This window comes from Oryza glaberrima, chromosome 6 (genome assembly GCF_000147395.1).
Source record: "Oryza glaberrima chromosome 6, OglaRS2, whole genome shotgun sequence".
NCBI lineage: Eukaryota > Viridiplantae > Streptophyta > Magnoliopsida > Poales > Poaceae > Oryza > Oryza glaberrima.
This window is the reverse complement of record NC_068331.1, coordinates 22,419,800-22,551,247: the sequence shown is the minus strand read 5'-3', so window position 1 is coordinate 22,551,247 and position 131,448 is coordinate 22,419,800. Positions and strand designations below refer to the sequence as shown.

General features: G+C 42.7%; 11 protein-coding genes across 16 annotated transcripts; 2 read left to right on the top strand and 9 right to left on the bottom strand.

Annotated features, from left to right (window-relative positions):
* Positions 1-708: 708 nt before the first annotated feature.
* LOC127777212 (3-ketoacyl-CoA synthase 11-like) lies at positions 709-2,970 on the bottom strand. Of its 3 annotated transcripts, none has more exons than XM_052303768.1 (2): positions 2,794-2,970; positions 709-2,570 (listed from the first exon to the last, which is right to left on the bottom strand). In XM_052303768.1, exon 2 carries the CDS (start codon positions 2,562-2,564, stop codon positions 1,005-1,007), a length of 1,560 nt encoding a protein of 519 aa, XP_052159728.1. In that variant the 5' UTR covers positions 2,565-2,570; positions 2,794-2,970; the 3' UTR covers positions 709-1,004. The 3 variants fall into 3 exon arrangements, with proteins under 3 accessions (XP_052159728.1, XP_052159726.1, XP_052159727.1); XM_052303766.1 differs by having other exon boundaries at positions 2,798-2,970; XM_052303767.1 differs by having other exon boundaries at positions 709-2,566; positions 2,798-2,970.
* Positions 2,971-19,641: 16,671 nt separating this feature from the next.
* LOC127776608 (uncharacterized) lies at positions 19,642-23,054 on the bottom strand. Of its 2 annotated transcripts, XR_008018193.1 has the most exons (9): positions 22,592-23,052; positions 22,352-22,489; positions 21,488-21,556; positions 21,339-21,410; positions 21,007-21,089; positions 20,796-20,927; positions 20,445-20,655; positions 20,056-20,176; positions 19,642-19,829 (listed from the first exon to the last, which is right to left on the bottom strand). XR_008018193.1 is itself a non-coding variant. In XM_052303071.1 (8 exons), the coding sequence occupies exons 1-8, from the start codon at positions 22,985-22,987 to the stop codon at positions 20,132-20,134; spliced, it is 1,146 nt and encodes a 381-aa protein (XP_052159031.1). In that variant the 5' UTR covers positions 22,988-23,054; the 3' UTR covers positions 20,051-20,131. The 2 variants fall into 2 exon arrangements, 1 of the variants encoding a protein (XP_052159031.1); XM_052303071.1 differs by lacking the exon at positions 19,642-19,829 and having other exon boundaries at positions 20,051-20,176; positions 22,592-23,054.
* Positions 23,055-23,222: 168 nt separating this feature from the next.
* Positions 23,223-26,250, bottom strand: LOC127776607 (protein FAR1-RELATED SEQUENCE 5-like). Its single transcript, XM_052303070.1, has 2 exons — positions 26,083-26,250; positions 23,223-25,980 (listed from the first exon to the last, which is right to left on the bottom strand). The coding sequence occupies exon 2, from the start codon at positions 25,825-25,827 to the stop codon at positions 23,818-23,820; it is 2,010 nt and encodes a 669-aa protein (XP_052159030.1). The 5' UTR covers positions 25,828-25,980; positions 26,083-26,250; the 3' UTR covers positions 23,223-23,817.
* A 3,558-nt stretch (positions 26,251-29,808) lies between these two features.
* Positions 29,809-32,770, bottom strand: LOC127777653 (uncharacterized). Its single transcript, XM_052304263.1, has 4 exons — positions 32,537-32,770; positions 32,130-32,446; positions 30,617-30,827; positions 29,809-30,535 (listed from the first exon to the last, which is right to left on the bottom strand). The coding sequence occupies exons 1-4, from the start codon at positions 32,768-32,770 to the stop codon at positions 30,002-30,004; spliced, it is 1,296 nt and encodes a 431-aa protein (XP_052160223.1). The 3' UTR covers positions 29,809-30,001.
* A 110-nt stretch (positions 32,771-32,880) lies between these two features.
* LOC127777652 (pentatricopeptide repeat-containing protein At1g31430-like) lies at positions 32,881-35,189 on the top strand. Its single transcript, XM_052304262.1, has one exon. The coding sequence runs from the start codon at positions 32,881-32,883 to the stop codon at positions 34,471-34,473; it is 1,593 nt and encodes a 530-aa protein (XP_052160222.1). The 3' UTR covers positions 34,474-35,189.
* A 153-nt stretch (positions 35,190-35,342) lies between these two features.
* LOC127777651 (protein argonaute PNH1) lies at positions 35,343-48,634 on the bottom strand. Of its 2 annotated transcripts, none has more exons than XM_052304260.1 (23): positions 48,432-48,634; positions 41,271-41,790; positions 40,957-41,168; positions 40,725-40,871; positions 40,506-40,639; positions 40,302-40,411; positions 40,036-40,142; positions 39,670-39,808; positions 39,453-39,569; positions 39,011-39,118; positions 38,857-38,928; positions 38,624-38,746; positions 38,359-38,518; positions 38,148-38,269; positions 37,892-38,029; positions 37,669-37,811; positions 37,486-37,548; positions 37,223-37,286; positions 37,009-37,144; positions 36,656-36,729; positions 35,994-36,088; positions 35,870-35,901; positions 35,343-35,748 (listed from the first exon to the last, which is right to left on the bottom strand). In XM_052304260.1, exons 2-23 carry the CDS (start codon positions 41,736-41,738, stop codon positions 35,576-35,578), a joined length of 2,937 nt encoding a protein of 978 aa, XP_052160220.1. In that variant the 5' UTR covers positions 41,739-41,790; positions 48,432-48,634; the 3' UTR covers positions 35,343-35,575. The 2 variants fall into 2 exon arrangements, with proteins under 2 accessions (XP_052160220.1, XP_052160221.1); XM_052304261.1 differs by lacking the exon at positions 48,432-48,634 and adding an exon at positions 41,888-42,543.
* A 15,580-nt stretch (positions 48,635-64,214) lies between these two features.
* LOC127777112 (probable protein phosphatase 2C 57) lies at positions 64,215-68,905 on the bottom strand. 2 transcript variants are annotated; one of them, XM_052303624.1, is made up of 4 exons: positions 68,599-68,905; positions 66,109-66,318; positions 65,725-65,936; positions 64,215-65,146 (listed from the first exon to the last, which is right to left on the bottom strand). In XM_052303624.1, the coding sequence occupies exons 1-4, from the start codon at positions 68,710-68,712 to the stop codon at positions 64,579-64,581; spliced, it is 1,104 nt and encodes a 367-aa protein (XP_052159584.1). In that variant the 5' UTR covers positions 68,713-68,905; the 3' UTR covers positions 64,215-64,578. The 2 variants fall into 2 exon arrangements, with proteins under 2 accessions (XP_052159584.1, XP_052159585.1); XM_052303625.1 differs by having other exon boundaries at positions 67,277-68,903.
* Positions 68,906-70,868: 1,963 nt separating this feature from the next.
* On the bottom strand, positions 70,869-72,459 carry LOC127775751 (auxin-responsive protein IAA23). The gene is made up of 4 exons (XM_052302041.1): positions 72,167-72,459; positions 71,761-72,081; positions 71,610-71,671; positions 70,869-71,491 (listed from the first exon to the last, which is right to left on the bottom strand). Exons 1-4 carry the CDS (start codon positions 72,340-72,342, stop codon positions 71,469-71,471), a joined length of 582 nt encoding a protein of 193 aa, XP_052158001.1. The 5' UTR covers positions 72,343-72,459; the 3' UTR covers positions 70,869-71,468.
* Positions 72,460-92,706: 20,247 nt separating this feature from the next.
* Positions 92,707-97,212, bottom strand: LOC127777753 (palmitoyl-acyl carrier protein thioesterase, chloroplastic-like). The gene is made up of 7 exons (XM_052304373.1): positions 97,050-97,212; positions 95,872-96,449; positions 95,658-95,791; positions 95,050-95,163; positions 94,669-94,852; positions 94,501-94,569; positions 92,707-93,445 (listed from the first exon to the last, which is right to left on the bottom strand). The coding sequence occupies exons 2-7, from the start codon at positions 96,382-96,384 to the stop codon at positions 93,188-93,190; spliced, it is 1,272 nt and encodes a 423-aa protein (XP_052160333.1). The 5' UTR covers positions 96,385-96,449; positions 97,050-97,212; the 3' UTR covers positions 92,707-93,187.
* A 15,563-nt stretch (positions 97,213-112,775) lies between these two features.
* Positions 112,776-119,439, top strand: LOC127776797 (uncharacterized). Its single transcript, XM_052303344.1, has 5 exons — positions 112,776-112,971; positions 113,083-115,136; positions 115,309-115,429; positions 117,941-118,000; positions 118,103-119,439. The coding sequence occupies exons 2-5, from the start codon at positions 113,116-113,118 to the stop codon at positions 119,129-119,131; spliced, it is 3,231 nt and encodes a 1,076-aa protein (XP_052159304.1). The 5' UTR covers positions 112,776-112,971; positions 113,083-113,115; the 3' UTR covers positions 119,132-119,439.
* A 2,315-nt stretch (positions 119,440-121,754) lies between these two features.
* LOC127775568 (acyl transferase 7-like) lies at positions 121,755-123,522 on the bottom strand. The gene is made up of 2 exons (XM_052301828.1): positions 122,944-123,522; positions 121,755-122,834 (listed from the first exon to the last, which is right to left on the bottom strand). Exons 1-2 carry the CDS (start codon positions 123,409-123,411, stop codon positions 121,992-121,994), a joined length of 1,311 nt encoding a protein of 436 aa, XP_052157788.1. The 5' UTR covers positions 123,412-123,522; the 3' UTR covers positions 121,755-121,991.
* Positions 123,523-131,448: the final 7,926 nt, after the last annotated feature.

The window sequence follows — 131,448 nt, the reverse complement described above, 5'->3', positions numbered from 1 at the left end:
ACCGATTTCTGAGGATAAATCTGAATAATTATCCCTTGAAGTTTATTCCTTTTAGGACGGAGAACGTAGTAGTTTGGCAATTACAGCCAAGCAGATGTCCTCCTGCAGCTACAGAAGGCAGCAGCAGCCAGCCACCCAGCCCAGATGCATTGTGCTGACCGCTCCAGCACACACTTGCATTGGCAGCCTGGCTATATAATTAGATACATATGTGAATTTGGTGTATTTTCACTGTAGATGAGCATGCACATGTCATGGCATTTGGTGTTTCTGAATGATGCAGTAAACCAGATAGTAACATCCAACTATTTCAGTATTCTTGAAACATCCCACAAGTGCCATGGCATGCCACCATTCAATATCCTTGACACAAGACTACAAGTACTACTACTCCTACATAGCAGTAATGGACAGCTTGCATATTAACTACAAGCTTAAATGCAGATTTTGACATTCATTTCTCCATGGCCTTGATCATTCTGGCAGCAAGTCCAGATCTATAGAGAGGATGTTGAATGTTTGCTTGCACAACCACGCATTCAGACATATGGCGACATCGCATTCAGTGGCACACGAACTCGGACGAACAACCCAAGCAAACCCAACAGAAGAATAAGACAACACTATCATGTTAAACCAATCAATTTAATGAGATAAATTTAATGAGAATGTGACAGTGCTACAAGGGCAATCACAATCAGGCAACGATGAATAAACGTCACATGAAGACTCCAATTGTTTTCTCCAATCTGAATAAATACAGCATTATCAGACAGCCCTAAGTGAAGAAAACACACCCTTTTTCTACCTAATTGAATCAGCTACAGTTTTCTTTTTAAAGTTCCCCTCACAGATGCTACAACTGAAAACCAAAGAACTCTTGAACAATTGCAAATGGATTTAGAACCCTGAAGATGAACTTCCTGCCCTACCAATGCCAATGCACAATGCCACTCAACCCACCATACTTTTTACTACTCTTGAGACAAACAAGGCATTTCATGTCATGCATTTCCAACCTTTGATATCTTTGGAACTTCAACCGGGAAGTTGTCAATCTCATCCATCCAGGGGTTCTTCTCCTTCGCTGGATTCACTGTTCGCAGCGCCTTCCAGACTGCGCTGTTGCACTTGAAACCAGATCCAAATGCAATCTGCCAGATCCTGTCCCGCTTCCTGATCCTCCCCTTCGCCTCGGTGTACGCCAGCTCATACCAGAGTGAGCTGCTCGATGTGTTGCCAAACCGGTACAGTGTCATCCTAGATGGCTCCATGTGCCAGTCAGTCAACTCCAAGTTCTTCTCCAGCTCATCCAGCACGGCACGGCCACCGGCATGGATGCAAAAATGCTCAAATGCCAGCTTGAAATCGGGAATGTATGGCTTGATCTTCATCTTGAGGACCTTCTTGGCAACCAATGTGGCCATGAAGAGCAGCTGCTCCGACAACGGGAGCACGAGCGGCCCGAGGGTGGTGATGTTCGTCTTCAGCGCGTCTCCGGCCACCGCCATCAGGTCCTTGGAGAGCGACACGCCGATCTTGCCGATCTCGTCTTCCTCCTGGGTGACACAGCCAAAGCACTTGTCGTTGGCGCCCTTGTGCGTGCGCACGGTGTGCACAAGCTCATACTTGGACCTCCGGCGGTCGGACCGCCTGTTCGACAGCAGGATAGCGGCGCCGCCCATCCGGAACAGGCAATTCGACACGAGCATCGACCGGTTGTTGCCAAAGTACCAATTGAGCGTGATGTTCTCCATGCTGACCACCAGCGCGTACGAGTTTGGGTGCACCTGCAGCAAGTCCTTGGCGAGATCGACGGACAGCAAGCCGGCACTGCACCCCATCCCGCCGAGGTTGTAGCTGATGACATTCCCCCTCAGCTTGTAGTGGTTCACAACCATGGCGGACAGCGACGGCGTCGGGTTGAACAAGCTGCAATTGACGACAACCACACCAATGTCCTTGGGCTTCACACCCGTCTTCTCAAGAAGCTGGTCAATGGCGCCGAACATGACGGTGCGGGCCTCCTTGCGGGCCTCGTCCATGCACGGGTTGGGCGGGACGCGCAGCACGGCGGGAGGGAGGTAGGTGTCCTCGCCGAGGCCGGAGCGCTCGAGGATCTTGCGCTGGAAGTCGAGGTTGGCGTCGGTGAAGGAGCCGGTGAGGCTGGAGCAGCGCATGAAGGTCTCGCGGGTGCACTTGCGCTGGGGGTCGGGCTTGTAGCAGGCGAAGTCGAGGAGGTAGACGGGGCGGGGGCGGGTGAGGAAGTAGAGGGTGGAGAGGAAGACGAGGAGGGTGGAGCAGGCGACGACGGAGAGGAGGTTGAAGCGGAGCTGCTCCCACAGGTCGGCGATGTCGCCCGGGGACACGGTGGAGAGCTGCACGGCCACCAGCGCCATCAGCGGCGACAGCAGCAGGTACATGCCGTGGGAGATGAGGTAGTGGTACCCCAGCTTCACGTACTTGAGCCTCACCGACTGCTGGAAGTCCGGCAGCCGACGCCGCTGCTGCTGCTCCGCCGCCGCCGCGCCGCCATTGGGCGCCGCCGCCGCCGAGGTCTCCATCTCTGGCTGATGCAAAAAACAAGAAACAAGAGGTTTAAAAAAGATCGCAGATTTGCGCCGCGAGAAGCGAAATGGCGAGATCTCCGAGGGTCTAGGAATTGAGATGAGATGCGAAATCGCGAAAAGAAACCAGATTTGCGAATCGAAGAGAAGGTCCAGGCGGCCGCAATGCGGGGGCGGAGAAAAGGGGGGGGGGGGGGGATTTTTTTGAGGCAAAGCGAGTACATACATACCGAGGCGGGCTTGGAGGAGGGAAAGAAGGGATCTTTCTCCGGTCGGATGCGGCGGCGAGAGGAGAGGAAGACGACTACTGCCTTGATTCTCTCTCTCTCTCTCTTCCTCCGCTTGAATACGGCGGCGAGCACCACGGGGAGGGACGCCGCCTTTTAATAAGCGGAGGAAGAGAGGGAAAAGGTGGAAACTACTGGAAGAGGGGGAGAAAATTCGCCCTAAATCCTTGTGCTATTTTGCAGTTTCAACCTCCCAAGTGTTTGCATTTTGTTTTTTTTTTTGATTTGGATGAGTAAATCTCACCCCTCAATTCCTCTCATGCTTGCGTTCTCAACTTCCAGTTATCTTATGTTTTATAGCAAGGTATTTAGTGTAAACCATATATATCTAGTGAAAACTTAAAAACTACCGTTGGATTTAGAAATGGACACATAAGATTTGTCCATGTCACCGAGAGTAAAAAATTTACTCATGGTTGAATCTGGGAGTAAAATTTTACTTTGAGTGCAGTGGATAAATCTGAAGCGTTTATTTTTAGATCTAATGTTAGTTTACAAGTTTTCATTATATATGTGATTTGCACTATATGTTTTTTCATCTTTATGGACAAGTAAATCTCACCTTCTATTCCTCTGCTATTTACAACTCCGACTTCCAATTGTGTTTGTGTTTCATGGATGAGTAAATCTCACCCTCAATTTCTCTTATATTTGGAGTTTCAACTTCCAGCTGTTTGCATTTTGTGGATGGGTAAATTTCACCTTCTTTGATATAGCATGTAGCAAATACGTTTATATGGTTATATGGATTTGGCAAACAATTGATAACTGGTATAAACGGTTTTATATTATATTAGAATATATTGTTTCCTTTTTGTTTGTGGACTGCATAACATCTCTTCAGTCTTGTAACAAGCAAAATCATTTGGACCATCTAATTATGGCTTTTGGTAGTGTAGTTTTGATTTGTTTGTCTCACCTCTTAGTTTGCATGGAAAACTTCATGTTGCAAAAGGAACCAAAAACAGAAACAAACACATAAAAAAACTCATTTTATGTACTACCACTAATAAAAATTTTGAGTGGTGGTGTATACCATAAATAAGATTTGGACGTAGAGGGGATAAGATTAACACGTTACAAATAGTTTGAAAATTATATTTTCTCCGTTTTAAAATATAAATATTATAGGTCCATAGTACACTGTGGAAACACATCACCTAGTTGAGGTATAACTTCGAATTCCAAAAGCAAAACGAGTATCCTAATTGCAAAACAAGCAAACAACACAAACAACTATCCCTTTCTATGTGTGTAATTTTGTATAAACACAAGGACCCAATGCCTGTACATGTACGTGTAATTTTCTGCAAGCGCCAGGACACACGGGTAAAACAACACACGTTTTCGGCTATTTTGTGCACCGGAAATCCAGTGCCGGTCTGCCAGATCGACGGCCACTATCTCGTTGGGATCCAAATGGACGGCTGGGATCAACTTGTATCAGCGGCGATGGTCACCCACTATTTTTTTTTCGGCTCGCATGTGGGGCCCACATGGGCTGGCAACGCTACATTGCTGAATATGGGGCCAAAGGTGGGGCCCGTTGTTGTCCTGAAAGGCTGGAAGTGAATAATAATAGTTTTTTTATATGTGGAAACCTTTTCCTTTTAAGCTGAAAATAATTTTGCAAGGAGTACTTTTCTCAAGCCCTTTTCAAGGTTTACAAATTTTGACCGGAATTGAACCATATGTCCATACTGTTGGTCTGATCTTTTGACTGAGGATGGGTAAATGCAAATATATACCACTGGACAAATTTTGTGTTTGGAGATAGAAAAATTTGGCTTGTGTTGTTTTTTTACTATCTTCACATAATAATTTTTTTTCATATCAAAATATAGTCATCCGTAGTAAAGCACGCACACCTATGAGCTACCAAGGCCGAGCAGATAAGTTATGAGGTTGCATTCTCTTGAGGTGTTGGGATGAACTATTTCTTTGATTTTAATGGGCACACTTCCTAAGCTGTTAAACTATACTTTTCTAAAAAAAATTAGCTGCCATACAAAAACAATGTTTTTATTAAAACATCCATAGAGAAAGTTTTTTAAAATAATCAAATCAAGTTCATAATTCATATTTAATTAATCATGCACAAATTGTCTGTTGTGTTTTTCATCCTAGATTAATAGGTCAACCCTCCCCAAAAAACCGAAACCAGGCTTAAGGCTAATCAGCTTAGCAATTTATCTACTTTCCTCTTTTTAGTGTGTTTCAAGAAGTTTTCTTAAAAATCAACAAAATCTATTTTTCAAGTTTGTAATAGCTAATACTCAATTACTCATGTGCAATACTTGTCTTGTTATGTGTGCAAGAAAAAGCTCAAATCAATTCCTCTAATTAACTTGAACGCAGCTGGGGGTGGATCCAACGTGGATGTTGGATCCCCTTAGACAGGAGAGAGAAGAGTAAAGTGCAGGAGGAGAAAAATGAAGATGAGTCCCCTAATAGATTATCCTATATCCACTCCTAAATGCAGCCTTAAGTCTATCCTAAATTTAAATAGGAAGCTTCGATCAATGGCTACATTACAGCATGAAAACTACAATGAAAAAAGATTCCAGAGTTCATAATACAAGAGTGCAACTTACTTAGTTGTACCCATGAAGAAATGCACCATCACATATAACTTGGTAGCGTCAAGATGATCTAGCTAGCATTGGGTCAAGTCAAAAATTTGTCGACACCCCGATCAGCAATCTACATACCGTGGTCTATTTGCTAACCTGCAGAGATGAGATCCACTTGGTTGACAGCGATGTGTTTTGCGTTAGGTGAGCCGGTGAGCCATATAATTTTCGCCGTCAAACAAACTCGTACATTTTCGCCGGTCAGCCATAAGAAAATCAAGGACAAAAATAGACGACCAGCCATGGATCATCGAGATATTGCAAGTGCACGGAAGCTCTCGAAACCGGCACAAGTTGCCAACGCGTACGTTGTACGGCGTACGCTTATTTGGCTTTCGCGTAGACGAAATGAAAAAAAATTAACGTGCATGCACGGCACATGACAACGCGATCGAGCAGCTATCGCGTTATTATCTCTTTATCGATGAAGCCGTCGATAGCAAGGGAAAATATATCGTGGAAACTATATATATAGCGAAAAACTGAAAACTACCGTTCGATTGAAAAATAAACGTCTGAGATTCGATAATGTTATAACGAGTAAAAATTTTACTTACAAATTTACTCATGATGAGTAAAAGTTTTACTCATGGTAAATTTTTTACTCATAAAGATGTAAATGAATCTCAGACGTCTATTTTTTTTATTCAATACTAAATTTCGGGTTTCTGCTATATATATGTGGCTGCTTGTATATTTTCCCTCGATAGCATGTACTAGGACTTCGACTAGCTCAATGGCTGTAGCTAGTGGTTTGTTTAGAGGGTAAATTGGAACCATGTCATTATAATTTTATAAAGTTTGAGATATGCCATCGGTATCTCAATGACATGTAGGACCCACATGAGTCAATGTCATGTGGGTCAGGATGGCATATCTCAAATTTTACAAAATTATAATGGCATGGTTCCAATTTTTCCTTGTTTAGAACAGTAGCCAGTGGTTGTGGTTGGGCCGGGTTTGTGAGAGATCGAGAGAGAGCTAGCTATACTTTGAGAGAAGATAAATTAGGCAAGCACGTATGTGCGGGAATGCTCGTCCCCGGGCAACCGGCGCGGGGGGAGCCGGATCGGGCGCTCCCCCCGCGCGCCCCTCCCCCACGTGGGCCCACCCACTTCTTCCTCCCTTTTTCCAAAAAAGATGTTTCACCTAGTGTATTTACAATGTTTCACTATTTATAAATCTAATGTTGCAGTGAACGAAATATTCCATTGTAACTAAAAACCCACATATTTTGGAAACCCCCTATTAAGGGAATTTGATTTATTTTTTGTTCCACCGAAAAATGTTTCACCTAGTGTAGTCACAATGTTTCACTATGTATAGATCTAATGTTGCAGTGAACTGAAACATTCTTTCGCTATTTGCTGAAACATTGTTTTTATATAAGGTGAAACAACACCCGATTTAAATGAGTGAAATATTTTCGATCTACTTAGTGAGACAATTCTGATATATCTGGTGAAACATCGTGCAACATTTTAAAAAAATTCAATAATAAGCTAATTTTTTTTTCGTCGGAATATATCCATGTGTGGTCTTGTTTTGAAGATTTAATTGCAACGAATTTAATAGTGCAATCGGATCATGATTTGGATAAGTAATTTAAGAGAAAAATCGGTTCAAAGTAGTTTTGCACGTAGATCGGGCGCTGACGTCAGCGCCCGATTTCCCAGCCCGCCCGATCCGTAGGCGCTCCCACTTATGTGTAAGAATATACTCTCTCCATCTCATAAAAACCAATTTAGTACCGGATGTCCAAATTTATGGTACTACAATGTGATACATCTGGTATTAGGTTGGTTTTTTAGGACGGAGGGAGTAGTATCATTCTATTCTTGCCATGGTTTACTCGGTGTATTACAAAAATTTCAGATAAAAAAATTGTGAGGCCGGATGATCATCATTGACTAGCTGCATGAAAACAATATAATGATATAAAGTTGATGTAATTTGTCTTGTCAATCGATCGTATTATATACTCCCTCCATACTCATAAAAGAAGTCGTTTAGGACAATGTTTAAATCAAATCTTGGGAATATAAATCATAAATAACTCTCAAGTTGTTGAGTTTGAAAATGTAAAAATTATATGAATAGATTTGTCTTGAAAAATACTTTCATAAATATATATATATATATATATATATATATATATATATATATATATATATATATATATATACACACACACACACATGTATACACACACACATATATATATATATATATATATATATATATATATATATATATATATATATATATCACTTTTTAATAAATATTTTTATGGAAATAAGAAGTTAAAGTTGTGTTTTGTAGACTGTGTCGCTGTCCAAAACGACTTCCTTTACGAGTACGGAAGGAGTACGTGCTTGTTCGGAGTGGTTTGGTATGAAGATAAAACTTACCCTACTCAAATGTTAGGATTTTAATTATAAACAGTAATTCTAATAATTTTTAGTTTGCTACCAATACCGCATATACCATATATATATATATATATATATATATATATATATATATATATATATATATATATATATATATATATATATATATATATATATATATATATGCTGATAAGATATTGGTATCACTCTTTTCAAAAAGATATTGGTATCAGAAAGAACTTGCCTATGATTTGAAGTTGCTAAATTTTTTGGCATCGGGGCAAGCTAAACTAGCCCTTCATATCATATCATGTATTTACGTACTGTACTAGAACTATAATTAGTGAGTTCTGTTGGAAAGCATGTATTTTATAGGATTTTCGCACAAATTAGTTCCATTCTCGCGAAATTCCTTTTCAAAAATCCTCCAATTAATCAAAATAAGACCATAGACTATATAAGAAAAATGTTGAAGTGGTTTGAAAATGTGCATATGTATATCACTTCAACTTTTTTCTTGAGGATTAGCTGAATCTACAAGCTGTCCTAATTAAGGACCATTAGGACAACGACACTACACATTTATACCCTCTTGGGACAGGGAGTTTAAGGCTGGTCTTCCCTAACTAAGATACATGGGGTACCCCGTTATTGGCCTCCCCCTAGCCTAGCTATCAGGTTCGCTTGAATGCAACGAACATCCATGAAGTTGACGCTTACGCTACATGCCTAGTACTATAATGATGTATGTACCATACAACCTTCTAGCTAGAAGTTACACTACCTGATACTAAGAACTAATTAGCGTTAGGACCATTAGATAATTAATGATTAGTATGAAGTATGTACTACCTCGCATAGGCGGATCTAGCACTACTGGAAAAACCATCTTTGGTCAGTCGACCAAATTCCACAATAGTCCCGGTTGTAATAAAAACCGGAACTAAAGAACATCTTTAGTCCCGGTTCAAAAGGTTAGAGCTACTTTTTGATTTTTAGTACCGGTTGGTAACACCAACCAGGAGTAAACATCGTTTTTAGTCCCGGTTCAAAAAACAGCAGGTGGTGTCAGACCCCTCATTTATCTTTAATCCGGTTGGTGTTACCAACCGGGACTAAAGATCTATTTTTAGTCCCGGTTGGTAAGACCAACCGGGATAAAAGAACGACATGCACGGAGAGGCATGGTGTCAGACCCCCTCCTTTATCTTTAGTCCCGGTTGGTGTCACCAACTGGGACTAAAGATAAATTTTTAGTCCCGGTTGGTGTTACCAACCGGAAAAAAAGATCGACAGGATCAATTAATAAGTTCCGACCTTTTATCTCCTCCTCTCCTCACTCAGATCCATCTCTTCCTCTTCCTTTTCCCATCTCTTCCTCTACCTCCTCTATTTCTGCCCCATCCCCTCCCCTCCCCTCCCCACTTCTCAGCCGGCGGCCGGACGGGAGGCACCTCCTCCTCCCATCTCTTCCTCTACCTCCTCTCCTCTGTATCCGCCCCATCCCCTTCCCTTCCCACCTTACTTCTCAGGCGGCGGCTTCCGGATGAGAGGCGCCCTCACGCGGCAGCCAGGCGGTGGCGGAGCCGGCCTCGCACACCAGTGGTAAGGCAGTGCGCGAGGCGCGCGGCGGGGCCGCGCACGGGGCGGCAGGCGCTGCCCGTGGCGAGCAGCGGCGGGCGGCACCGCGCCAGATCTCCTCTCCTTTTTTTTATAATTTGTGATTGAGAGATGTATAATTCCTTTTTTTTAAAATTGTGATTCATTGCATAGATCTGAGATGTATAATCGATCTGTGATGCATTTGATTTGTGTGTAATTTTTTTTAGATTTGTGATGTATTTGATTTGTGTGTAAGTAACTTAGGATTTGTATTTGTGATGTGAATGATTTGGGATGCTACTTTAATTTGGGGATTTGGGTATATGCATGACACTCGATTTGAGGATTTGGTGTTATATCTGGAATATACATCTTACTCGATTTGGGAGAAAATAAAAAAAATAGACCAACCGAGACTGCCCCTATCCTCTCTTTAGTCACCAACCGAGACTAAAGATTCATCTCTTGAGTCCCGATTGGTGTTACCAACCGGCACTAAAGATCAATCTTTACTTCCGGTTATTTCACCCGGGACTAAAGATAGCGATCTTTAGTCCTGGATTCGTAGTCCCGGTTGAAAAACCAAGACTAGAGGGGGTTATAAACCGGGAGTAAAGACGGATTCTCCACCAGTGTAGGGGCGGTCTCGGGACTTAAAAAAAATTCTAGCCTAATGCATATGTGTACATATATGAAAATAAACTTTTGAGAAAAAACCCTTATGAATATATTATGATACACATTTGATCAATTTATACATCTAACCTTGTTATGTTTAGGGTATTTTAAAAAAATATATAGGTTGGACTACCCATTTAAAAATTCTAAATACGCCACTGCCACCTCTCGTGAGAAAAATCCACATTAGAGATACTGGCACTAGTACTGTTCACTTTTCTCTCTCCAATGATCCATCAAGTACTCCTGCTTCCCTATCCAACTATCCAATATATATAAGCTGCATTTTGACTATAAGTATGCAAAAGCCTATTTTTTCTCTAAGTAACCTCCATTCCTGATTCCCCTCTCACATTGTCTCCCTCCCACCCAGCGAAAGGTTGAAAGCGGATCGTAAGCAAAAGGTCCATGGCAACGGTGTAACCTCTTTTATACAGATCGGGGTGCATCATGAGCTAACTATGAGTATGGGCAACGCCCACCCTACCGAGCACTGGTTTCTCTGACGATGATGCCTCAAGTACAAAGATGACAGTTGCTCAAGCTTAGCCCACCGACAATGATTTGAGCAATAATGACATCCTCATATGCACCATTAGTAGTGCGGAGATGTACAAGTGATGTTGCTCGGCGACATCTTCCTCAAGCGTTGGTTGCGTCCTTCTTTTCCTTTGAGGTGGTGGCTGATTTTATTTGGCAGCGATCAAGATTCAGAGAAATAGTTAGTGAGGAGTGAGGGGATTCCTAACTTTTGACTGCTAGTTTATTTTCTTGATTCTATAACTAAAGAATCTTAGAATCTGAGTGATGATATGGATTATTTAATAGAGCCAGATATTCTATAAGAAACTGCAGTTGCTATATAAGCTATTCCAAACAGAGTCTAAGTTCGGTCTATACCTCATCCCTTGAAGCAACATCATAGAGCTATGGATCGTGTGACAGTAGTCAAGCTAGTTAAAATTGAACTTAGTAGCCAAGCTAGTTAAAATTGAACTTAATTAAGACACATGCTCATCATATATCTTTGTGGTCAGACTAATTACCATTGCATCCACTCAACTAGCCTTTTGCTTGCCATCATAGTACCCTAGCTAGATCCAAGAGATAAAGATTTTTGCGGTACCAAATTTTATATTGATGTACATCGCTCTGATCTCAACTTTCAAATTAACCCTCCTATATATCGGTAAACTACTACAAATCTAGCCATCCATGCCCCCACATCTATAACGAGTCAAATATCCCCATCTCGAATGACTACATCTTTAACGGGTGATAAAGTGGCTATAGCATTCTGACACCACCCCTCGCAGAAGACCGTTACCACGCTGTGAGTTCTTCACTCGATCGACACATATAATGCATTATGACCAATGACATGGCATTTGATAGAGATGAGAGTTACGATCCATCATAAATAAATTGTTCTATTGCAGTAGTATCGGCAAAAACTGCTTATTTTTTTACACCCCTTAATCTTCAACAAAGGAGGAGGTTATATCCTTCCCAACTAACTGGGACGATCCTTGAATATTGTTGCAACATTCATGGCTTCTCTCTCGACTGGCCAACAGACGGTCAGGTCTACTACTTGCTGCACAATATTACAAGCTGCGTGTCGGTCTTGCCATGTACAGTAGCACAGTACAACAACAGTACAGTACCTTCTAGAGACTGGACTACTGCGACTACCTGATAGCATGCATGCATGTCATAAAATTAATCTCCATGATACGAACTTAATTAGCTCATCATGGAGCCTCAGTTCTTAGCTAGAGTGTGCATGCCGCCCGAACGCAGTACGTACGTCTGTGTAGCACATCACAATAATACATTAGTGACCTAGATAGGCTAGCTAGCAATGCAATGCTGGTATTGTCGTTGCAGCATCATATCATCTCCTAATTGAAGACGTACGTACGTACGGGATTGTGTTGGTTTCATTCGTCATCTGCTACCAGCTGCAGATTTCATCAAGACAATGCAGTTCAGAGAGATCACAGGGGCCAGTCAAGGCTTGGTAAGGCCACCACCAGGCTGGTCTAAGCTGAATGTTGATGGCTCCTTCAGTAATAGCAGCGGCCAAGCAGGCATAGGGATGATCCTCAGGAATTCAGAAGGATAATCCATATTTACAGCTCGTCAGGTTATAGCAAATTGTGTTGATGCGTTGGAATCGGAACTAATGGCCTGTAAAGCTGGACTGGCTTTGGCTTTACATTGGCCTATACTTCCAATCGTCCTTTAGTCTGACAGCATCCTGGCTGTATCCGTGATTAATGGAGAAACTGAGGACAAATCAAGGTTTGCTTACTTGATACGAGAGCTGCGTTTCGCTCCAGAGAGGAGAAAGGGAAGTTAAAATTCAGAAAGTGCATCGAGATCACAATAAAATTAGCCTTGAACTTGCAAATAGTGCTCGATTAGCAAATAGGTCAGATTTCTGGTTTGGCCATGAGAGCAACTGTTTCTCTGCACTTATTCTGGAGGAGTGTAATCACTCTCATATTGATTAATGAATTCCCTTTTCCCCGCCAAAAAAAAAAACGATCACAGCTCGATCTCCCTCCCTTCTCCGTCCAATGCTCCGTAATACTTCCTCTGTTTTAAAAGAAAAGTCTAATATTAAGAAATTCAGAATTGTATTTTTTTTTACAGAGGGAGTATATATGTTCCCACCTCTTATGATTTTACTATTTGAAATTATGTATCATGCTCTCATTACCGCGCTAATGCATGAGTGGTGCCGATCAGCTCCTCCGTTGACTGCACGTTTTGAACGAGACAACAGCTATATAAGGATTTTATTTGGAGGAGTTTCTGACAGTTGCAGTATTTTTTTAATCAAAAGTTCTTTAAAATAGTTAGTTTTTCGTTCAGATTTTAGGAAACTATAGTCATATAATTTAAAAATTAAACTTTAAATTACTTTCTCATTAGCTATTTCTTATAATATAAAACCAATAAATAAGCCTTAATTATATGTTGTCTAACTAGCGCCGCCAGCTGGACCACGGATGAATCATCATTCATCAGTGGACTGGACGATGGATGAGGCGGCATCCTATCGCCCACACATGTTTTCAATATGTTTGCCCCAAGAGAAGCTGCAACCCCAGCAAGGAATTGAATTGCGTCTTGATGCCGTGTTAATTAATTGTTAATGCAGATGGGGATGTGGCGTCGCCGCTGCTCCCTCCATTCCATAATTTTTGGGTGTTTTAAATAAAGTTAAAGTATTTTTTTATAACTTTAATTATTAATAATTTTAAAAATAATAAAAGTAAAGGCAATAGCACACATAGATATGTCTTAGAAAGTTTTATAATAAAAAAATATTTAATTATTATATATATTATAATAGAAAAACATAGTCAAACATAGATATATTCCAGAGACTATGTCATTGTGCAAAATATCAAAAATTATGAAATTGAATGAAGTATTTATTACTATCGTGTTCTATCATAAGTGCGTGAGAGATAGACTCAAAGAGACACGCATCCATCTGTATGCCATAAAGATGTTCGTATGCATGCAGCCACCGGTGTACAGGGTTACCTAATAAAAAAGAGGCTCACGAGGCGCTATCTTCGGTTTCTATGGAATGTTTCTATGGAAATCTATTAACTTATTAAAGGAATAGAAAAAAAAGCCTCCGCGTTCGCTCTCATAGTCTAGAAATTCTCACATTAATCGGAGAAAAAAATGAGTCCATATAGAAATACAATTTTAAGATAGCTGAAATTCAGAATTGAAAATAAGGAATATAGGAAGAGAAGACTAGAATCCATATCAATATACAATAGAACTAATGGAAATTTGGAATTAAAAAAATAATAAAATTAAAAGTATATGTTAGAGTCCATATAGAAATACAATTTAGAAATAAAGAAAATTCGAAATTAAAAAAAAGGAGTATTGAAAGAAGAATACAGAGTCCATATAGAAATACAATTTAAAAATAACTGAAATTCAGAATTATAAAAAAATAAATATTGAAAGATAAGTTTAGAGTCATATAGAAATACAATTTAGAAATAATAGAAATTAGGAATTACAATAAGGAATATTGGAAGAAGAGTACAGAGTCAATATAGGAATTTAGAAGTAATTAAAATTTGGAAAAAAATAATAAGTAGAGTTTAGAGAACATATTGAAATACCATTTACAAATAACTAAAATTAGAAATTTAAAAAGGAATATTGGAACAATAGTCTGTATAGGAATTCAATTTAGAAGTAATTGAAATTCCAAATTTAAATAACACTGAAAGATGAGTTTAGAGTCCATATATAAACACAATTAGAAATATGAAAATTCAAAATTAAAAAAATAAGTAACATTAGAAGAAGAGTTTAGAGTTCATATAAAATACAATTTATAAATAACAGAAATTTGGAATTGAAAAATAAGAAATATTGGTAAAGGAGTCTAGAGATCATATAGGAGTATAATTTAGAAATTTTGAATTTGAAATAAGAAATATAGGGATAAAATTTATAAATTATAGAAATTCATAATTAAAGAATAAAGAATGTTGGAAGAGAAGTCGAAAGTCCATATAGAAATGTAAATTAGAAATAACAAAAAATTGATATTAAAAATAATTAATAACTATCATGTATATACAACACAATATGAAGTTTGGTTAAGTTAGTGCAAAATTTAAATTATGTTGCTAATTTAAGATATTTTAATAATAAAATAAGAAAAAATATATGGTATTATATGAGAGAAAACATGAGGATGCTAGCCGTGCAATTTGCGTGGGCCACCATGCTAGTTGTTATTATACCAATAAAAACTGATGAAATCCAAATAGTTTAACATTCTTTTAACTTGATTGAATAGTTGAGCGGTTTGTGTTTTTTTACTTGGTCCGAAAAATCTGGTTTCCATCAGTTTTATAAACCCTACTGGCGTCAATCCCGGTATGCCGGTCAGGTTACACTTAACAGTAGTATTAGTAGTATTAGGCTGTATTTAGTTCGTGTGCTAAAATTTTTTTAAGTATACAGACACGTATTTAAAGTATTAAATGTAGACTAATAACAAAACAAATTACAGATTCCATTTGTAAACTGCGAGACGAATTTATTAAGCCTAATTAATCCGTCATTAGCAAATATTTACGGTAGCATCACATTGTCAAATCACGACGTAATTAGGCTCAAAAGATTTGTCTCGTGATTTATATTGAAACCGTGCAATTGGTTTTTTTTTGTCCATATTTAATGCTTTATGTATTTGTCCAAATATTTGATGTGATGAAAAAGTTAGAAGTGTGAATAAAAATTTTAAATCTAAACGCGGCCTTAGTATACTCCTGTCAGGCTGTCACTGCTTGCGTGTGTTTTGTTGCAGGCCGGATACGTCTTGCTACAGTGATACAGATGCAGGAGGCGGGCAGGCTTAATTCGTGCGTGTGGTGGTGCAGATATGTGTAGTAGGAGTATACCATAAAGTCATTCTTTATGATATGTGGAAAATAAGGTATGTGAAGCGTCGTTATTATTGGTCAGGTGTGTGTGTAGCAACAGTGTTTACAAGGTATGTACTGTTGGATGTGTGTTAGGTATGTTTGGAACAGTGTAGAGCATAAGTAATGTTGGTAATATGCCTAGCATGACAGAGGTAGGGAACATTTCCATCAATCTTATTGGAGGAAATTTCACAAGTTAAACCATAAACATAGTAGCCCCATCATTTTACTTATGCATATGCTTATCCGTATTGCTTATTCGGAAAAAAAAAGTAATTTGTGATGTTAAACTTTTATATGTAGGTCTATCACGATTCAAAGATAACCGCTATAAAATAAACCACGATAAAAAAATCCACAAAATTAACTTTAAATTAAGTTTTAAATTTAAATTTTGGCTTATAAGCATAAGCATTAGCAAAACGATGAGGCTATCCTAAATTATTGCACAAACTAGCAACCTAGCTATCATTTTGCTTATGCTTATGCTTATACTTATCAAACAACTTATTAGTAAAAGAAATTATCAGTAAATTTTTATATCCCGTAGTGGTTCTGTGACCGTCAATTGGATCTATTTCTTTCACACGGTCAACTGGCATTGGTTTAACTAACTGGCTGGCTGCTATTGATTGATATCAGAGCCCGAGCCTTTGCCCCTTTTTGCATGGTCTACCTCCTATCGGCTACGCCTAGCAGCACAATGCTTGTATTGCTCTCCCACAACCCCGTTTTCACGGTTTAGGCTGCTCCCATTTCGCTCGCCGCTACTACGGGCTCCCATACAATTCTTGCGAGAGCTGGAGAAGCGTCTACGGGTAAAGCACCGTATCCATATAACTGCCTGCCACCTACGCTCCTTTACAAGCGGCATTGCCCTTCTTCACACACGCGATATTGCTGGATCGGGCTTTCGCCCATTGTCCAAGATTCCCCACTGTTCTTAGCGATTCAAAAGCAAATGTTGTAAAACAAACTACAATAAATTCGCAAAATCAACTTAAAATTTAAGTTTTAAAATTCAAATTTTGACTTATAAGTACAAGCACAAGCAGAATGATAGAGCTCTAGGTATTTAAGATTTTATATTGAAAACCACCAATTCTCTGTTTAAATTATCACAAAACTATATGTTCAGGCTTTACCCTCGTTACCTGACAAGTAGGTCCTCATACAAAACTACGCACGCCAATTAACGGTGAATGTGATGGTGAACATAAAATCTGTAGTTTGTGATCGTTTGAGCACAAAATCTGTAGTTCTCCCAATAGAAACTCCTAAACATGTAGTTTTCTAATAATTTTGACAAAGTATTTGTAGTTTTGTAAATTTTAGATTTTTGTCTAGGAACTTTTTTGACTTTGAAAAGTTTAAAGAAACATTCCTTTTTTAGTTAGAGGGAGTACCTCTTGAGTTTTTTTTTTTTTTTTTTGCGTGTAATGGTTCTGCTGGTTGTGCATACATAACTTTTTCAAGTTGATGCAATTTGGAAGCACAGCTTGTTAGGTTGATTGTGAAATCTGAATATTGTTTTCGACCAGGTGACAAATGATCCTTCAATTTCCATACACTTTTTTACTTGGATCACAATATAATACTCCCTCTGTTTCAAAATATATGATGTCGTTGACTTTACACATAAAGTTTAACCATTCATCTTATTCAAAAAGTTTTATATTAATATCATTTATTTTGTTGTAGTTTGTTTTATCATCAAATAAAATATAATCTTAACTTATAATTTTATATATTTATACTAAATTTTTGAATAAGACAAAAGGTCAAACATTATGAAAAAAGTCAACGGCGTGATGCATTTTTAAAATTGATGTAGTACAAAACTCTCTTTTTATTCGGACTTCCATCTTACTACCAACTTCTTACTTATTGACTTTGTGGCCCTTAAAATTCAAAAGTATTATAGCAGATAAACCTTGCTTTGACACGAAAAGAGACACACCTATCAATTTTGTTTCATCCAAAATTGCAGTCACACAAAACAACCTTTTTCACATTTGCGAGATGAAGTACTGTACTTGTACTTGTATTGTCATAGACTCATAGTTATGACTGAAACAATCTTATCTATACCAATACGCGCCTAATCTTGTCAGATGGAACCATTGACTTATTAGCAAAAGAAATAATTCATACACGACCAAATTTATGCGATGACGAAAGCGAGCTGCAAAACTTTCATTGCGACGTTATGTTGCTAGCTTATTTTCAAAGTAGTGATCTCATGACGTGTGGTTATATTATTATGTGATGTTAACAAGCAAGCCATTGACACTGAACGACCAAGAACTATAAAAGAATCAGGTGATGATGAAGTCAGAGATTACCTTGTGGCTTCATATAGACCAAGTCAAATTTATCTGATCCTTAGATCACTCTGTCCTACTTAATTTGTGAAACAGAACGAATACATATCACTAGTGACCAAGCTACTTGACCCACTAATACAAAACAAGGTTTGTTTCATAAACAGGGAAGTTTGTCTATGAAGTATGAACTGGGCAGTGAAGCTTGGTACCCCTTCTGGTTTTAAAACCGACAGTGATTACGTTTCTTTACTTTAGTGACCTTGTCCTAAACTTTTGGTATTCCTTCGTAGTATCATATCCCATTGAAATTCCTTTTTGACAACTGAACCCTTTTGTGAAATATATGAAGTAGGTCGTGTTATTATGATATTTTATTATTTTTTACCTTTTCTAATTTATAATTTTAAAAACAAACTCTCCCTAAATTTATTTTTCCAAAATCTAAACCTTTTTGGCCACGCCAATCCACCTAGCGTGGCGAAATAACACTGCACGCCATCTGTAATGGGTGTGACAGCTTTGTTTTGCACGCCGCGCTAGTCTGACTGGTATGGTTACAAGTCTCAGATTTGGAAATAAGTTTTGGGATAGTTTATTTTTAAAGTTCTTAATTAAAAAGGTTCAAAAAAATCTGTTACTATCCACTACCTTATTTAATAATATTAATTTGAAATAGGGGTATTAAATTTCTAGATTTCTTAAACCCAGGTATATCCAATTATCCAGCTCTACCCACGTATTCTTACCCTTTGGTTTGCTAGAAAGTGCCAATTGCCAGATGTAAAGAAAATAAATCATGAATGAATGGTTCTAGAAAGATCGTTGGTTATATCACTCATTCAACCAACCATAAGTCCTATGCTATGCTGAGTTGCATGTGTGCAAGGACAGGCAAGGCAGCTGAACAAAGATACAGACCTAGTAGCAACCTTCAACATCTATTGCATCAATTGGGCACAGACTGGATATAGATGCACGAGTAGTGGGGATTGAATGGACCAACGAATATGATTGTTTTGAGATCAGACCATAATTAAGAGAGTGCTGAAAATTATTTGAACCAAGAGTTCGGTGATTAATCAGAGCTATTGGAATTGCATAGTATGTTCCAGATTTTGCAAATTTTAGCCAACACTTTCATAATGGTTTGATGTTATATGTATGTTGCAAAACTTGTATCAAAGGTAGTATCATTTATCACTAATCTTAGAACTTAGCATTAATCAGCAGACAAATGTTTAGATTTTGGTTGTCCTAGGTTAGGATAGTTGGCCAGAACATATAAGCGGATTCTCAGTATGCTGCAGTTCAAATCCAAGTATCAACAAAATTTTGGCCAAAATTATGAGTTTTTGGTTATTTAAGTCCATTTTACCCAACTCAACACTAACCCAAGTGGTCTGAAGTAACCGGTTGTTCCAACAAAGGGTGTCAAAGTTGTCCCCGCAAAAAAAAAGGGGGGGGGGGGGGGGGTGTCAAAGTTGGAGGCAATGCTTTAAGATGTGTTGTTTGGTCACTTGGTGTGACATGAAAGAATCCTAGTAAGGATCTTAACTGACGGATCTTCAAACCCTGGCCTATTCTGTATGTTCTTATCATCTTATGTTACTTGGAGATGTGGGGAAGAGGAAGAAAGACAGAAGAGACGTGTTACAGCCAGGCATGTCACTGGGAATGAGGGTGGCTAGGTGGGGGTTATTCCTTTTGTTCTAAACAGTTTCATTTTGTTCATTTCACTTTTGTTATACACAAACATTTTTCATATGGACTAGAATTACCATGTAATATAGTGACCTTTTCGGTATTTACATTCTCCTATCATTTCATCCATGCATCTTCCTAATTTTTTTCACCTGCATAATGCAAAAGCTAAGTGAGCATAATGCAAAAAATTAAAACATGGATGACAAAAGGCATGACGGATCTATGGGAATAACTAAGTTGCACGATACATTTAGATACATAAATTGTTTCTACATTTTTTTTACATGTAGAATACAAAGCTTTTTTAGAGGAAATAACATGCAGCTTTAAAATACTACCAAACCACGCAAAATGCTTTATGAACAATTACTTTACCTTGCTATGATGCTCCGAAAGCTCCAATGCTAAGTGTCTATATGTTGCAGAAATGTGTTGTAGACAGTGAAGACTACTACTCCAGCGTGAAGTCGTTTAACCATATCAGCACCTCATTCCTCTTTTGATAAGGAAGAACATAAGAGAGTTTCCGAATTAAAAAAGATAAGAATGAATGTAAAACTGAAAAAAAGGAACTGGAAATGTAAAACTGAAAAAAGAATGAACTGGAATTTTGGGAAAGGAAGCATGATGATAAAATATCAACTTTCCAACACTTAATCATAAAATAAACCTCATTAGTTAGTCTTAGGATCATTATAGTGAAGTACATCAAAAAAATCACATGTCAGCTTAAACAATAAGGGACAGCCCAAAAGGAAACATACCATTATAAAGCTCTGTGTTCTAGGATCATTGTAGCGTGCAAGCAAACAACCATGTTGAGGCTTCAACACATCTTTGAGTAATTGGGAGCGCAGCTCCTTTTCTTTCTGGATCACAATTTCCTCTTTTGGTCTCCCACTGAATTTTTTCACTGCAGCAATGCCACCTTCTACCTTTCGCAAGTTGACAGCTTCCGTGTTTGGAGCTGGTAAGCTGATTGAACAACATTACTACTATTAGTAATAGAAATAAATCCATAAGACTACTTTTAGTTTAATTTTGCACAGCTGTCCAAAATCAATGCTTTAAACCGCACTGTCAGTAACTGAAATCCTGCATTGCACAAGATAGACCTGTCCAAGTCTTTGTTCATCGGCAAAACTATCTGGATGGATACATCTGAGAGTTTGTCATCAGAAGCCTGAGTGAAGACAGGTGTAGTCATTGCAATCTTTTCTGAAGAAGCATTCTTGCCAAAAATATACCTACATTTACAAGCGCTTATAAGTAATCAGTACTAGGATTACAGGGTTAAATATCTACTGTAACAGAAAAATAACTCACCCAGTTACATTATTAAAACCTGATGATCCGGTTAGTTTATCTCCTTTTGCTTCAACTATTAAGAATGGTGGATAACTCCTAATCTGCAAAAAAGAATTTATGTTCATGATTTCATCTTAAACATTCTGCAGAGAAGTAACAGCTATAAATTAGATGTTCTGAGTTCTGACTACTATAGAGATCACATTAGCAAAGATTATACACTGGCAAAAATCAAGTAAAATAATTCGGATACTTATCAGTATGGTTAATTCATATGAAGCATGGATCATGAGAATATGGCAGTGCTGTTACTTCAGAACAGATATAAAATGAATTCCTAAAGTTAATACCTCATAGTTTGCCGTCCTTTTCAGGATAAGGTACTTTGGTGTTTCTATATCAGGGGTCTTGTAAATCCGTAGCTGTGCAGAATCAAAAGATCTAGCTCAAACATTTGTTTGACAAATTATAAGAAAAATGTAGAGTCATGACAAATTACCTGCTTGAAGACATCCCCCAGTCCTTCAAAAGAAAAATATTCATTATTCTGTATTGAGTCCCAAATATCCTGCACTTCAGCATATTGGGAAGTTATAATAATATTTAATGATTACTTGGGTAAACTTATTTAGTGTGTTGGAGTTCTCTGTATGTACAAAATCTCTCCAACACTCTGCTGGGAAGCATAGTATCCTTAATCTTCTATTTACAAAAATGCACACTAAACGGGGGGAAAAAAACAAATAAGTAAGAACCAGGAACTCTACGGCACATCACAGCAAGTGCAATTATTAAGAGTATTGTAAACTTTATCAAGTGTGGACTATGGAAGCTAAGTATTGTTTTGCCGGCCCATCAATAAATAGTCCCACAAGCTTCCTGAAAAGCTAAAATTTAGTATCAAATTGAATTAGGACTATGAAGCATTGCATTATAGGAGGAACTGTATCCGGTGGAGAATTGCAACAATAAAAAGTTATTTGACATAGCTAAACATAAGTATGCAACTAAAGCTTGTCTGAAAGCTTTGTCAGGAACTCCCTGATCTCATCTCTCGAAATCTTACTCCAGACTGACTGCTTACTAATGCTCTTGATAAAAGAAACCGTACTCTTTTAAGACTTTAACTTCTAAGCTGCATATGCTTAATATATATGCTTCATCTCAGAGGTCTCGAATGTCGCAAGCAGGAGACCTATGGTTCTAACATATAGTAGACTCTGTAACACGTGATCCATACATATGATTCAGGGGATTAAAATACCACTAATTCATTTCATGAACAATAAAAGAAAATCTTAATGTACATTAATTCGAAGAAACAAATGTTCCAAAAGCTGCAGTGTCAAGCAAGAATGCTAACCACGTGGCTACAGAACTTGAGATTCTGAGGGTTGACGCCCATGATCGAGAGGCCAGTGAAGACCAGCTCCGGCTTCCACGGCAGTAGAACGAACTTCATCACCATGGTCCACCTCGTGGTGATCTCGTACGGCCCTGTCTAAAAACCCCACCACCAATCCAGTCACGAGTTCTTCGCAAAATGCGCTGCAAATCTGTTACGATTGAAATTGGGAAATGCAGTGCGGGGTAGCAGCTCAACCTGCTCGACGTGGTGGAGGTAGAAGTCGGGGCGGAAGAGGAGCTTGAGGAGGCGGATGTTGAGGAGGTAGCCGTCGATGGTGTCGTGGCGGGTGATGGGGTCGCGGAAGCGGACGCGGTCGTCGTACGCCGAGCGGTCGACGCCGACGTCGTCGAACAGGTGGGGGAGGTCCTCCCGCAGGAACTCCGCCAGCCTCTCCGCCTCCGCCGCCGGCAGCCCGCCCTTCTCCTCCTCCGCCGCCGCGGGGGCTACCGCCTGTACCGCGAGGCGGGGCCTCCGCCCCCTGGAGGATAGGGAGTGCGCTGCGGCGGGTTTCCGCTGCCGGAGAGAGGCGGCGGCGGCCGGCGCCGGTGGTGGGAGGATGAGGAGGCGGGAGAGGAGGGATGTGGCCGCCATTGATGCCGTTTGTTCTCTCTCTCTCCCTTTCCTCCTGCGTCTCCTTTTTCCCGTTGGATTTTTGCGATTTTTTATTGGTTTTTGAATTTTCGTGAATTCTGCGCGCGTGTTAAAATTTGAGCCAGGAGATTTTCTTTTTGTCGTGTTTAAACATGATAGGGGCTTTGTAAATTTTGTTTTGTAGCCATAGAATCGGAAGGTAGCAGATACTACCAGAAAGCTTATTACGAACAAACAAGACGAAAGGTCTAATGTGTTGGTTTATGTCAAGATTTTGCATGAAGGAATTCATCCGATAGATCGTCTATTTGCCTAATTTCGAATTCTCATTAAAGAACGCAATAAACTTTGCATATTTAACAACAAAGGCTTACTCCAAATGGATCAATTTTCAAAATAAACAAGAAACGATGTCTGTAACTCTTTTTATGAAGAAAAAACCCTACAAGCATGGCGAGTCCAACATAACTTTTTGTGAGTTGTGATATCATGACATGAATAGCAGCAAGAGGAACACAGGCAAACGAGTCAACATTTACAGTCCTGACTCCCACAAGTCAGATTAGCATTCTACAGACAGACTAACAGCATACATCAGGATTAGATTTACAGTGGTTAAATATGTTAATTGGTCATTGTCAGTACAGGGTAGGCTTGCCCATGGTGGCACAGCAAAATTACATTTCATTTCCATCCTTTAATAAAAGATACCTGGAACAATCTCTCAAATGCTTTTACTCATGGTGGCACAGCAAAATTACGCCTCATTTCCATCCTTTAGTAAAAGATATCTGGAACAATCTCTCAAATGCTTCACAAGATAACCACTGCTATCTACTGTCAACCTGCTGCAGGTCATCGTCAGTCAGTTTTTCTCCAAGACACTTGATTTCCATGAAGGCTTTGCGGAGTATTTCCTTTGCAACTCTGAAGTTATCTGCTGATACAGCTCCCTTCTCTGCACATTTGATAGCATCATGAATGAGATCATTATACCTTGAAGTTGAAGAATCCATGTAGCAATTTCCATTCTCAAGATTATGCCCAATTAATTCTGGCCCAGTCTTTGCCCTCTTTGTCCATCGCTTCGCGATGCATGTCTCCGGAAGCACCATGATTCCAGCTAAGATGAAAACTCCAAGCACATGCCTGCACAATATTGCTGAGAAAGCGTACCTGCAGCAATCGCACCAAGCCTTCTTCTCGGCAACATTGTAGAAAACAGTGTGCCTTGTTGGAGGATCATCTCTGTCAACATAGTACTTGGAGTAAGGTCCATCCTGATGAACCTTAACAGCATAATGCTGCAATGCTTCAAACAACTCCGTTTGGAATATTTCAAACACGGCATTGGTGTAGATGCTCCTTGCTTGTTTTTCCAAGGCTATATTGGTTTTCAGGATCTGTTCCGGATGAGATGAACCAAGATCTTTCTGAGTTTCATGTACATACAAATTGTCTATGTGTTGGTCAAATTTAGTGGTAAATTCATCGAGAGGAACTCTTGTGCTGAAGTTATTCCTAAAAAACCTACCGATTGTTTCTCCTCTCTGGGTCAATGTCAATTCTGCAAAGAAGGAGCTTGTTGTCAGGTATGCAGGAACCCATCTGTGTCTTGCTTCAAATATTGATCGCAACCAACTGTTCTCCCTCAGGCCATATTTGTCAAGAATAGTACCCCAGAACATATCAAAAGCAACCTCAGTATAACACTCATTGATGCATCTTCTGAGCTCATCATGGAGATTGGGAAATCTCACGTAGTCGTCAGACAACTTCTTCTTGCATCTAGACAAAATTCGCCATCTACAAAGACGATGGAAACACTGAGGAAATACTTTTGCAACTGCTGATGCAATTGCTTTGCCTTCATCAGTTGTAAAGGAAAACGGCAACCGTCTACCCACTGCTGTCAGCCATGTCTCAAATAGCCAGGTATATGAAGATTCTGTCCTATCCAAAACAAGTGCACAACCAAAAGGAACAGTATCACCATGGTGATTCACACCCGTGAAAGCTGCAAAGGGTAACATATTCTCATTTTTACTATAAGTAGTGTCAAAATAAACAGCATCCCCAAAGTATGTGTATGACATTCTGGCTCTAGCATCAGCCCAAACTGCATTGCTAACACAGTTCTTACTGTCAACTTGTATGGAGTAGAAAAAACCAGAGTTCTCCGACTGCATTCTCTTCAAGTAGTTGAAAAGGCCTTGCGCATCTGTATCTCCAAACACATTCCGGCGCAGCTCCTGCAATTGATTATCATGCTCTGCGCACTTTCCAGAGAGGCGACGGAGCTGGACCTCCCGCACCCTGTCTGGGCTAAGAATCACATGAGTATGCTCCAGGACCAACTTTGTGATGACCCATTTTTCCGGACCCCTCCTCACCACTTCCATCATCGCTGGGCAGCCATCCCTTATCGAGAGCCGCTTCCTCTTTTTCTTGTCGCTAGGCTCGGCATCCTTCTTCTTGTGATGTCCCTCTTTCAGGCACACAAAACGCTTCATGATAAGTAGCTCAACACCCTTCCTCCGCTCGCTGCGCGACCGGGCGACGCGGATGCCGAACCCAAGGCGCAGCGCATACGCATTGTAGAATGCCCGTGCAGCTCCATCGGACTCAAACTCCATGCCTAGGCATGGGTCATCGTTTGTGCCCAACCCATCAGCAGCCATCAGCCGACCGTTGCCAACAGACGACGGACGGGGACGGATGCTACGCATCTCAGAAGGCATCAGACCTGTTCCTTGATCAGTATTGCTGGTGCCTGTATCATCCTCAACATCCATGTAACCTTCAACCAGCTCATCATCTTCACTTGATGTATACTCCATTGAAAAGCTCTACAAACTCAAATGAAAAGGAGAATTTCTCTTGCGACGAAGCAGGGGGCGGATCCAACTTGGGAACCCCCAAATTTTGGGGGAAACAAACAATAAACTGTTACTTGTATTAAGGTTAAGGCTCTGAAATAGCTTCTTCCAGATCTAGAAGAGAAGCTAGGGTTAACGAACGAACGTGAGCAAATTGCAGACAGAAATTGTCCCGGTGGGGTGGGAGAGAGAGAGATGAATCAGAAAGAGGCTCACCAGGACGACGCGAGCTCGGGGACGGCGGCCGAGCTGGTGGGCGACGCTAATGGAGACGGCGGCGGACGAGCTCGGGTACGGTGGTAGAGGTGGCGGCGGCGGCGGCGGTCGCGGACGAGCGTAAAACGGATGGGCAGACGGATGGATGGAGTGAAACGAAGGAATTCGCTCTCCCGATGGCAGGTTCCAAAGTTACACACGAATTGGATCATAGGGCCGCGAATTGAGTGGCATATACTGAAAATTGTCGATATTCCACGTATATCTCAATATTTTTAGGCTGTGTTTAGATCCATATGTAAAGTTTTGACGTATTACATCGGATATATGGACACAAATTTAAAGTATTAAACGCAGTCTAATAATAAAACAAATTATAGAATCCACCTGTAAACCGTGAGACGAATTTATTAAGCCTAATTAATCTGTCATTAGCAAATGTTTACTGTAGCACCACATTGTCAAATCATGACGCAATTAGGCTTAGAAGATTCGTCTCGTAATTTACATGCAATCTGTGTAATTAATTTTTTCTATATTTAATGTTCCATACATATGTCCAAACATTCGATATGATAGGGCGTAAAATTTTGCCAGGTATCTAAACAGAGCCTTACTATGCTATTTTTTATGATGACTGGTGGCCCACATATCAGAAAAACATTAACAAACTCAGTTAGAGATTGTGTCGACAACAAACTTCTCAGACCACCCGTGACCACTAACTACAGCTCCGCGCACCACCACCAGCGCTCTTTCTCCATGAACCACCAACGTTTCTCCTCTCCGCCTTTGCATGCGTAGCTGCACCCTATAGTTATAGCCATGTCTTTTCTCCTCCCCTATCGCCATGCACACTATTGTCATTGTCGTCGTTGAGGTTGGGATTGTTGGGCTTGCAAAGACTTAGGGAGGCATGAACCAACCTTACAAAAAAACGGAGATGCTAGATCTGGGTTGTTTATTGCTGGATCTAGTGATCACTAACTGTTAGAGGGAAAAAGAAAATGGAGGGAGAGAGAGAGTTAGTGTGCGGAGTAATTCCGTAATTCTTTCGTTGTTTTTTTTATTTTCTATATGTTTATGTTAATTTGGACTAATATTTTTCTCTCATAATTAAATAGATAATAAATCACTTTTCCATATTTCTCATATAAAATGTGAATAGTGCACTATATAATTCGAAAATTATATTATAAGTATATATAATTTAATGTGTAAGAAATGGACTTATAGTATAAGATTTAACCTTTTTCTAAACATGTCACACCATAGTAGATAGGTAGTTAAGGGAACAAATATAAAGAATCCATTATGTGTCACTGATTTTGTCCATGTTCTACAATATGTCACTGGGTTTGTCAAGTTCTAATATGTCATCACAATTTTCTTAACTTCTATAATATACCATCATTGTCTAGTTAGCCTCCGTTAGATTTTTATCATAATGACAGAAATACCCCTGAACGAAAACTTCCAAAATTTTGGTCAAAACTTCCAAATATCATATTGGAATTTTCGGCCAAATTTTGGAAATTTTCGTCCCAAAGATTTTTCGATCATTAGGGAAAAATTATACATAACTAACCTCAGGAAGCAAGCAGAGAAGTCCACATATCAACGCGTAGTAATCTAAACCCGCGGAGCCGAGGGAGGACTCTGCTGGCCGCCGCCGGATGGCGCAGACAGTTCAATCGGAGGCGGCGGAGCTCGGGACATAGCAGGGGGAGCTACGGCGAACAGCTGAACTCGCGGAGGTAGGGAAAAAGAGAACTAACGGACACGGCCGAGATGGAGGTGTGGAGCCTCACCGCAGGCGGCGCCGACGAGGGCAAGGAGGCAGAGGAAGCTGTGGAGGGGGAGAGGGGAGGTTTCGGCTAGGTCGATGGGACAAGAATTTGGGAATGTAGCCAGATAAGGAAGGGAAAGGGAGGAGAGATCCAACGGTTGCTGGAGTGCTATGTAAGTAGAGGCCCATGTAAGATCTGTAATGACAAAAGACCATGTAAGATCTAGTCGTGTAAGAGTTCTCGCCGTGCGTATTAACCAAGCCGTGTAATCGGAAATTGACTTTTCCAACTTTACGGTTGGGGGCTAGGATCAGTGCTTATTCAACCAAGGCAGGTCAAGGGTCCAAGAGCCTTATCCTCCGAGAACGATTCTCCGACGACAAGGCTGGGGCCTAGGGAGAGTGTATGACTCTACAAACTGACTGATCGGAGTCGATAAGAGAGAAGACACTCATATACAAAACACTGGTCTGTACATTCAATTCACTAGTATGTCATATTATAACATGTCACCCTTTGAACATTCGCTTGGGGGCTATTTCTATCTAATATTCTTTTCTGAGTATTGATTTCAGGAAAATTATATTCGACATTGACGAAGGCTCCATGTCTCTATGGTTCTACACCAAGATCGACTAAGGCGAGTACGACCAATGTTGACAAGGCTCTGTCACAGACTCTACGCCTTCTCGATCGCTCGAGAACGGTTCCTGGATCTCGACAAGGAATGCGGAATGAAGAAATGGTGTACCCGCCGAGATAAAATTTCTTGACTTTAATCCAAATTCTCGATTACAGCAAGACGGGAAACTTAGTCATACGCTCTGTACTTTCTCGGTCAACATCAAAGATTGACTTAGACAAACCCTTTCGGTGCCCACACGAGGCTGACAAAGGAAGTCTAACGTTATCTCTGAACTCACCGAAAACGTTCACATGAGCTCGATAATAGTTACTCCAAAGTCTGCGCGCGATTGAGAATATGAATTCGTTCATTTGCATTGAAGTCGGGGGCTACTGTCAAGGTTATGGATACCACATACCTAATAGTAGTTGACTAAATCTCAGCAGGACCCACCACATACCATGTCCTATACGGAAACAGCCTACGGATATAGGAGGGAGTTCCGGATAAGGAAAGACAACCAGAGTTCTATATGGAAACGACAAGGACTACTCGGATTGTATCCATATTGATTTCCCTAGTTCTACTTGGACAAGGGGACACCTATGGGTATAAATATAAGCCCTCTAGGAGGACAGGGGGACACACACCCACCATGAAGGATCAACACGATCAACACGATCGACCCCCACCATGAGACGATCAACACCCACCACGAGACAATCAACTCCCAACACAATTAACATAGAAGCCTACATACACCAAGACAAGCCGCCGGATATCGACATCAGAGATACACCTGGATCGACCCTATCCGGTACCTTCAGAGGCCGGCCGTAGGGATCTAGCACTGTCTCTGATTCCGTCGGGCGCGAGCTCGAGGAGGAAGGCTACCCTGTTGTCGACTACGAGTCAGACCTTCAGACCGCCATGTCGACAACAGTTAGATAGGCCACCCCACATATTGTACTGGTGTGATTATGGTGAATAAAAAGCAACATTGGCTCCGGCCAACAGGATATAGGGCTATTACCTGATAGCTCAGGGGCCCGAACCTGTATAAAAATCCTCATCTCCATATAGTGAAACATTGTGAGTGCCCTGTATAAAAATATGTGGGTGATTTGTTGCAAAAGAATATTTTAATATTAGATCTATATATAGTGAAACATTGTGAGTACACTGGGTGAAACATTTTCTTGAGACACGTGGTGGGGCCAGGGGAACGTGCGCATGGGGGGGGCGTCTGATCCTGCTCCACCTCCCGCCGGTCGCCCGGGCCTGAGCATTTTCGGAAATGAACGGTTCCTATGAGAAGAAAAATAAAATTAAATTAACGGTTTTTGGTGAAATTTACAACAAACTTCTTATTGAAAATAGTACAGATTTCATTTATTCCAAACAGGGCAGGAGCTAAAAATTTGAAATTTCGGTAAAGAAAACCTATGATAGAGATAGCCATTTCTTTCTTTATATAAAAATTCACAAAAATACATTTATTAGATCACTCAATGGTTGGCGCGCCACTGAAATACGGCATGCTGCTCTGCCGCAGCTGCGAAATCTCCTCCTCCGTCGCCGTCCTCGCGTCGAACCCCTCCCCGTCCCCGGCGCTGCCCATGCCCAGGCCCTGCTTGAGCCGTCCGAGCCTGCGCGCGTGCAGCACCTGCGCCGCCACGACCGGCCGCCGCGCTGCCTCGTACTCGGCCAGCGCCCGCCGCGGCGTCGACGTCGGCTCGGCGTTGCCATCGCCGCCCCACCTCGCGAGGCAGCAGCCGAGCACGCGGGCGTCGAGGATGGACATGTTGGTGCTCCTCAGCCCGTGCGGGGTGGTCGGGTGCGCCGCGTCGCCGACCAGCGCCACCCGCCCTCCCGCCCACGACAGCCCGGGCAGCGGCTCGGCGTCGTAGATCACGTTCACGAACGGCTCCGCCGTCTCGCCGATCAGCCGCGCCAGCTCGGGGCACCACACGCGCTCGGCTTCCTCCTTCATCTCGCTCACCGTGGCCTCGCTCACCTTCATCGTCACCGAGCTCCCCTGCAACACCAAACGGAACCAAATCACATCGGAAAAGGAGGGATAAACACACTGATTTATTTCTCATCGATTGACAATTACCATGAGCTCTGGTTCATCGCCATTGATGTACCAGAGCCAGTTGAGCCGGTTCTTGGGCAGCTCGTAGAGCACAGCGTGCGTCTTGTATGCCAGGTCGAAGTAGAGGCAGTTGCCGAGCTCTGGGTAGGCCCTCCGGATGTCGACCATGGTGGTGCACCCCTCCTTCCCGGTGAAATCGAAGACGCCACGCCATGCACAGTATCCAGAGTACCTACATTATTGAAAAATAATCACAAAATCGAAAACAATCTTAGCTAAGTTTGCCCATTTTGACATGATATTATATTGAAATACTGAAAAACTCAGCTAATATTTTCCTTTCATTAATGGAAGAAAAACACACGCACACACCATCACGACTCATGCACCACACTATCGTCCACGAATGCGCCCGAAAACACACGTTGAAAGAGATGAAAGGCAATCGTAAATCCTTAATATCACTAAGGCTGTTCCTTAGGATGAAAGAGAGAAGAAATCCCTCGTTACGTTTTCCGAACCACTAAATGATACGTTTTTTTAAAAAAGATAATTTAAAAAAGTTATTTTTTTAAAAAATATATTAACCTATTTTTTAAGTTTTAAAAAATTAATACTTAATTAATCATATGATAATGGCTCATCCCATTTTATATACTTTTTTAAAAAAATCTCTTTTCTCAAACACAGCCAAAATCTTAGGAATGGCATTATTACTCATAGGTTTGGGTATCCGTGGATAACTTTTTTTTTCTTTGCCTGTGGGCACGCCCGATCCGATACCCGCGAACTTAGTAGGCGCGCGCGGGTTTTGCCTGTGGGTAAACCATGCCCGACTTAAAAATTTTTTAGCCCATATATATTTTTCAGGCCTTAAATAGTTTTATCTCCTCACATGGCCAATATTGTCCATTTGACCCCTTTGTATGCAATATATATATTCACTAAATGAAACCCTAGCCTAGAAATCCCCAAATCACAAATCTTATACTCCTCACTGCTATCTCTCACTCCCTCAGTCTTCTACTCTTCTCCAGTGTCTACACTAGGCGGCGGCGGTGGTGCACGGGAAGGGAGCTTGGCCACATGACGTGGAGGTGCACGGGCGCAAGCGACGGCTGGCGGTGCGGTGATGGCTAGCGACGTGGCAGCACACGGGACTAGGAGGTGGCTGGCAACGCGACGACGCAGGCATGCAAGACCGTCCACTGGGAACCCATCGGGCATGCCGACATGGGGTTTTGTCCAATAGACTTTGCAGCATGAGTCGAGCGTGGGCACGTGGGTCTCAGGCCGGGCTTGGATTCACTCTGCTAAGTATGTTTTATATTTTTATATTCCCAATTAGAGTTGTAAAAAAATTATATGGCACGATAATTAGTAGTAGTACCCAGCTCGAGGAGGTGGAGAAGGTGCGAGTGTTATTCAAAATCGGAGGGAGCAGCTAAATTGAAAAAAAAAAATAAAAAACATGCGACTAAACAATAATACTACTACCAGTAAACAATTCAGTAGTCTAGAACCTCTGGCTGACCTCAGCTTGAGTTCGGGGAGGAATCGCCGGCGGATCGCCGACGTGCAGCCATCCGCCGCGACGAGCAAATCCCCGGCGACCTCCACCGTCTCCCCGGTGCGCAGCACGCGGGCCGTCACCACGACCCCGCCATCTCCGTCCCCTTCCGGCGCCATCTCGAACGACACGAACTGGTGGCCCCAGAGCACGGTCACGCCGGCCGGCAGCGCCTCGTGCAGCCGCCGGTGCAGGTCGCCCCAGTGCGCCGCCCTGAAGCCGAACCCCTCGTCCCTCGTCAGCGTCCTCCCCGCCTTCGTCTCGCCGTCCGTCGCCCTGTTCTGCGCGCGCGCCGCGCTCACGGGTGGGTCAAGGCAAGGGGAAGGGAGGAGGAGGAGGCCGGCGGATTTACAGGGGGGAGCTTAGCTTACCAGGTCGACGGCGAGCGGCAGCGTGGCGGCGTCGAGGCGCCCGGGGATCCAGCGGGCGAGCGTCTCCATGGACTGCGCGTCGAGCCCCAGCCCGGCGCCCGTGCCGCTCCCGGCCCCCGGCGCCGCCGCCTTCTCCACCACCACCGCCTCCCACCCCGCCTCCGCCACCGCGTGCGCGCATGCCAGCCCCGCCACGCTCCCTCCCACCACCACCGCCACTCGCTTCCCCACCATCTCACACCTACCCTTCTCTCCCGTGAGGCTGTGACTTTCCGCTCTCTATATAGGAAAAGATTCCCCCCCACGTCTTGGCCGCGTCGCGTCGCCGCCACCCACCCCGCGCGATGGCTATGGCGGCGGCGAGGAGGGGCCACGGGATGCCGCTCTGGGAGTGCAACGCGCTGATCAGGACGCTGGCGAGGCGGGGGAGCTTCGCGCGCGTCATGGCGGTGTACTACGACCTCCGCGCGCGGGGACTCGTGGCGGACAGCTTCACCTACCCGTTCGTGCTCAGGGCCGTCGGGGTCCTCAAGCTGTCGGTCGAGGGGCGCAAGGCGCACGCGGCCGCCGTCAAGACCGGGTTCCGGTGGGACGCCTACACCGGGAGCTCGCTGATGGAGATGTACACGATGCTGGGGCGCGTGGACATCGCGCGGAAGGTGTTCGACGAAATGCCGAGTAGGGCGCTGGTGCTGTGGAACATGATGGTCAGGTGCTACATCAGGTGCGGGTGGTACTCGGCGGCAGTTGCTTTGTCTGAACAGATGGAGAGAAGCGGTGTCACACCTGACAGGGTGACGTTGGTGACGGCGGTGACAGCGTGCTCTAGAGCGAGGGACCTGAGCTTGGGAAGGAGGATTCATGTGTACATGGATAACGTCTTCGGTTTCAATCTGCCAGTTGCAAATGCTCTGCTGGACATGTACACGAAGAATGATTGCTTGGAAGAGGCGGTGAAATTGTTCGAGCAAATGCCTGCGAGGAACATAATTTCCTGGACCATACTTGTGTCGGGATATGGCCTTGCTGGGCAGCTGGACAAGGCCAGAGTGCTCTTCAACCAGTGCAAAGAGAAGGATCTAATTCTGTGGACTGCAATGATCAATGCGTGTGTGCAACACGGATGCTTCGAGGAGGCGCTGACATTGTTCCGAGATATGCAGATGCAACGGGTTGAGCCAGACAGGTTCACTGTTGTCACTCTCCTGACATGCTGTGCCAATCTTGGCGCTCTTGATCAAGGTGAATGGATTCACCAGTATGCTGAACAAAGGAAAATGAAGATCGATGCAGTCCTAGGCACCGCATTGATTGACATGTATTCTAAATGTGGGCACATTGAGAAGTCTCTAGAGGTCTTCTGGCGAATGCAACGCAGAGATGCCACAGCTTGGACTGCCATCATCTGTGGGCTGGCCACAAATGGTCAGGCTGGTAGAGCTCTTGAACTGTTTCAAGATATGCAGAGAAGTAAAGTTAAGCCCGACGGTGTTACGTTTATTGGGGTGCTAAGTGCATGCTGCCATGGTGGCTTGGTTGATGAAGGCCGGAAGCAGTTCCATGCAATGAGGGAGGTTTATCAGATAGAACCAAGAGTTGAACACTATAGCTGCCTTGTGAACCTCCTAGGTCGTGCTGGTCTACTAGATGAAGCTGAGAGGTTGATCGGTGACGTTCCAATTAACAAGGATGCTATGCCACTGTTTGGTGCACTCCTCACTGCTTGCAAGGCTCATGGGAGTGTTGAGATGAGTGAACGGTTAACCAAACGAATCTGTGAGCAAGATTCCCAAATTACTGATGTGAATTTGCTCATGTCTAATGTATATGCAACAGCAAGTAGATGGGAGGATGTGATAAGGGTACGGGGCAAGATGGCACACCCTACTGTCAAGAAGACTGCAGGGTGTAGCTTGATTGAGGTGAAGGGGTACTGAGGAGTTGTTGAAGCATATAATGCTTGGACAAAGGAATTGTTGAAGCATCCATTAGTTTGACTGGACCAACAGAAGCATGATCAATCACTGGAAGCCGTTTCATTAGCAATTTTGAAGAACCTTGTCTGAACAGACATTCGAGTGATCAGGCTTGTACACTTTAGTTAATTTGAGGACTACTGAACTTCAGCTAGCTTGTTTCAGGCTTGTAGCAGAGCTGGATTTTTTTTACTCCTGCCAGGAAATGGAACACGGTTCTGCAGATGAAAAAACAAGGTTAGACACCAATGCCAGTAGTATTTTTTTTTTCTGTTGTTGCCTATGCCTATCAGTGCAGATGATTATATCTAATGTGCAACCTTAACTTCTTAACAATGGATGGACGAACATTATCATCGCAGCATGATTCTGTCATTTGTCAGCTTGTTAAAAATGCTATACTTGGATTTTCAGTTTGCTCATGTTGATGTATTCAGCATATCCACTCAAAACTCACTAACACATAAAACATCACTTTGAAGTGAATGCAATATTTATTTATGGAAGAAGGTTCATCTGCAAGTCACAGTAAAAATACAATGTGGCCCGGAATCTGAACTAACAATGATTTTAAGTCGGGTTCTGTGGACCTGCTTCAGGCCGTCTTAACTAGATTCGTATATTCAGCATTATATCCTTAGTTACTGTCCTTAATGGCAGCAACGAATGATGCTCATCCTGCAGGTTATTTTTATTTTTATTTTGAGAATTATTAGCCTATTCTCAGAAATTTTCGAATATGTTCTATAAGTGAAAATTGTTGGTGTTATCCTGATAATGGATTCGTGTATTGAGTCTCTTACCAGATCTTAACCATGAAGAGAAAATCATCCTAGAACTGGAAAAACAAGCACTGAGTGCACTTCCTTTTTTTCAGACTGATACAACAACTATTATACATGCGTTACTTAGTACTTTACAGAGTGGTCAAAAGAGGTCGCTCAGGATCCAAATGCTTGCTCTGCTCCCTTTCCTGAAGGAAGCTAATTCTAAATCCCTACCACTAAAATTCTACAATGTTAGGTACATCATATGTGAGTAGTTAAAGGTAGTCTCCCAGTCATCAACAGTAGAACATCACCCTCTTCACCTTCTCCTTCACCGCAGGCAATGGCTTCACCGAGGTTCCGTTCGTCCCAGTGGAGCTCTTCGACGTCGTCTGGTTCTCCGACATCTCTGGCTCCATGTAGAACCGCGCTCGAAACGCAGCCAGATGCGCATAGTATGCAGGTGGAACTGTTGGACCAGGAAAAAAGAAATGCAAGATTCACCTTCAGAATTCGTGTCCAACTAATAATAACACATGAATACAAAGAAAATGATGGAAAAATGTTCAGATCATTTCAGAAGAACGTACCAACAGAAACAGAGCGTGTGCACCGTGCATAACTGCATCAGCAAATGTACCAAGTCAGACAATTTCTATAGAGAGAAGCTCAGAGTGCAAAGGATAAACTTAACAAGATTCAGTAATGCCGTACGTGTAGCAAAGGTTGTTTGTCAATGTCTGCATTTCGTCTGCAGTGAAATTGTTCTCATCCCAAAGGACGTGGTAGTGAGCTGGCCTACTTGTTCCCTGGAAAACTCACACACATCAGTCATTTCAGTACATGGAGGACAAACTTGGGGAATTATATTCCAGCGCTACTACAGACAGAATATTTGCTGATCCAAGTACTATAATGTACAATCACATGATTAAAAATTTGACCATTGTATAGTAAGTTTGTTTGTTCTAGCATGTGCAGATATGCCCTTTGCTAGGTACTACAGTAACTAGCTACTGTGATACTACTACCTCCGTCTCAAAATGTAGCTATTTCTAGCACAGTACTTTGTCTCAAAATGAAGCTATTTTTCTACCTACCTTCTCCTCTCAACCAATCACAACCATTCTTTTTCACCTACTTTCTCTTTTCAACCAATCACACACCTTCTTCAATCATTCTCACCTACTTTCTTAATACCCGTACCAACCTAAAAAATGCTTACATTTTGGGCCGGAGGAAGTACTACACTGCTTGTGGTTGAAAAGACAATATGAAGTCTCCTCAAATACTTAATCACAGAAGACATGGGGACCAGAGTAACGACAAGTTCAGTATATGTCAGCCTTACAAAAGGACCACTACAATATTCTTACCTGAATTCCAGCATGGCTACAGAGGTAGAAATCAAACTCTGATGGGTGGCAGATCTTTGAATCAACAACAGTTCCTGTTTTTTAGCAAACACATGAGCAATTACAGAAATCAAGTGAATAACAGTAAATATAAAAGTTAGTTCACCCAAAGTGATACCTTAATAATCCAAGAAAAACAGTTGTGAATGTGATATCATGAATAGGAAAACAAGTATCGAATCACTGAAACAGTTCTACCAACAAACTGAGGGTTTTAGTTAAAGTAAAAAAAAATATTTTTGCAATATGTTGGTTGCATTATCATCTGCGGTAGATCCAATGAAATGCCTTAAGAGGTGATGAATAGTAATTACCAGGCAAAATGTTTCCACTTTTGTCCGTGCTACTTCTGTCTTTATGATTGTTTGCGAAGAGTCTTGTATGGTGACGCTTTTGGACAACCACGAATGTTACAGGAGGCTGATAATTTGGTTCTAGAGATGCACATGCCTAAAAGAAAACATTTCGTCAGGCAACCTAATAAAGTGGACAAAATATCTGAGTAAAGAAAATACAAATGCATCTAACCTTGCGGATAGCATCCAACTCATAGAGGAGAACTTGGTAGAATTGGCCTTCACTGACACCATCCCTAGAAGAGAAGCAGTACCGATACTATTAGCAGATATACAAATAGAAGCCTATAACAGCAACTTTCATACTTCAAATAGCGAACAAAAACACTAGGCTCAGTACTTGTTGAAGATACATAGGATTAAATTGATTCCACAAATATCTAACTACTGTACTCTACAAACGTTAGTTTATAAACAGTATTTGCAGTAGCATACCTGTAGAAAATTATTCTCAATGGCTTTTGCCCAGTGGCCTTCCTGAAGGATATTAAGAGCTCCCTACACAACAAGACCAGAACCAAAAATAAGTTAATCGGTAGGAGGTAACCCTAAACTATTTAATAGGAGGCTTCATCAATTAATTTTGGTTGGAAGAACAAATTGTTCCTCAAAAAAGACCTGATCATGCCTCCTGTTACGGTGCCTCTTTGAGGATCATGCCATGTCTTGTAAAGATCTTGAATGAGCTCTTGCCGATGAGCCTGAGCACACACCAATCCAGCATACTTTGTAACTTCTGGCCAGTCTTGAGATGCAACAACCTGCATGCAGCTTATTAGAGAAGGTAAGAGGTTGAAAAAAAAAATGATGGCCATGTAACCATAGAAATGCTCAGCCTTACAGCAGCAATGGATGGGCTAGAGTCCTCCCCGGTTTCAGGATGCGTGACATCTGCACCAAATATAATAGTTGGTATGTCACTGACCAAAGGAATCCTCCAACTTATTGCATCCAGCAGCACGGTGTTTCTTCCTCCCATCTGTATCACAACTCCGAAATGCAAGGCATTAGCAATGCTGCAAGTCTGCTTACTGCATTACACTACATTTGTGTAGACAAGCTAAGTATTAACTGCTTGGTTTATAAGTATTTGGTACCTTAACATTGATTTTAAGTGAGACATTTGCCAGGTACTGCTTGCTGATCTTGAAAACATGTTTGGTTAAGCAACATTGTGATATCAACCCCAAGTCAGTTTCACATATACGTTTTATATCACCTGCAAATATTAAGTTACATCCTAAGCATCTCACACAATATGAGGATTCCAAGGAAAAATTGCGATGCAATTACCAAACCGACACTCACCATATAAAGAACCATTGTTGTCAGGGAGGATGGCCAAAAGAAGCTCAAGCTCTTTTCCCTTGAGCTTGTTTAATGACATATTATACACATGCTTAAGTGCCTTCTCTACTTGATCTGGTCTAGCTGAGTATATTGGTATCACAGGCTCACTGTTGAATTCCTGCAAGAAGAGCAGAGATAAAACTGAAAAGATGCAGCCAACAAATAACATTATAAAAGCACCAATATTATGCAAAACCATTAGATGAAGTTAAGAGTTATATACCATGCCGGATATCTGACACATTTGTGCCAACTCCTGGCAGAATCCCCGAGCAGTAGTTTCTTGCACACTCCTTGAGAAATTTATACAAGCCCAATGATTCACCTTGCACCCATTTATCACTTTCTGCAAAAAAAAAAATGCTTAATTAGTGGAAAACTAGCAGGATCAGGCCATCATCATGATATATAAAAGGACGTCTGTTGTATACAGCTGCGGAAAACGGGGAATCTAACCTTGTTCACCATGTTCCACTGACCAACTTGTGGCAAGCACTCCTTTTCCTTCCCAGTATCATGATATTTCAGCTGAAAGCCACAAAATTTCATACCCAAATTATTAGCTGAGAGCAGTTAGCCAACTACTGAGATTAACAAAGGCAAATCATACCCAAGGTGCAGGAAGGACCCGAGCTTCAACTGAGGTTAGCTTCTCACTAATGTTGATTCCAAATTCTTTTGCATAAGGGTCTTGCTCATATCCATTTTGTTGAACTGTCTGGAAAGAAATTATTTTAGTCTTGAACCATTATAACAAGAGTGCTGATCAAGTGAAGAGAAACCCTAGTAGCACTTATTGGGTGGGTAGCTATTGAACATCAATTGCATGGAATGTTTGGACCACTTGGTAGTGGGTAATGAAAACAAAGACTTCAGCATAGAACAATTAACGTACATTAGCATGCGTATCTTCTAAATTCTAATGCACTGATTTGGTGTTTGGATTTATCATCCAATTTAGTAAGACAAAATACTTGAAACATTTACTCCTGACAAACATGTAATCCATATATTTCAAAATGTTATAATCCGATTAGGAGAAAAAACTAGACCTGTAGAATATCCATCTCCTGTTCTCTAGGCCTGCGGCAAGTAACCTTGAGTAATGATGTGATCTGCTTTTCATTCAACCTCTTTGTATATCTCTGACCCTCAACAATCTTACAGGCCTGGTAAGAAATATCTCAAAATGATGATGTCTTTTACCAAGGTTGAATGTTACATAATTGACCAGCTAATGAAATTTGTGACGATGAGATTAATACCAACCTCCATTGGTAGATAGTTTGCCTTCTTTTGGTTTCCCACCTGAAGGCAGGGAAGATGGGGATGCTGAATGGTGAAGCCATACATTTCCTTGAAATACTCTACGACAGATTTCATGTTCATTTGGTCATCGATTGGGAAACTGTTAAAACAAACAAAATCAGTTCCATAGCTTAACACAATGCCTAGTAGCTAACGTATATGAAATATGGATATTGATAGTTAATTTGGTCTATTTGGTCTGCCATACTCAGATTTAGAAGCAAGAGGGAGTGCTTAACATGCATGCTTCTACTTTCGTGAAAGTTCGGTACAAGACATTTGACAATTGAAAGTACATGACGAGAAATGAATTACACTATAACATACATCAGTTCATGAGTTGGTTGTGTTGTCAGCCCTGAAATGCGATACTTCCGCCTCACATTTCCCCGGTGAGTGACTTCAACTTTCACGCCCCGCAAGGCTTTCTTGATCTGCATGGAATTGGCGAATTCCACAGGTAAATCAGATAATCATGCAAAGCATCACAATTAAGCCATCTATCAGTTAACCAAAAGCATCCAAACAACACATCTTACATCCCACTACAGTAACAAGGCTAGACTATTCCTTCCCCGCAAGCATAAATTTACCTTGATTCTGTTTGCATCCGACAATGGCCTCGATATGACATCCTTCCCAAGTATTTGGGCCACGAATTCGATCACTGGTAGCGGCTCGATGAACGCGGTAGATGACATATCTGGCATCAACATCATCCACCATGTAAGCAGCAAGCACATGACAACCAGGAAAGATACATGCATGAGGGCACCAAATATTCGCGAGCATCTCACCAATGTTAAGCGACAACCCCATCTGAGTCGGCCGGATGCTCTGGTAGAACCCACACCATGACTGTAGGCCATCGCCGAGCCGCTGCGGCTTCCTTATGTCCGGCGAGTAGAACGACCGCCCTATCGAGACATACCTACCATTGGGGCCAATCAGCATTAGTTTTTTTCCTTTCTTTTCCCTTGCAAGAACACAAGACGACGAGCAATGCGTGTGCGTACCTGCGGTTGGCAAGCTCACGGAGCACGATGTCGAGCACCTGGAGAGCCTCCTGCGGCGCGTCGGCCTGGCGCCCGGCGATGAACTGCCGGAGGTGGTGGAGGTCGGCGCGCGCGGCGAACTTGATGGCCACCCTGTACTCCCTCTCCCTGCGCAGCCAGAGACGCGATGACGGTTAAGACATGGCCGGATAGAAGAATGAAGCGCCGGGCTGTGGGCAAATAATGCGCGCACCGTGGCGGGACGCCGGTGCCGTCGTCGTCGTCGGTAAGGCGGACGACGAACTCGCGCGCGTCGAACGGGAGCGTCCCGGCGGTGTAGAGGTTCTTGCGGCCGTCGTAGGCCGGGAGGCGACCTCCGAGATCGGAGTCGCGGTAGAGGCGGACCAGCTCCGACAGGATTGCCCGGTTCACGCTCCGGGAGCTCACCTCCGGCGTGATCTTCACCTGCAAAGTCCGCCGCCGCCGCGCCACGGAAACCAAGAAAACCGCTCTCACCTTTCTTCCATGCTCAAAGTACATATGGAGCAGAGAGAGAGAGAGACTTACGTCGTACTGGGTGAGATCCTTGTCGGGGAGCTCGGCGAGGAAGTGGTTCGCCTTCACGACGCACCGGGCGCCCACCGTCCCGAACCCCGGCCGCCGGCAGAACGACAGCCCCTTGCTCGCCACCGGCGGCCCAATGACGGCGCGCGCCGCGGGCGCCACCACCACGGCCGGCGCCGCCGCCAGCCCCGGCCCCGGCCCCGCACCCGCCCTGCCGCCGCGCCCGCGCCCGCCGCGCCGCCTCCCGCCACCGCCGCCGCACTTCTTCCCTCCCTCCGGCGGCGCGACCGCCGCCGCCGTCTCCGCCTTGGGCTGCGCCATGCTACTCTGCAACGGCTGCTTCCTCGCCGCCGGCCCACCACCACCACCACCATGCCCATGCCCATGCCCATGCCCATGCCCGCGCCCGCCGCCCGCCTTCCCAGCTGCCGGCTGGTGCCGGGGCGGCGCCATGTCCAGCACCTCGAGCATGTGCGCACCACCACTACCTCGCCGCCGACCTCGCCACCCGCTGGTCGAACACCTGCGCAACCGCGCCCTTATAATGTCACCACCGCGTGATCAAACACCAAACCAAACCAAGCCAAGAAAACGAGTGGTAGTAGTAACAAAAATCTTACAATTCTACCAAAATCTCTCCTCTTTTTTCTCTCGCATCCAACCAAGCCAAAGAATTAATGCGAGGCGGGACAGAAAGGCATTAGAACCCTTCGTCACTGATGCAACTACTGCAGCTGCTTTGACCCTGTTTGGTCCTAGTAGTAGTAGTGGCCGCCTCGCGCGGTAAATAAATAAATAGACCTCGCCTTGCCTGCCGGTGGTAAGATTGAACAGGGAAGAAGCAAAATATCCTCCGTTTTTTTTACCAAAGGTAGCAGGCGTCGTAGAAATGATTTCTTGTAGGTGGGGTGAGACGGTAGGTAAAACGTAGTGGCCCGTGGATTAATTGGGGCGCGAGAAACACGAGAGGGTAGTGGAGCTGAGGTTTCCAACGGATGGGGGTGGATTATCGAAGGGGATGGAAGGAAGGGAGAATGGATGGGGATTTTTATTGAGAAGTGTATCACATGTTCGTGTGGCTGGCCGCTAGTGCGTGGTGTTATGTTACCATGGGAGTACTAGTACTAGTAGTACTTGTAAATATCATTGAGAGGCAGATTGTGTGTATAATAATGGAACTTTTGACATTACAAAACTTTGTTCAATGCTGACAGGCACTTAAGTCTGATTCAACTGCGTATTGCTGGCATGACGGACATCCTACCAAGCGCTATTTTTGGAGGATTTTTATTTTTATTTTATTTTTGGTGTTGTGCAGGAACATGCATCCAAAGTGTGATCAAAGTTTAGTTTAAGCCTCATGCAGCATGGCCCAAGCACTAGAGAAATCGAAACGCAACATCCTTTGGCCTTGAACGCCACTACTCCCACTACAACCACTGCTACACCACCAGCGATGCAGCAAGAAATGTCCCAAAGCCGAGAGAACCTGCCCTTCCCTGCCCCTCGGTGCCCGTGCGGTACAACTTTGGAAGCGTGCGTGCCCCCGACAAGAAGGCGCTCCACCATTGCAGAATAGAAGAACACAACACACACACCCCCTCGTTCCCTCATGGCCCAAACCCATTTTTTACTCGTGCGCGCACGGGCAAAAGCAGCAGCAGCACCGATCTTAGTTTTAGGTAGGGGTGTAATGGGTCGGCCACGAATCCAAACGGGTTCGCAGCTTATATTAGCTTATAAGTAGGTTTTACGGGTTAGCGACTTACACCGGTTCTAGGCTACTAGCCGTCCACTACCAGTGCGTGCGTACAATACAAAACCTACCAAGAAAAAACGCCGCCAACCACGGCGCACGGCCCGATGGATGGATGGATGGGGTGGTGGGCGGTGCGTGGCGCTACTCGCGTGGCGTGGCGTCGAGGGACAAAGCGGAGCATTCGCGCAGCGCGGTCAGAGGCAACACGGCGCTTGGGGAGGGGAGGGGAGGGGAACAAGCAGAGCAAGCAGCAGCCGCTGCGCCCGCTGCTGCATGCGCCACCTGCCACACGCGGGCCACCCTTACGGCTACGGACGGGGGACCAACCATCCAACCCGATCAGCCCGTGCATGGCACCACCACCACGCGCACCCAACCCCGGGCCTCGTCTCGCCCTTCGCCGCGCGGCGCCGCGTTCTCCGTCGTCGCTGCATCGCAAGCCTGCAAAAAGTGCGAAGAAATACTCATACGTTTACGAGAGCATGTGGCGTTAATGCCGCTGCTGTGCCGCGTGCTGCGGTGCGGCACTGTGCGCGTGCTCGGGTTGTACGTACGCACACACAAGCTGTGACTGTGAGCCGCTGCTGCTGTTGTGCTGCGGCATGCGCCGGTGCAGGTCGCAGCTAGCGGCAGCAGGAGGCAGGGGAGTCGGGTCGGGGGGTCAGGCAGTGCTAACCCACTACCTGCCGGCTGCCACGGGCACGGCATTGGCAGGTCGGTCTAGGACTCCTCTTTTGCGTGCTCAAAAGGCGCCATCATCACACCACAACACGGCTGGGTCCCTCTCCCCCTCTCTTTTCTTCGGACGGATCAGATCGTCTCATCTGCCCTAAAGATTGACTGCTTGCAAGTAGTAATGGCAAACATGGCATTAGCTCATTGCACTTAGTACTCCAGTAAGTACACTACTGTTAGGGGGCTCGTACGGAATCGTCCCGGAAATTAGGTACAGTGCTCAGCGATTTGTTGATTTTTTTTTCTCCCCAGGTTGCTGAATTTCCGATTAGATGATGAAGACATCACCTGCAATCTCGCTGGCACGATACATGAGCATTGATGGATGACCACGACCGGCGTGAAAATGGATGGATCGATCCACCTCCGCCATGACGAGAGCGAGAGCTCACCGTAACAAATCGTGACTCCATACGCTGCTCCGTGGATTCAAGACGGCATTCACCACTCCCGTTCTCTCAACCATATCCCCGTCCCCATCTTCTACCTACGTACGCAGGTACCCTCGCTTTAGATCACACCCACAAATGGTTCTACGAACCAGACGTAAGAAATTTCTAGCGTACAGCACAATACGCTAAATGATCGTACTCCCTCGATATATAAATATAAGAGATTGTATTATTTTAATTTATTATAAACATAAGATATCTGTAATCCCAAGGCATAGTATTCTATTAGTTTATTTTACACTTATCGACTTTTGTATTGTTTATTTCTCCCCTACTACTTCTAGTTTATTGTCAAATATATTAAATAATACTCACTATGATTTATCGTTTTGCTACTTCCTTAATATTATAAAAGTATTTTAGAATCGTTTATAATTGTAAACGGAAATCTAGATATCATCACACGCTAGCTAGTAGTACTGTTTTTATAGTTTATTATTCTCTTCATCCACAAGAGTTAAATATATTTCACATTTGAGTTTTTCTCAAATAAGTTATTCATATTTGTAGTCTTTATGCATTCAAGACTTAAATGAGGAGACAAATTAAATATTTGATTAGAACCCAAGGAGGCATCTAAACACTCATTGGTTACATGCTTGTATTCACTCTATGATTTTGTAACATCCAAGATGATTTAAATTTTCCTTGGTCTTGGTGACAAAAATAATATGTGTAACTTTTATGGATGTAGGGAGTATATTTTTCTTTGTTTAATGAGCTAAGTTAGTACTCCCTCCGGATTGATAATACTTGTCGTTTTGGATAAGGACACGGTCTCAAAAAAAATAATTTTGACCATTATTTTTCATTATAATATGTATAAAAGTATTAACAAATATATGATCTTATTAAATTACTTTTTAAGACTAACCTATACATGTAATCATCATATTTGAAGGATAAATATTTTAAAAAGATTCATAATCAAAGATTCTAAAGTTTGACTTTACCCTTATCTAAAAGGGCAAGTATTATTAGCCTGAAGGGAGTAGCGTGTAAGCAACTTTAGTTAAAAATAAATATTTTTACTTTAAAAGTTTTTAAATATTAGATCAATGGAGACAATTTTGAACCGAGAGCCACCCAGTCTGCTCAACGAGTTTTTTCCTTCCCCCCACACAGTGCGTGTTTCCCCCCGTACGTACGCGCACCGTGTAGCTGGCCGGCTGGCTGACCGGCCGCCGCTGGCTGCAGCCGTTTTTTCTTTTATTTTGGGGGTCAGAAAAGCCGTGGCGCGCGGCAAAAGGCCAAGCCGGTGCGACGAGCTCGCGCATGATCGCATGCGAGCGCCGGCGTGGCGTGCGCGACGCGACGCGCGCGCGACGCAGGGACCACGGCCGCGTCGCGCCGAGACGTACGGCGAGCAACCGTAATCGAGTGGACTAGCGCGGCGTGCCATCGATGGCTCTCGTTGCCTGGTACACTAGTACTAGTACTCGTACGTACTCTCGCCTGATCGCAGGACGAAAAAAAAAGGGAAAAGGTGACACGAAAAAGATATTATTTGGGGCTAATTCGGGGGGGTCTTGGTTTGATGGCTGGCACTGGCAGAGGTTGCACTCGAAGGAGGAGTTGACCCCGGTGGGCTACTGGCCTACTACTGGGCTGTGTGTGGCCTTGTGGGTGGAGGAGATACGAGGCCATTATTGACGGCGCAGCCGAGCACGCGCGGCTGCTGCGACTGAGTGCAATCATGGCGGCGTTGAAGCTCGAAAGGACGTAACATGGGTACGTGACGCCGCTACCTGACCAGACAAGATTCGGTGCGAATCGCATCGCATGCACAAAGGCCACACACAAGATTAAAAAAAAAAACTCCTTCCCCTACTAATCTCAGTTTTCCTTTTTTTTTTTCTTCAGGGAGGTGAAAAATATAGTACATACGAGACAATCAAACACAACAGCCGTGTCACGTGTCGAACCGAACGCAAACACACACGGATATGATCCCCGTCGTCGCACGACTTTTAGCCGAAGTGGCAGCGAGGGACAGCGACGCGACGTGCAAACGGGTGCGTGTGTGCACCCAAAAAGACCAGAAAGACGTCGTCGTCGTCGTCCGGCGCTATCTATCGAGCACGGGAAAGGCAACCAAACAACTCGATCCCACGCCGAGGGCCCGACCCGACCGTTCTCGCGAGCATGCACGCATGCGCGCGCGTGCACGGTGGAATTGGTGGGCGTGGCTAGCTAGCTCGGCTGCCGGGCGCGCGCGACTGGTTGGTTGGTTTGGTCCCGCGCGAGAGCGGCGGATGGTCCAGCACGAGCACGCCCCGGTCTTTCTGCCCCTCTTTTTTTGGAGCAAAGGCGAGATTAGTCCTATTGTAACTTTTCTAGCATTTCACCACCGTTCTTAAACTATAAGACAGCTATAAATAAACCAGCTATAAACACAGTGAAAGAAGAGAGATAAGCAATGGGCTATAGCACGGATTTCAAGACACAATGTGCGTATAACAGGTAGAAATAGTGTATATTTATAGATAAATATTATATGAATTGACTATTAAATTAACCGTAAATGATGAAGTTCTATGCTACCGCTGGTGGTAGTCTTCCATCTACTATTATGATCTCTCGTCGTCGTCGTCGTCGTCACGGCGAACCCGACTCGCGTGACGCTGCAGGCGGATGATGGCACGATCGACGGACGGGAGACATGCAGGATGGCAGTGGTAGCCTGGCTGGAGTAGACCATAGTAGGATACTAGCTTGCTTTTACCCTCGTTGCTGGGGGAAAAGGGAAGAAATGCTCTGCTAAAGGGGGAGGAGGATGAGGGGCTTTTGGTGCTGCGGACCCATGATGCAACGACGGGGTTTTTTAACCGTTGGCTGATGCATGGATGGACAAAAGCAAAAAAATCAAAGAGAGGAGTTGCGTGCTTTTCTTTTTTCAGAATTCTCCTTTGTTCCCCTTTCTCATATATAGATGCTGTTGGAATCTTTCATAGTCTGTTAGTACCATTACCTACAAGTACGTTCATCTCCTAGTATTATCAATACAAAGTTACTCCTACTGGTAGTCTAGTACTACTCCAACAGCACAAAGTTTATAAAATAAAGATACAAAGGCCTTGTTTAGTCTAATTTTTTTTTCAAACTTTCAACTTTTTAACCACATCATATCGTTTTAATTTCAACCAAACTTCCAATTTTAACGTGCACTAAAGACACCCAAACATGCACAAGCTACTATCCACAAAATCATAAAGTACTGTACTCCTATACTAGTACTCGAAAATGCGCTGTCCAGGTAGCTATAGAAATCAGCCAGCCAAGATTCTGTAGTAGACATAAATTACTCGTTTTTTCCTCGGTGATGTTCCATGACAGGACAAGGAATGGTATGCTACTCCTACGCTGTGTGAGCAATGTTGTTCTTCGTCGTGGGTGACATGGAAAGGACCGAGGATCAGTTTTTAGGGCACCCTTTTGCGACGGCAAGAAGGCAAGTCGTCCGTCCGAGCTTGCAGGTCGAAAAGCTTGGAACACGACGAGGAGGAAACCAACAAGCGACGCAATCATGAGCTGTGCCTGCGTTTTAAGAAAACGCCTCGCTTGCATTTAATGCCTCGCCAGAGGCCTACTGCTACAGTTTGATAGCGTTGGATAGATAGAGAGAGAGAAAGAAGAGCAGGTTTGCTGCAGAGGAGGAGACGTGTTCGTACATGGCCGTGATGCGTGACTGGTATCTCGACAGTGCCAAAGAGAGAGAAAAGAGAGATGTGAAGCGTTTGGCTGCACGCCATGGCCACGCAGCTTTGGGGGCAAAAGAAAGCCGGCCTCGCTTGTGTCTCTCTCCTCAAAAGAGCAGCGAGCGAAAGAAGAGGAGAACGAGACCATATGCATATGCATCGGCGAGCATTTTGCAAAGGCAGCAAAATGCGCGGCGCATACGCCACGCAGCTCAATGTGCAGCGAGCAGCAGCAGCAGCAGCAGGCACAAGTACTGGTACGACACTACTACCATACTTCCATCTCCTCTCCAAGGTTCCATCCAACCAGAGGCTCACGAGAAGACGACGTGCTACGGCTACAGGATTAGCAGACGACAGACTTTCAGGCTTTGCATCTGGTCGTCTGAGCTGAATAAGCCCCAAATTATCACAAGCGACTTCGTCACAGGATCGGAAGAAGCCCAAGAAATTAATCATCACACCAGTAGAAGCTAAACACTGCAGCACATATCCATACTACAAGCTGCGAGAAGCGTACCTGACGAGTGTTGGTGAATGACGAGTGACGACGGTGACGGTGAGGCAAGCGACGAGGGCGTTGAGGGAAGCTAGTAGCCGTTGCTTGCTCTTTAGCTGAAGGAGCTAAGATTATTTGCAGATTTGCAGGCAACAACAAGCTCGATCCGACCCAAAGTGGTAGTAGCACTACTACTGATCGGTGTAAACTAGACACAAGTGAGTGAGTGTGAGCGAGTGAGCCTTATATAAAGCCGGGAAAAAGAAAAAGGCGAGACTAGCTAAAGCCTCTCGCTGCTGCTCCCCTCTTCCGTTCGCGCACGCACAGAGATACACGCATCGATAGCTAGTCTTTTCACGTACGCAGAGACCAGTACACCAACCCATCCTTTTTTTTTACCACCCACTTTTTTACGTACGTACGGGGTGCGTAGCTTTTACCGCGGCGTTCTTTGATGTATTTTTACGAGTGCGTCGCTCGGTGAAAACACGAGGGGAGCTGAGAGAGGACGGTGAAAACCGCGGCCGACGAGGAAGGATAATGATAAGCTAGGCGGCGTCGGCAAAAGGGCGCATGCAATTGCAAAGCGAAGCGGCGGCGGCGGCGCGGCCTGCGAAAGAGAGTGCGCGCAATTGCGCTGTGTCTTTTGCCTGGGCGAACACGCACACGCGGCGGTCGGCGCCGGGGCACGGTCACCGAGTCTCATCGTCTGGCTCGGTGCTTTTCTCCTTGCATTTGCTGTTGCAGTGCAGGAGTAGCTAGTAGGTGGGTTCGGGGAATTTGGGTCGAGAGAGCTACAGTTTCGTGTGGCTAAACTGGCTATGCATGCACGCCAGGGTGGCTACGATCAACTGTGGTGGTCGGGAGGACAAGGATATGTCAGGATCTGCCTCGCCAAGGATCGGTTTTTTCTCCTTGGTGGGATTAGGATCGTGTAATGTTTATATGTATGCATAGTATCTCGTCTCATCAGGTTCAACTTGTACAGGTCCGGTTCAGATCCTGTCTAAACCCCACCCAAAAAAAAAAAAAAAGGTTTGGAGAGAGACATCACTCCAAATATTTTTTTTAGAAGAACTTACGAGCGTGTTGGAAATTCAACATGGGATCTCAGAATTTAAACCACACACCACTTATAGAGTATAGAGTCCATATAGGAATTTAAAACTAACTAAAATTCGGAATAAAAAGGAGCCTCCACGTTCGCTCTCATGACTTAGAAATTCTCGTATTAATCGGAGAAAAAGAAAAAAAACAGAGTCCATATAAAATACAATTTAGAAATAGCTGAAATTCGGAATAAAAAAATAAGGAATATTAGAAGAGGAGACTAGAGTCCATATAGAAATACAATTAGGAAATAACTGAAATTCGCAATTTCAGTCAAAAAGAATTGAAATTCGGAATTAAAAAATAAGGGATATTAGAAGTAGAGTATAGAGTTCATATAGAAATACAATTAGGAAATAATAGAAATTCGGAATTAAAAATAAGGAATATTAGAAGTAGAGTATAGAGTCCATATAGAAATACAATTAAGAAAAAAAATAAAAATTCGAAATTAAAAAATAAGGAATATTAGAAGTAGAGTATAGAGTCCATATAGGAATTTAAAACTAACTGAAATTCAGAATAAACATAATAAAAATAAAAGTAGAGTTTAGAGTCCGTATAAAAATATAATTTACAAATAACTAAAATTCCAAATTAAGAAAAACATGGGAAGAAGAGTTTAAAGTCAATATAGAAATACAATTTAAAATTAACAGAAATTTGAAATTAAAAATTAAAGAATATTGAAAGATAAATTTATACAGAAATACAATTTAGAAATAGCTGAAATTCGGAATTAAAAAATAAGGAATATTAGAAGAGCATACTAGAGTTCATATAAAAATACAATTTAGAAATAGTTGAAATTCGGAATTAAAAAATAAGGAATATTAGAAGAGGAGACTAGAGTCCATATAGAAATACAATTAGGAAATAACTGAAATTCGGAATTAAAAATAAGGAGTATTAGAAGTAGAGTATAGAGTCCATATAGGAATTTAAAACTAACTAAAATTCGGAATAAACATAATAAAATTAAAAGTAGAGTTTAGAGTCCGTATAAAAATACAATTTATAAATAACTAAAATTCGAAATTAAGAAAAATAAATTCGAAATTAAGAAAAACATGGGAAGAAGAGTTTAAAGTTAATATAGAAATACAATTTAGAAGTAACTGAAATTTGAAATTAAAAATTAAAGAATATTGAAAGATGAGTTTATATAGAAATACAATTTAGAAATAGTTCAAATTCGAAATTAAAAAATAAGGAATATTAGAAGATGAGACTAGAGTTCATATAGAAATACAATTTAGAAATAGTTAAAATTCGGAATTAAAAAAATAAGAAATATTAGAAGAGGAGACTAGAGTCCATATAGAAATACAATTAGGAAATAACTGAAATTCGGAATTAAAAATAAGAAATTTTAGAAGTAGAGTATAGAGTCCATATAGAAATACAATTACGAAAAAAAAATCGGAATTAAAAATAAGGAATATTAGAAGTGGAGTATATAGTCCATATAGGAATTTAAAACTAACTAAAATTCGGAATAAACATAATAAAATGAAAAGTAGTGTTTAGAGTCCTTATAGAAATACAATTAAGAAAAAAATAGAAATTCAGAATTAAAAATAAGGAATATTAGAAGTAGAGTATAGAGTCCATATAAGAATTTAAAACTAACTAAAATTCGGAATAAACATAATAAAATGAAAAGTAGTGTTTAGAGTCCATATAAAAATATATTTTACAAATAACTAAAATTCGAAATTAAGAAAAACATGGGAAGAAGAGTTTAAAGCCAATATAGGAATACAGTTTAGAAGTAAGTGAAATTTGAAATTAAAAATTAAAGAATATTGAAAGATAAGTTTAGAGTCCACATGGAAATACAATTAGAAATAATAAACATTTAGAATTAAAAAAAAAGAAATATTAAAAGACGATTCTAAAGTCCATATAGGAATATATATAATTCACAAATAACTAAAATTTGATATTAAAAATAATTAATAACTAACATGTATATAAAATACAATATGAATATTACACACTAGTAGTTTCGTAAAGTTATTACAAAATTTAAAATTATGTTGTCATTGTAATATATTTTAATAATATAATGAGAAAACATATATGCTATTATATGAGAGAAAATATAATGATGCTAGCCGCGCAATCTGCGCGGGCCACCATACTAGTTATCATAATTGCATCGTCGCCGTTAGATCACAAAACTAACGGCCTCGTCGTTCTCTCCCTGCGATGAGGCAAAAAAAAAAAAGGAACCAAATAATTATGGGCAAAAAGTTTATATTTGTACTAGCAAAATGCCCGTGCTTCGCTACGGTGTAATAACACTAAAAATATTTGTTTTTAACCGAAGTTATTTTCACACTGCTTTGGTATTTTTGCTTGCTAGAAAAGTCTCAAATAGAAATTCTCATATTATGGAGTAAAATATAAAAAAAATAAGGAGAACTCATTGTAGACCAGGACTCTTTTCATTTTGTTTTTTTTAAAAAAAAAATCATGTTGTCCAATCGAATATCTGCATAAAACAAATCTTTTTGCAAAAAAAAAACCTACACTGGATAGATTAATCTGTCTATATAAATAATACGACTTAATATAAAGTATAAATTATAAAATAAATAATATTGGATGAGGAGTCTAGAATATTCTCCAAAAGAGCCTAGAGTGCATATAGGAATACAATTTAGAAAAATAATTAAAATTAAAAATAAAAATATTGAAAGAAGAGTTTAGAGTTCATATAGAAACTAATTAGAACAATAAAAAAATAGGAATATTGGAAGAAGAATAGAGTCCATATAGAATTAAAAATTAAAATTATTTAATTTTAGTCTAAATTTAAATTCTATATCATGACAAATAAATAATTACATTTTTAGTCGAAAAATAAATCCATATCATGAGAAAAATCTAGCCAATGTTCTAGTTTATTCAATTTAGTTGGAATTAAATTAATAAGCAGTCATAAATAATTAAAATGGTTCTATTTTTGAAAATAGAAAGATGCTTAAAATTACTGAGAAAAAAACATTGATTTTAATTGCGGCCCATTTGTAGGCCCAATAATGCGGAGGCCCAATAGTCCGGTGGCCTGATGCGCGAGAAGCCGGAGCCGTTCGATCGAATGGACGGTCTAGATTGATCACAACCAATATAAATATCTGCAGCAAAAACCCTAATCCTAAAATTCTTTTCCCCCCTTCCCGCCCCCGATCCTCTCTCTCTCGATCGATCGATCGAAAACCGACGGCGGTGGTGGTGACCTCCCCCACCGAGCAGCGGCGGTAGCGCCCTCCACCCCCTCCCCCCGAGTGGTTGCAGTGTGCCCTTCCCTCCTTCCTGCGAGCGGCGGCGACAGCGACAGCAGCTCCCTCCGCCCCATCTCACCTCCCTAGCCGGCGGCTGCTCCCTCCGCCCTGTCTCGCCTCCCTTCCGCGGTGGATACAGCGGCGATGGCGGAGAGTTGGCGGTGGCCGCAGGCGGATCCGAGGGTTGTGGCGGTGGGCTCCCTCCACTCCCTCTAGCCTTCCTCCCGCGGCAGATCCGCCGGCGGTGGCCACAGGCAGATCCACCTGCGGCGGCTCCTTCCGTCCCCTCTCGTCTTCCTCCCGCAGCAGATCCAGCGACGGTGGCGGCGTCCGCGGGCGGATAAGGAGCGGCGGCTCCCTCCGCCGCCTCTCTTCTCCCTCCGGCAGCGGTGGTGGCGTCGGCGGCTACCACTGATGGATCCGGTGGTGGTGGCGACGGCCGAGTGCGGCGGTGGCAACGGCCGAGTGCGGCGGTGGCAACGGTCGAGGGCCGCGGTGGCGATGGCCGAGGGTGGATCCGGCAGCAGGCAAGTGATGTTTTATGATGTATGTTGTTGTTCTTCTTTTTTTATGTATATTCTTGTGAAGTTTTGTGATGTATTTTGTGATTTTATGATGATTGTGGTTGATTTTTTGTGACAGAGTGGTTGAGTTTTGGTTGTGCCGATTTTAGAAAGTGTTTCCCTGTATCCAATTCTAAGAGCGATTGGGATTTGGGGGCTGCGAAGGCGCACCGCCGACGGACGAAGGCGCCTTCATCCGTCTTGTGACGAACGGAAAATTACGAATATTTTAATTAGTTAAGATTTCTAGCGATTTTAAAAGTAGATGCTAAAAACTTCGATAAAATAACTCGAAATTAACTGTCTAAATTTAATTTTTAAAATTTAAAATTTTGGCTATGAGTGATAAGCTAGAATGTAAACAATAAAAGGCTACTCCAACTCAATAGGAGAAGGATGTAGCTTTTAAGCTGATATACTCAACATCGATAAGTGGTAATATAAAAAAGACTCACATGCTTTTTTGTACATCTTCAGTGCCCCGAGCATCGTCTTTGACCTCTAGAGCGGGGGCGTAGGAAAAAAAAGAAGAGGGATGGAGATGGCGAGGTCTCATTGACGATGAGGATGACACCTGAACTCTAGAGGGATAGAGATGGTGAGATCTCACTCGATTAGATAGTTAGGGTTAGAGGCAGTGAGATGGAGTAGATTTACGGTGAGAGTAGCTTTAGAGGGATGATTGAAGTAGGAGAAAACCATGATGTCATCATCAAACCCGTAGGGACGAAGGAGGGGTGATGGATGGCGGATGTGGTGGGGAAAAACAAGAAACAAGCGGTTGATCAGGGATGACAACAGATATCCAGCAAAGCAAGTTGCCAAAGTTAGGGGAGGAGAGTTGGGCATAGGAATCTCGTCGGAGTTGGTGAAGAGGAGTGACTTCGATAACGATGAGGTGATCGCGTGGAGTCGAGATAAACGTCAGGCACAATTAAATAGGACAGAAGTAGAGTTAGGTGTGTCCATAAGACTGGGTTCTTTCCCCAATTTTCCTAACCCAACTCTTCCGTTTTCCACGCGCACGCTTTTCAAATTGCTAAACAGTATGTATTTTGCAAAAAAGTTCTATACGAAAGTTGTTTTAAAAAAATCATAATAATCCATTTTTTTAAAAAAGTTAATACTTAATTAATCATGCAATAATACGTGCTTCGTTTTGCGTGCCGGTGAGGAGGGGTTCCCAACCCCTCCTCCCGAACACACCATAAATCTTGATACTATCTACACTAGAGTAAAAAAAGTATTAAAAATATTAATATACAACTTGTAAATAGTTCATCCGACCCAAAATACAACAACTTTTGGAGTTTAAATTTCATTTGAAATATAGCAAACCTAGTACTTACAAAAAATGACTTTTACACACTAAGACTGTGTTTGTTCCAGCCGGTTCCCAACTCTCCCCTGCCGTTTTTCGTGCGCACGCTTTTCAAACTGCTAAACGGTATTTTTTTTTAAAAAAATATATACGAAAGTTGCTTTACAAAATTATATTAATTCTTTTTTAAAAAAAATTAGCTAATAGTTAATTAATCATGCGCTAATGGAGCGCTCCGTTTTCTGTACGCATTCATGCTGGGAAGTATAAAGAATGAACGCAACCTAAATTAACCATACTATCCCTACTACCCCTTGTATTTATTATAGCTTTAACTAGTCTAAACTTAAGCCTCACCTATTTTGAAAAGGCAACAAAGTTTTTTTATCCCTGTCTTTAATATTTAAGGTTACCGCTAGTTATATTTTACAATAGAGGAAGTAGCAAATAGCAAGACCCAAACTTGCATCGGATTACCAACGGCCGAAATGCGTGGTAACTCCAAAGTTTGCTCCACAGATCGATGCCGTACAAATTTTGCTCCAGAGGGTGTCACTGTCCCGTGGCCCCGACAAGCGTACGAGAAAGGGAGCCCATCTAGAGTTGAGAGCGTCGATGATGAGTTGACTGGGGTCTTTTGATGGTGGAATAATTTTCAGTTAGTGCGGAGTGATTCGGCCCACCAACGTCTGATCCCCTCCTCTACAATCTCTGTACCACCTGCATGCTGCTCACTCACTCACTTCACTCACCCATATGACCCATGCTTGTTTTATGCATGCAAAAAAAACTAGCCCCAGGCCCCCAACTGCTGAGTGAGCTGCATGCTCATCTACATGTAATTATGTAAAGTGGTAAAGGCGAAGCTAACCTAGTTTGTTCATGTCGTCCTCCATTTTGGAGCTTGCTCCCAGGAAGTTTGGTCCTAAATCAAATCAACACACGCAGCCAGCCTTGGGGTTGTGCAAAAACAAAAGGAAAAGAGCCAAAGCTTTTCTAGGTCGTCTAGGGGCCCGTTTAGTTCCCCAAATTTTTTTCCTAAAAACATCACATCGAATCTTTATACATATGCATGAAGCATTAAATATAGATAAAAAGAAAAACTAATTACACAGTTATGGGGGAAATCGCGAGACGAATCTTTTAAGCCTAATTAGTCCGTGATTAGCCATAAGTGCTACAGTAACCTACATGTGCTAATGACGGCTTAATTAGTCTCAAAAGATTCGTCTCGCGGTTTCCAGACGAGTTCTGAAATTAATTTTTTCATCCGTGTCCGAAAACCCCTTCCGACATCCAATTAAACGTTCGATGTGACACCAAAAAATTTCCCTTTTCGCCGACTAAACACACCCAGGCACTATACGGTGACTGTTCAGCGTTCAGTTCTCAGTCGTGACAGAACTTCAGAGAGATATGCTTTTCCTGTCATGTCTACGTGGATTCACTCTTTATCTCTTTCTCGTATGCATTTCAGTTGAACCTCTCATCGATCCTTCCAAAAATATTTCTGGGAGTGTTGTTCCCTATCTTTGAGCTAAAATATCTTTCTATTTCAGAGGCTGTTAGGTTTATTTAATTTTCAGAATTCGCCGTACTTTTTTCTTAATGTTTAGCGAGTTTGATCAAGTTAGATTTTTATTTGATTTGTTGTCATAATCATGAGAAGACTCTTGGGCTTTTTTTTGGAACTCAAGATTCTGAAGCACACAGAAACAAGGAAAACAAATACATGATTGAAATGCCATAACATTTTTTTTTTCTGTTTGCCTGATAGACGCACACGCAGACACACCACTATACACGTAGCGCTACACTCACACCCACGCAAATACACCACCTAACACAGTAACATATCCTATGCATACAAGTTTTCTGTGTACATGAACTAGCAAATGCCACAAAAAATTTTAGAAAAAATTGGACACATACTTCCAATAGTATTACACCTACATGTAAAATCTTATCTTCAAATTCATTACTATTTTATCCGTAAAAAAAGTCAAAAAATCAGACATATTTTTATCCTTAAAATTGTTAGATTTTCAATTTTTTTATGGCTAAAATATAATGGATTTGAATATGAGAATTTAGTAAATGTCCATTTTTTTAAAAAAAAAATTCGTGACATTTGCAGTTAGTATGCATGGAGTGTGCCTAGGATATTTTTCCACCAAACACATACCCTACGAGACAAAAGCCGGCGGCACATTCCTAATCTCACTAAAATATAATGAAAACTCACCTACATGCGTCTAATATTCGTGTACTGGTGCTTCCCCAAATGCCCTAATTAACATCTTAAATCCTATGGATTGAAAAAACATAGGAAACTGCAGGAATTGTTGTTTGGATAAAGCGCATAAAAAACATAGGAATTAGTATAGTTGTAGTTACACTGTAACTATACTATAGTATATTTGAAAGTTTTTTTTTCCCAGAAAACTTACGGCGAAATTCAATATACGTAGGTAGGTAACATGTGTATATACTCAAACTGGATATAATACTTCAGTCTTGACTTTCTTTTCCTCTAACAAATCCATTCCTCCTAGCCTCTTACGTCATACCACTTCTACCCCAATAGCCAATTACCTTAAATCTTTGAACTCTAACCCACCAAACACTAAAAATAGGATATTTGTAGTTGTTGAGTGTACACCCAACCTTAAAATCATTGTCCATAGCAATATTCATTGTGTTGTGTTGCCGGATTTGATCGCTTAACATGTTTAACACAAAATCGTGACATGCTTTTTACTCCCTCCGTTTCACAATATAAGTCATTCTAGTATTTCCCATATTCATATTGATGTTAATGAATCTAGACATATATATCTATCTGGATTCATTAACATCAATATGAATGTGGAAAATATTAAAATGACTTACATTGTGAAACAAAGGAAGTACAAACTTAGGAGACATGAAAAATTGCACATGTTAGGAAAGCACCATTTATATCACTAATGAAGAACTGATCCTTTATCACGGTACCCAAAACATAAATATCTCAGTTAAATTAAGAACCGGTACTAAAGATATTTTTAAGTACCAGTTCTAAAAGTCAAAGTCACAAAAACACCTTTAATTCCGGTTGGTATTACCAACCGGTACTAACAATATATCTTTAGTCCCCAGATTAATGCTGGAGGATCTTTGCTTCTGATTGGTAAAATCAACATGGACTAAAAATTTATTTTTAGTACCAGTTGGTAACACCAACCGGACTAAAGATACAAAAGATGTCTCCAGGGTTAGATAAAATAAAGTATTTCTATCCTAGTTAGATGTGTGGAGTTGGTGGAATGGTTATGTGCGTGAGAGCTGAGGTGAGATATTTTTAGATCGAATTTCACAACCCTCATTTTTTATTTCGTATGCATATTTAGTACCGGTTATTTCAATCGGTGCTAAAGATCAAAAATTTTAGTCTCGGTTACTTTATCTCCGGTTGCTAGAACCGGTAAAATGGGGTTACTAACCGGTACAAAAGCTCACTTCTCCTCTAGTGTAAGGTGATGAAGTGGTGGGCTCGTTAGGATTTTAAATTACGGTGTCCACTAATGTAGATGTGCTTTGCTTAAAAATTAATGAGTTTACATATTTGTTGTTGGACTCTATCTCTTCGAGCATGTGTTAAGGATGCATTCAGGTGTGTCATAAGATGTACGAGCATGTAATGATGTGTGTATATGTGCATAATCTTCCATGTAATAGAAAATTATACATATTGACAATTAATGACAATTATTTCATATGAGATGCCAGCTAAACAAATCCACCAAAATCGCACCGTTAGAGCAGGTACAATAGCAGACTATTAGCCAGCTATAAACATTTCTAAAAAGATAAAAGATGAGAGAGAAGAGCAGCGGGCTATAGATTTGTAGCCCGCTGCAGCACAGACTCCAAGACGCAACGTGTGTATGATAGGTGGGACCAGGTATTAATAGTACAGTAAATAACTATTGTATGAATTGGCTATTAAATTGGCTACAGATGATTTAGAATTAGTAGTTCGCTATACTATTAAACTTGCTCTTATGCAGATGAGTAGACCAAGCACTAGCTATAGTGTGCTATACAATACTCCACCAATGTCTGGGTAATCTGATTGATTATTGAAGCTCCTTAGATATGTAACCAAAAGCATTTGTCTCAAAAATCTTTTGATTCTTCGTCAGAACTAAAAACAAGTAATTTACTCACAAGAGCTCAAAACTTTCCATTGCATTCATGGAGATGACATGATGTCCTTTGCACGGCCAATCTGGCCCACCAGAAAGATCAAACCAAGCATGCAAATCATAGCAAAGCTTCAATGCCATGGCAGAGAGAATTTATGATTATTCTCCCATGATCCAAATCTTGCTCGTCCTCATCATTGCAATCAGAGGCTAAAGTACAGCAATTAGGTTGATGGTGTTATCATGGTAATTATTAAGGTTGCAGACCACCCAGATATAAGGAATCCATATCGTCATTTCCTAGGCTCAACCTACTACTAGTAGTACCAGAAAAATCGAAATGTGGGGCCGTATGTATATTCATGATGTTTGTATATGTATGGGTGAGTAGAGGACGGTATGATCATTGTTCACCTGCCAAAGTGCCGATACATTCGAGTATACGTACTACTACTGCTGTACTGCCGCTGTCGGCAAATGATCACTATACTACAATCCTGTCTTTCGGCAAATGATCTTATGGTAAATTGTTATTGCTGCATGTTATTAAGTAATGAAATTACATTTGCACGACTTATTATATGTTGATTCTCAGTTTCTCATGGTGGGTAAAAAAACTACTAGTTGATTTACCCGTGCGTTGCCACGAAATCTTAAAAAAAACAAACCTTTAGCATTTATTTCAAAGCCTAAAAATGTTTACTTATCTAGCCATTTTCGCCATCAATTTTTTGGATGCTTACTGAGTTAGCTAGAGCGAGAAAACTATAGGATGAAACACCAACAATACCAGCATTGTGGACCTACACGCCAATGAAAAGTGTGGTGGTGGCGTATTTGAAATAGCATAGATAGACCAAACAAATCTTCTAAAATAAGTATTTTCAAGCTCGACATTTTCAATGTACGTATCTCTACCTCACAATACCTTCCATGAACCCTTTTTTTAAAAAATTATGTATACAATATTTAAAGGTCTTCTCTGGAAACAATGAAATTTTAGGAGTTTCAAAGGATTGAAAACCTGTTGGAAAAATTACTATGAAGCCCTTTTAGGTTGTAGGGATATATTTCAAAAATTCATGTAGGATTTCTTTCTTTCCTCCGCTTTTTAGTATTTCAAACATACATTTGATAAAAGCTCGTGTTTTACATTTTCTTTGATAAGTCAAATACAACTTGTCTCTTTATCTCTCTTTTTTTATGTTCAAATGAAGTATTCCATTCAAAATTCTTGTGGCTGCCATTATTACGGCTCTATCCTTCTTATAAGACACTTGGCTAGATCCGTTGTGTTGTGTTCGTATGAAGTAATCAAACACCATCTTTACCAAATTCACGTGTTTCTCATATTCCATCATTTTTTCGTATCAAGAAGCCCTAAATCGATTTTTTTTTCCTACTCCACGTTGTTGTGAAATTGTGGATCAAACAGTCTCCCTACTGTATAGTTATTGATCTGTTAAGATATCAAATGATGCAATCAAAACTATGATATTTGTTTGTAGGAAAAAGTTCAAATATGTCCCTAAACTTTATATGGAAGTTCGTTTACTACCCTAAACTTACAAATAATACAATTTGAGCTCCAATAATAATCTACTACAACTCATATACTCAACACCAATTCTAACACATACCTGCATTATGATGCGTGCTAGCTAAGACCTCCATGTCCTCTAATCTCTTTCTCGATGTTTGAGGGTTGAGAAACATAAGATGTCCTGTTGATGATACCACTGTCACTCATATAATATGGTGTTAGCCATGGTACCCTATGGAGACATGGACGCATGGACCAAAGGAGGCCGGCCCTCCATTGAGGTCTCCTCCATCACCTTCACTGCTCTGAACTCTGAACAACGCGTCCCCCACAAAGCAGAATTGCTTTTGAGCTTTTGATCAAACTAGCTGCTACTAGACGCATGCATGGCCGCTTGCCACTCTTGCCTGATGGTTAAACCATGGAAAAGAAAGTATATATTGTTCTTTGTTTACATGCCTGTGACCTGAAAAACCTGATGTTTCCACTAAGGAAAGCGATGGCGCCATTGCTGCTGATTCTGATAAGATACTGCTCCAGCTCCAGGGCGCAATTGCAAAGCTCAGAAGTGCTCAACGAACTAGTAGCAGTACAACACCTATACACATATTTTACCAGCACTAGCTTATCTCTGAATTCTTGGCACTACTCCATCCGTTTCAATCTACTTATCGTTTTAGATTTATCTCGAGTCAAACATTTTTAACTTCGACCATTAATTTATAGAACTCATATAGTTTAACATCGTTAAGAAAACATTTCTCAGTGAATTATATATATATATATATAGAAATCAATATATAAAGTTATGAATGTTTAACATATGACAAAGCTAAAACGATAAGTAATTTGAAAGCGAGTAGTTTGCAACAGCGCATAGTTGGCGAAGATGATGTGGTGGTGTCTACGTGTAGCAGGCTAGCAGCCATCCGAGACTGCATCCAAGATGGGGCTTTTGCTAGCTGGGCCACCACCCCCACTATGGTCGACAATGGCGGGCACGGCAAGGTTGCCTGCCTGCCCAGGTCTAGTCCTTTTCGTCCTCCTGCGTCGACGTCGTTGCCGTCGACGAAACCATCAGAGTTAACTACAGTAACTACTACCTCTGCTGCCATTAGTTTACTGAAGTTGCAAATGCCTGCAGCTGAGCTACTGTGAAAAAAATTCAGACGATCGACAAACTAAGGCCCAGGATCTAATCATATCGCTGCTAGTAGTACCAGGCTGCTTCAGAGAGATAGACAGTGTGTGAATTGATTTAATTTGGTCCTTCGTGGAGTAGTAGAAGCAAGAATCCAATGGAGAGAGAAGGGATGGCTTTTGCTTGCAGGGATGCAGTTAACGGCCAGCGATGTGATGGCAATGGCTGATGGAGAAATTTCTTGGGCCGTGATGTGTGGTGTCATGCAGGGGAGTTGGCAGTTTTTAGTGGTGGAGATGGGTCCCTTGGAGTTGAGTGACTTGAGTCCCACATATGGTGCAACAAGGGAAAATGTCAATGCTTGGTGTTCACTCAAGAGCTTGTGGTGTGGCATCTAGCCATAGTGTAGATCAATGATTGAGAAGAGAGAAATATCAATTTCGCCGTTCAAAGTTTCGTGGTTAGTCCGTGAATATGCAAATCATATACACCCTCCATCCAAAAAAAGATAACTTCTAAGGATGAATCTGGACAAATGTTTGTCTAGGTTCATCCCCATAAGTTGATTTTTTATGGTACGGAGGGAAGGGAGTAGGTGGTAATGAGAGTTGTGCTTCTCACACGCCTTACTTTAAGGTTTAAACTTATATCTTTTTTAGAACGGGGAGCTTCCGGCAGGGTTTGCAATTTTGAAACAAAGGTTTTTGCCGGTGGGGGCTGAAAGAACCTAAATTTCAGAATTTTCGGTATTTTTGGTCGGTTCTTTTTAATTTTTTTTATGAATTTTGAATGACTTTGAATAAACTTTGACCAAATTCACAAAAAATTAGAAAAAAAGGAAATTTCAGGCACGATATGTGCTTGCCGGTGGGGAGCGAAATTATCAAAATTGCAAACACTTGGTTGCGGTTCTAACAGAATCAGATTGTTGTGTACAAAATTACTGTGTTTCAAACATAACCTCAGGTGAGAGGAGTGGGTGACGGTGGTAAAAGGCAAACTTGGGGTCATTTTGGTTTGTTGCCCTACCAAATAGTAGCATTTGATAGCTTGAATAGTAATCATGTACGTTTGAATTGGAGCCAAATCGTTGGCTATACCCAAGCTCAGTTTGGTAGCAATCCAACCTTCTTTTATACTCTAGTTAGATTTGGCATTTTTGGTAGCAATCTAAATCCAAACAAATTGAGAATTCTACCCTCCAACTAGGAGTAATTGATAGTGCCAAAATTTACATGGGTTTTTACACTACCAATGAATTGGTAGTGAATTGGTAGGTAGAGAACCAAACTAGCCCTTAGCATCTGAATATGGCTAATTTACTTAGATCTCAAAACACATTTTGAGGGTGCTTGATGTTCTTTAGGGAAGTCCTAAACAAGCTACATTTTTTTTTTTTTTGCGGGGAAACAAGCTACAAATCTAGATTAGTTACTAGCTAGAGCTACAGGACAAAGTGAAATGTCCCAACATGGAGCATAGATGTTGGAGTGTCAGAGCACCCAGTGACCCACACCAACACCATAATAAATCTCCAAAGGTAAAAAGAGAGAACAGATCATCCAACTGTAGCCGAAGTAGAGTGACCTAGGCCCTGAGTGACTGAGGCAGGGGCCCCGGCTGCCATTTGCAATGGGCCAGCATCGATCTCTTTGCGATTATGGGCCAGCAAAAGCTGCAAGTTCTCACGATAAAGCGAGGGAGTGGGTAGAGCCTGATTGATCCTACGATGCCAGTATGCCACTAATATTCAGAGAGAAGCAGGAAGCACAGATGATGTGGCGGTGCATAATTCTATCTATTAGAATATAAATTCTGATGTTCACGAAAATTATGTATGCACTAGCGTAGCGAGATCAGGATTTATCCTTTGTCCATAGTCTCTTTGAGCATGTTTTAGGAGTGTATTCATTTCATTTTAGCGTGACTAGTGATTTATCGCTATATATATATATATATATATATATATATATATATATATATATATATATATATATATATATATATATATATATATATATAGAGAGAGAGAGAGAGAGAGAGAGAGAGAGAGAGAGAGAGAGAGAGAGAGAGTAGGTGGATTCGTTTCAGCGAAGCTAGAGGGATTGATCACTGATCTCCGTATAGTTCAATAAAAAAAATCTGAATCGAAAAACAATCTTCAGAGAGCCATTCGCCGATCTGGATTTCCATCGCAGGACACATGAATGATTGATTGGTTGTTCTCCAGCTTTTCTTTTCTCCTACTACTCCAGTTTCAGAGGTAGTGATATCAGGATCAGATTGCTGATGGCTAGAGCGTTCATAATGGCGAGAGGCTTCATCATCCGACAACAGCTGCTGATGGGAGTAGTAGATGGATTCGCACGTCTTCGACATCACCTCCTCATCGTTGCTGGTCTCCGTCTTCAGATTCAGAAGCAGGGATGGCAGAGTGCACATGCAGAGCTTCAGCTTCTACTGCACCTGATGTCATGGGGAGAACATACTAAAAAACATGCTGTTGGAAACATCTGAGGTCACATTGACTGTAGTGTGGACTGTGGAGCTAGAGTTTCTTCTGGCACAGTCACTGTGTAACTGATCTTACCCAAGTGCAAGACTGACCATACAAGTTCAGAGCACCACACTGCAGACACTACAGAATCACTGTGCTCCAACCACAGTAAATAAACATGCCTTTGTTCCCATAGTATGTCAAAATTTGCAATACAGTCAATAGACATCATCACTCGCCATTTCAGATATCTTAGAAATGTTCCCTGATAATTCCAGACTCTTTAAGACAGCATATCCCTGAACCAATAAATACTTAAACTGCAGATAGAATTAGCCGCATAATACATTACAACACCAGAATCACTCAACAGCTGCTATCTCAGAGAATTTGTGAGATAGCTGGCATTAAGCCTTGGAATAGCCGCACTAAACCTAAAAATTCCATGCTAAGCAATGGAAGTACACTAGGGACAGTATGTCAGGCTTCTATCAAGGAAGAAGCCTCATGTCAATCAGCCAAGCTATCAAGAAAGCTTTGCAACTCCCTCAGGCCTTCTGCAGATATACTCCTCTGTACACGAGGCCTTGGAGTTGTTAGGACAGGAGGCGGCCGAGAGTTGAAGCAGATGACAACAACAGAAAGGTTGTCTCCGCTCTTCCTCTTGATGGCCTCATCAACAAGTTCTTTACAACAGGTAACAGGATCATTGTGCTCCTGGAGCTTTCGGCGTGCAAAGTCTACCGCATTTTGGCTGCGGAATACGTCCCAGATCCCATCACAACCGATGATGAGGAATTCATCCTCCTCAGTGAGATTCCTGATCATCACCTCAGGCTCAGCACTAAGAGGTCCAAGACCATCACATGCCTTCATTCCTTCCATGTGCCAGTCTCCTATTGCCCGCGCAACATTAAGCTGCCCATTCAGGTAGCCATCATAAACATAACCACCAGAGGCTTCAATGCGAACCTTCTCTCTGTTGCAAGAAGGCTTGTGATCCCTGGACATTTCAATGGCCTTTCCACGACAACAAAGTACTGCTCTACAATCACCAGCATTTGCTACCAGAAGTGACCTATGAAAAATGGCAAAACGGTTAAGACAAGAAAGTTGGTTATCCCAAGTGGAAGCATAATTCTCTCAGAGATCATAGTAAGACAAAGCAGAGACTGAAATAGACAGAAAGGAGAACTACATAATGGACTATAAAAGGGGGCACACAGTCCCATTTTTGGGTACCAAAATTTATACTATATAATTGCTTTCATGAAAGAGAATACTGTAGCATGCAATAGGCTAAAGCACGCTGATATTAACCGTGGCCGACAAGATAGTCAAAATAGAAAGGCTATAGATGCACTTCACACGATTGCAAAGAAACAAAGATCAAGAATCAATGCTGTCTATTCATGAGAGAAATAAGTTTTGAAGCCCCTGTCTGTTCATGCACAATTGAGTGCACTGAAGACTTATAATTTGCACAAGGCCACAGGCAACGAAACAGGAACTGCATGGCCATAACAGGGTGGGGGTGGGGAATGGCTCCTACCATTAATAAGTAATGACAATCATCAAATAGTAGTTAAACAGATATGCTGCCAGGAACTCAGTAGTCAGTACAACACTTTACAGTTTAAGAAGTTAGGCCAATACCTCCCAACCACAAGAGCAGCAAGAGCAGTTGTGCCAGAAGCAAGAGAGGAGTTCACAGAACAAGCATCTGCGAAAGCAGCATCAGTCTGTAAGAACGCTGAGGACAGAGCTTTCTCTATCTCCCTTGGAAAATCCTCATCCTCAACGATAAACCTTGCCAAATTGCTGCACACAAAGTCAGCAGCGTGCTTTCCACCATGCCCATCAAAAACCTAAGACATTAAAATCATATGAAGGGTATATATAAATAAAATGCCTGCCAGGGGCATGAAATTACTCATAAAGGAAAGTTGTTATTGTTAGTCTAGTCATGAAATGGCTAACATATATCGCATACATCAAGAAACAAGTCTGGGCCTTGAATACAGTAGAATAAAAGCATACCCCATAAAATGCGCTCGGACCATCTTCAAAACTTTCAACTCCAAACTCTTTCATGAGGTTATCAGAACAAATAAAGACATCCTCCATTGTGTGCCTTGACCCAATATCAGCCCAACCTCCAGACCTTACAACAGGCATATATGCATCAGCATCCATGTTTTCAAAAGTTTTCTCAGTTCCAGATTTTGTACTGTTTGCAGGACTCCTCACCTGCAAAACCAATGCCAAGCATGGCAAAAAAATAATTAACCATACTGCACAGAATCTATGTTGTATGCTCTTTCATTTTGAAGTTGCACTACCATGACCCAAAAAGGGTTTCCAGATTATCTCATACATATATTAACAATGTTGATCCAACAAAAGGCAAAAACAAAAATTGCACTGTCATATACTCCCTCTGTCCCAAATTGTAGAGCACTCTTATTTTTAGAAAAATCAAAGTCGGTAACTTTTGACTAATAATTACATTAACAATATCTACACCAAGTATTATGTATGTTATATCATTAGATTCATATTTTAAAACATTTTCATGTGATAATAATTTTATAGTTGTTGATGACATAATATGAAATAGATTAATGATCAAAGTATGTTATTAAAGATTGTGTAAAAAATATATCTATTATAATTTGGGACAGAGGGAATACATTCGGTTCTTCCGAAAGTGAATATCACTCATACTCACTGGCTGATCCATGGCCCAATGGCTGCCTAGGCTCGTCCGTGGATGCCCAATTAAAATGATTTAATTGCAAGGATTGAAGAGAAAATTTTTATAGCAAATACTAGCTATAGTTAAGTTTGCCCTACCACATGCCCAAAAGCGGTGCAATTAGTTGTAACTATGAAACAACTATTCTTGTCCCCTCCCATGTGAATTAAGTGTGACATTATAATGGTTCCCTCCTTGCTCAAATAATGTGATCTACTAGAAATTACCAAGCAACATGCAGTGTCAGACAAGTACATAACTACAAATGGACAGGCAAGTGCATATATTTTGTTATGGAAGCATACTATGTGTATCACCATATCTAGCTTCTATTGAAAAAACAATGTGCAGTGTAGATCTAAAGGATCCACTGTTTTAATCTAAACAATACCGGAAAGAATGACGAGATTGAAACCAAAATCAGCAAGGCAATGATATCAAGTCAATTACCACTTTTGCCAACCCCTTACTCCCTCCAGTATCAAAATAGTTGACGTTTTAGATCTTGAAGCAAAGTATCTTGGACCTGCTTGCTCCTGCATGCATGCATAAAAATCCAACGCATTGTTTCTAGCGTCGTGTATGTCATTAAACATCACACGCGGGCCGTTGTCTCATCTCCTAATTAATCGCTTGTTGGCTTCTTGGGCTGCTTGCTGGCGCCGTGCTCTCGGCGACCACTTGATCGTCGAGAGCGGGTGTGATGACAGTGATGATGTAGCAACCGTTGTGTGCTAAAGCAAGCGCGAGCGAGCCAAAAATTACCAAGATAATGCTATGATTTTTTTTTAAAAAAAAATAGCCTCAATAGAACTCGAACCCGGCATGCACAGACGCTAATGATAGGCCCAAACCACTTGGAACAGCACGAGTTTCTGATTTCTATTAGGACAAGACCGTATTTAATATGGGCAAAACAAGGATTAGGCACCCTAATAAATCACTCCTTGGTATGTGAGATTATGTCTAAAAGGTCAAGAATTTTGAAACTGGAAGGAGTACAGAATATCATTTAGAACAGCTTTGCTGTTTTTGACTGTGGACAACTTAAATGGGCAATTACTGTTGAGCAGAGACATCGAAGTACCTTTCAATTTATTTCTTTTCAATGATGTTATGGGTCCATGTAGTCAGGACAAGAGCAAAAAGTACCAAAAGAATTAAGACACTTTCATGACACATACAGAAAATTACCAGTCTGATCCCCTTTCCCCTCACTTTTACAGTGCCCTGAAAAATTGTTGCCTCAATTTTTCAAGGAAGAAATACCTAATGAGTTAGCAAAGTTAAAACATCAAATTCACCACCAAATTCTGCAAAAAAGAATACAGGCCGCCAAAATACACTGATAGTACAAAGCACTAACATAGTTTATGCAAAACATTCTAGGACACTCTGTGTACAGTTTGATAAAACCAACCATTTCATACAACCCAAGGCAATGTTTCCCAATACGCTGCTTCCACATAAACCGCACGGATCCAAACATCTCGCCCCAGGTTGGTGTACTACCCAAGTACAAGAAGGATGTACCGGCAATTTCAGAGCCCAAGATTCCTTCTCCTCTCTCCCCTCATCCCCGAATTAGACTCCATCGCCCATCACATCATGCCGACATTATCCCCAAATCCTCCACAGCCAAAAAATATATATATATACATCACACCTCGCCGCCTTCCCAGCGAAGAACAGAGCAAGCACCCAACCAAACCACACCAAAACCAAGTTTACAACGCCGAGAAAGAGCTAAGATTAGGGCGGGGGTTACTCACGAACGAGGCGTGCCGCGAGAGCCCCGGAAGCTTCCTCCCCGCCGCCCCCGGGATCGGCGGCCTCCCCCCGCCTCCGCCTCCGCCGCCGCCGCCGCCAAGCCTATGCTCTTCCATCGCCGCCGTCGCCGCAGTAGAGAGCCTCGGAATCAGCGGGATGACGACCTCGGATCGAGCGCGGGAGGAGGAGGGCTACTAGGGTTAGGGTTCCGATTTGGAGCTGCGTCGTCGCAGCGAACATACTGTGGAGTGTGAACAGTGCGCGTGGTGCGATAAGAGAGGAGAAGGGGAGGTGGCTGCGGAAAAAAAATAGAAAAAAAATAAAATAAAAAGGGGAGGTGAGGGGCATTTCTGTAAATTATTATGCGGTTTAGACTAATCGCGCTCTCTAATCTGGATTAGGATGTTGTGGTTAGTTTTTGTGGGCCGCGTGATCCGGTGTGCGGGTCTCACGCTGTTTTGCTGGGTCGGCGCAAAGCAGTGGACGGGCGGAGGACACGTGATGCGGGACACGTGTCAAGCTGTGAGTGCTGCGAGGGATCAGGGTGCACGTGATGGGAGTTCCGGTAGCACGTTCCGCTAAATCACAAATAGCACTGGTAAATTTTGGAAATCATCCTTAGTTTCATTTGAACTTATTGGGTTTACCAGGCCCGGTCATGTCAATTTAGTGGTCTATAGCAAATCTAGAAAAAAGTCCTTTAATACAACCATAATAATATAACGATATTTCTAATAAATATAATGCATAAAAATCATTCTTATCAAATGAGTTATATATCTTACCTTAAAATTTTCTTCTAACGTTTACTGATGCGAAGTCATATTCACGATGGCATCAATATCAATTTCATCTAATAATTTCTTCTAAATTAGATACCTCCCGGAACTAAACGGAGAGACTTGCAATCGGCTGCTGGCTGCCGCAAAGCACGACGTCGTCGACGCGTAGCCGCGCACAGATATCTCTGGCTCGCAGTCGTAGACGTAGCTACGCTGCGTAGGTTAGGTCGCACCATCGGAACAAGACAACGCGGCCGGAAGAGCGACGGAATAGGCGATGAGGCGAACAGCTATGAGTGATCACACGGAAGGAAGCCAAATCGACGGAATTTTTTTTCAGGAATGTGTGCCTCTTCCTCTCCTTAGGCTAGTGTGCTTCCTAATTTCTATGGTGGGCTATTATCTACAGCATATATGAGGTTGGGCCAGCTCGTTATAAACTTTGAGCTTGTCTCAGCAAAGCTCGCGATCTTTAGTTTGGGCTCGAGCTTGACTCGTTTGTGGCTCGAATCCATCTAGGACGAGCCAAGCTTCGAGGTTTTTTTTTTCTTTTAACACATCCACATCTCTGGGATGCACGCGTGCTGCATTATCTATCCAATTTCTCCAACTCAACTGACAGCAGATAACCCAAACAGTACGGGTTCTTGTACACTATCTACTATGGGCATACATACTTAGCGCATGTATCATCACCACAGGGGTCCTGCCGTCCAGGGCAATTTTACTTCCGCATATGATGCATCGCAAGTTTGATTCCTTAACTACAGTAACATGCAGAGCAAGCGGTCTGACATGTTGTCAGGATGTTGCTAGTACTGACATGTATATTTGGGCAACCGCAAGCGTAAACATGCTCAGAATGGGGTTGTCTATGCGGTAGTGTTGGACTACCTGAATTTGGTATACAGTATTCTGTGTACACTCATTAGTGCAAAACAGGACATATGTGTGAGGCAGGAACCATCATCTGTGTCGGAGGGAGGCTACGTCACGTATTATTGGTCAGTGATGTGAAAAGCTATCTGTGTCAGGTCAGATACCGTCACCGATAGCAGTTATCTGTGTCGGACCTATATAAAATACCGTCATCGAAAGATTTAACCCAACAGTACTCGTTGTAGCGATTGAGCATCAACTAATATGTGCAGAAACTGAATTTGCAGGCGGCCTGATCGGGCCACAGATTATCATGCATCAACAGATCACAATTCACGTGAACAGGCCAGTATTTCAGATTAGAGAGGCAGTAGATTTCTTCCCAGCCGTGAGAAAATGCTGGTTTATGGACTGCAACCGCTAGCTGCCTAGTTCAATGATCAGTTCGTGCATTCGTGGATTGTTCCCTTTTTGGGTTCAGATTCTGCACTGGCTTTCTTCAGTGGATGAATTTGTCCATGCGCAAAAATGGATTGGTTATTCCCACTGCCAATGATTTCCACAGCCGCAATCACCACCATCTACCTAACCAAGCTCGCAATTTTCCAACCAAAAGAACAACATTCAGCACCACCAAATCGAAAGAAATGGGCAAAAGGAGACATCAAAAGCCCGACAGAAATGACAGATTATTGTGCTCCTATATTTGACCTTGCAATGCATCAATGGACAGAACAAAGTCAACAACAGCAACAACAACGATAACAGCCGGTATATCATGTACACATTGCATTTGACATACAACAAAAGTGCTGGCTGTCACAGGAAACCGAACCATCATGAAACAAATTACAGAAAGTAGCTGACAACTTGAAAATTAAAGTACACCGCCGCGGCGGCGTGGCGGCGCCTCCCTTGGATCGATCCTCGCCGCCGTCGTCCAAAAACCAAACCGGGCCGGCCGTGATCCGGCAGCAGGGAGCACACCTGAATTAAAGAGAGAGGATATTTTCGTTCTTGTGGCCTGTACAGTACACACACCAATTTGGCTCATCGATCACTGATCCTACTACGGTATAGGTACATATGCATGGAGGACCTGTACAGCCAAGCCTCTTCCATTGCACACACTTTCTGACGAACTAATTCAGACAGACAGACAGACAGACAGATCAATTGCGGCATTGCATCGTTGCGTGTGGTAGGATCGATTATCTGGATGATCGTCTTGGCGCTGCATCAAAAAATTCAGAATCGAAATGTCATTCACTCATCGATCGTTGCAGTAATTAGTATAGTTGGTAATGTAATGTTATTGGATTATTATAGTGGATTGGATCGCAAGTTCTTACATAAGTTGACGGCCTCGGAGCTCTTCATGAGACGGATCCGCTTGCAGGACTCGACGAACATCCTGTGTTGATTGATCGGATCAGATTTTGCATTTGATTTCGGTGAATTAATCGGCAAGAACTGATTGAGATGTGTACACGCGTTGCTTACTTCCAGGGGACGTCGCCGACGAGCATCCAGTCGCCGTCCTTGTCCTCGTAGGTGGGCACGTACTCGGCGCCGGTGACCAAGTCGACGAGCTTTGTACCCTCGCCGTCGCCGCCGCCGCCGCCGCGGACGGCGAGGCAGGAGGCGAACATGCCGTGGAGCGCGCGGAGGAGGGGCGCGTAGCCGGCGTGCGCCGCGAGGTCCACCTTGCGCAGGTACGGCGCGCCGTCCACGGCCACCTTGACCAGCTTCGCCCTCGCGGCGTCCTCCCGCAGCGCGTTCCGCCTGTACGCCCTCACCGGCGGCCACCCCACCGCCCGCGCCCTGCGCACACGCATCGATCGATCGCCAGGTCAGAAACCCGCGGGAACGTAGGAATCTCCATAAAGAGAGCATAAGCTATACGTACTTTGGGGAAGGCGGCTTGGCGTCGGCGTGGTCGGCGTGGGCGGCGCGCTTGCGTTCGGGGTCGGCGGTGGAGGAGGAGGAGGAGGAGGAGCCGGGGAGGGCGAGGGTGAGGGCGGTGTCGTCGTAGTCGAGGCCCGAGACGGGCGGGGACGAGTCGGCGCCGGAGCTCGTCGACATCGGTACCGGCGGCGGCGGCGGCGCACCGTGGCGGTTGCTGCTGCTTCGGCGGCGGGATGGATCGGCTGCGGGGTCGCTGTCGAGTGGCGCGTCGAGTTTGCGGAGACGAGGGGTGTGGTGGTGGGTGGTGGTGGCCGCGCGGATGCTGCCTATAAAGATGCGCGCGGTCGGGGGGTGGGGGTGGGGCCCACCGCGCGCTACCTGCTGTGCTGCCTCGTCCTCGGTTCGGCGCGCGCCGCGCGCGTGTGGGCGGTTTTTGGTTTAAGGTCCTCGTGGGTGCGGAGAATTCCACAGTACTCCTTTCGTCCCGTAAAACCAAACATATTTTGGCAAAAGAAAAATTAATCCCTACATGACACATTGGATATATGAATATACATTTGAAGTATTAAACATAGGCCATGTTTAGTTGTTTTGGTAAAAAAATTGACGTATACAGACACATTTGAAGTATTAAACGTAAACTAATAACAAAACAAACTACAAATTTCGCCTGTAAACTGCGAGACGAATATATTAAGTCTAATTAATCCATCATTAACAAATATTTACTGTAGCACCACATTGTCAAATCATGGCGTAATTAAGCTTAAAAGATTCGTCTCGCAATTTACATGCAAACTGTGCAATTGTTTTTTTCGTCCACATTTAATGCTCCATGCATATATCCAAACATTTCATGTGACGGAAAAATTGGAAGTTTGAAGGGAACTAAGCATAGCCATAGTCTAATAACAAAACAAATTACAGATCCTGCCAGGAAACTGCGAGACGAATTTATTAAGCCTAATTAATCCGTCATTAGCAAATGTTTACTGTAGCACCATATTGTCAAATCATGGCGTAATTAGGCTTAAAAGATTCATCTCGTAATTTCCTAACGAACCATGTAATTATTTTTGTGTCTACATTTAATACTCCATACATGTGTCCAAACATTTGATGTGACAACGTGAAAATTTTTGTTTGGGAACTAAACAGGCCCTAAGACAGAGTGCTTACTGCTTAAAAATTTTGTCAGCTCTCTACACCAGTGGTCAGCGTAAAAGATTCAGAATTTACCATGGTTTCCGTTAGCATTTTTTTTAAACTATAAATAAACAGTGTGTTTCGTGCGAAAACTTTCTATATAGAAGTTGTTTTAAAATATCAAATATATACATTTGTCAAGTTTGTAATAATTAAAAATTAATTAGTCGTGTGCTAATGATTTTCTCGTTTTTACGTGCGCTAACTTAATCTTCATCTTCACCAGTTTCAAACACCATCTTAGTGAGCAACGTATGTGAGAGAATTCCCATTTTTTGCGTGCTCACATTTCGAGCCGCAGAACACTGTATTTTTTTATAAAAAATGTTTCTATAATAGAGTTGTTTAAAAATCATATTAATCTATTTTTACGATTAAAATAATTAATACTTAATTACTCATGTAGTAATGGTTCAACCAGTAGTGTAGTCAAGTTTTACAATCTTAAATCACTATGTAAGTATTTTATTTAAAATTATACCGATAGATTTCTCGTGTATTCATTTTCAATTAATTTTCTATATGTATGATTGAAAAAAAAATCAAACATTTGCATTATAAATAGTGTGACGGTTAAGTACTACCTGAGCCATTTTGCCTAACCATTCGAGCTAGAGATGGGCAATGCATTGGTGCATGACACTGCATAAACATTACTACAACTATAATAATCAAATCAAATCATGCTGCTTGTATATAGGCCAAGTTTAGTTCCAAATTTTTTTTTCAAACTTTCAATTTTTTCATCACATCAAAACTTTCCTACACACACAAACTTTTAACTTTCCGTCACATCGTTCCAATTTCAACCAAACTTCCAATTTTGGTACGAACTAAACACACCCATATATGAAATTGCAAATACAGAAACTCAGAGGGGGTACAACGGAAAACCCAGGAACAAACAAGGCTGTAGTACAAGAGAAGACAAAGGACAGGGATCGACGACGAGATCCCCTATCCAGCGCTCCCCTGCCACCTCAATCCCCCACCCACTGACAAGTGACCCGCACCATCACGTGGGCCCCACCTGTCTGTCACTAGAGGTAGGCACCCGGCGGGTTGTGGCGTGGTGCGGGAGGACGCGGGGTTGGGGGGGCAGTTGGCATGTCGGCACGCTGTCCCTCTTTGCTCGCCTTTTGACGACAACCCAACCCCGATCGATGATGCCTCTCCCTTTCGTCCTCTCCTTCCTTCACCGGCGACGGCGACCGGCGAGTCGCCGGCGGCCGGATCAATCATCACGCCGTCGCTGACAACCCCCATGCTGGTTATGATCTCCTTCTCCTAGCTACTAGCTACCTTTCCTTTTCATTGCCCATCCGATCCATTAATTTGCTGTACAATCCCATGGTACAACCGTACAAGATGTCAAGATGTTGAAGAACTGCAAGATTGCTAGTAGCTCTAGTTACAAGTTACAACTCATCGATCAGCACATGATTTATTGTGCATTACCGCTGTAGATGCGAAATGCACCGTGTGTTAACGCACTGATTGATAGTATATATATTGATGGCAATGCATGCACTTCTGAAGTTCTGATGTGTGTAATGTTAAGTTTCACACAAATGAGAAGCCCCATTCCTGAAAAACGTCCATGATCATGCACCTTTCTGTTGGAATCTTCCCACCAAATCAATCAAACCCTAACCCCTGTAGGCCTCACCATTTTTTAAAACCTTTGAAGCTTCTTCCAACACATCCAGCCAATCAATGGCATTCCGGCAAAGGCTAGCGCTATACATAGCTAGCTATAGTGTAGTACTGCCTGCGCGGAAACCCTAGATAGTGGGCACGAGGAAATGTCCGATGCATGAATCACTGCTCGATCTCTCTCAAAACCCTAATAGAAGATTAACAGAAGAAAGAGAGATTATAAACTAATTAAGCTGCTGCGTGTGTGGGCAAGAAGACGATAATGGAGGAGATCGAGGATGGGTTTAGGGGATCATGGGGAGATTTGACCGGCAATAAACTAAGGCCAAAGCGCAGCGTTTTTGGCCGAAAGCGTAGCTAAGCATCATTCGGAGCCTCTGCCTCCCCATTACTTTAGCAGATTACGCAGATGCTTATCGATATGCTTGTCGGGTAAAACCACGACGTACGACGTCGACCCTGACGTTCTGATTTCTAATTAACGTCGCTTAGAGCAAATTTAATTGTATAGCCCACTACTAACTCTAAATTATTTATAACCAATGTAATAGCCAATTCATATAATAGTTACTCACTATACTATTATCTGGTCCCACCTGTCATACACACATTACGTCTTGGAGTCCATGCTGCAGTTGACTACATAATCTGTAGCCCGTTGTTATTCTCTCTCTTCCTTTATCTCTTTAAAATATGTTTATAGCTGGCTTATAGCCTGCTATTGTACCTGCTACTAATTAATTAAGCAAGTAGGAAAGTAGCTAGTTAATTAATTTAAGTGCCAAGGAAAGTGATATTTGGTTTCCTCGAAGCTCTAGTGTTTCTTCTCTTCTACTATCATGTAGTCATCATGTGTTTTTAGGTGTGAGATAGATGGATTCAAAGATATAAAGCTATAGCTAGCGCGCTTTACACATGAATACATGATAATTTCTTTTTGTTGGTTGTCTTCGAATTGTAGCATGCATGCATATAATTTGGTGTATGTTCAAGCTATATAGCTCAGGAATGCCTTGAGAGTTAGGTGTACATGTTTGAGATAATACATCACATAAAATTGTTTGTTAGTGTGATCACTGATCACACACCCTCCTCGATCATACTGATGGGGGCTGACAATGATAGCAATAGTGTTGTTAGCATATATACTCCATATAACACCAGAAATAATGATAGGCACTCTAGGGGCATGCGAATCTGCGGCATTAGTGCATGACAATATGTACTTCTTTTTTTTTTTTTTTTTTTTTTTTTTTGCTGTGATCAATAATACGGGTTGCGAGAATAGGACCTCTTCCCTTAACAAACCTCCAATTAACAACAGGCAAGCTACCGGTTGTCGTTATAACTGTACCCTGTCAATCGATCATATCATGTGAGCTAACTATAGGTCTCAACTTAATTCCTGTGGCAACAAAGAATAATCTTACTACTATTCCGGAGTATCGATCATGTAGTGATATTATGCGATGTGCACAATGATTAGGCTCCGTTTAGTTTCCAACAAGTTTTTCCCAAAAATATCATATCGAATCTTTAGATACATACATGGAGCATTAAATATAGATAAAAACAAAAATTAATTGCACAATTAGAGGGAAAATCGTTAGACGGATCTTTTGAGACTAATTAGTCCATGATTAGTCATAATTGCTACAGTAATCTATATGTGCTAATGACGGATAATTAGGCTCAAAAGATTCGTCTCGCGGTTTCCAGGCGAGTTATGAAATTAATTTTTCCATTCGTGTCTGAAAACCCCTTCTAATATCTGGTCAAACGTTCGATATGACACCCAAAAATTTTCTTTTCGCGAACTAAACATGCCTTTGGTAAAACATGCCTTTGGTAGTTATTCAGTAGGTACTACTAGCTAGTATCTATATCTAGCCTGCTGCTAGCTAGGCATAACCAATCAAACATATAGAACTATAAGAGTATACTCCCTCTGTCCAATAAAGAAGCAACTCCTAACTTCCCAATATAAAATTAAAGAGGTAGATAAATAACCAAAATATCCCTTATTAATAGCATATTAGTATTGGTCGATAGGTAGATAAGTGGTATTGAAGGAATAAAATTTTTTGATTTGCTAACAAGAGTGGATGAGAAAGGTAGAAGTTGATTTATTTTAGGACAAAGTTCGAATTACAGGAGTTGATTTATTTTGGGACGGAGGGAGTATGTTGCAAACAAACGTCCTAATTAGTCACCAATCAAATTAAGATGCCTCATTTATTAATGTAGAATTTAGCTCTTGCAACATTATGGTACCCCTGTTTTAATTTTTTTTTCTTTTAATTTCCAGGAGGCCATGATATTTTGATATACTTATTCTCATTACAACAGAAACTAATAAGAGGGAATTGTCAGTTAGAACTTGGATCAATATATATAATGGAGCTTGGAAGAGATTTCTCCATGCATGTATGCAAAGTTCTGTTAGCATCCAAGAAATGATTGTTTGCTGATTCTGCATTAGAGAAAGTATCCTTGTGTTCTTTTCTACTGCTAACCATCTCTTGTCTCACATGCACAACAGACAATGGAACATGGGGCTAAATTTATATTATAAGCACATCGATCTCTGCCTGCCGAGATCTAAAGTATATCACAAATATATAATCGGTAATCCCCATACTAAAATACAGAGTACCGGCCGTTATTAGATTCTTGTACACATGCTCAGTCCAAGTATATATCCAAGCAAGATGCTGCGAGCAAAATAATTAGGGCAAGGACTAATTAAGGAGATCTAGCAACCATACTATCATTGAGTAATTGTATTCTTATATAATAGGTTCATGTTAGGAGAATAAAAGCACTATTTGACCAGCATTCACATATTCGTTTCTACAGGTTATTAATAAAATTGTTATTGCCATTGTTATTATTTGGTTGGGGAATAAAAAAAAGTTATTGTTTGTGAAAGGACACTATAAAAGGCCATTGTTTAACACACCACACTTTTACTTTTACCGGCGGATATATATTGGAGGGTTTCCGGTCACGAACTACAGGCAAAAATCACTTTCATTTAAGAGGTCCCCTTGCAGTGAAAATTGATTTTTCGTTGGCGACTGTTAAAGAGGACTGCCTAAAAAAATCACCATACTCCCTCCGTTTCATATTATAAGTCGTTTTGATTTTTTTAATAGTCAAACTTCTTTTAAGTTTGATCAAGTTTATTTTTTAAAAAATTTAGCAACATATAATACCAAATTAGTTTCATTAAAACTAATATTTAATATATTTTGACAATACGTTTGGTTTATGTTCAAAATGTTGCTATATTTTTCTATTCTTGGTCAAGCTTAAAAAATTTTAACTAGAAACAAAGTAAAAAAGACTTATAATATGAAACGGAGGTAGTATTAAATAGCGACTTTTCCCCATACCTCTCAGCCAGATATATCTTCTCAACTCCTCCTCATCTTAGTCATTGATCCCTCCCGCCTTGAGGTGCGACGGTGATGGCAACGGCGACCGCGTCAACGACAGCGCTGGCGATGGGAGGCGGATCCGGTGGCGGGATGAGAGGAGGCCAATGGCCGGCGGTGGCGCAACAGAGGGAGCGGCGGCGGTGACCCTGCCCTCCCCTCTCCCAGATCCGATGGCAGGATGGGAGGAGGCTGGCTGCGGCGGTAGCATCAATACAGGGAGCGACAGCGGCAGCTTTACAATCCCCTCTCGTCCCAGATCCAGCCTCCAGGTGCATGCTCTTGGCAACAGTGGCTCCCTCTAGCCTCGAGGTGCTCTCGGCGACAGCGATGGGAGGCGGATCCGATGGTGGGATGGGAGGAGACTGGTGATGGCAGAAGCAAAAGAGGGGGCACTGGCAACGGCTTCCCACTCCCCTCCCCTCTCCTCTCCAAAATCAGGGGTGGTGGCCGCGGCTATAGTAGAGGGGGTGGCTCCGGTGGCGGCTCGTCCACGGTGGCTGTTTAGGGTTCTTGTAAATTGAAGGGGGCTATGCTTGGGAGCTAGGGTTGAAGTGGTGAATTTTTATGTGTTTGTTCTTCCCTCTTGCAGATCCATTTGATGTAGTGACAATGTAAACGATTTGATTTATATTTTTTGTTTGTTATGTGGAAATGGGTAGCTGCATGCATATGGTATTTTTATTTTATTTTATTTTTTTACCAAAATTCATCTATGTTGGTGGACCTGTAAAAAGTCAAACTTTCATAGATGGCCGGCTTAACCTAGCTCCTTGCGAAAACCATTTCCGCTGGCGGCTAGGCAAGGTTACCTGCTAGTGAAAATGGTGCTTTTTCATTGGTTATTGATCATTGGCGGCAGCGCTGGCCACCGTAGAAAACACAAGGCTGTTAGGAAAAATCCATTTAGTAATAGTGGGATAAATATCCTCATTAATTTATATGTACACTTGTTGCCACCTCCCATATTTTAGCATCAACCGCACAGTCCCCTTTCATCAAATTAAATCAAAAGAATAATTTACGAATAATAATGGTCATTATGTCGCTAGCTATAAGTAATGTTGTCATCATAAAAGTATATGCTGGTTATAAGTTACTCCGTAACATAGAAGCATGTCAGCAAATCAAGCTTGGCTCATTCTTACGAAGAAAATGGGCTGAATGTTCCCTCTAGCTCATTGAGGCCTAATGCCCATGTACGGCAGCAGATTTGTGGACTGCTACCAGCAGATCTATGGAGCTTGTGTACAGAGATTAGGGATGAAAACGGAGCGGATAGTTTTTGTCCGCTCCGGGGAAAAACGAATACGGATACCTTTCGGATCGGATAGTTCGGATACAGATACGAATATGGCATCGGAGTTTCCATCGGATACGGATAATAATTCGGTGAACATTACTATTCGGATATCCGCAGAAGCCATGAGACATACCCCGTTTCTTTATAACTCCATGACCTTTAAAATACATTTTTAGATTTTAATAGTGGTTTATCTCTTAACACTAGTCCATACTATTAATATTATTTAAATTTTTAAAAATATTTATAAATTATACTACATTTAATATAAAGTGAGCTAATTATATACTCCATCCGTATTTTAATGTATGACGCCGTTGACTTTTCGACCAACGTTTGACCATTCGTTTTATTCAAATTTTTATGCAAATATCAAAATATTTATGTCATGCTTAAAGAATATTTGATGACGAATCAATCCACAATAAAATAAATGATAATTACATAAATTTTTTGAATAAGACGAATGGTCAAACGTTGAACAAAAAGTCAACGGCGTCATATATTTAAATATGGAGGTTGTACGTTGATATTTATTTTTATTAGAAGTTAAGTTGGTTTTCGTGTTCTGAGAAAAATTTGTTTTCGTATTCATGTCAGGTCATATTCGATTCTTATTCCGTATTCAAGCTATCCGTATTTGTTTCCGTATACGGTAAATATAAAAACGAATATTGTATGAGCATTATCCGTCCATATCCACTCCGTTTTTATCCCTAACAGAGATAAAAGTAATTTGCTTTCACGCTATACAAACTTGTATGGCGGGTGTAAATTGGTACACCAATTTGCAAATTTTGCACTTCGTTATAACAACTTGGTCGGTCCGTATAAGGGCTTGTTTAGTTTTCAAATAAAAATTTTTTATCCTGTCACATCGAATATTTGACACAGGCATAGAGTATTAAATATAGAAAAAAAAACTAATTACACGGATTGCGTGTAAATTGCAAGATGAATCTTTTAAGCCTAATTGCTCCATGATTTGACAATATGGTGCTACAGTAAATATTTGCTAACGATGTATTAATTAGGCTTAATAAAATCGTCTCGCAGTTTTCAGGTAGAATCTGTAATTTGTTTTGTTATTAGCTAGTGTACGTTTAATACTTTAAATATGTGTCCGTATATCCCATGTAACCACGCGTTTAGGCCCTAGTTCTAAGATCAAAACAGTCCGTATGCCTCGATCCTAGCGACGCGACAGCTTCCCGGCACCAAAGGTGGCTCGCCACAATTCTCGGCGGTGGCTACAAACAGCGGCGGAGCGGACTCTCCAACGCAGGCGCAACGACTTGTCGGTGGTGCGCAATGGCGGAGCAGCCTCTCTGGCGATGTCGACGATGGCAAATCTCAGGCAATGTCGACGGCAGTGGCCCTTTCGATATCTGGACGTCAGGGGCAATGAGGTCTCATGTCCTCGGTTGTCCTCGTCGTAGTGACGTGCGTTCGTAAGAGGCGGTTGGGACTTCAATCCCTCCACACGGAAAACGGAGCGATTCATTATCGTGTGATTATTAAGTACTCCTTCCATCCCAAAATAAGTGCAGTTTTACACTATTCACGTTCAATGTTTGACCATTCGTCTTATTTGTAAATTTTTTATGATTTGTATTTTTATTGCTATTAGATGATAAAACATGAATAGTACTTTATGTGTGACTAAATATTTTTAAATTTTTTATAAATTTTTCAAATAAGACGGACGGTCAAACGTTGGGCACGAATATCCACGGCTGCACTTATTTTGGGACGGAGGTAGTATTAACTATTTTTTTAAAAAAAAAAGATCAATATGATTTTTTTAAGCAACTTTCGTATAAAAACTCTTTTAAAAAAACACAACGTTTAACTATTTAAAAAGCATGCGCGCGGAAAACAAAAGAAGGAGTTGGGAGCTGGGAGATCCGAACACACCCAGAAATGGCATGTCTCTAGGGCAAATTTTCTCATTTTTGTTGTTTGAATTCAAACTTTGCTTTTGGTCGATTTTGAAATATTTCGGAAATTTCGTAATTTTGCTGGCCCTCAAACATTTTCCTCTTTTTCAATAGATTGAACCCTGGATAAAGTGAAGAAATATTGTACAAATTAATTACTAGTTTCAGCTTATAAGACTTTCTAGCATTGCCCATATATATATATATATACATGTGTGTATGTATGTATGAAACGGAGGAAGTAATCTTACGAGGTAATTAATTAGAACCTGAGCTGCAAAAATCACAATGAGCTGAAAAATATGTTTATTTTATGTCTCGTGTGGAAGTCAACGAATAAATTTTAGCAAGTGTAGCAACACGATTTTGCTACGGAACCGCCTATGCATCACTCGGGTGATAAAAAGTCACCCAGATTTTTTCTTCCTTTGGATTTGCATCCAATGGACTATAAAATAAAATGACTAATATAAATTTACTTACACAATATTTTTATCAAAATTACAATGCACTTACATATCATATCAACTAAATTTACATATGTAATTTTAAATTTACATATGTAATTTTAGTTATATAGGACTGTAATTTTATATTTGAAATAAAATAACTAATACAAATTTACTTACACAATATTTTTATTAAAATTACAGTGCACTTACATATCATATTAACTAAATTTAAATTTACATGTGTAATTTTAGTTATATAGGATTGTAATTTTATATTTGAAATGAAATAACTAATACAAATTTACTTACACAATATTTTTATCAAAATTACAGTACACTTACATGTCATATCAACTAAATTTACATATGTAATTTTAGTTATATAGGACTGTAATTTTATATTTTAGTTTCAAATGTCTTAATGTTTTAACCATTAAAGAAATCAATTTTTATTTAGAAAAGAATCAGGCGTAAGCATCCAACGCACGGCCTTATCCATGCATGCAGCCCCACCAATTCTTGCATAAATCTTGGCCCACATATGGTGCGACTAAAAAAACGTGAAATACCTAAGAAAAGATCACACGACAGACGTGTAGCCTCTCTTCCCTTCGCGCCCGGCGGCTGGGGACGCCGCTCGGCGGCGACGGTGGTGCCCAGATCTGCCATGGCTGGCCGGATCTGGGGAGTGGCAGTCGGCGGCGGGGAATGAAGGTGGCGGCGGTGGATGACGCGATGCGGGAGGTGGCGGCTGGGGACGCCGCTCGACAGTGGCGGCGCCCAGATCCGTGCGGTGCTGGTCGGATCTGGGGGAGCGGTAGCCTGCGGCGGGGAAGGAAGGTGGCGGTGGTAGACGACGTGGCTGTGCCGGAGTTGGCGGCGTCGGCTGGTGGCGACTGCGGCTAGATGGCGTCCGTGTCGGTGACTGCGGCTGCCGACGGCGGCTGGCTGCTGGCAAGGAGGCAGCTGGTGGCGAGGCGGCGGCTGCTATGGTGACTGCTGAGGCAGTGACGGTGGCGGCGGCTACTGATGCACCGGCTGGTGACGAGGCGGCGGCTGGCGAGCTGTGGCGGTGGCCGGATGGCTGTTGTGGTGGCAGCTGGCGAGGTAGCGTCGCGGTGGTGGCGGCCGTGTCTGGCGGAGGCGACTGGCGATGGTGGTGGATGCGGCGGCGGGGAAGGCGCGGAGAAGCAGGCATGGCGGCGGGGAAGGATGCGGCGACGGGGGTGCGAACGCGGTGTCATCGACCGGAAACGGGCGATGATGGCCGCAAAAGGACGGCAGTGGCGGCGGCAGCGGTGGAAGGAGGCATGGCGGCCTCAGACGGCTAGTCGAGGGCGTGGCAGACGGCTGCATTTGGCCGACGCGGCAACGGTTGGAGGAGGGTCGGAGACCGGCTTGGCGCAGAGAGGCGCAGCCGATGGCAGCGGAGGCCGGCTCGGCGTGAGAGGCGCGGGCGGCGGAGATGGAGGTCGGCTTGGCGCGAGAGGCGCGGCCGATGGAGGGAGGCCGGATTGGCGCGAGGCGCGTCCGGTGAAGGAGGCCGTCTTGGCGCGAGAGGCGCGGCCGGCGGTAGAGGAGGCGTCCTTGGTGCGAGGAGGAGCTGCCGGTGGATGTGGCGCGGTCTTTGGCGCACGAAGGCTGGCCGGCGGGGGGTGTCAGTGCAGTGATCCCACATGTCAGCAGAGGTTGAGTGGTGGTGGAGCATCGGTGCTTCAGCCATGGATTCGTAGGTAGTGAGCAGTGGGTGAAAACCTAGCATGGCCTTGGCCTGACTGACAACGATGGTTAATTCCCCCTCCTGAGGGCGTTGTCGTGTTGTCTCATCCCTCACGGGTGGTTGCCGGGCGAAAGCCCAGTCTTGGCTCCTTTGAGCCCCGACGGATGGCGGCGGCTGTTTTCCGTGGCTTCTCTTCTTGAAGACGTTGTTTTGATATCCCCTAGCCGAAGCCTCTCGATCGGTGCAAGCATGCTCTAGGAGTTGGCTTTGCGTTGGTCCTGAGGGTGTTCTTTTGGGCGATCTCGTCTATATTCCTTTGTCGTCTAGCGGCGGTCGGTCACGCTTAGCGGCGGCCAGTCCGGTGTTAACCTTCTCCCGGTTTTGTGTGTTGACGCTGTCGGTGTGTGGGTGGCGGTATATTTTTTTTTTCTTTTTCCTGGTTACGACCCTCTAGGGTTGTAATCTTGTAATTTTTTCCTGCTCTATCAATAGAACTTCGCACCTTCTTGTGTGAGTCGTTAAAAAAATGTCAGAATCGGTAGCATCTCTTCGGAAACGGCCGGTAATAGATTATATTTATCATTTAAACTAGTCAGTACCGATATTAATACGATGAAAAAGAAATTAGAAAAAATAAAATTTAAAAATAGATAAAAACAGTATGGTCGGAAACAGTACCCCTTATACGGAAACGACGGTCAGTTGATCGGGAATTTCCGTGACCGAGGGAAAAGGTCCACTTTATATCTCTCATGTAATGGTGGACGTACCTTATTTTTCAAATCAAGAGCAAATATAATTCCAAGGCAATATCGAGACTATTTTAGACTAACGTGACGTACTGACGTACTGACTAGATTTTAGATTTTTGTCCCACGTAACATTTATGCGGCACATACAGTAAGAATATACTACCTCTGTTTTTTAATAGATGACGCCGTTGACTTTTTCTCACATATTTGACCCTTCGTCTTATTCAAAAAATTTGCGTAATTATAATTTATTTATTTATGAGTTGTTTTATCATTCATAATATTTTAAGTGTGATTTATATCTTATACATTTACATAAAATTTTTGAATAAGACGAATGATCAAACATGTAAGAAAAAGTTAACGGCGTCATCTATTAAAAAACGGAGGGAGTAAGATAAAATACAGTGGTGTTTGCATAAAAATTAAAAAAAATGCAGGGGGCCACGTCATCACCCCCTTGATATCTCTGCCCTCTCTCCTTCCTAAGCCTACCTCCACACGCTGTCCTAGGGCTTTCCTTTCCTGCGCCAATACCCACGTTTGCCAGCTCCCACGATCCCCATCCTCCTCGTCCTTGTCTTTGACATTGTTGGATGTATCCACCTCGTTCTCGTTGGCCATGCCGTCATCGGCCTGGTCTACATGGGTCGTCCTTGCGCGTCTCGCCCTGCCTGCCTGCTTCCGCTACACCCTCCTCCTCACCCTTGTAAACACTAGCGACAACGTCCAAGCTCCCACGATGCCCTACTCCTCTCCCTCTTCTTTGATGCTACCAACCGCATCCGCCTCAACCTCGCCAGTCGCTATCCTCGGCATGCGTCCACACCGTCCCCACGCCTCAGCCACTAACAGAGCGGAGAGAGAGGTTTTTTTTAGTGACATGTGGGTACCACAATTTTAAATCTTTTTTCTAGAATTACAACTAAGTGTGGGTCCCGCTACATATGTTTTTTTCCATTGACTGAAATTTCGCGTAAGGCCATGTCAGACGAAGACTAGGCCAATGTGCCACGTAGGATAAAACCGCCATCCAAAACTGTTAAGTGACTTGATTTACACTGTTTTTCTAATTAAAAAACGTCCTATATCTGATTTTGCGGTTGAGGGACGCACTCGACCATAGATGGGGAACATCGAGTGAACTTTTTCCTCATTGAAGAGGGCGTGCTGGAATGTCATAGACAATCAGGCCGTGACAGGCTAGCACGGCCCATTAGGCACGAAGAATGGGCCAGACCATGCCAACCCGGCATGGCCCGACTCCCATCAGAACTAAAAAATCAACTGCCGATGCATGATCAAGCCGTACGTGTGCAAATTAAACCTGGTCAATATATTAACTGTGGCTTCATCGGTCATCCAAGGTTAGGAGGACAGTGGCCACTATGGACTGGTTTGGTTCGTGACCTAAATTAGTCTTACCAATATTTATCAATTTTAATAGTGTTTAATGTCTATTTGGTTAGAAACTAAATTTTGGCATGCCTAAAGAAATAGGCCATTTCATTAGTGAAATTAGGTTGTTTTGGCTTCAATCCAAAAACAACTTTACTTTGCCAAGATTAGCCATGCCAAAACTTACTAAAATTTGACATTGACAAAAATTGGTAAGGTCAATTTAGGTCGCAAAGCAAACCAGCCCTATGAGTCACCAGAGTGAGCACGACCCTCTCCTCTCTTCTCCCTCTCGTAGAAACACCTACCCATGCAAAGTCGTTCCATCGGTCACTACTAGCTATCGCCACCGTCATCGCTTGCTTCCTCCTACTCGCCGCCCCCACGACCCAGATCAACATCTGCAAGAGCTCCCTGAGGCCTTGTTCGGTTACACAAGAATTCAATCCGGGCCAGGAATGACAAGTATAGTAAGAAATTTATGATAGATACAACAAGAGACCGGGATTTATTCCAAGCCGGGAACCATTTTACTTATGATAGGGACAATAAGAGATCGGGAATCAATCCACTAGTTAAGAAGTGTGGAACTAATCCAGATGTTTTGTTGTACCTAATATGAGTAAATTGGTTCTCGATCCGGAATAAATCCCGGTCTTTTGTTGTGCCTATTATAAATTTCTTGTTATATCTTATCATTCTCGGCCCGTAACGAATCCTTGTGTAACCGAACAAGGCCTAACCAGGCCACGATTGAGAATATTAACTAACTTAAAAGTGAGGGGAGTCATCGTCACAGGCTGGGCTGTCTCGACCACGACGTAGGTGAGCTCCGTCCCAAGAGTGGAGGTTCACTCCCGATGTGCCTCGTCCTCGCACTAGAGGTAGGAAGAGGTAAGTGCATGGATGGATGTGCCGGAGTTGATGTGTATAGACTAAGTGCATGGATGTTTATGGACTACGACTTTTATTTTCTATGTGTGGACTTGATGGATGGAATGGTTGCAATGTTTGTTTCTGCTGGAATGGATGGATGGTTTCTGAAAGTTGTGTTCCTGTGCTGAAATGTATGCTTGTGTGTTGAAATGGATGGATGTTTGATGAAATGGCTTACTATGTTGAATTTCTGACAAAATGTGCCTATGCTGCTTTTATAACTTGCCTGTGCTATTGATATGGCGCAGACAGCATGCAGGTTGCTGTGTTGTCTGCAAACTCAGCGCCAAGCAAAATGACGCTGAGATTTCAAATCTCAGCGACATTGCTAAGTTCCAAAAGTCAGCGCCAATGTGCTTGGCGCTGACGTTGGCCACCTCAGCGCCAATCGCCTTGGCGCTGAGGTCCCTGCCATGTCGGCTTGGGGATCGGCTCAACCGCCACGGTGGCACGATGTCAGCGTCAGGCCAGTTGGAGCTGCTGTGTATAAGCTCAGCGCCAAGAGTATTGGCGTGGAGCCGATGGCCTATTTTTTTGTTGAAGTTTTTTTTGTAGGGGTTACTTTCGAAATAAGTTTTTGTAAAGGGTCAATTTGTCAAAAAAAGGCACCTCTTAAGCTGGTTTTTTTTTAAAAAAAAATACTTCCTCCCTATTAGATCAACATCTCTTGATTCTGAGCTAACAAACAATATCAGAGCCAAATCCACGATCTCTGTATCTGGATTCTGTCTCTGGATTGTTGTGTCGCTGTAGCATGCTTACTGCTACTCTGCATCCTGTTGGTACTAATATTGTGTACTACTCATCATTATAGGTAAATAAAAGAAATTGTATTTTGCTAGATATTTGTCAATTGAAATTCTATAGAAAATTTGTCAAAATTTAGACCGTTGGACCGTTATACGTTGCTTCGAGATTTATAAACGAGGGAAAGAAAAAATAAAACACCACGTGCACGAGTGAGGGGCAGGGCTGCAAATACAATAGCACGATGCTCTTGTGGTAGGCTAAAGCCTAGCTCAATAATTTCACCTTGACTCCTTTAAATATGAGTGCTTTAAATATGAGTGTAATCTAATTCGTATTTTCAACCGTAATACCAAATATCTTGATCCCCTCCAACTATTAAAACCGATGCAATTTGACTCCCAGGGCAGTACAGAGAACAGTATTTGCTGACATGGTATCCACGTGTCATCCTAGTCATCAAAGAAAAACTTAAAATAAAGCGGGACTCACCTGTTATGCTCCCTTTTCTTTCCCTTTCCTTTCCTTGTCTACCCCACACACTATCTCCCCAATGTTTTCTCCACCATGAGCGGGCGGGCGACGACAGGGGGATGGAACATTGAGGAGTGCACGACGGTGGCAAGGGAGTTGGATGGTGGCTGCAACCTGATGTGATCGCAGGCCTTCCACATCAAGCGGTGCCTCGACGAGGCTTGGATCGGCCACCCTGAGCACTTCCTCATTCACAGCACGATTTTGGCGGCGGAGACGGAACGACATGGTGGAAGGCATCGGCCATCAGGGGAGATGGGGAGCGCGCTCCACGCCACCGCTCCTCATCCCCGCTCAGCATCGTCGGTGGAAAGCGTAGGCAGAGACTGATCCATGCCGCTACTACTCGTCTTCTCGTCTTTGCTGCTCCACGCCGCCGTCCTCGTCCCTGCTCCGTGTCACCGTCCTCATCCCCGCTCTGCGCTGCTGCTCCTTGGCGTCGGTGGAGACCAGTCCACGCAGTCGCTCCTAGTCCCCGCTCCGTGCCACCATCCTCACTCTACGCTACCGATCCTTATTGTTGGTGGAAGGTGTCAGCGAAGAGCCGGAGACCGCTCCATGCCACCGCTCCTCGTGGGGGCACCACACATCGGGTTGTCGCCGCCGCCCAGCTCCCTTGACATGGGGAGAAAGCATCGGTAAGAGAGTATGTGGGATAGAGAAGGAAGGAAAGGGAGAATGTGGGATAGAGAAGGAAGGAAAGGGAGAGAGATGGGAGTATGACAGGTGGGTCTCACTTTATTTTTAATTTTCTTTGATGACTGGGATGACATGTGAACGCCACATTAGCGAATACCACTCTCAATACTATTTTAGGAGTTAATAGTTACACCGGTTTTTATAGTTGGGGAGTCTAGATATCTAGTATTGCCGTTGAGGGATACAAATCAGATTGCACTCATATTCGAGGGAGTCAACCGGACTAATCCCAAGCCTAGCTGAGTGTAGACAAAATGTGGCCCAACATCATTAGTTTTTCCCCTGGGCCGAGCATACCTGTGAACCAATTTTTGCTTTGAAAAGGTCATACCTTTTATCTGTGCTGTGCAACTGATGCGGACGGTCCTGAAATAGTACAACGTAGGCATAATGTCTTCCACAATCATGCTGTTACGATCTGATCTGTTTATGAATACTGAATGATGAATCATCAATGTACTAATGTTCCACAGTCATGCTGTTTAGGTTCTTTTGGCGCCGCTCTGAATTCAGAGGTTACCACTACATCCAGTACTAATAATGTACTAGTGAATGTCTGCCGCATGGTAAGTGCAAGCGAAGAAGATCTTTTCTTTTATGTAGCGGGGTTATATGTCCGTAACTTTTAAGTTAGAGGATATGTTTCCTTATGCAAGAAATATAAAACTGCTTAACTTGTAATCCTATATATCTATAAAGTTTATCTCCATTAAATATAGGTAATGTTAACTCTCTCTTCTTTTATAAAGTCACATCATCTTAATTGTTTTTAGTCTTTGGATGATTTCACCAAGAATGCAAATTGCCTCTCTTCTCTCATAAACCACAACATACAACCTAATCATTTATAATCTTTGAATAATTGATTAATGTACAAAATATATAAAGCATATGAAAGAAAATCGTACAATAACATATATATATATATATATATATATATATATATATATATATATATATATATATATATACTTAATCTCCACTAAGTATAATTAATGTTAATTCTCTCTTCTATTATGAAACCATATTATCTCAATTGTTTCTAGCCTCACATAATTATCCCGCAGTAACCCGCAGGTACTCATCTAGTAAGATCATACAAAGTATTTCTGGCTGTTGACGTAAAACACAAGGCCTGGGAGATCTGCTTAACTCCAGTGCAGGTCCAAAGCTCGCCTTCGGGTGTGTTAGCGTGCCAGTTGATTTGATCCTGCAATCAACAAGAAATATAGACAAAGAAACCGCAGTTAAATCTGTAAATGATAGCCGATCGGCTAAGTGCCGATGACATATCATTTATCTCTGAGCCGATGTCATATGTAGATCAATCGGCAGTTGGAAATAGATAATAAAGAACTAAATCTACTCGATCGGCTGTAGATATTAACAATATATAATTCTTATATCGATATATACTTAAATCAAGTGATTGGGATAGATCGGTCGCCATGCCGAGACAGTATAAATCACTTAGATCGAAATATATATTAATAATGGGACTATATATGTTCATAACATAGCCGATCAGATAGATCGGCTAATACTCCGATACATCTGTGTCAAGATGTTAAAACAAGCAGAATATACCAAACAGAAGCTTAATATACTTAGATGCAATAATATCTTGACATAAAGAACATATTTAACGTATCAATGAAGCATATAGAGCAAATATAGTTAAATCAGATAAGATCGGCTGAAACTCCGATGCTACTCTAATCGGCAACCAAAAGGCAGGCTAGAGATTGATATTCTAAGCATGACTTAATAGATCAAACTCAACTGATGCAGCATTAAGTATGAAAAGAAGAACAATATCTATATAATCAAGCCGCTGGAAGTTTCATAGGGTGGTGGATATCTTATAAAAACTAAACCAACATCAAAATCTAACCTAGCCGGCTGCCCTCTGCTAACAGATGTTAGCCGATTGTAGGTTAGATAACGATATTGCCAGAGATTATGTAAGATATATAATAACTCGATGAATTACATAAACAAGATTAGAGTATCATGAAGATGGAAGCACTAATCCCGAGAACGCAAACCATCATAACAAGTTTTACCTCTTGTTGAAGATCGAAACCGATGTAGCTCAACCCGAAAGCAAGAACTCGTCGAAATAAAACAAAAGCAAAAGGTGGCGATGCGCCGAAATTGTATTGAACATGTGTGTTCCTTGATTAAATGGGGTTCGGAGTCTATTTATACCCGAAAATTACAAACTATGTCCATACCGGAAACGACTCTTATCTCTAACAAACTCTAAGATATCATAAGTCTTTGCGGCAGACTTTTGCCCAAACATATCTCTAAGGAAATTACATAAAATATGCTAATTAATAGATACAATTGTCTTCTCAGGACTCTATCCATGTGCGGCAATCATCTTGAAGTACCTCGATTCAACCCGATGTCATACATCAAGTCGTATTGTCGGAATCGGCTGCATCAGCTTACCTAATACGACTCAGACCCAGCCGATCCTAATCGTAGCCGATCTGGACTCCAGCCGATTCTTACTCTGTTCTCGAACCGATCTCCGCCTTCGACTCCACTTCGATCTAATCTTCTTTTCCGATACCGATATTACCAAATTTGGTTGTTAACACTGGCAACACAGAGCTGAACTACACAACGATCAGAGAAGCAACAGTGCCAGATTTGCTGACTGACACAACAGAAGAAGAACAAGCTCTGAAAAAGAAAACATAACTCGGCAACTGAAACTGAATTTAGTATGTTCATGTAATCTTTGGTTTCGTATATTCACCTATGAACATAAAGGCTGTATTTCTACCCATTATCTTTTTATTTATAAAAAAAAGATTGGTGACTAAGAAACCTTCACCAATGCAGTACCCTACTATCAATCCTCGTAGCAGAACACAGAAGACTTCTGAAAGAATAAATCATTGCTTATCCGTCTTTCCTCCTTACAATCTTCGCTTAAGACCCCCATCAATATCAACTTAGGTAACCCAACTCGAACAACCAACAACAACACATTGACAATAAACAAGTTCAGCATTTGATCAACGTAACACCTTATGTTTGAGTCAATCTCAATGCCATACACTCGCATGCGAATTCCGCAATCAACTTGAGTTTTTATACTTCTGTCCGGTGTCCGGGAGTTCTGCACGAACTTGGAAGAAAACGACATGCATGATTCCTCTAAATTCCAAACAAAGAACACCGTTCCATGTAGTTGTAAGCAAGAAACTAATCACTCATGGGTTGACATTTTTCTATTAGCTGTTCATTGCTTCCAAAGTAGTAATAGATCATGGACCATTAGCAGAGACATGAATTCTTCTGCTACTCTTCTGAATTTGCCTCTAAATCTCTGACGTTGGTAGTATATTCAGTAGTTTTAATACCCCTGAGTAGGAGTATGTTGAATCGTAATAATAACCTAATTGACGGAATCATTTTTTCGCTTTAGTTTCCTAACATGCCAAGCATCCGAGGCTTCCATTTTTCCAGTGTGGTTTCAGTTGCCCAATTATTTTTTTAAAGCAGGATTTAAAAAAAGCAGTAACATGACCATGTGGGAAGATCTCAGGATGAAGTTATTTAAAATACAAACTGGATCTGTGAATCTGTCATTGCTTACGTCAATCTGTCTACTTCAGTTAAGCAAGTCAAAGTTGCTGACAAAATATAGTTTGTTTCAAGATTGGACAAGGCCAGACCCAGATCCAAAATTTCAACACGGTTTGGCAATCATGAGAATTGAGAAGAGAAGAAACTTACAAAAATCAAAATAAATATCAATCAATACAATATATAAACTTAAAATTTCAAACAATTCGGACCAGGCAATCTGCTTTCGAGGGCTCATAATATAGACATAGCCCAGACAGAAACATGCATGAGAAGCATTTCACTTCCCATTGTACAGCAGTAGCTACAATTTCAATACTTACAACACCCATCTGTGTAATTGAATATCTTTGCTAAGGAAAGGAAAAATAGAAGGAAAAGCTGAAACAACAAATCATGCACAATACGCCTTCTGTCTTTTCTGCATTTTACCTCCATCTTGCCCCCCCCCCCCCCCCCTTTGAACTCCTCCAAATCCATACATTTTGTCTGTAAATAACTTACGTCGGCGTCGTTATGTTCATCCAGGTTTTGCCTTTCCATAGAGAACACAAGTTGTTGTCCACTTGTCCTTGGTTTAACCAAGTTGTTGCTACCAAAATCAACACCTGAAAGATTTTACGCGCTTCACAACGAAGACGGAATGATACTCTCTTGGGGCCTGGTTCCTTTTGGCCTCCACATGGTCCTGGCCTTGACGATGGTAGGTCCTGATTCCAGGCTCAGCAAATGCTCACAGTGCAAAGTGGTTTGTCCAGAGTGCTTGTTGCAGTCAGTGTACACGGTAGTGTGTGATTGCAGCACGCTGTCTCGGCCACACTCCCTCTTGTAATCCAGGACAATACTTGCCAGCTCATGTTTCTCCAGAATGGAGATTGGTGCGCTCTGAGGGGAAAAAAGGACAAAAAGGTAGGGTTAAGCAACATGTGCGCATGTTGGTAATAAATATTTCCGTATGTTAGGAAATGCCTGAAGTGTTAATTTCCCTAATATTTTGGGTTGTTTTGGGCCCATCTAGGTTGCAGGTCACCTGAACAATTTCTTTTTCCTCATTATGTGGTCCACTGGATAAATACATACATGACTACCCCTCCCCTTCTTCCAAAACACACATACACACGGCAGATTGTCAACCAGGCAAATATGCATTATATGCAGGTGTTGATCACTCTAAAAAAAATTGAATTAAGTGAATGACTTGTGATCAAATTGCATATAAGTATTCCAGCCAAGCTCTTTATCGGAAGCAACAAGCGTACAGGGTTAGGTATGTAGGTGACCAACCTAATGTAGTAAAATCTACTAGGATACATTACTTCTCCAACTAGTGCAACAGATATTTTTCGTATAGCTTGAAAGAGTACAAAGCTGCCAGATAAGTGGTTGCGTGCTTGAGGATAAAGTTAGGTGGACACTTGTAGAACCATAGGCACACCCTTTTGGGACCTTGACCAAGTTTATCTAAACTCCTACAGTAATGCCTAATCATAGGCATGATCTGAGCCCCCCCCCCCCCCCCCCCCACACACACACACACACACACACAAAAAAATAAAGTACCTACAAATCCAGTACTCTTCTGATTACTGTTTATTCCCAAATTCTTGGAACATAACATATGGGAAATATAGCGAGATAAATGAATCTCTTTGAATTATGTAGCACCATCAATAGTACTAAATGTATGCCCAAAGAGAAAAAGGCAAGTAAAGCAACACAAAGTTATGCTCCACCATGTGACAACTTAATAATGAATACCGCGACAAAGATGCCTAACAGCAACTCCATGGAGTGTTTACAGTAAATAAAAACAAATGGATATTTTTTCTGAAAGTAACATACTGAACTTCAAGAAGCATTTTTTTTCCCTCAAGAATCATCTAGGCAAGAGGTGTTAGCAAGGTCAATAAAGATGAACATAATAGGGGAACTTTTTTTACCTCTAGGATCCACCCTATGTATTTAACGTTATTAACATGCTGATTGATATCAAGGTCGGCCCATCGTGGCTGCATTACGAGACAGAAGAAGATGTAAAAAATGAAAGAAAAACATGCACATTTTGTATACTTGTAAACTGTAATCTTGTATAATTCCACAAAACTTACAGTCAGGCCTGTCCGGACATATTTGGCTACATTAGCACCTTCAATATCTGGCAGTTTTGGAAGTTTCCGGTTGTCTTCATCTACAATAGAAGCATGCTCAAAAAAGTATGGCTCTATTTCAGTGCGTACTTCATCAGGAATTCTTGCTAGCCTCCTTGTAAGCTTGTGCATCATAACCCATTTACTGCACATTGAGCAAACAATTAGGACAAATAGGTAGCTTCATGTTGCTGTAAGGCAGCTTATAATATGTTCAGAAGAAACAGAACTTCTAGACTTCATATGCAAACAGTGGTAATAAGATGGGTAGGAAGTTGAATAGCAGATGCTAATACAGTTTTCATGATCATCAGTATTTATGAGAGTGACAATAATTCAAACCTTGTAGCCTTCAATATTGTATGGCCTGTTACAGAATCACGTATATGCCAGTCTCTGCGCATTCCATTTTTACCATGAGCACCAACCCATGTATCTACTTCGACAGTATCACCCCTGCACACAGATAAGAAGTTAATTATTGGCAACATGGCACTTTCAGGTAACAAACACGAACAATTATAACATCTCACAGAAAATATGATACATGATCAATAATATTAAGAGCACAGGAGGCTTCTGCATCATCATCGTTTACTGAAAGTCTACCAGTTGCACAAATATTTAATGCCGATAGCAAAAACAGTTAAGAGATGGGAGTTGCTCATCCATTTAAAATTGATACAAACACTTGGGAAAATTTTTTTCATATTCATTGCCAAACAACTTGAAAACTCCATTTACCTAAACCTGTTATTCCATGACTGCTGTGAAGCAAGATGATAGCTACTATAACTACAGTAACGTACTGTGACAACCAACCATACATCTATGTGCCTCCTAATTGTCATGTAACACGAAAGCAGAAAAGCAACACCCTATTCGGAGCTCAAACTATGTAAGAAAACAAAACCAAGAACATGCTGATATGTGAAATTATAGTATTATACCAGCACGGATAACGCTCAACGATTGCCTGCATTTGGCTGACAACCCAGAACAAGTCTCGTTTACTCATCTCTGGCGTTGAGCCAAAACCATCTCCTAGCAGCCCAGCGCTCTTCACATGATTCAGTGCGGTTTCCTGCATCAAAACCAAAAACATTTCAATGTTCTGATGCCCAGCCCGAGCAATCCGACGCCTGAAAATTCACAATATTTCACCTGCAAATGGTTCATCAGCGTTTCTATAGACGCCGTCCTATCGGCCCCGATCTCATAGGACCTAATCGAGAAGTTCTGCCTGAACATGAGCCCCTCATGTATCATCCTGCCGAAACCGAACGTGTCGGTGAGCATGTCGGGCCGCTTCGGCTTCCAGTCCAGCAGCGTCCACTGCTTCTCCGCGGCCAAGAAGATGGTCGTGATGGCTGCGAGGAGCATGCTCCAGTCGGGGAGCTGGTTGTAGAACGTCCTCGGCGCCGCGGAGGAGGAGGAGGAGGACATCGTGTCGTGCTCCGGATCCGCCAGCGCCGAACTGCCGCCGTTCACCTTGGGGATGGCGGCGTGGGTGCGCGTCTTGCCGGCCCTCAGGGCGGCGGCCGACGACGAGGAGCCCGGCTTCGCGGCGATGCCGCGGACGTCCAGGCTGTCCGGGCGCTCGCCCAGGACGCTCTTGGGCGGCGCGGCCGCCGGCGACCCCGGCAAGAACGCCGAGGCGGCGATTGAGCCGGCCATCCGAAGTACGGATTACAACTTTACGCGCCAAATCAAAGACGCGCGCGAATAGGGAGGATCCCAACCTGAATCAACACGAGCACAACATTATCATCACCAGGAAATCACAAATTCCAGAAAATGGAAACAAACGAAGAGTGAGAAGCATCTTTTATCTAATCCAAGCACAAAAATCATTAGCTGCAAATCATAGCTTGCTCACGACTCACGAGGAAGAATAATCGAGGATAAACCGCTGGTCAAACGTCAAAGCAGGCGAAGCAAAGCAAGCCGCCTAAAATAAAGAAAAAAACGAGACCAAAAATCTAGAGAAACTTTTACCACGGCCGTAGCCCGTAGACCACCACTAGACCGTACAGACGAAGGAACGAGAGAGAAGATGCGGAGAGAAAAGAAAAAAAACACCCAAATCTCGCGGCAAATAACACGACGCAGATTACTCGAGATCCAACCCCGCCCGAAAGAAGAACTAACAAAACAAAGATCCTGAATTCCCCCGCGATTCCCCCAGCCGCGAAACCTAACCGAAATCCAGCAGCGAGTGCGTGAGAGAGCCCCTCCCCCTCCCCCTCCCCACAACAATTCATCCGGCCAGCCAAGAAACCGCCGACGAACACGGACAAAACTCCAACCGGAATGCGGCGGAGGCGGGGAGGCAAACCGACCTTAGGCAAAGCTTCTGCCGCTGTCTCCGCTGCTGCTGCTGCTGCTGCGCTTCACGACGCGGCCATTGGCGCCGGGAAGAGAGGTGGAGGCGGCTGCGGTGGCGGGACCGGATTACACTGCTTTCTCCGCTGTCAACACAGGCTCGCATCGCATCGCAGCCGCTGCTGGCCACGGCGACCTTAAAAACCGAGGCTTTTTCTTCTCTGCGTGGCGCGGGGGGTGTGCAATGACCGTCCTGCCCCTGCCACCGCCTGGGGATCCGACGGCTGGGATGGACCGTGGAAAAGGACATCTTTGATGAGACATATAGAAAGAATAAACTATACTGTAGGTCTGTAGTGCGGGGCACGAGGAGAAACGTGGAAATAGGCCAGTTCTAAATAATATCCTCGTCTTAAAATGTATTTCTTTCGTCCCATGATATATAATAGTTCTAATTTAAAATCAGAGTAATATTTTATAGTCCTAGATTACTATATTATAGAATATATTATAGAACAGAGATAGTAACAATAAAAGATAAGAGATCACCCAAAACTATGGCCGTGTTTTGTTTTAAAGTTTTTCTTCAAACTTCTAACTTTTTCATCACATTAAAACTTTCTTACACACACAAACTTCCAACTTTTCCGTCACATCATTCCAATTTTAACCAAACTTTCAATTCTAGCGTGAACTAAATACAGCCTATGAACCTAAGGTCGAGTTTAGATTGTGTTCATTGTCCAGATTCATAGTGTTAAGTGATATCTCAACTTTTACTAGTCAATTCATTTTAAGATATAGTAGATTTTATCTCGATTTTCGTGAGCATGTTTTTTAATTGTTAAGTAGTATATTTCGTAAGAAAATTTTCTATAAGTTGATTTAAAATATTAGATAAAACTATTTTTAAGTATAGAATAATTTACACCTAACTAATCATGATTTTTTTTAATTTTATACTTTTAGATATTTTTTAGTTTTATTAATATAACTTTCCGAAAAGTATTTCTAAATCTGAATCTTTTGGCCACGCCGTCCGTCTGACCAAATCACTTTATCACGCCACGTGCAACTGGCATATTAGTGTTGTCATGCCACACCAGTCTATTGTCACGTCATCATGGTTGGCGTGACAAAACAAAGCTGCTACGCAAGTTACCTGGCTGGTGTGGCCAAAAGGTTCTGTATTTTTCGAAAAGGCCTATTAAAAAATTAAAAAAGTCCAAAAAAAATAAAAAAAATCACTAATCACACGTTAATAGCTTTGTCGGTACTTAATTTTTTATCTTCAGCCAGTACTATAAAAAAAGTGACAGCTTGTTTAGTAAACCTCTATCACCTATGAATTTATTTTCCTCCTTAGAAAGTTGATGAAACACACTTTTTTTCATAAAACATCTGGAGGGTTGAACTGAGCCCGTAGCTTTTTTTTTTCAGTTGTTTGAATACCTGTGATGTTTTGACTTGGATATTCAGGTCTTATGTGAACTTTTTTAAAAAAAAAGATCTCGCTATCTGCTCTTGGAGTATGAGATCTTCAGAAGCTAATCGTGGTTGTAGGTTTCGATATGAATGAAAGGTGCAATTTACATAATAAACTCTTAGTAGCGGTTTTGACTTTTCTTAGAGAAACACAATATAGAAACATAGATGCTTATAACACGTGCGTACTCACCAGTTGAGCTAATTCACTTCGTAATTCAAACTATATTTTAACACAAACAACCTAAACAGTTGAGCTAATTCACTTCGTAAAACTATATTTTAATTCCAAGAATCCATGAATCAAATTGTTTTTTCTTTCTTTTTTTTCATCATCGTGAATTTTATGTGATAACGTAATTTAAATATGCAATAATTTCTATCAACTTCTCCAGCACTCTAAAGTACACTACTGTTCTTTTAAACCCGTCGAAGTCGAAAGAAAAGTCTACAAACCTTTCAAAATGAAAGAAAGTGCGATTCCAGGAAACGTTACCAAATTCAACCGCATTTAGTACTATTTTCTTTATTTTATTATAAGGCTTTAATTATTTGAGAGAAAATGAAAAGAATGACATTGACAAACGATCAAGTCCGAAAAATACATCGACGAGTGTGAATCCCATTAAATACCATCGTACAAGCAATTTTGTCATAAAAATATCGCCGTTGTCAGGGTTCATCTATACCGTTACGTTAAATACACTATTCATCATGTAGCACTTAACTGAGGGTTGTTAACAAAATCCTATCAGGAATGGTCTTTTGGGACAAAGTCACATGTACAATGATATTTTATGAAACTCGCACTTGTCGATAATATTTCTTGGAATTAGGCGCTTATCAATGATATTTTCTAGATCTTCTCTTCTAAAATTTTTTTTCTAAGTTTGATCAAATTTTAAATAATATAGCAATATTTTTAAGATAGAACAAACAGCGACCAAAATGTATTTAATGTTAAATTTAATAAAACTAATTAATTTGATACGGCAGATATTATTATATTCTTTTATAAACTCAATTAAATTTAAAATAAATTTAATTTAATATAAGATACAAAACGACTTAAAATGGAAGGAACAGTTACAATCTAATCACAGTATTACAGAACCCAAGAGCCCAATTAAGCACCGCGCACCATCTCGATCGTTCTGTGCTATGATGTACCAAACGGCAAAACTTGAAGGCGTCGGCGATGACGTACACGTACTGCAAAGTAGGAAGTGGTTAACTGGTAAGTGGATGCCAAGTACCCATTTAAGTAGACGGCAAAGTTGTGAAGCAGAAGCCCGGAAAGCTCTTTGATTTTCGTTTCTCCGAAGACTTTGGTAAGCTCTGAGTCTCTGACGACGGTGATCTGGTTGGGGGAATTGAAGTGGTCTCGTTGGACATCCCTTTCGTCCCAGTTGCACTCTCACTCACTCTCCTGGTGCTGCGAGTGATACTACTACCCTGTTGACAGTTGCCCAAATGCAGTACTACTACTGTTCAGAATTATGCTATACTGTTAGGCCTTTCACAGCGCAGTGACATGGCGCGTGCATTCGAGGTGCCGCGTAAAAGATTTTGTCCACGTCGCACTCTGTCGTGTCTCTACATGGTTGCTCGGTGCTCAGTTTAGGCCGACGTGGTTCACAGAACCTCACTGTCAGATAGTTGTCAAAAAAAAAAATCCATACCAGACATAGTAAGAAATCAAGGGTACCATGCTCTGTGAAATATATGACTTCTTAATGATTTCTTCTAGTAGAGTCCTCTTTTTTTTTTCAAGAAAACTCAGGTGGTGTAGCTTGCATTGGTCGTGCCCTTATGCAGCTGTGAGCCAGCCAGAAGGCACTCACTCGTTTCACATTGACTCAAAATTATGCTACCTAGTTAACTCTTTCACACGTTGCCTTTTTGTAGTTATGGTTTACAAAACAGATAGAAACCAGCTGGTTTTCGTGAACCAAGCTTGAAAACACAAACTCCTCGGTTCGCACGGTTTCTAATCAATTTTATTTTAAAAAAATCAAATTATTATATAAACTAGCATGGTGGTCATCGCATATTGCACGGCTAGCATCATTATATTTTCTCATATAATAGCATATATATTTTCTTAATTTATTATTAAAATATATTAAAATGACAACATAATTCTAAATTTTGTATTTACTTTAGCAAACTACCAATGTGTAATATTTATACTGTATAGTATACACGTTATAGTTATTAATTATTTTTAATATTAAATTTTAGTTATTTCTAAATTGTATTTCTATATGGGCTCTAGATTCGTCTTTCAATATTTCTTATTTTTTAATTTCGAATTTTCATTTTTTGTAAATTGTATTTTTATATAGACTCTTGGTTCTTCTTCCAATATTATTTTTTTAATTTCAAATTTTAGTTATTTGTAAATTATATTTCTATATGGACTCTAAACTCTACTTTTAATTTTATTATTTTTATTTTGAATTTTAGTTAATTCTAAATTCCTATAGGGACTCTAGTCTCTTCTTCTAATATTCTTTATTTTTTAATTCCGAATTTATATTATATCTTAATGAATTTCTATATGGACTCTATACTATTCTTCTAATATTATTTATTTTTCTAATTCTGAATTTTAGTTATTTTTTTATTTTTCTAATTCTGAATTTTAGTTATTTCTAAATTATGACTCTATAATCTTCTTTCAATATTTTTTTAATTCCGAATTTCCATAAGCTCTAAATTATATCCCGGCATATACTCTAGTCTCCTCTTCCAACATTCCTTATTTTTTATTTTTGAATTTTAACTATTTCTAAATTGTATTTCTATATGGACTCTGCTTTTCTTTTTCTCCGATTAATATGAGAATTTCTAGGCTTTGAGAGCGAACGTGGAGGCTTATTTTTCTATTTCTTTAATAAGTTAATAGATTTTCGTCCGATTACACTGCTAGTCAACGGTTTAAACAACATTTTTTTTTTTGGCAAAACCGGAACAACCGTTCTATTCGGAGAACTGTGTAGACAACTGTGCTTCCAGGAAGAAACGGAGCTTCAGATTGGGAATTCCAACGTGGGCTTTTCTTGGGAGAAATTCCATAGTAGTACCACTTTTCTCTACTACTTTTCAGAGAGAATTCTCTCTTGTTCTAGAATGCAACATTCGTTTAGAATCTTCCTACGGCTTACAGCCGAAAAAACAAAAGAATTTGCCTAGTTCTGATGACCCGTTGAGCTGGTCAAAAGAGAGCAGCTGTCAAACCAGGCATCATATGCAAAGCGTCTCCAACTGCCTGACTCTCCAAATACTACGAGTGTTACTACGAGTGTGTTTAGTTTCACGCTAAAATTAAAAGTTTGATTAAAATTAAAAGTTTATGTGTGTAGAAAAGTTTAGATATAATGAAAAAATTGAAAGTTTGAAAAAAAATGTTAGGAACTAATAAGGACGTAGTATGTATTGACCAAATATATGTATTGGTAGCTAGCACTGATACATCATTTCAGCTAACATGTCAAGAAAAGAGAGGGGTTGAATGCACTAGAACCATAACACTATTCTTCTAGTACTAGGGCGGGTTTAGTTCGGGTGCCAAAACTTTTTTAAATATACGGACACACATTTAAAGTATTAAACGTAGACTAATAGCAAAATAAATTATAGATTTCACATGTAAACTGCGAGATAAATTTATTAAGCCTAATTAATCCGTCATAGCAAATATTTACTGTAGAATTACATTATTAAATCATGGTGTAATTAGGCTCAAAAATTAGTCTTGCAATTTACATATAAGCTATGTAATTGGTTTTTTTCGTTCATATTTAATGCTTCATATATGTGTTTAAACATTTGATACGATGAAATTTTTTAAAGTTTGAAGTGAACTGAAGACTGCCCCTACTCCAATTCTCTTCCATGCGTTATGTACGGAATAATCAAAAGGGATTCACAACGAACCTTCTAAAGTGCTCCTCAGTGGCTGTGTGTGTGTGAGTGGCAACCAGCCTAGATGACAAGCAGAAAGTATAGGGGATCTTGGGTCAGGGTGTAAAGTTTTGGTATGTCACATCAATTATTACATAGGGTATCGTATAGTGTGTTCGAATACTAATAAAAAAAACTAATTACAGAATTCGCCAGTAAACCGCGAGACGAATTTATTAAGCCTAATTAATTTGTCACTAGTAAATGTTTACTGTAACACCATGTTGTCACATCATGGAGCAATTAGACTTAAAAAAATTCTTCTCGCAAATTAGTCACAATCTGTGCAATTAGTTTTTTTTTTGTCTATATTTAATACTTCATGCAGGTGTTCAAACGTTCGATGTGATAGGGGGTAAATTTTTGTGTGAGAACTAAACATGGCCTAACTTGACATAGGGCCTGTTTAGATCCCACCCAAAAATTTTTCACCCTGTCACATTGAACGTTTGAACATCTGCATAAAGTATTAAATATAGGCTAAAAAATAATTGATTGCATAGATTGCGACTAATTTGCGAGACAAATCTTTTAAACCTAATTGCTACGTAATTTGACAACGTGGTGCTATAGTAAACATTTGCTAATGACGGACTAATTAGTCTTAATTAATTCGTCTCACAGTTTACATGCGGATTCTATAATTTGTTTTGCTATTAGTCTATGTTTAATACTTCAAATGTGTGTCCGTATATCCGACGTGACACGCCAAAACTTTTCACCCCTAGATCTAAACACAGCCATAGCCATAGCTATAACTAACTTGGTTACTTTTTAGTTTTTACTCGTCACTTAAAACATTGACATAGTGTCAATAACTGCTACCTTTTCTAACTATATCTTTATAAAAGATATTAAAATACAACCATATAAATGTGCTTTTCACGACAAATCTACTAGTATCATTTTCTCAGTTCAGACTGCAATATCTTCTTTTAACTAATTAATCATTTAAGGCTTTTAAGACTTGATTGCACGCATATATAATACTCTCTCCGTACTCGTAAAGTAAGTCGTTTAGGACAATGTTTAAGTCAAATCTTAGGAATATAAATTATGAATAACTCTCAAGTTGTTGAGTTTGCAAATGTAAAAATTATATGAATAGATTTATCTTAAAAATACTTTCATAAAAGTATACATATATCACTTTTCAATAAATATTTTTATAGAAACAAGAAATTAAAGTTATATTTTGAAGACTGTGTCGCTGTACAAAACAATATCCTTTACGAGAAATGGAGCGAGTATATAGCACGATATCTATTTGATACTAGTATAGTGGTATTAAGTGCTAGCAGAGCAAGGTGATGAAGGTGCGACAGCGAAGGAGCGGCAGCTGGTTCAGGCGAGAAGAGCAGCAGTTAACGCTGAAAAGCACGCGCACCGGCGCCCAATTTAAGTCACGCCCTCGACAGCTCGTCGACCCCGTTTCTAGCTTGTTAAATCTGCCGGCTCTGTGTTGCGGGTTGATGCTGCCTTTCCTGTGTTCTTGAGTGGACACGATCGACGAGACTGCTTTGGCCATTTCGGCGCGATTTAGAGGTCAAAATTGGAGAGCTTGTAGTAAGGGGCTGTTTGGATGCTTGCTTCAGTTTACCAAAGTTCTATAGCTAAGATGTGGCATGCCACAATTTATGTGGCTAAGAAATTCTTGGCCACAAGTTAGACAAATGTTGGCAAAGGTATGTGCCTATGACAAGTGCGGTCACAAAATCAAAAAGTTTGGCATGACAAAGATGTGGCAATCAAGTAAACACTAGGCTAAATTGGTCAAAGTAGCTTGCCAAAGTTGTGGCAAAGTATGGTCACCATCCAAACAACCCCTTTAAATCCGGAGGGCTGCTACCCCACGGGATTCTGTTGCTCCTAGCAGTCACGGGATAACTAAAAATCCCGAGAGATTTAATACGCACCGTCAATTTCGTGGGGAAGCCCACGCTATCCTGCGATTCCACCTTATCCAATCCTCCCTGGTACCTTGGGTAAGGTACTGAGGTGGTACCTAGTACACTGGTATCAGCTAGTACCCCGGTATCGACTAATACCTGGTACCTGGGTATCGACTGATACCTGGTACCCTGGGTATCGAGCTGATACTTAAGTATCAGGGCTTGGTACCTGGATATCGACTGATACCTAGTACCCTGGGTATCGAGCTGATACCTAGGTATCAGGCCTTGGTACCTAGGTATCAGGCCTTGGTACCTGGGTATCAGCGTGATATCCCAAGAGAGAGGAGGAGGAGGAGTCACGGGTTGGGGAGGTCGAGCAGCGGGGCGGCGACGGAGGAAGAGGAAGAGGAGGCGATAGATCTGGTGCCTACCTTGTGCCATTCCGTCGCTCGTCATCGTGCCTCGCTCCAAACCGCCGAACCCGTGGCTCCATCGACGCCACCTAGAGCAGCTCCTCGTCGCTCATGTTGTGCCAAGCGCTCGCCCCCGGTGGCCGCGTCCCCCGCTCTCCGACCTTAGGAGGCGCCAGCGCCGCCTAGGAGGAGGAGGGCGGCAGCGGCGAGGAAGCCAATGACAAGAACGACGAAGAGGAGGAGCGGCTTGAGGAGCTTGATGGGGAGGCTTCTCGGCTGCCGTCGCCCGTGGTGGTCGGGAGCCCCGCCGGCTGTCGTCCAGGTCGTCCGCGGGGGTTGGTGGTGACGGCATCGTCGTCGTCGTCGCCGTCGTTGCCACCGCCGTCGTTGCCGTCGCCGCCTCCGTGCTCATGGGTGGCAGTCACAGAGAGAGAGAGAGAGATCGAGTGGAGAGAGAGAGAGAGAGAGCGAGTGGAGGGGAAGCGACATAGAGAGAGGGGAAGATGAGATAAGGCAGTACTACTATCCCATCTCTACGGGATGCCGTTAGGTAGTTTTTCTGTTAAATCCGTATATATATATAGGTAGTTACTCCCTCCGGTTACAAAATTGTTAACGTTTCTGACCTGATCTCACATACCAGAAGGTGATTTAGGGTGTCAACTTACTATTTTGTCCATATTAAATATGATCTTGTGCTAACGATAATCACTACACCTGCTGCTACCTCGTTGGTTTGAACCAATCACCTGTATCGGTGCGAGCTAAAGGTCCAATTCCTTAGCTGTTTTACTCGATTTTTAATTGCATGCATGCAGGGTAAAGCGGTCCAATATACTCCTTACAAGGTTTAATAATTAGCAATTACTGCTTACAAGGTTTAAACGTCCATAATTTTTGTACCCGAGGGAGTATACTTATACTACCCGTAATTACCCTGGCAATGCCAAATAGGAGTACTATCTATAGCCATGCAACAATCACAAGGATTTACGCAGACATGCATCTAATGATTAGAAGATATAAAAACGAGATCTCGAGAAGGCACGGTGTTTGTTTAGGTACAAATCAGCTATACATGCAGCCATTGGTTTTGTATTACTATTAATTGGTCATCATCATCATTATGATCATGAGCAACGTCCTGTTCGGGTACGGCATTTGCGATGACAAATTAAGCTAGAGAGATGACGATGATATAGCGGCGACCACACGTGGAATTAGCGCGGGGACGCGGTCGCGATCTATCGAGGCGTATGACATGAAGATGAAGAGATGACGAAGAGAGGCGGTTCGTTCGTTCCGTCTAGTTGGGGCGATGGCCGGTTGGTTGGTTTGTTGGTTGGTTGGCTGGTTGGGTCGCCCCCGTTTTTAAGCCCCGCGCCGGCCGCGTCCGCTGCCCGTCCTTCTCGCGGAATCAAGCCTTCCCCATCCATCCGTCGCGGACGCAACCACCGGCCACCACCGGGTTCGCGGATGACGTCCACGTAAATATCTCGTGCCGTCGTGCGAGATGTAAACGCGAGAGGTGCGAGAGCGAGAGGGGGACCGACCTGCCGCTGCCGGACCGAGGATTCGATGGAGTTCCGCCTGTGATGACTTGGCTGTGTTTGGGAGCCCAGCACGTAAAACTATGTTCGTATTAACGCGTGATTAATTAAGTATTAGTTATTTTTTTAAAAAAAAATAGATTAATATAATTTTTTAAAGCAACTTTCGTGTAGAAACTTTTTTAAATAAACACATCATTTAGTAGTTTGAAAAGCGTGCGCGCGGAAAACGAAGATGGGGAGTTGGGAATTGATTTTGCTTTCTCCTTTTCCTTTGTCTACATGCTGTAGCTAGAGATGCTCGGCTGTTGCAACGGTGTCGCCTCTGCAAAACCAGACGCTCGGCCGCCACAACAGCGCCACCGCTGGAGGACGCTCGGCCACTCCCTTCCTCTCCTCTCCCTCCTTGTTGCCGAGCAAGTTGGATCCATCCCTCTTCCGCCACCGCCACCTCTTTCCGCTCGAGGTGCTGTGATGTAGCCGGATTTGTTGGGAAGAGCGCGGCAAGCTCGGCGCCCATGGCATACGCGTAGCTGGAGAATGCTAGCGGGAAGATGGACATCACGAGCTCGTCCTCCCCCAAGCACCCGCGTCGTCGCCCACTGTCCCACCACCACCGCCCCAGGGTCCCGCCGCCGCCAGGCACCCACACTGTCGCTCGTGGTCCTGCTGCAGAACACCGCACGAGCTACCGCTCCGGAAATCCTCCGCCACCACCCAGAACGTCTCTACCACCGGCCACCTTCTCCATTCCCAGCCTTGTCCCCGGCCAGCCACCGCCCTCATCTTGAACCCCGCCTCCTCCAGCCAGTCGTTGTTGTTGTTGCCTCCATCCAACCGTTGAAGAGAGAGGGAGAGAGAGGGAAGAGGAAAGAGGGAGAGAAAGAGAGTGGAGAAAAGAGATGACAAGTGGGCCCTACAAATTCATTATTGTTGTTTTTCTGGCTGGATTGCGACGTTGACGTCACGTGTGTAAGCTTTTGATCAAAACCTCTCAAAGCAGTGACAAGGGGTTATTCGTCCGGTATAAATAGTGTAGGGTGTAAAATGTTAGGTTTTGTGATTTATGGGGTAATTCGGTCGACCACGATAGTTCAGGGGGATAATTTATACGTTTTCCTTTTAAATATGTCGATATTTATAGGGTTCTCTATTTGAACCACGGTTTAAAGTTTGATCGACTCTTTTTTAATTAAATTTCTAACTTGAGTGCTTGGCTAAAATGAGTTAATTTATAATTAATATAGTCTAAGCTTGAATTTATTCATATGCATTACATACTTATGCAAAGTTAAATGTATGTTTTATAGTTTAGTGTTTTTTATTTTGTTACTGGTTTCTGATCTGTACAGATATCTTTTCATCCGTATTATTCCGTTTTCGGTTTTTCGATATTTCCGACATCATTTTCATTTCTGATTTTACTGTTTTCTTTTTTTTAACGTAAAGAGGGACTTTATTAATGACTGAAATGTGGGTTACATTCTTGGTTCAATAGCTCTAGAATTTCTGCTGGGGCACAGAGTCTCCGTTCCAGACAGTTTCCTGAGCTAAGAGCCATCTGAGCTAGAGCATGGGCTACTTTGTTTGAGTCCCTCTTTATATGAGCCACTTCCACTGCTTGCAATCCTTGCATCGCTGCTTTCACCTCCATAATTACTCCTTCCCACACTGATCTTGATGAATGCTTCGTTTTTAGTCTTGCTACCACCTCTGCATTGTCTGTTTCCAAGATAACAGGCATATGTATCCATTGCAACGCACACCGGATGCCTTCAAGGCTTGCCAATGCCTCTGCCTGTTCTGCAGAGCTACACGGATGCAGTGTTTTCGATTTTGTTTCCAAGAAAATATGGTTATGGAAATGGTTGAGGCTGCTTTCTGATTGTTTCGGACCGTTTTCATGATTCCATATCCGTGTGTGACGTACGCAATGCGAGGCGCTTCGTTTGCGAATTCGCGTACGTGGGGGGTTTTTTGATTCGATTCGATACGATTCGATCGGGCCGCGTCGAGCGACGCGAGTTGGCCGGGGACCCATGCATGTCACGCGCGTGCGCACGCACGGGTTGTGGCGGTGTACGTAGGCGTGTTTGAGACGGAGAGACGTACGTGTGCCGGCCGCGCGACGTGCGTGTACTGGTGGGATGGGAGGAAAGCAAGTGGGCGATCGACCGTACCGGGCATAGATCGTGCATGCAGCGTGTGATCGATCGCGAGAAGTAGGGAATACGAGGTCGTCTTTGGTAGGCCTTCAATAACTTCTAGATTTAAGTAACATTACAAGTAGTTTGTACTCAGCTTTCACCTTGATTATTCATTTCAAGAGAGCTCTACAACCCGTTCGATTCTCTTATTTTGGATGATGAAGATGAAACTGGTTGACTAGACAAGCTGAGCTAAAGCTACGCTAAACATGCGCTGAATATGGGATGGCAACCGTGTACCGTGGCAATCGGTTGTGAGATAGGAGCGGAACTTGCGGCAAACACACTTCTCACGATTACCCGGCCCGTGTTTTTCCCTCTTTATTGGAGATTTTGAGTGAGTGACGACCCTTGTTTTGTAGGCCCGTTTTCCTGAACAATAGCATCACACACACGTACGTGCAATAATCACCTAAACCAGAACGTCGCGCACGTTTTGCACTAATAATACACATACTATATCATATCCATCCACACGCAAATCCAGTTAAGCTGCGCTGCGCTGCCTGCCTGCATGCCGCGCTCTCGGGCATTACATTTCCGGTCCGCGCGGCGCGCGCGTGGACGCCGAGCATTGCGATCCTGTGGAGGCGGAGGCTACCACATGGCCACCAAACAAACCAACCTTTCACCTAATTAAACTGGGCTTTTCTCCACACGCCTCGTTTCCATTTTGGCGATTAAAACTCGGCTACTACAGGCAGCCGTCTGGGTTGACCACTGTGGACGTTGATGGCGAATGGCTACAGATGCTCTCTCGTCACAGCCTGGCGAAATGACACACGTGCGCGACTACTGATTATTTGCTACTATAGTGCTATACTAGTAGTACGATTTATTTTGTACAGTACTACTAGGAGAATAATCTCAGTTCCTTGCGCTGGCAGGCAATTCCTCCTGTCTGTTTCAATATTTTTGTTTTAATATTTACAGAAATATTATGCCGACGAAAATATTTATAGAGCGGGCATGCAAATTTTACATGCGGCGAAAGTTGCATTTCACCCCACCTCAGGGCAAAATGCACACACGGTGCCGTGTGCCACGTCACCTTGCCACCCTCCACTTAGGCAGCAGGGTCTATTTTTGTAAATATTTTCGCCGGTATAATATTTCTGAAAATATTAAAAAAATAAAAATGAAAAAAATTCCTCTGGTAGACATTTTCTTCGGCACATCGCACATGCGTTTTGTCCACCAAATATAGTTGAGCTCAAAACATATCCCAAGTGTAAATTGCTTATCTAACATTCATTTAAAAAAAAAAACATATCTCAAGTGTCTAGCCCAGGATTGAAATAGAATTTCAGCCCATATATTCTACTCCATATAGTTAGGTGAAGCGGCGGCTGCAGTGAGACCGTGTGCATGCTCACTGGGCCTTTGAGTTGATTTCAGTAGAGTGATCTAGCTAAGTTACGTTGTGTTGATTTCATCTGCGGTGTGTGAGTTAGCAATGGCGGACACAACCATGGCGCTGAGCACTTGAGCAGCTCCTTCGCTGCCACCGCCGGCGCGCCATGGCGTGTCGTTTAGTCGTTGGCACTGGCCACGCCGCGGTAGGCTTCCCCGCTGCCAGGGTCGCACATCGCCGGCATGTTGCACTTGTTGTCAAGGGCCAAGCCGATGTGAGTTGACCATTACTACATTCATATTTTATTTTAATATATGACGCCGTTGATTTTTTATTCAATATTTAACCATTCGTCTTATTAAAAAATATTATGTAGTTATTATTTATTTTATTATGACTTGATTCGTTATCAAATATTTTTTAAGTATGACATAAATATTTTAATATTTACACAAAAATTTTAAATAAAACGAATGGTCGAAAAGTCTACGGTTTTGTACATTAAAATACGGATGAAATATTTTACTGTCTGTTCTGGTGATCGCTTGTTTGCTAACTTGGGTTGTTGATTGATCTGCAGATGGACATGGAGCAGACGAAGGGAAAGGATGGCAGCGTTGTCTCCGGTGACCCCGTGCTTGAGCACGAACCTTGTCAGACATGCTAGCGTGGACAGGTCGATGCCGGAGCGGATCAACAGGCGGCTGTGGTGGTCGGCTGCCATGTCAGCAGATACCACCTTCAATAATGTCTTGAAAGTGATTTTAGACGGTTTTAACCGTTTTTGAGTAATTTATAACTGGTTTTAAGGTTGAGAGATGCGAATCAGATCCGATCTATATTTGAGGGACTGACAGTGAACTTATTCCTATATTTTATGCACCGGACATTGAGGCCCACAAACGTTAGGCATAGCGAAGGCCCATTATCAATTTTCCAAGCACCACGAAGGCCTAGTATTGCTTCGTCTTCTAGCCTTCTAGGCTCAACCGCCCAACCGCTTCTGAATATCCCTTTTCTTCCGGAATAAGTTCACTATGGGTCCCTCTATTTGTCGCCCTGTCCGACTTTCGTCGCTTGACCGCAAAACCGGGTATGATCCGTCCCCCAACTTACGAAAACCAGGTAAACGTGGTCCCTCGGCGATTTTGGCTAACGTGGCGCCTACGTGATTTGTTTGACTAGGTTTCCGTTCCACGTGGCATTGACGTGGTGCTTACGTGGCAATTATATCTCGGAAAAATAATAAAAAGCGTGGCCCCACATGTCAGCTACACCAAAAAAATATGGTGGGGCCCACATGTCAGCTACACCAAAAAAAAATATGGTGGCCCCACATGTCATTCTCAAATGATCAAATCCAATCCTCTTCTTCCTCCTCTCCTCGGCTCTCCCCATCTCCCTTCTGCTCTCTCATCTCGCCGGCGAAGATAAGGACACCATGGAGAGGCGCGGCCTCCTCCACTCCCGTCCCCATGGTCCTAACGTTGGTGGCCGGCCGCCCCTCTCCTCGTCGCTCGCCGCGCCTGCCTCCGCCTCCACCGCCGCACACACCACCAACAGCAACACACCTCTCCCCGTCGACGACGAGCACCCGTTCCAGCGGGAGAGGCGGCCGGCTACGAGCGGCCGTTCGAGCGGGAGAGGCTAGTGGCGGTCGGTGGGAGAGGCTAGTGGGAGAGGCGCGCGGTGGGTGGAGGCTCGACGGTGACGGGCGGCAGGAGAGGCACGCGGCGGGTGGGGGTTCGATGGCGACGGGTGATGGGCTCTTGGAGGTTGGCGGGTAGAGGCCCGCAGCGGCCCCTTCCTCTTACCCTCGCCGCTGCAACCGCGCGCTGCCGTCAGGTCATCTCGATCTGTGCGTACATCTTGGAGGTAAGGACGATGACAACGCCGCAGCTTCCTGATTCGGCGCAGATCTCGGACCACGTCGCCGCCGCCCCTCCTTTCGTGCTCCCGGTCCCGTCCTGACCTTGGGCAGCCGCTCCTCCCTAAACGCCGACTCCTCCCCGTCCACCATCCTTCCTCGCCAGCCGGTGAGCGCGCGCCCTCCGCTTCCTCCCGCCGACCCTCCGCTTCTTTCCTCCTTGTTGAGGTCCACCACCAGCGTCACGCCCTGCAGCGGTCGCTCGTAGAAGCTCGCCGCTGAACCACCCGATGGGGAACACCGCGCAGAGCACGTCGTCCATGTCCACCCCGCACCGCGCACCGACTCCACGAACGGCGGGTGCTTCGGCGGCAGCGCCACCGTCACGAACTGCTCCTCCAGCGTCAGCGTCGGGAGGGCGGCGCTGCGGTGGACGACGTGAGAGAGGACGGATGCCGAGGAGGCATTAGCAATGTTGACGCGGAGCTCGTGGGATTCGCCGCCGGCGCGGGCGATGATGAACGCGCGGCGCCGCTGCTGCCACCGCCCGCCGCCCGCCGTCGCTCCGCCCGTCACCCCCTTTGCGTCGCCGCTCGTCCTTCTCCTTTGCCGTGTAGGGGAGAGAGAGGGGGGATAGAGAGAAGAGGGAGGCTGACATATGGGACTACATGGGTCCTATAGTTTTTTATTATTTTCCCAAGATCCAATTGCCACATAAACTTCACGTCAATACCACGTGGGATGAGGTCCTAGTCAAAGGGAGCCACGTAATCTAAAACTGGGCATAATACTGCCGAGGGACCTCTTTTATATGGTTTTGTAAGTTGGAGGACCCGTCGTACCCGATTTTGTGATTAAGGGATGAAAATTAGAGAGACCTAAAGTGAACTTATTCTTTTTCTTCATTATCTCTGAATTCTGAAATCTGGCCGCCTGGTCGGTCAGGTCACGCCACGCGTGCGAGTACGACGCATCGCACCTCGCAGTCGCCGCCGCCCTCCTCCCAACCCGCGCGGCGCCGCTCGCTCGCGCAGTCCATCGAGCCGCAACAAAAGCGGAAATAAATCCCCCACAAACCCTACCCTTCTCTCCCCTCCACTCCCCCACCTCCGCTGCCTCTCTCCGCCGTGTTCCTCCCGCCCGCCGCCGCCTTCCCGCCGGACCTAGCTCCTCCCCCGCCGTCCTCGACCTCACCGGAGGTGAGCCCCCCTCCCCCCCGGGAACCCGCATTGCGGTTTGACGTCGAGTAGGTAAGGTTTTATCTGCGTGCGAACGTGTGCTGATGTAACCCTAGTTTTGGATCCCCCTAGGTGGCGTGGTGCGGGAACGGGCAGGGCGCCGTGATGGAGATCCCCAAGCAGGGGCAGCCGCCGGGGGTGGCGGGGACGCCGCCGACATTGCCTGGGGCGATTACCCACACTACGCAGGTTGGGTACCCGGCCGTGTTCTACAATGGCAACTGGGGCGCGCAGGTGCCGGCCAGCAGCTACCTGATCGTGCCCATGAGCGAGCCGCCGGCGCAGGTTGGTGTGCCCAGGCCCAACGCGCCGGGCCTCTCCGGGTCCGGGGCCAGGCCGTTGAGTAGGGTGTCGCTTAGGCCGCCGCAACAGGTGCTGAGTGTCCAGACAGCTTTGCCTGGTATGGCCGCGATGATGCCATCGCCGTCTATGATAGCAGGTAAGAAGATGGCAGCGTCGCCGAAGGTTCAGATGCTGAAGTCTGTGCCCTTTCGGTCTGCTGGTAGCAAGCGTCCTGCGCAGGAACTGCTGCCCAAGGCACAGCCGCAATTGTTTGAGTCCGTGAGATCAAAGTTCAGAGACACTCTGGCTGCTGCCCTGAATATGGATTCTGACCAACAGTGTGCCCCGCAATCCGTTGAAACCGTGTCACATGTTGGATCTGCTAGCGAGAACAAGCAAGCCGATGGTACTGGTATTGATTCTGTTACAGAGACTAGTGCTTTGAAAAGCGGGCAACATAACATGTTAAGTAGCAATTCGGCATCAAACATGTCGATCAAGGTGAGTGATGATATGCAGCAGCAATCAATACATGTTCCTTTGGAAAATAAAGTACTGGATAACAATTCTTGCACTTTAGATGAGCTTCTGCAAGGCCATGGACTTTGCTGGTCTTCTGACGTTGTTGGAGCTTCTGAAACTATTTCTCAATCTGATCCAGACAGAGTCAGAAAATCTGATATTGATGAAGGTGTTGATGTATCTCTGATTGAGCATGAGTCTAAAAGAATAAAGACTGATGATGGGGCAGCAGAAGAAAAGAAGAGTGTAACCCAAAAGGCCCAAATTTTAGCATTTGAAATTGAAGGTGAGCTGTTCACTTTATTGGGAGGAGTTAACAAGAAATACAAGGAGAAGGGTCGATCACTTCTGTTCAACTTAAAAGATAAAAGTAATCCTGTACTGAGGGAACGTGTCTTGTCTGGAGATATAACACCCAAACGCCTATGTTCAATGACTACTGAAGAACTCGCTTCAAAGGAACTTTCAGACTGGCGGTTGGCTAAGGCTGAAGAGCTTGCAAAGATGGTGGTTCTTCCTAGTAAAGAAGTGGATGTTAGACGCTTGGTGAGGAAAACACACAAAGGAGAATTTCAAGTTGAGGTGGAAGAAACTGACGGTATCTCTGTGGAGGTTGGAATTGGGGGTGATTTGCTTTCGCATGTTCCATCAAGACCTACTGAAGGTCAAACCAAAACCGATGATAAAAGTGTACACACGGAAGAAAAAGATTCAGACAATAGTGAGCAAGATGGACTTATCGTGACAGGCGGCAATAACATGCCAAGCAATTTAGAACATACAGAAAATGAGAAAACTGATCTGATGCAGGAACTGATGGTAGATGACCTGAAAGATACAGAGAATCTTCCACCAATTATGTCACTGGACGAATTCATGGAGACCCTTGATTCTGAACCACCTTTCGAAGATGACTCCACTCAAACTGTGAAAGATGATCCTAATTCTATTGAGAAAACTGACATTTCATTGAAATCGGAAGATTCTTCCAAAAATGTGGATAGTGCTTCTGCATCAGATTCTCAACTTGATCCGCAAACATTATCTCCTCAAGATAAGTTTGAGTCCAAGTTACAGTCACCCAAAAAAGACGCAGGCTCAATTTTGTTTCCAGTTGAACAAATAAAGGAAGATCTGTTAGTCAAATCCTCCCCTGAAAAGGCCAATGCTGAAAACATTGATACTGGCAGTCAGTCGATCCCTGAATCTATCACGGATTGTAAATCAGCTCCTGATGCTTTGCTGACACATGACAGTGTATGGGAGGGAACAATTCAACTTTCCTTGTCATCACTCACAAATGTTGTTGCGATCTTCAAAAGGTTTGTTTCATCCACAGTTCTGCACTGCTTATCTCTCTTGTATATACAATTCACTATTGAAAGTACTTCTCTTGCTAGTTTCTATATCTTGAGCACAATACATGGTACCATTTGACAAATTAATATTTCAGTTATATATCCTCAGTCGATTATTGTTTTGTCTGTTCTGTAGCGGTGAAAAGACATCCACAAACGAGTGGCGCCATTTCCTTGATATCAAGGGAAGAGTCAGGCTCAGTGCTTTTCAAGAATTTCTTGAACAACTTCCTAAATCCAGGAGCCGTGCTATAATGGTAATAGTTATTTCTCATTTGCTATTCTCAGTTGGATGACTATATTTTTTAATTAAAATTGGCAATTACCACAGTATGGAAATGTGAAATACATCGATGTTGTACAGTTGTACCTATTGACTTGCTAGCAGTAGCATCTACTGCTTCTTCTGAATGATTGATTGTAAGATGCTATGGAAACACATTTTTGTTTTGTAAGATAATCTTTGTTGTTAACGTTAGGCATTTGCATAAATATTCCGAACTCCGTGTTCAGGGGATTCCATAAATCTAATGATGGTAGCCATTCCCTTAAAAGAAATACTGGGTCAACATGACATGCTGTGGCAATTCCTTTCCTTTTTTTTTTTGCAGAGCGTTATTCAATGTCACTGTTGTTTTCTGGTTGTGTTTTAATTGAGTTCTACACATTGCATTGAAGTGCACTGCAGATATAGTGCTATACCTTCAGTGGAATGGACTGTCGCCTCTGTTGTCCTTACAGCAAATTGATTCCTTATGGGACTCGGTACACAAACCTAGCAAAAACAAGTTGCGCACATGGATTTGCCTATGCAAATTGCCCTCGCAGATCAACAGAAGAAAGGCACGAAAATAACTAGTATCCTGAGAAAGGGCCTGTTTTGAGTGCTTAATAAAAGTTAATATACATAATATACATCTGCTAATGAGATATTTCTTTTTTTTACCACTGAACGAACCTCCATTCTATTTCTTTGTGCTCCAAAATGACACTGTTTCTGTATTAACCCTTTTTGCACTCCCAGTTTGACTCTTTTCGAACACATAAAAAATACCACAAAATCAAGGGAAAAAAATCAGAATACACTTAAAAAAAAAGCTCTGTTCAAAGAGGGTTCAATACTATGTTAGGAACTGGGTAGTTCATGTGGAATATGTTGAAACTGTGGTTCCAAATACAGTGTAAAACACCTTATACTGTTATACATGCAATTAGGCTTTAGATATTATGCGAGTGAATTTGAGAAAACCTCATGTTTGTGGCCCCTTCTGACACAAAATCGCAGATAGATGGGTGATAGTTACAGAAAACCCCATAGTCGAATATAGCATTGTGATGTGGACATTCGGCCCAACCGTGGCCTTTTTGCTGTAGGGTATGTTCCTGAAAAAAGTTGGAAGTTTGAAGAAAGTTGGGAGTTTGGAAAAAAAGTTGGAAGTTTATGTGTGTAGGAAAGTTTTTGATGTGATATGATGTGATGGAAAGTTGGGAATAGGGGGGAAACTAAACACGGCTGTAGTGTGGCACTACATCCATCTTGTGTGGGTCCTTGGTGTAAATCTAGAACCACGTTCGCATGTCAGCCTGTCAGGATGGACAGCTGTTGGGCTACGCAGTTAGGCAACCGCCATAACACAACCTTCTGTCCTGATACGTGAGCCATACAAATATGGCTTAAGAATTCCATAAAGGCCCACACTAGACCAGTGTTCTAGAAAAAAGGTCTACAAGGCCACATTCCAGAAAAAGGGTCTACAAGGCCAAGCCGCTGGATACATGGAACGGGTGCCCCAACCTTGCACTGGACACATGTTGTGCCCTGTTGGCAGACCTAACATCATACCACAATGAATTTTTCGGTCTGGATTGCAACAACTCTGGGTTTCATTTACTAGCTTCAATTGACGTGTGTTATGTGAAAATATTTTTAAAACGCGTGGTTTTGTGGTACACAGGGTTGTATTTGTACCTGGAGTTTTATGCAATTTGTTACTCGTATTGGTCACTAGGCCACTAGGTATTAATGTTTTTGAAATGGGTTGCATAGTTGCACTAATGTTATGTTGAGGCATGGACCTTTGCCAATGTTTTACACTTTAAGTGTTAGTTGAAGAAACAAATAAATGAAAGAAAAAAAGGGAATGCCCTAATAAGAAGACTATGACCGTATTATAGCCTGAATGTTGGATTGTGCTATGGTTCCCGCACTGATTCATGAATGATAGAAATATTATGTACTTCGGAATTGCATATGTACTTTTGTGCTCTTGAATTTGATTATTCACTATGCTTAGTATATACTCCCTCCGTTTCATATTATAAGACTTTCTAGCATTGCCCACATTCATATAGATGTTAATGAATCTAAATACATATATATGTCTAGAACTCTAGATTCATTAGTATATATATGAATGTGGGCAATGCTAGAAAGTCTTATAATATGAAACGGAGGAAGTAGTTCCACATTCCACGCTATGAGAAATCCACAATTTTCATTTGAACCTGCTTTTCTTTTGCTTAGAGCCTAGCAATTAGCACATACAAGGTCTTGTTCTTAAAGTTCCTGACTGCACCCCAAGTATTTCATATACCTGATTAGCCCAAATAAATAGGTCATGTTCATGCATTAAATGTTGATTTGTGCATATAGAGATGCTATCTGATGGAAAATGATTTACCTTGTGCCATCCAGATGGGTAATCTTCCATTATTTCTGCTCCTGAAACATATGTTCTTTCATTAAGAACCTGTTACTCGTTTTACAGGTAACTGAGTTGCGTTGGAAGGAGGGCTCTCTTGAGAGTGGGCGCCAGCATCTCTTGCAGGTTACTCCCTTAATTCTTGTCATCTGTTACCTTTTGCACGGGCTCAGCGTAATGCTATTGTGGGACTCCTGATCTGCTAACCACCTCTAATTTTTCCTGCAGACCATTGACTCATATATTGCAGACGAGAGAGTAGGACTAGTGAAGCCTGCAGATGGAGTGGAGCTTTACCTCTGCCCTTCTCAAGGGAAGGCAGCACAGATACTTGCAGAGCACCTACCCAAGGAGCACGCGAGCAGCTTAACCGTGACAGGAACATCAGCTATTGGAGTCGTCGTGTGGCGGAGGCCCCATGTTTCACCTAGGATACCCGCCAGGAACGATGGCTCCAGAAACCAATCCATCTCGAGGAAGCAGCATGCCGTGATTGCCAGTGCAGTGCCCTTGTCTTCCAAGCCTACCAATGAGCGTCAGCACCACGGTCAGGATGTTGTAACTGATGATGTTCCTCCGGGCTTTGGCCCTGGTGTTGTTAGGGAAGACGATGACCTACCTGAATACGATTTTGTTACCGTCCCAAACGCAGCTGCCAACGTAGTACCATCACGACAAGCACACAGGAGCCAGCAGCAGCATTCTCAGGCCGCGTCCCGCCGCCCGGTAGACCATGTGAGGGAGATGGTTCGCAAGTATGGTAGCAGATCCGCTGCCGCAGCCCAACCCTGGGAGGAGGATGATGACGATGATGACATACCAGAATGGGATCCAAACCAAAGCAATCTGAATCTCCAGCAAACACGGCATGCTATTCCACAGCCACCGTTGCCTCCACCCGGACCTGTTCATCAGCAAATGCACGCGTATCATCAGCAGCATCAGCAACAGCAGCAGCATTACCAATCCATTCAGCAGTATCACGCAACACAGGAATCGCAGAACACCTTGTCCCAGGCTTACTACGTCCAGTCCCACTCACAGCAGCATTCCGTGCCTGTGCAGCAGCTGACTCATGTGCAGCCTGGCTGGCAGACCACCGCCCAGTGGCTGGCCGCCGGCGCCGCCGCCGCCGCGCATTCCGGCTTGCCGGCGAACAACGTCGTGCAGCAGTACTGCACTTCCGCGACGCCTGACGGTAGTGGCCAAGGCTACGCTACTGGGAACCAAGGCTCCATGCCTTGGAACCTACAGTAGCTACGTTACCTTTGTGCGAGTCAGCAAGCATCCGATGTTTTTGGCCCCCTATTCTCCCTTTGTGTCAACCATGCAGTTCATGTAATTATAAATCATGCGAACTGCACCACCCAGATAAAAATACAAGTGTTACTACTAGCCGCTTAGGTAGTTGCTGGTTGTATGCAAATGGTGTAGCAGTAGACATGTAGTAGCAAGAACTTGATGCCATGAGCATATGCCTGATAGGCTGCTACTTTGGTTTTTTGGCACTGCCGTATCCAGCTGCCCAATAGTGCGCTCCAAACTTTTTGAGGTTCAAGCGAGAAATTTTTTTTATTTCTTGAAACTTTTTTTTTTACCTTTTTCAAAACCTAATTTCCAAAATCTGAACTTTTTTTTTGGTCACGCTAGCCCGCCTGTGTGGCAAACCAACACTGGCACGCCATGGGCAGTGGACGACATGACAGTTGTTAGCGAGAGCGGTGCAGTCAAATCACGCTAGTGAGGCCGGCGTGGTTAAATCACGTTGTCACCCCAGCGGGAGCCACGTGACAATATTGTTTTGTCATATCAATGTCAAAAGAGGTTTAGATATTGCAAATAAGTTTTTGGACGGGTTTATTTTTAAAATTAAAAATTAAAATGTTAAAAAAAAATAAAAAAATCGCAAGACGATGGTGCGTAACCGTGATGTGACGTGACTTGCAACGGACTGCTGCTCCCCCATGCCGTGTGCTATCCTTGCTTTACGCGTGCCACAGTTTTGATTGCCCGGTGTTCATCGTTAGATCCTGATTGGATGGTCCAGATCTTGCAAGGTCATTGTTCATGGAACTAGTTCTGCTGCACCGACAGTCGGAAAGAGGAAGAGTTTGCTGCTCCAAGACTCTGCAGGACCGCACCGATCAAGGGGGCTAGGCTAAAGCTTCTAGAACATGAACACACGACTTGTTTATTCAACCACCTGCCCACCATCCAAATTACCAATCCAACGAACACAAGCCCATTGATCATCGTACTCGATCTAAGCATTACTACTATTTTAAATGTCTGCCATGTTTCCAAATGCAACTTTAGCCATGGATAAACGTCTTGTATTAGAAGAGCATGACGTCATGAGAAGCAGACCAGTGTTTATTAACTTCTCATTTCTAATTAATTTTCTAGATTATACTTCCTCAATTTTAAAATGTAGTAACTTAGGATGAGATTAGAACATTCTATAACTACGAGGGCCTTTTCACTTTAACGATATTTTCAACCTTACCAAATTTTGGCATTACCAAAATTTTGGCACAGGATTTCTTATATAGTTATCAAAATTTGGCAGCAAACTAAATGTATACACTTTTTTTAGCAACTTTACCAAAAATTTGGTAAGGTTGAAAATGACATCAAAGTGAACAGACCCTTAATCTTAATACAGTTATCTTCAGATTCACAGGTTGCTGTATATTAGGACGAAGATAGTAGTAAAAATCTAGATTGTTTGAGGAGGTTAAGAAGCTGCATTTGCTAAAACTTCCACAGATAAGACCAATTTATATACTATGAAGTAGTACCATATTGATATGATTTATGTGCGTCCAGTCTTAAATAACAATAGGCGGAGTTACCCTCGTTCGGGGTACAGTAACCCCTCTTCCCCGGTAAAGCAAACCCCTGTGCACGACATGCCAAGAGAAAGCAGCAGCAGCAGGCAGCAGCAGCGAGAAACCCTGTCCGCAACGCAATCTATGCGACGCGCACACGATTCCGGAGCTCAACAAACCGAGATGGCGACGCCTAGCCCCTTAGGCAGGTAGACGACGCTTGAGCTTGACATGAGCACATTAGCATATGGATGCAGCGACAAATAACAGATGCATCATCACGCATATACCACACCTCGCTTGCCCTCTCGCAACCCCTTTGCTTAAGCAAGAGGAGATTCCAGACAGTTGCTCCCCACCTACTAGTCGTTCCAGCAGAACACCACAAATGTTAACTTCTCCCCCATACAAACATGTTAGGGTGTGTTTAGTTCATGTGAAAATTGAAAGTTTGGTTGAAATTAAAATGATGTGATAGAAAATTTGGAAGTTTGCACGTGTAGAAAAGTTTTGATGTGATGGAAAAGTTGAAAGTTTGAAGAAAAAGTTTGTAACTAAACTCGGCCTTAATGTGAAAAATATACTGTGCAAATCTAAAAATTACTATAGAATAAAAAATAAACGTCTAAAATTTATCCATACTTATCTAAATTTGCATTACATATTTCCCACTTAATCATATATAAACAACAATTTTTACTGCTACTTTAATTTCTTTTTCTTTTTGATTCGTTCAAAAACCAAAAATTGGATAGTGCTTGAGAGCCTTATAAATATCTCTCTGAATTTCTTAATCGTAACGTGGCAAGCTCGTGCTAGCTGTACAGCTCACTGTTTATGACGTGGTAACAATGTTTTGCCAAAGATTTGTCATGCCATATTTTGATTTTTGAACGAATTTGTTTTTGCCACGGTGACATGGAAGGCCATGCCGAACGGTTTAAATTAATTACCTGAGCGTTCATTTCTGAAACTTATTGAAATATTCTTTAAAAGAACATCAAATTCGCAGCAAAGGGGAACCCGGTCTCAATAATTAATCGAAGGAATAAGCACAAATGCTTCGCATTACAGGCGCGTATACATATATATTTATCGTATTTTTTAATCTGATATATATATATATATATATATAATTTTCTTCTTCTAGTCTACTACGGCGAATGAATGCCATGGCGTGCGTACAGCGAGAGGAGAGAAAAAACCCCAAAAAAAAAAAGAAAAAAAGAACGAATCAAATTGCGCCGGCGATGTCGGTGGCGGCGGACGGTGAGCTCGCTCGGTTATTAGTCGAGGCGCATCATGTCGTTGTGGAAGGCGTCGACGGCGTCGGCGGCGACGCACTGGGTGATGAGGCGGGCGCCGGGCTTGTGGGCGGAGGGGCGGACGAGGATGCAGGTGGCGATGTAGTCGAGGTTGGTGAGCGGCACGACGTGGACGGGGGCGCCCCACCCGTAGTCCACCTCGGCGAACCCCAGCCGCGACCAGTCGGAGACCAGCAGCGTCCGGTAGTCGGAGGTGATCCGGTACGGGTCGTCCTCGCCGCCGCCGCCGCCGCCGCCGCTCCACCGCGCGAACTCCCCCGGGAGCCGCTTCTTCCCCTCCCGGATCAGCCTCACCACGTCGTTCACCGACGCGTCCGCCACCGCCCCCGCCGCCGCCGTCACCCGCATGATGTAGTAGCAGTTGCCGTAGAAGCCGTCCGGGAGCGCGCGCCGGAGCACGGGGCGCGCGTTCATGGCGAAGCACACGTGGACGGGGGACCCCGGGGCGAACCCCGCCGCGCGCGTCCGCGACTGCCACGCCTTGGCGATGAGCACCTCGAACGCGCTGCACCGGTGGCCCGTCTGCTCCAGGAACCTCGCCTTGAAGTGGTCGATGTAGTCGGTGGAGATGTCCATGGCGAGGTACTGGAGGCGGAGCTCCGTCGGGACGGGGAGCGGGCCCACGGCGGCGGACGGCGGGCACGGGATCGCGTCGCGCCCCCACGCCGGCGCCAGCGCCGGCGCCGCCCGCCCGCGCGCGATCTCCCCGACCGCCGTCATGAACTGCGCCGCGCCGGGGCCGTCCGCGACGGCGTGGCTGAACCGGAACCCGACCACGAAGCCGCCGCACGCGAACTGCGTGACCTGCATTGGGGAACGGACAGCTCAATCACACGCCATTGCCATGACATTGCCAACCAACCCGTTGACCACAAGAATCGCTCGAGAAATTTCCTCGCCATTGTTGTCTTACCTGGACAAGGAGGATGAGCGAGTCTTCGGGGTGAGACTCGGAGGCGGGGTAGGTGGGGTGGGGGAGGAGCTCGTCCTTGTCCACCATGAGCGGGTACTCGAGGTAGTCCACATCCTCGAGGGAGCAGCTCGCCGTGGCCTCGATGAACCACACACCCTCGCCGGTACAGTCGACGACGAGCTCCCCACCATCCCCGCGCTCCGCCAGCCGGCCGGCGATGGGGTAGTAGCTCACGAGCGCCGCCGCGAGCGCGCGCTCGATCGCCGCGGCGGGCGCCACGGCGGCGTCGGCGCGGCCCTTGAAGACATGGAGGGACTCGATGAGCGCGCGCTGCGTCGGGTAGCGGTCGAGCCAGGACAGCGGGAGCGCGCCCCCAGGCGTCGCCGCCGATGGGGCCACCACCCGCTGAGCCACCCGCGTCACGGTCGCCGCCGCCGCCGCCGCCGCCGCCGCCGCGGAGCCCCGCATGGTGGTGGTGGCGGCGAGGTGGGGATCTGGGTGGTGGTGGTGGTGGGCTTCGCTGGCTGGGCTCGGCTTGGAAGCAAGCGGTGACCGTTCTCTTGGATTTTATAAGGTCTTTCCTGTAAATTGTAGTGTGGCCGCTACGACTAGTTCTTTAGTTTTTTTCTTCTTCTTTTTTTTTTTCTTTTTCTCTGCGTGTGCGTGTGTGTGAGGGTGTGTGTGGTGTTGTTGATGACTGGATGTGAAAGGGATTGCCCACCGCACGATGCAGAGATGGACGAATCGGATCCGGCCATTTAGGGGCTCTAATCACCTCCAGAATTTAGAGTCAGAATAATGCTACAGTGCTTGCTTTACAAGAAAAATGCTACTCTCGGTTTGTCACATGGTATTGTCAGGTCCTCCCTCCGTATTACGAAGTCGTTTTGGACAGTGACACGCTTTCCAAAACACAACTTTAATTTATTATTTCTTAAAAACATTTATTGAAAAATGATTTATGTATAATTTTATGAAAGTATTTTTCAAGACAAATCTATTCATTTAATTTTCACATTTTCAAACTCAACAACTTGAGAGTTATTTATGATTTATATTCCCAAGGTTTGGCTTAAACATTATCCTAAACGACTTTCTTTACGAGTACGGAGGGAGTACTAATTAGTATGGAAAATCTATTAGCTTATTAAAGGAATAGAAAAAAGAGCTTCCACGTTCGCTTTCACGGCTTAGAAATTCTCATATTAATCGGAGAAAAAGAAACAGAGTCTACATAGAAATACAATTTAGAAATAGTTGAAATTCGGAATTAAAAAATAAGGAATATTATAAGAGAAGACTAGAGTCCATATAGAAATATAATTTAGAAATAACTGAAATTTGAAATTAAAAAATAAAAAAATATTAGAAGAATAGTATATAGTATATATAGAAATACAATTAAGAAATAATAGAAATTTGGAATTAAAAATAAAGAATATTAGAAGTAGAGTACAGAGTTCATATAGGAATCTAAAACAAACTAAAATTCGGAATAAACATAATAAAATTAAAAGTAGAGTTTAGAGTCCGTATAAAAATACAGTTTACAAATAACTAAAATTCGAAATAAAAAAACATGGGAAGAAGAGTCTAAAGTCAATATAGGAATACAATTTAGAACTTAGAAGTAATTGAAATTCGAAATTAAAAATTAAATAATATTGAAAGATGAGTTTAGAGTACATATAAATACAATTAGAAAAAATATAAAATTTCAGAATTAAAAATAAATAATATTGGAAGAAGAGCCGATAGTCTATATAGAAATACAATTTACAGATAACGAAAATTCGGAATTAAAAAATAAGAAATATTAAAAGACTGAGTGTAGAGTCCATATAGGAATATACTCCCTCCATCTACTTTTGATAGTCATATTTCTAAATCTAAAAATTTTATTTTTGATAGGCATATTTCAATCCAACAATTTATCATCTTAATGACTTTCTTGGATTTAATGCATGACTCTTCATTCTTCCACACATGATTGGCTACATGGGTATTGAGAAATGTAAATATTAATGAATCGCTTGTTTACGAGGAATGACTAGTAGCATATTTAAATGGATGATAAGTAGAATTACTTATCCTTGGTCTGTGTGCCAAGATGAAATATGACTATCAAAAGTAGATGGAGGGAGTATTTTAGAAATAACTAAAATTTGATATAAAAATAATTAATAAGTAACACGTATATAAAATAAAATATGAATATTACACATTAATAGTTTCGTAAAGTTAGTACAAAATTTAAAATTATGTTGTCATTTTAATATATTTTAATAATAAATTGAGAAAACATATATGCTATTATATAAGAGAAAATATAATGATACTATCTGCGCAATCTGCAGACCACCATGCTAGTTAGTAATAAACAGACAGTATGAAAAATTTGGTGTACTAGCTTTTTAAGGCACTGTTCTTTTTTTTCAACCCAAAACTTCAATTTTCTCGTTTTTCGTTATCACGCTTTTCAAACCATTAAATAATATTTTTAAAAAATTGTATAAAAGTTCTTTTAAAAAAATAAATTCATTTTAAGTTTATAATAATTAATATTTAATTAATCATGTGCTAATGAGTTTTCTCATTTTGCGTTTACAAAAATTTTTCCTCTAAACTAAGGCAAAGAATGTAACCAAGAGTGAATGTTTGTTGCCTTGATAAAATTTGGTATTAATAAGAGGTTGGTTTCGTCAACGAAACAAACAGTCTTTTACTTTGTACTAGCAGAGTACATCGTACTTGTGCAGTGTATTTACTGTAAAACAAATTGAAATAAAATTGTACTGAGTTTGATAATAATGCATAAACTTACTGTCCATGATGCCAACTCTTAACCGTATGAGCTCTGCTCAGGAAGCAGTAAGCGGGTAAAGCGCGTGGCACGAATTTTTCTTCAGTTTGAATCAGTACAAACCGTGTAATTAACCTTTTCTCTGAGTTCAATTTGCTGCTATTTTTTCAGGCCAGTGTACGTACGGCAAGTTGCTGTCGACGACCGTGTGTATATATTCAGTGTTCTGAACGCGAAGTTGTCGTTGGACAGCAACCAGTGTCTTCTTCTCACCCTGATTAAGCAATCGTTTCTCTGCCTGCGAAATGGACTTCATCAAAGATTACAAGCTTTAAGTGTAAAAAAAGAAGATCATTGGTCAGTAGACCTAATCAAGCGTGACAATTGGGCTGCAACTTCGCTCTCCTTTTATTTTCTTTTTTGCTTTTGTTATTCATACTCACTTTGCTTCTTTATTCAGCTTGGAAGCATTAGGTATTTGTCACAGCAAAGGTGTGCAGTTGATACTTGAAGTGAACTAATATAATCCCTTTCCTAAACCAGAAATCACTAAATCCCCAGACGGCTGGTGATCACCAGGGGGTGGCTGGCTACACTACACGTACACGGGAAGCAACTCGATCCCACTGTGATCAGGATGATCGGTCTCAATTGCTTTAGGAGGTTCGATAGTCTTGAGTGTTCGTGCGTGGTTCACACGGTTGTTTTTGGTGGGCGGAAGTCATAGAGGACATGTGTTTGCCCTTGGTAAGTTCTGAACAATCGATCGGAGGCATGGAGTACTAGTGCAAGGCTTTCTTCTTCTTTTTTTTTTTGTGGGGTGGGGTGGGAGGTTGGTGTCTGTTAGATGGATCTCTCTCCCTTGAGCCCAACGGCTCAAGGGGGCCTTGAACCACGCTCTGATCGGGGGCGCCCAGCCCAATGGCTGGTGGGCCCCGTCACCCTGCGCCATATAAAGAGGGGTGGATGACGGGACGGCACAAGACACGAGGTTCGTCGCCGCCGCCACTCCACCCCACAAACCCTAACCGATCGAGGGGGCACAGCCAGTGACGGGAACACGCCACCGCCGCGCCACGCCTCGTTGTCGACACCGCCGCTGCATCACCGCCATCGGCACTGAGTTCACTGTCACTGCCGTCCACGTCAAGCCCGCGACGACAACGACGATGGCCGGCCGCACTTCCTCCTCCTCAACATCGACCGGTCACATCCCTAAACCCTCTCACTCCCTCTTTGTTAATTCATCTATTGTTGTTCATCCATCCAAAGTGTTCTACCCGACTAGATCTAAACCTAGGTGATCCAATAGACAACCCTAACAATGGTATCAGAGCAACCCTAGGGCTTAGATCGGTTCGGGGATAGACATCCACATATAAGAAAGAAAATCCAAAGATCAAAAGAAAAGAACAGCACACGATCCGCACGGGTCGAAAAGAAAAGAGACTCACCTACCGCCGCCGCCGGCCGCCGACGCGCGCGGGAGTCATGCCGCCGCCGGTCGTCCTCACGCCGACGCGCGCGGGAGAGAAAAGAGGGGGCGGCGCCGCGCCGCCGGCTCGCCGGGCGCCGCTGCACAGCCGCTCGACGGTGGCGCACTCACTCTTGGGTGAGTGCGCATGTCGGCGAAGGGGGGTGTGACAGCACCGCCGCGCCGTGCCGCCGCTGCGCCGTGCCGCCATGCCGCCGGGCCGTGCCGCCGTCCCGCTGTGCCATGCCGCCGCGCTGTGCCGCCGTGCCGCCACGGCTAGGGTTTCGGCTGGCGAATGGCTAGGGTTTTCGGCCGGCGGACTGGGTGGTGTGGGGGTTTTTGTTTCCCCGAAAGTGGCGCTCGGCCGTCCGATCGAAACCCTAGCGATCGGACGGCCGGTGATGGCTGGGCTGATTTTGGCCCAAGAGGGCGCGCGCCGGGGGCTCCTTTCCCAGCCCAGGCCCAGGTTGCGGCCTGGGGGGGGGGAGGGGGCACCCGCGCGCGTGAAAGCATGCTGTGGGCCGACCGGCTGCGCCGCAATAAGTTTATTTTAGGTCCCTCGGCCGAAGAAAAAAGAAGTTTAACAAATGTCCCTATTTCAGAAGCTTTTTCAATATGTTTAATGATTGTGTTTATTTCTAAGCATTTTGAACCAACGTGAAAATTGTTTAGAGAATAGATAAATGTGAGAAATGCTTCCGAACATGTATTTTGTATATTTTCATGCAAATTACAATAGAATTTGAATTGTTTTTGCATGTTTTGCCTCTGTTTAAATTTGAACCAACGGGAGAATTTTTACAGAGTAAATAATAGAGTTTTTTTATTGTTTATATGAATTGTATATAGATCTTCCGCTGCAAATAGATGAAATTGATGTAAATTAGTGTTTCTAAAATTAAATTTCAAACCAACGGGAGATTTTAATTTTAGGAACATTAATTATATGCTATGATGTTGTAATTTTCGGACCAACGTTGATAATTGCAATGTTATAGTTATGGCTCTATGTGTTATGTCTATTTTCTGCCCAACGGTGATGTAGACTTAATACATAATATTTTTTATTGTTAATTTTGTTCTCACAATACATGATTATCTCAGGTGGCTACTCCTTGATGAGTTACATAAAAGATATTCCGACCCTAACAGGAGATAACTACGGAGAATGGAAAAGAGAACTCGACCTTGCTTTTATCTTGGGAGAGGTGGACTGGGTGTTGACTACCCCATGTCCTATAGAACCTGCTGGTGGCTACTCCTTGATGGGTTACATAAAATATATTCCGACCCTAACAGGAGATAACTACGGAGAATGGAAAAGAGAACTCGACCTTGCTTTTATCTTGGGAGAGGTGGACTAGGTGTTGACTACCCCATGTCCTATAGAACCTGCTGAACTTTTCAGAGGTGAAAATGAGTCAGATGCGGAACGGCAAAAGAGAGAGAGGGACAATGCTTCCCTCATCATGTCGTATGAAATTGAACATGCGAAATGGTCCTTAGCCAACAAGAACTGTTTGGCTGCGGTAAAGAACACGATTGAGCCAAGCATATTGGGCTCATTCCTAGAGTATGACACTGTCTCTATGTACCTCGAAAGTATAAAGAGCAAGTTTACTGGTTCTTCAAAGTTTTATGCGACACAGCTCATAAAGCAGCTTGTGACAGAGTGATACCATGGAGGTGGTGTAAAAGACCACATTCTTAGGATGAGCAACATGGCTTCCAATTTGAAGCAAAAAGATTTGGGCATCTCAGATGACTTTCTGGTCCATCTGGTTATGTCCTCATTGCCAGAGAACTTTGACAACTTTGTTGTCAACTACAAAGTAAGTCCAGAAAAATGGAATCTTGAAGAGCTCATCTCTAATTGTGTGCAAGAGGAGGAAAGACTCAAAGAGACCAATGGTGGCTCTATTAACCTTGTTAAAGATAACAAGGAAAAGAGCCACGGGTCACCCTCCTCAAATGCAAAACAGCCTCAGCATCTGCCTCAGCAACAACAGTTCACAGTTGAGACAGGATCAGTGTCTCCACTACAAGAAGACAAGACATTCCAAGAAAGATCGTCCTGACTTCTTGATAGTGATCATGGCAAAGAAAGGTGAGAACATTATTACATTTATAAATGAATCTCATTATGATTGGTTATTCTAGATCTACATGGTGGATTTATTCTAGAGCAACTATTCATATGTGTAATTGTTTAAAGGGATTCTGTTCGATGAGGACTACGCAAAGAAGCGAAAGATCCATTAGAGTTGCAAATGGAGTTGAAGCAAAAGTTGAAGCTGTTGGAGATCTTCGCCTAGAGCTCGCGAATGGCTTCACACTTTTACTTCGAGATGTTTTATGTCCCTTCTTTGCAAAGAAACTTAATAAGTGTATCCAAATTGGATTTTGATAGATATGATTGCCATTTTGGAAATGGCAAATGTAAACTATGGTATAATAATGCATGTATTGGTCTTGTTGTGTTGCAAGATCAGCTTTATTTGTTATCTCTTTCTGAGAATGTGAATGTTGTGTCCTTGTTGACAAAAGAAAAAGAAAGCGAACTGCTGATGTCTCATCGAAATTATGGCACTGTCGTTTAGGCCATATTTCTAGGGGGAGAATTGAGAGACTGGTTAAGAATGTAATTCTTCCTCCATTGGAGTTCTCAGTTTTGGAACAATGCATACAATGCATAGAATGCATCGGTGCCCAAAACACTGTATGAGCTATGGATCCTCCTTGTGTGGGGGAGTCCTGCAGAGGCTAAAGTATTTAACCCAAATATTGGGAAATTGGATCCCAAAAAGTAAGCTGCTATTTTATTGGCTATCCTGGAAGATCAAAGGGTTATCATTTCTACTGTCCAAACAGTTAAACAAAGTTTGTAGAAACGAGACAGAAATGATTAGGGGGGAGCTCGGTAGTGCGAGAAATTCATCTTGAGGAGAGGCGGGTGTCTGTACCCGCTCCGTCGACTCAGGAACCTTTCTTCTCTCTACCTGCTGATGTTGTGCCTGCAATGCATGATGTTGCAGTACCAACACCTATTGTTATCTCTCCTGTGGCAACAATGAATGAAAGTGAGGAACCTGTTTTACAGGATTCAACAGAAATTATTGCCACACCAGAGGAGGAGCTGCAACAGCCTCAAACAGATAATGTGCCAAATGAGGAGGCCCCTAGAAGGTATGAAAGAGTCAGAAGATCGGCAATCCGTGATGACTATGAAGTTATAATATAGAAGAGTCGCATATGGAGGATGATCCCACCTCATATGAAGAGGCCATGAGAAGCGCTCGCTCATCTGAATGGTTGGAAGCCATGAAAGATGAAATGAAATCAATGAAATTAAATGGTGTCTGGGATTTTAGAAGAAATTCCTAAAGGTGTCAAAACAGTTGGCTGTAAATGGGTCTACGAAACCAAATATGACTCCAGAGGGAATATAGAAAAGTTTAAAGCGCGACTTGTGGCAAAAGGCTTCACGCAAAGAGAAGGGATTGATTACAATGAGACATTTTCTCCAGTCTCTTGTAAAGATTCCTTCAGGATTATAATGGCACTGGTGGCACATTATGATTTGGAATTACATCAGAAGGATGTAAAAAAGGGAATTTCTAAATAGAGATTTGGAGGAAAAGTATACATGGTGCATCCGAAAGGTTTTGTCATGAAAAGAAACGAAAATACGGGATGCCGTCTAAAGAGATCCATTTATGGATTAGAACAAGCTTCGAGACAATGGTACTTGAAGTTTGATGGGACAATAAAGAAATTTTGGGTTTTCAAGAGAATGTCGAGGACAACTGTATTTGTTCAAAGTTTAAAAATAGTAGATTTATTTTTCTAATTCTGTATGTAGATGACGTTCTACTGGCTAGTAGTGATGTCAGTCTATTGCAGAAAACAAAGAAATTCTTGTCCTCAAACTTTGACATGAAAGACCTCGGTGAGGCTTCATATGTTTTGAGCATAGAGATTCACCGAGATAGAACAAAGTATGCATTGGGACTTTCTCAAAAGGCATATATAGAAAATGTGTTGAAGAAATTCAATATGTACAGATGCAGTGCTACACCTGCTCCTATAGTCAAAGGCGAAAAGTATGGGGCATCGCAATGTCGCAGAAATCAGTATGAGGTCAATGAAATGAAAATAAAGCCATATGCGTCAGCTGTAGGAATCCTACAGTACGCGCAAGTGTGCACACGACCTGACTTGGCATTTG

Bases quoted from the DNA above. Each gene is read 5' to 3' on its own strand.
- LOC127777212 (XM_052303768.1), bottom strand. From the start codon at position 2,564: ATGGAGACCTCGGCGGCGGCGGCGCCCAATGGCGGCGCGGCGGCGGCG.
- LOC127776608 (XM_052303071.1), bottom strand. From the start codon at position 22,987: ATGGCGGCCACATCCCTCCTCTCCCGCCTCCTCATCCTCCCACCACCG. The intron at 21,411-21,487 runs GTAATTTGTCAT...GATTCTGCACAG, and splicing joins TGGGGGATGTCTTCAAGCAG to CTACGGATTTACAAGACCCC. The intron at 21,090-21,338 runs GTATTAACTTTA...TCTTTTTTGCAG, and splicing joins AAAGGACGGCAAACTATGAG to ATTAGGAGTTATCCACCATT.
- LOC127776607 (XM_052303070.1), bottom strand. From the start codon at position 25,827: ATGGAGTATACATCAAGTGAAGATGATGAGCTGGTTGAAGGTTACATG.
- LOC127777653 (XM_052304263.1), bottom strand. From the start codon at position 32,770: ATGGTGGGGAAGCGAGTGGCGGTGGTGGTGGGAGGGAGCGTGGCGGGG. The intron at 32,447-32,536 runs GTAAGCTAAGCT...GCGCGCGCGCAG, and splicing joins TGCCGCTCGCCGTCGACCTG to AACAGGGCGACGGACGGCGA. The intron at 30,536-30,616 runs GTAATTGTCAAT...TTGGTGTTGCAG, and splicing joins GCGATGAACCAGAGCTCATG to GGGAGCTCGGTGACGATGAA.
- LOC127777652 (XM_052304262.1), top strand. From the start codon at position 32,881: ATGGCTATGGCGGCGGCGAGGAGGGGCCACGGGATGCCGCTCTGGGAG.
- LOC127777651 (XM_052304260.1), bottom strand. From the start codon at position 41,738: ATGCTCGAGGTGCTGGACATGGCGCCGCCCCGGCACCAGCCGGCAGCT. The intron at 38,747-38,856 runs GTTAGATTCCCC...TTTTTTTTGCAG, and splicing joins AGTGGAACATGGTGAACAAG to AAAGTGATAAATGGGTGCAA. The intron at 37,549-37,668 runs GTCTTTTTTGAG...CTTGTTGTGTAG, and splicing joins GTAACAGGAGGCATGATCAG to GGAGCTCTTAATATCCTTCA.
- LOC127777112 (XM_052303624.1), bottom strand. From the start codon at position 68,712: ATGGAAGAGCATAGGCTTGGCGGCGGCGGCGGCGGAGGCGGAGGCGGG. The intron at 66,319-68,598 runs GTGAGTAACCCC...TTGGTTTTGCAG, and splicing joins TCTCGCGGCACGCCTCGTTC to GTGAGGAGTCCTGCAAACAG. The intron at 65,147-65,724 runs GTATTGGCCTAA...CATTTTTCATAG, and splicing joins GCTGCTCTTGTGGTTGGGAG to GTCACTTCTGGTAGCAAATG.
- LOC127775751 (XM_052302041.1), bottom strand. From the start codon at position 72,342: ATGTCGACGAGCTCCGGCGCCGACTCGTCCCCGCCCGTCTCGGGCCTC. The intron at 72,082-72,166 runs GTACGTATAGCT...GCGTGTGCGCAG, and splicing joins GCCAAGCCGCCTTCCCCAAA to GGCGCGGGCGGTGGGGTGGC. The intron at 71,492-71,609 runs GTAAGAACTTGC...TTTTTGATGCAG, and splicing joins CTCCGAGGCCGTCAACTTAT to CGCCAAGACGATCATCCAGA.
- LOC127777753 (XM_052304373.1), bottom strand. From the start codon at position 96,384: ATGGCCGGCTCAATCGCCGCCTCGGCGTTCTTGCCGGGGTCGCCGGCG. The intron at 94,853-95,049 runs GTTTGAATTATT...CTCAATGTGCAG, and splicing joins ACAATATTGAAGGCTACAAG to TAAATGGGTTATGATGCACA. The intron at 94,570-94,668 runs GTAAGTTTTGTG...CTCGTAATGCAG, and splicing joins ATGTCCGGACAGGCCTGACT to CCACGATGGGCCGACCTTGA.
- LOC127776797 (XM_052303344.1), top strand. From the start codon at position 113,116: ATGGAGATCCCCAAGCAGGGGCAGCCGCCGGGGGTGGCGGGGACGCCG. The intron at 115,137-115,308 runs GTTTGTTTCATC...TCTGTTCTGTAG, and splicing joins GTTGTTGCGATCTTCAAAAG to CGGTGAAAAGACATCCACAA. The intron at 115,430-117,940 runs GTAATAGTTATT...CTCGTTTTACAG, and splicing joins CCAGGAGCCGTGCTATAATG to GTAACTGAGTTGCGTTGGAA.
- LOC127775568 (XM_052301828.1), bottom strand. From the start codon at position 123,411: ATGCGGGGCTCCGCGGCGGCGGCGGCGGCGGCGGCGGCGGCGACCGTG. The intron at 122,835-122,943 runs GTAAGACAACAA...TCCCCAATGCAG, and splicing joins CGCTCATCCTCCTTGTCCAG to GTCACGCAGTTCGCGTGCGG.